The sequence below is a fragment of the Sorex fumeus genome, unplaced genomic scaffold (genome assembly GCF_029834395.1).
Source record: "Sorex fumeus unplaced genomic scaffold, SorFum_2.1 ptg000043l, whole genome shotgun sequence".
Lineage (NCBI taxonomy): Eukaryota > Metazoa > Chordata > Mammalia > Eulipotyphla > Soricidae > Sorex > Sorex fumeus.
The window spans coordinates 2,913,514-3,035,409 of NW_026606100.1; the positions used below are offsets into that span (position 1 = coordinate 2,913,514).

Below are 121,896 nucleotides of genomic sequence, written 5' to 3' on the forward strand. Positions count from 1 at the left end.
GGACAGTGACAGTGACAGCCTGGGAGGCGAAGACTTCCAAAGAAGAGAGATTACACCTGTCTCCCAAATGATGGTGTGCAAAGAAAAGATGGAAACCTCTCTGTGGTGAAACAAAACCTTAACTAAGTGATCAAAATTTAAAAATCACCAATTAAGAGGCAAGGTGACTTAATATTTCCCTGATGTGTTAGACTAATGGACAGCAAATCCAGTCAATGGGTGGGAGAACAGTACAGGGGTTAAGGCACTTTCTTTGCTGGAGCCCAGCAGGGTGTTATCCCAGGGCACATATGGTGGGTCCCTGAGGACAGAGCCAGGAGTAGTCTTGAGCAACCACCTGGTGTGGCACCAAACTTCTCCTCCCTGTCTCTTGGCCTCCCCCCAAAGTGGATTTAAACAAGGAAACATCAGACCGTATGCAACAAATGATCCTGGATTGGTTCTGATGTTGGGGAACAGTTTTCCCCCAATGTGTCCAGGCATGATGTGCACTGGGTCTGGGCAGATATAAGGTGAAGGATGACGGGCATGTGGAGAAACAACCCTCTGGGAGCAGCTGAGGGATGTTCACCTTATTGCCAAATACACACATCTTTTGTAGAGGGTCTCAGCTTACAAGAGAGTCCAATCATGGGAAGTTCAGCATTATTGGGCTATCACCTCTCCAACTCTGCTTTGCCCAGTTCAATCCCAATCAAGGCTAGATGCTGCAGTTAGGATGACTTGCTAAGCATATGTGACAGTTTCTGTGTCTAGGGCTCATGTGACTAGGAGGTTGAGTGAGGCTTAAGGCCAAACACCTGGTGCTGGCTGACACCCTGTTCTTGCCAACTTTGCCGCTTTGCAAGGTCGGGTCTTATCAGCTCCAGTGCCTGTCACCATGCTCCACACTCTGGGACAGGAAAATCTAATTTTTCAATGGTTGTTGAGACAATTGGGTAAAATGAAAGTGAATTGTAAGACTACACAATAGCACCGTGTCAAGGTTATATGTTCTTATTTTGGTAATTGGAATATGAGTAAGAATATGTCCTTGTTTTTAGGAACACAGTGGGATGGTAGTACCAAATAAGGGTTCCTAGGGTTGTGCAGGTCCTTCTTCCTGGAACCAAAGGCCAAGGGGGCTGTGGTTAACTAAGGAACCTGTAGCGATTGCTTCCTTTCACCCAGCCTCTGTGGAGGCACCCACCCGTCACCTACATCCTACAAGGGTCAGGGAGACTCTGCAGAGGGAAAGCCCTATGGTGCCCACCCAGCGAACCAAAGGTCCCCATCGTCCCAAGATACATCGTTTCATTCCGGTCGCCTCCTCCCCGCGCCCACCCCTAATCACAGTGTCCAAGAAGCGAGCGGCCCCCTCCACCTTCACACACGTCCTGCGGGGCACGGTCACACCCCGCGCGTTCGCTCTCCGCGCACCAACACGGGCACTCGTCCCCTTCAGTCTGACGCGCTCTCCCCTCTGCCCCAGTTGAGCGCCCCCCACTTCCCCACTTCCTTCCCTCTCGCTTCCTTTCCGCTCTGGTGCGTGCTCTTCCTCCCTCCGTGCTTCCTAATACCCCTTCCTCTCTGCGGTAAGTTCTCCCCGCCACCCCACGGTATCCTCTCCTCGCCACGAGAGCACTCTGCTCTCCTTACCTGTGCTGGGCCTCCCGGGTCTCAAGAGGCGCGCGCGCCTGTTGCCTGGCGACGGGACGCTACTCCTGGGGGCGGGGCGGCGGGCGCGCGCCTGTTGCCTGGCGACGAGATGCTACTCGTGGGAGCGGGGCGGGGCGGCGCGCGCCTGTTGCCTGGCGACGAGACGCTTCTCGCGGGGCCGCGCGGTCAGTGGAGCGCCAGGAGGATGCGGGCACAGCCTGAGACCGGTTTGGCGGTTGGCCCTACAGAATAGTGCAACTCCAGGCACCCCTCACGGAACGAGAGTTAGTTAATTCAGTGTCGAAGGGCTCCAAGGGACTCGTCCGGAGATGTCTTCTCCTTCTCGCTGTCGGATTAAGGACACGCCTGGTACAGGAAGGAAGGGTCAGGGAGACTCTGCAGAGGGAAAGGAACCCAAGTGCCCCATAAAATACTCAACACCCAGTTAACTTTGAATTTCAGAGACAGAAGGGATGCCCCCTTCTCTCCCCCCCAACCCCCGCCTCCCATAAGTATAGAATAATACAAAAATTATTTGCTTACCTGAAATTCACTTATTTTATGTTTTGGTTCTGAAGGTGTAAGGGCTTACTCCTACCTCTGTGCTCAGGGGTCACTCCTGGTGGGGCTGGGGGACCCTATGCGGTGCTGACGATCTAACTGGGGTCGGCCTCATGTCGAAATCCACTTTTATCTTGGCGTGTTGATTTTAATTTGCTAAATCTGGGAACCCTGTGTGGACACTCTCACCCTTTTTCTCACCCATTTAGTTGCCTTTTTGCCAGGCAGGGAGAGGGACCTTCATCTTTTAGGCTTGAGGCAGCAGTTTCTGGTATGCTAAGATCTTTGTTTGTCTCCATGAAAAGGAGTATTTCCTACAACCACCTTGTGAGGTGGGCACCATTCCTGCTTCATGGGTGGGAGAACTGGCACAGGGCAGGAGCCCCACTGGGCTCCCACCGATGATGCAATGCAGCACCCTAAGATCTGAGACCCACGCAGGATCCAACCTACTCTTTTGAGTGGGTGGGGATGGGGAAGTTTGGGCACAACCAGCTGCTCAGGGCTTATTCCTGGCTCTGCGTGCAGGGAACACTCTTGGTTGTGTGCAGGGAACGATACATGGTGGTGGGAATCTAACTTGGGTCACCAGCTTGCAACAAGGGCTTTAACTGTGCTACTAATTTGGGGCAGGAGTGGGGCACACCTGGAGATTCCCAGGGGTTACTACTGGCTTTACACTCAGGAATCACTCCTGGCAGCACTCAGGGGATCATATGAGGTGTAAGGATCGGACACTGCATGACAGAATGCCAGGCAAGTGCCTTACCTATTGTACTATGTCTCTGCCCCCCGTACTACTATTAAACCAAAATATTTCTCCCTAGTTACTATGTTCTCCTTCTCCTTCCCATGTTTTAGCTTTTCGGAGCCTCAGAAGTTCTTTTATATTAACTCACCTTGAAGTGATATCGAAAGGTCAGTTTAGTTATTTTTGTCAATTCTTTTTCCTTTTTTGAGCAGGGGTGGGGGAAGCTGGGCTACTCCTGGCAGTGCTCAGGACTTACTCCTGCCCCTGGCCTCAGGGATTACTCCTGGTGGGCTTGGGGAACCACACTGGGGACCGGACATGGAACCCAGGTTGACCTTGTGCAAGGCAAGGGCCTTACTGTAATATTGCTCAGGCCCCAGAAGTTGTCATAATTCTCAGTCTAGTACTCTGTCTTTGTATGGTTAAGATACCAATGCCAATTTGATAGGGAAATAAGTTCATTTGTGCCAGTGTTAATGTTCAGACTTCATTTTATGAATCACAGAAATAATACTTTCCATAATGCTGCTGTAAATGCAGAAGACAGCATAGAGCATATATTTCTGTGTTTCACTTTTTACACTTCTTACTATGTTCTGGAGATCACACCCTATTTAGAGATTTTCCTCATTTCCTTTTTGGATATCTGCAAAGTAATTCATCATGTTGCTTTTGTTTCTTAATGATGAACATTTGGATTTAACTCCAGTTTGACTAGTCTCTGATGCTATAATACAACCAGGTGCACAAAGATATATAGATACATCTACACATTTTTGAAGATAGGATCTCAGAAGTGAGATGGGTCAAAGGATGAATATGCAGGTAACTTTCTAGACATTGCCGAATTCCCCCCCTCTCTTATGGATTATACCGATTTGTGTTCTTACCACCCTGTAACTAGAGAAATCAGTATTAGAATCTATAGGTGAACCTCAGGGGTCTTTGCCCTGGAATTTCATGCACAAGTTTAGGGGCGATAGTCCATGAATAGATACCATGGTGCTTTAGCCCCTATAATCTCTTGGCCCATCATTACTCAGTATTTATTTGTTGAATAATGAAAATGTTTCATCAGAATCTCAGGACAGTTTTTTTCAAAGTTCCTGAGAACAGTGGTTGGTAAATTAAATTAAAAAAAATTTTGGCCAACATCTGGGGTGCTCGAGTCTTTTTGCTCAGGGAATCACGTCTGATAGTGCTTAGGGGGACCATATGAGGTGCTGGGAATTGAAACCAGGTCAGCCACTTACAAGATAAGCACCTTACCTGCTGTATTCTCTGTATGGCTCTCTCTAAGAAATTTTAATTGAAAAATCTGATGTAAGGGCCAGAGAGAGAGAGAGAGAGAGAGAGAGAGAGAGAGAGAGAGAGAGTAGGGAGACAGAGAGACTGAGTTTAAGGCACGTACTTTTCATGCTACCAGTCCTATTTCCCAAGCAATGCTAGGGTCACTCCTGAGCACTGCAGAATGTGCCTCAACTCCCCAACTCCCACCCCAAATCTGATCTAAGCTTATGCAACATGCCTGAATTTTCCTGAAAATTGAGAAACTCATCCACTTGGCACAAGACAAGTCAGCTATGTCAGGCAGTGGGACTAGCTATGTAAGCGACTTGGGGAATAGAAACTTTTTATTGCCTGGGAAAGCTTAGGAAATGAGGGTTGATCTACATTTTACAGGTAAGAAGATATTTTCCAAGGTAAGATTCAAGAGATCATCATGTGCAAAGTCACAGAGATGGAGATGTTGAGGGTGTGACAACAGAACAGCAGAATGTTCGGTGTAGTTAAAATCAGAATATGTTGGAGGAAGAAGAGATATCTCTGAAAGTGAGCCTGAGAAGAAAATTAGGAATAGGGAATCGAAAGCTTATTGACATCTGTTCTTGATTTTTCTTCTAAAATTCAAAGACATTCTCTCTCTCTCTCTCTCTCTCTCTCTCTCTCTCTCTCTCTCTCTCTCTCTCTCTCTCTCTCTCTCCTCCCTCCCTCTGTTGTAAGATTCTCACAAGCAGATTTTCTCAAATTGGGAGAAACTTCTTAGTACAATCATTAGGGCAAAGACAGAAATCAAGAGTTGAGTATGAATTCTGTGTGTGTGTGTGTGTGTGTTTGTGTGTGTGTGTGTGTGGTGTGTTCCTACCTAGACTATTTGCTTAGCTCTTTGGGCCTGGTGGTCTTCCTCTGCATAGCAGATGATGTGTTGTCACAGTTAAGTTAGACATGTATTTCTTGGCAGTCAGTACCTTGCCATCTAATGACAGAAGTGTCCTGTTTTTGATGCGGGGCCTTAAGAGTCATTCAGGATTTTTCTTCTTTTTGGGGGGGTCACACCCAGCGATGCATAGGGGTTACTTTTGACTCATGCATTCAGGAATTACTCCTGGTGGTACTCGGGGGACCATAGGGGATACTGGGAATCGAACCCCGGTCAGCCATGTGCAAGGTAAATGCCCTACCCACTTATGCTATCACTCCAGCCCCCCATTCAGGATTTCAAAGCTCTTAACTTGTAATGACTTATGTGGTACCTTTCTGGAAACCATTTCCTGGGACCAGCTTGCTTGTGTCACTCCAATGGGAGGGAGGTACCGGAGATTGGTGATAGAATTTAAGACTTTCTTGGCCTCACTGGTACTTTTTATTGGGCCTTCATTGAAAATTCATGGCACTAATGCAAAACATTTATCTTTTAGAAGTTTTTATTTAGGAATTAGAAATGGAGTCGGCATATCTTCAAAAGCACCTTGGGAAATGTCTAACTCAAGGTCTTGTGGAAGTGGCAAAAAATCGTCCGGTGGATCCAATAGAATATTTGGCATTGTGGATTTACAAATATAAAAGCAATGTGATTGCAGAGCAACAGGTAAGCATGGATCCTCTTTTAGAAAACGAGAGTAGTATAATTTGTCAAACTTGTCTGCTTTAAAAAACTTCAATATTATAAAATTCAGTTTTATAAAAACAGTTTATTGTATAAAATGTAGGCATCTGCTTCAGTAGAAAAAGGGAAACAACATCCCCAAACACCTCTATTTGAATTATTAAGTAATTTCTTCTCATTTTTTCATATTTATCATACTCAGTTTAAGTTTGTACTTTTTGTTGAAATGAAGCACACATTGTCCCAGTTATACTCTTTCCAAATAGAGCAATTGAAATTTGCTCTACCCTTAACGTGCTCTTGGCGATAAAGATGCTTTCGAGATTATTTTTTATCAATAGCATAATTTCTAATTAGTCACATGATGCTTTTTTTTTCACCAATGCTAGAGACAAAAGGAAATGGCTGACTTGGAGCATGAGAGAGCAGTAGCTCTGAGGGAACAGCAAATGATGGAGAAGCTCAAAGCAGAGGAGCTCCTGTTTCAGCAGGTGAGGACTGGGATCAATGGTGTCAACTGCCACGTGTTCAAGCCAGATATGGAATTCCTCCCCTCCTGCTCTTGTTCCATAGATAAGGCTTTCTTCCAGTATCCTCTTTGTGTGTGTACATATCTTCTCTGCTGGAGAAGCAGCGGTAGAGCAGTGGGAGCGAGAATGCTCTCCCCTAACACCCGCAGTGATCAGCCTTAGGCCAGAGAGTCTGCTGCATAAAACAGGACTGCTCAGGGGTCATTCAGGACCACTGATGTCCCATATGGCTCCCTCAAGCACTGCCAGGATTAATTCCTGAGTGCAGAGCCAGGAGTAACCCCTGGGCATCACTGGGTGTGATCCAAAAAGAAAAAACATATATTTTCTGGCTTGGGCCTTGGTCAACTTCGTGAAAAGACTCAATTCATTAATATATTGTACTTTGCAGACCAAGAGGCAAAATTGGGGATATTATGTAGGTATATTAAAATTGAGGATGTAGATATACATGTAGATATAGTGAGAGAAAACAAATTTATACATGTTTTACCACAAATATTTATGACTAAATAATAATGGAATGTGATTTTTTAAAAAATCAGGATTACTACTGAGAAGAATGAAACTTTTTTTTATCCTAGTGCAATACCAGTATTTTTTTTAATTTTTACTAGTGAAACACCATGGGGTACAGCTGTAGACTTACAAACTTTTGTGCTTGGGATTCAGTTATACAATGATCAAGTACCCATTCCTCCGCCAGTGCCCATTCACCACCATCAATGATCCCAGTAACCCTCCCTCTTCCCCCCCTCCCCCATGGCAGGGCATTCCCTTTTGCTCTGTCTTTCCTTTAGGGTGTTGTGGTTTGCAATAGAGGTATTGAGTGGCCATTGTGTTAGGTCTATAGTCTACTTTCTGCACACATCTCCCATCCCGAGCATGCTATTCCTTTTACTTGGTGTTCCCTTCTCCATCTAAGCTGCTTTTTGCCCCTGCATGTACTGCTGGCTTCCAAGCCATGGAGCAAACCTCCTGGTACTTATCTCAACTATTTTTGGGTGTTAGTCTCCCTTTCTGTTACTTTATATTCCACAGATGAGTGAAATCTTTCTATGTCTGTCCCTCTCTTTCTGACTCATTTCACTTAGCATGATACTTTCCATGTAGAACCACTTGTATGCAAATTTCATGACTTCATCTTTTCTAACAGCTGCATAGTATTCCGTTGTGTAGATTCCAATAGGTCTCATTCCCCTGACCCTGAAAGAGCCACCAGTACGGCAGCATTAAGAATGATGAGGAAGGAGAGGCTAATAAAATCTCAGGGCCGAACTAGGCTGCCAAAACGAAGAAGGACAAAAATGACTGTCTGTACTTTCAATGCACGTATGCTGGCATTGAATGCATCCATCGAGGACCTGATGGTGCAAGTGAGAAAGATCAAGTACAACATCATTGGCCTGATCGAGACAAGAAGGCATCAATCACATCACACTGTTTTCAACACTGGAGAAGAACTTTTCCTCAGAACATGTGATAAAAGAGGTGTCAGTGGTGTCGGTGTCCTTGTCAACACAAACTTGGCTATAAACATTGATTCATTTGAAAGCTAACAACCCGAATCGAACGTTTACACTTGAATAGATGTGGCTCAGTGCCGGCAGTTTCTATCTTCATTGTCTACGCACCAATATCCAATTATGATGAAGGAGAAATTGAGAAGTTCTACATGGAGCTGGAGAAGTTCTATAAAAAAAAGACCATACTTTCTACAAGATCATTGTCGGCGATTTTAATGCCAAGATAGGACCGAGATCAGCCGAAGAACTCCACATCGGGACCCAGGGCCTAGAATGGAACGAACAGGGTGAGAGACTCTCTGAGTTCATCATGTCGACCAAGACCATCTATGGTAACTCACAATTCCAGAAGGCAGAATCTAAACGTTGTACAAGGGAGTCTCCCAGTGGAAAGTTCCACAATGAAACTGACTACATTATATTCAATTGGCAGTTTTGCCTGACTGATGTCACTGTTGTCCCAAAATTCCAAACGGGATTGGACCACTGTCTCCTTCATGCAAAATTCTACTTCATGAAGTGGGGAGAAAGTTCTGCAAAGTTTAAGAAGAGAACTCCCAGAAGGACCACCAACTGGGAGCCCTTTGGAACTATTGCGGCAACGTGGGGAGATGCCATTGTTGACAACATTGACAAGGAATATGATCAATTGGTTCAGCACCTCCATGATTGTGTGAGGAATGCCAGGAGTGGGAAAGCCACAAAAAGATGCCTGTCTTCGAAAACTCTTGAGCTCATTCGCCCACGTGGCTTGGTGCAAGCCTCAACCGCAAGCGAACGTCCAAGCTCGCAAAACAGTGCAGAGAAGTGATAAAGGAAGACCTCAAAGAGAGAAGAGCAGCAGTGCTGGCAGATGCAGCAGAAGCTGGGAAAAGCATTCGCAATGCCCGCCTGTCCTTCGCCAGCTACAAGACCCAGATGACTGCTCTTCAACGTCCTGATGGATCTATCACAATTTCCAGAAGGGCATTAGAGAAGATTATCCATGACTTCTACTCAGAGCTCTTTGATAGCCACATCCACCTGCCCACATACCAAATTCCGCAGGATGGATATGTCATTCCCAATGTTCTCCCTTCCGAAATCCAACACGCCATTTCATATTTCATTGGTAAAGAAGCGAACAGCACCCGGCCCAGACAAAGTCAGACCCAAACACCTGAAGAACCTGCTGTCAGTACTCATCAATACACTGGCTCAGCTCTTCACACGCTATCTGTCTGATGCAAGGTTCCATCCCAGTGGAAAACCAGCAGGACTGTACTACTGTACAAGAAGGGAGACATCCTCGACATTGGCAACTATCGCCCAATCTGCCTGCCTGTTGTCTATCGTCTACGAGCTGTTCACTCAAGTCATCCTGAATAGGATTGGCAGAACACTAGATGAAGGACAACCATTTGAGCAAGCCGGTTTCCGAAAAGGATTCAGCACAATTGACCACATCCACACGATAACCAAGCTCATTGAGGTCTCTCGGGAGTTTAAGATGCCGCTCTGTCTAACATTCATTGATTTAAAGAAGGCCTTTGATTCTGTTGAGACTGAAGCGTTCATCGAAGCCCTAGCCAAACAGGGCATTCAAACTCAGTACATCAGGATCCTCCGTGAGCTGTATTGTGGATTCACTAGCAGGTTCTCACCATTCTACAAAGAAGTGATCATCCATGTCAAGAGAGGGGTTCGGCAGGGTGATACCATTTCATTGAAACTCTTCAGTGCCGCCTTCGAGAACATCATGTAACAACTGGAATGGGAAGGAATGGGAGTGAAGATAGATGGTTGGCAACTACACCACCTCTGCTTCGCTGATGACATTGTTCTAATAACACCAAACATCAGCCAAGTGGCACAAATGCTGGCCAACTTCGACCGTGAGTGTGGAAAAGTCGGATTACAGCTAAATCTCACAAAGACAATGTTTATGAGAATTCCATTCACTCTCAACGGGACGAACATCTCCGAATGCAACAGTTATATGTACCTAGGTTGAGAAATCAACATGACGAATGACCTGGCACCTGAGTTGCGCAGGAGGAAGAGAGCGGCTTGGAATGCCTTCAAGAGTGTCGAAGAAATAGCTAAGAGGACAAAGAACCTCCGGCTCTGGCACATCTCTTTGATTCCACTGTTCTTCCTGCATTAACATACGCCTCAGAGACGTGGGCCCTACAAAAATAGATGAGAACGCTATTTGGGTCTCCCAAAGAGGAATCGAAGGAGCTATGCTTGGAGTATCACGCTTCACTTAAATTAAAGAAAGAATCTGGAGTTCCGACCTCTGTCGACAATCAAGAATCAGGGATGCTGTCTCATTTGCCAAGGTGTCGAAAATCAGATGGGCTGAACACGTAATGAGATTTGGAAACGACCGCTGGACTAGTGCCATTACTGACTGGATTCCACGGGATGTCAAAAGATCGCATGGCCGCCCACCTATGAGATGGTCAGACATCTTCGTCAAGATCCTGAACGATCGATTTGAGGCTATTCGTATTCCTAGAACGAGCAGGTGCCATTGGGCTACAGGGACGAATGGAGATGTTACTGGTGCCTGCTAGAGCAAATCAATGAGTGACAGGATGTCAAGTGATCAAGTGTAGATTTACCAAAGTTTCTTTAACCAGTCATCTGTTCTAGGGCACTCGGGTTTTTCTCAGATTTTGGCTATTGTAAACAGTGCAACAACGAACATACAAGTACAGATGTTATTTCGACTGTACTTTTTTGTATATCTCCAGGATATATTCCCAGGAATGGTATTGCTGGGTCAAATGGGAGCTCAATTTCTAATTTTTTTTTGAGGATCGTCCATACTGTTTTCCAAAAGGGCTGAACCACTTGGTATTCCCACCAGCAGGAAAGGAGTGTCTGTTTCTCCCCACATCCGCGCCAACACCGGTTGCTTTTGTTCTTTTTGATGTGGGCCAGTCTCTGTGGAAGAATGAAACTTTTTAAAGATAACATTTCACTTAGGGGGAGGTTGGAGCTAATTTTCTCTATTGTCAAAATGAATTAAAATGTCAACACTGATCAGTAATGAGATTTTGCATGTTTATCTTTGAAAATGTTTTTATTAACACAGATATTAATATCTGTCCATGTGCATATTATTTTAATTGATCACAGTTATTTATCTCTTGGAAGGAATTTGAATAATTCCATCTGATTTTTTCCTCTTGACATTTACCTTTTTATAATGTCATTATTTTGCAGATTAATCTCTTCCAATTGATGCTTTGTAAAAATTCTCAATTGTACAGTTAAATAGATTTTAAAATATGAAAAGTTTTTTGCACTTACACTGGGGCCTAGAATCACTCTGGAACTATATTGTTTGGGTCTGGAAAATATATCCACTACAAATTTCTGTGGGAATAGAGAACAAGTTTCTTTATTATTTTGAATAGCACTAAAAGTACATAATAGTAGCTTGATGTTATGTATACTACTCAAGTACCAGTTCTTGAAATGACTATCCTGCAGTGAATTTTTACATATAAATTTTATTTTACCTTGTAATTTTAGATAGAACTGATTAAGAAACTAAGTCTATAGCAAAGGGCTTATTTTCAAAGTTACTCAACATGCTTGATAATAGTAGTTGAGATTTAGATCTTGAACAGAATTAAAAATTTTACCACTGCCAAGGTATGTAACTATGCTGTGTGGTAGAAGACTAGAAATAAAGCTTCTGTTTATGACAAATTTGTGCAACTGATTTTGACTGAGTCCACATGTGCTATAACGAGCCACAGTGAAGTGATTAAGAACACCACCTTTTGTCTCAGTTTCAAGGAATCAGAGATGCAGTTGATTCAGGAAATAGTTAAGTAAACCAGTGAGCATGGAAATATGTCAATAAAACTTTACGTTGGAGTCAGAGAGATGGTCCAGGGGTTAAGTTGCCTTGCATCCTTTAAGTGCTAGTTTGAATCCTCAGCACTAATGTGGTCCCTTGGCCTAAAGAAAGTGATCCTTCAGCATATGGTCAAGAGAACCACTTGAGTGTGCCCCCAAAGCAAAACCAAGAACTTTATTCTAGGACTGAAATTTGAATTTAATAATTTTTACGTGTCATGAAATATTACTACATTTTACTATTTCTCAACCATTTAAGAATGTCAACATCATTCCTAGCTTGATTGCAGTACAGAAATAAGCTTGGGAAAGATTTGGCTGGCAGAATTTGGTCTTCTAACCTCTGTTCTAGATGGCATATTTACTGATAAGATCGAATATATTGTTTTTTTAATTTATTTTTTATTAGTGAAACACCTCAGGTACAGTTGTAGATTTACAAATTTTTGTGCTTGGATTTCGGTCATACCATGATCAAATATCCATCCCTCCACCAGTGCCCATTTTCCACCACCAGGATAATATCCCCCCCATCCCCCCCATCCCCCCCTGCCACTGTGGCAGGGCATTCCCTTTTGTTTTCTCTCTCCTTTTGAGTGTTGTGATCAGCAAAAGAGGCATTGAGTGGCAAACATGTTCAGTCCAGTCTACTTTCAACCTGCATCTCCCCTCCTGGGAGGATCCTCCAAACACCCTCCATTTGGTGCTCCCTTCTCTATCTGAACTGTCCTTTCCCCTAGAATACCCGGCTGGCCTCTAAGCTATGGAGTAATCCTCCTGGTGTTGATCTCAGCTATTCTTGGGTATTAATCTCATATTTTGTTATTTTATATCCCCCAAATGAATGCAATCTTTCTATGTCTATCCCTCTCTTTCTGACTCATTTCGCTTAGCATGATACTTTCCATATTGTACCACTTGTATGTAAATTTCATGACTTCATCTTTTCTAACAGCTACATAGTACTCCATTGTGTAGATGTACCAAAGTTTCTTTAACCAGTCATCTGTTCTTGGGCACTCAGGTTTCTTCCAGTTTCTGGCTACTGTAAAGAGTGCTGCAATGAACAAACAAGTGCAGATGTCACTTTGGCTACACATTTTTGCCTCTCTGGGATATATTCCCAGGAGTGATATCGCTGGGTCAAATGGGAGCTCAATTTCTAATTTTTTGAGGAACGTCCATACTGTTTTCCAAAAGGGCTGAACCAGTCGGCATTCCCACCAACAGTGAAGGAGTGTCCCTTTCTCGCCACATCCGCGCCAGCAACGGTTGCTTTTGTTCTTTTGAATGTGGGCCAGTCTCTGAGGTGTGAGATGGTATCTCATTGTGGTTTTGATCTGCATCTCCCTGATGATTAATGATATAGAGCATTTTCTCATGTGCTTTTTTGCCATTCGTATTTCTTCTTTGAAAAAGTTTCTTTTCATTTCATTGCCCCATTTTTTGATGGGGTTGGATGTTTTCTTCTTGTGGAGTTCAACCAGTATTTTGTATATCCTGGATATCAACCCCTTGTCAGATGTGTATTCAGCGAATATTCTTTCCCATTCTGTAGACTGTCTTTGTATTTTGGTCACTGTTTCTTTGGAGGTGCAGAAGCTTCTTAGTTTAAGATAGTCCCATTTATCTATCTCTGTTTTCACTTGCTCGGCCAGTGGCGTGGCATCTTTGAAAATACCATTAGCCTCAATGTCATGGAGGGTTTTGCCAACTTTGTCTTCAATGTACCTTATGGTTTCTGATCTGATGTTGAGGTCTTTAATCCATTTTGATCTTACCTTTGTACATGTTATTAGGCAGAGTTCTGAGCCCATTTTTTTGCATGTAGCCGTCCAGTGATGCCAGCAGAATTTGTTAAAGAAGCTTTCCTTACTCCACTTCACATTTCTTGCACCTTTATCAAAGATTAGATGATCATATGATTGAGGGGAGATGTCAGTGTATTCAACTCTGTTCCATTGGTCTGCAGTTCTGCCTTTGTTCCAGTACCATGCTGTTTTGATTATTACCTCTTTGTAGTAAAGTTTGAAGTTAGGGAGGTTGATTCCTCCCATTTTCTTTTTCCCAAGAATTGCTTTAGCAATATCGTGGGGGCTTATTGTTCCATATAAATTTCAGGAGTGTTTGCTCCATTTCTTTGAAGAATGTCATGGGTATTCTTATAGGGATTGCATTGAATTTATACAATGCTTTCGGTAGTATTGCCATTTTGACAATGTTAAGTCTCCCGACCCATGAGCAGGGGATATCTTTCCATTTCCTCATGTCCTCTTTTATTTCCTGAAGTAGCGTTTTGTAGTTTTCTTTGTACAGGTCCTTTACTTCCTTAGTTAAGCTGATTCCTAGGTACTTGATTTTCTGGGGCACAATTGTGAACGGGATTGATTTTTTCATGTAGCTTTCCTCTCTCTCACTGTTTGCATATAGGAAAGCCATGGACTTTTGGGTATTGATTTTACAGCCTGCAACTTTACTATACAAGTCTATTGTTTCTAGGAGTTTTTTGGTGGAGGTTATTGGGTTCTCTAAGTATAGTATCATATCATCTGCGAATAGTGAGAGCTTGATTTCTTCCTTTCCTACCTGAATGCCCTTAATATCTTTTTCTTGCCTAATTGCTATTGCAAGTACTTCCAGTACTATATTGAACAGCAGTGGAGAGAGTGGGCATCCTTGTCTCGTCCCTGATCTTAGAGGCTCTCAGTTTTTCCCTATTGAGGATGATGCTTGCTGTAGGCTTGTGGTAGATGGCTTTAACTATGTTGAGGAAAGTCCCCTCTATACCCATTTTGGCTAGGGTTTTCATCATAAAGGGGTGCTGGATCTTGTCAAATGCTTTCTCTGCATCTATTGATATGATCATATGCTTTTTATCTTTTCTTTTGTTGATATGATGGATTAAGTTGATTGATTTCCAAATGTTAAACCATCCTTGCATCCCTGGGATGAATCCTACTTGGTCATAGTGTATGATCTTTTTGATGAGTAGATGGATTCTATTTGCTAGTAGTTTGTTGAGGATCTTTGCATCTGTGTTCATCAGGGATACCGGCCTGTAGTTCTCTTTCTTTGTGTTATCTCTGTCTGCTTTTGGTATCAGTGTGATATTTGCTTCGTAGAAACTGTTCGGAAGTGTATTTGATATTTCAATTTCGTGGAAAAGTTTAAAGAGGATTGGGAGTAAGTCTTCTTTAAAGATTTGGAAGAATTCACTGGTGAATCCATCCGGGCCAGGGCTTTTGTGCTTGGGGAGACTTTTTATTATCATTTCAATTTCCTTGATGGTGATAGGTCTGTTCAGGTATTCCAGGTCTTCTTGGTTCAGCCTTGGGAGTCTGTAGGAGTCTAGGAATTTATCCATTTCCTCGAGGTTTTGATGTTCCGTGGCATAAAGCTAAGATCGAATATATTGTTGATACATTTATGTGGCTTCAGATTGTTGGGGAACAGTTATCCCCAATGGTGCCTGGACACGGTGCACATTGGGTTCGGGTAGACGTGGGGTGAAGGATGACAGGCGTGAGGAGAAACCCTCCGGGGGCAGCTGATGGGTGTTCACCTCATTGCCAAACACACACATATTTTACAGAGGGTCTCGGCTTACAAGAATGTCCAATCACAATAAAGTTCAGCATTGTTGACCTATCACCTTTTCTTCTCTTCTTTGCCCTGGTCCAATCCCAATCAGGACTAGATGCTGTGGTTCAGATGACTTGCTAAGCATATGTGAGAGTTTTTGTACCTTGGGCTCCTGTGACTAGGAGGTCGAGTGACGCTCAAGACCAGACACCTGGTGCTGACACCCTGTTCTTGTCAACTTTGCCCAGATACTCCCTTCTGTGGGGCCTGCCTCTGGGCCACTTTGCGAGCTTGAGTCTTATCTGCTCCAATGCCCATCACCATGCTCCACACCAGATCACATTTAAGGTTTTCTCATGTACTATTTTATAACTAAGCTTTGGTTGTTTGAAGACCCATCTGTGCCTGAAGAGATTTTTTAATGAAAAAAATCAGACCCAGTGGTAGCTTCAAGAACAGAGAAAATGCCTTAATTTTGTATACCTGGTAGTTTTCCAAAATTAACAATTAAAAATAATTTTTTTCTCAGATGTGCAAGCATCAAATACTTTATTGGGGTATATCACTGAGAATTTATGATTTTTTTCAATGAAGAATTACAGATGGGGAAGATGATGTAAACAGATTCATGTAATAGTTTATATCTTTTGAAATATTTATTTTAAAAAAGGTATCAAATTTTGTCCGTTTGCCATTATTACAGTAATAAAAAATAATTTTTTAATTTTATACTTCAAAAATATTTGTAAAGTATTGGCGTATTGGGTGGCCATGATCATTTAGTTCTGTAAGTTTCTGAAATTTACGTGTTAACATAGACCATTTCAGAGTGACAAAGTTTTCATTTCCTGCAATTGACTTGACTTTAATATGTCTTGTTTTTATACTCAGCAGCAACAGGCATTACAACTGGAGCTGGAAATGCAAGAAAGGGAGAGACAAAGAATAATGGAATTACAGAAAGCTCAAGAACAGGAGAAGGTAATTTGAAATTTTAGAAATGTTCAAATTATATAATATTGCTCATGGATAGTGTGAAGACTGTCCTTGCATACTTTCACTGTGTGATTAAACTATCTTCTCAGTTTATCCTTGTAAAACATAGAGACAACAGCATGATATTCTTAGAAATGCTTTATGGAATCGTAGTAAGGATCAAGTAAGATCATGTATATGAGGCTGCTTTGTGAGCAGTAAAGTTTTCCAAGAGTGATATTATCAACATTTTCATCAGGATAATTATTTCTAATTGAGATATTGAAGGTTAGCACTGGAGTACTGTCCTCCCCTTGTTCATCGATTTTCTCAAGCGGGAACCAGTAACGTCTCCATTGTGAGACTTTGTTGTTACTGTTTTTGGCATATTGAGTACGTCACGGGGAGCTTGCCAGGCTTTGCTGTGTGGGTGGAATACTCTTGGTAGCTTGCCGGGCTCTCCGAGAGGGGCGGAGGAATCAAACCCAGGTAGGCCGCGTGCAAGGCAAACCCCCTACCCGCTAGATTATCGATCCGGCTCAATGAAAAAGCACTACTGAGATTTATTCTGAAAGGTACTTTCATTAGAATTAAAGGGAGAGGAGAGTTCCTCCCCCTCACACACAAACACAAATAGTACAAGAATTCATGAACATGCCTTGCATGCAGCCAACCTGCTTTAATTCCTGGCACCACATGGTTCCTCAAGCATCGTAACCCTGGAGGCCCCTAAGCACCTCAAGGACAGACCAGCTAATTCCCAGCACAACAGAGTTCTCACAATACCATCTTTGGGCTCTCATGTTGAACTGCTGACTCCATTATCCAAGAATCACCAGAACTGGCCTGCACTGACCAGCAGGACTCTGGGCCTGGCTTGGGAGACCCCCTCCCCCAAATTTTTAGATTGAGATCAGATAAAGGAATTTTTCTTTTTTATAAAAAAAGAGACTGGAAAGATAGCTCAGTCAACTGGAACACATGCTTTGCATGCAGGAACACTGGGTTCTATCTCTGACAACATGAGTCCCCAAGCACCATGGCAATGACCCCAATCCCTATGACACTAAGCAGGGAACTTAAGCACCACTGAGTATGGCCCAAAAACTAAAAAAAAAAAAAACAAAAACCTCTTATGTTGACAATTCTTAAATTCAATTTAACTATAATTTAGTCATAAGAAAATTAAAAACCTAATAAAAAAATTAAGAATACCTATTTTCACTTCCTGATTTTTAATCAAAGGGAAATATTTTGTCTATAAAAGAAAAGCTAGCTATCATACCATTATCAGCAATGAAGAAATAGCTTCAGAATTCTGGAAAAAAAGATTATTTGAAATACAGAATTATATGCTCCAAAATTAATATTCACTTGGGAGAATAAAATTAAAGAAATTTTCAGATACTCAAGGAAGCAAAGGTTAAAATTCTTAAGACTACCCTCATAAAGGCAAAAAAAAATTAAAGTAAAAAGAAACAAGTATATACTAGTTTTTAAGCTATAAACAAGGAATAAGAATTTTGATGAGTAAGAAAAAATAGCAATTCAAGTCAGTGGTATTAAAGCTAAAAATGTCAGGTGTGCACAAAAACTATAACAGTTAAAACACATACCAAAAAAAATGTTCGCATGTTGACAGAGAGGCTGGCCAAGTAAAGATTCACTGAATAAAAACAGCATTTGGCCTTATCCAGAACAACCTGTCCTCCTAACAAGCAGAACAAGTTGGAAAATCACCAACTCAATGGCCAAAGGGGGAAGGGAGGGAGAGGAAGAGAGTGCGGAGGGGGGAGAGACAGAGAAGAAAAGCACCTGCCATAGAGACATTGAAGGTTAAATCCTTTATAATGGGTTTTCTGATGCCCAAGACAGTAGTAGCTCTCATTCATAGTAGATTTATTCTGAACAATAATTTACATTAAATGTTTTATATACTTTTCATGGTCACGGTCCTCCCGTTGGTCATCGATTTGCTCGAGTGGGCCCAGTAACATCTCCTTCATGAGACTTGTTATTACTGTGTTTGGCATATCGAATACGTCACGGGGAGCTTGCCAGGCTCTGCCGTGCGGGCGAGATACTCTCGGTAGCTTGCCGGGCTCTCCGAGAGGGGCGGAGGAATCGAACTCGGGTCGGCCATGTTGGCTGCTTGTAAGGCAAATGCCCTACCGCTGTGCTATCGCTCCAGTCCATATACTTTTCATGTCATTAAATAGGCAATGCAGTAAATTATGCCCAAAGTCCATTCTCATTAACTCTCTTTACAAAATCAAGTCTTTAGTTTCTCCAGTGTGTGTTGGCATTCAAAAAATCAGGTCAAACTTCTGAATATTTCATTTTGTACTATATCACGATAGCACAGCGGTAGGGCATTTGCCTTGCGTGCAGCCAGCCCAGCCGAGCTGGGTTCGATTTCTCCGCCCCTCTCGGAGAGCCCAGCAAGCTACAGAGAGTATCTCGCCCACATGGCAAAGCCTGGCAAGCTACCCGTGAGGTATTCAATATGCCCAAACACAGTAACAACAAGTCTCAAAATGGAGATGTTACTGGGCCTGCTAAGCAAATCCATGAACAACGGAAGACAGTGCTACAATATATCACAAATATCTGTTACTCAAATGTTAACTGACTTCATTTTTTCCATAATTAAAGTGAAAAACAGAATCAGATTTTGGAGAGAATGCTTATCAATGGCCTTAGTTGAGAGCATCATTATTTAAAGCCTTTTTTTAAAGCTGAGGAGTGAATTAGATCAATGATATTTAAAAGTACAACTTCAAAGGCGGTATTTGTATTTGGAAAATACAGATGTTGATGTTCAATAAGCCTGAGGGTGGCAGATAGTCATGTATGCACACACACACACACACACACACACACACACACACACACACACACACATACATACCCAGGCCTTTCCTGTTCAGAGTCAGTGACCTAAAATTAAAGAAGTAGCAGCATCCAGGAGACTGATAAAAATAAAAAAACACAAAACCCCTTTTTTAAAAAAAATTGAGATGACCTGAGAGCTGCATTGAATGTTTGAAAAATCGGTTTCATGGGCTGGAGAGATAGTATAGTGATTAAGGTCTTATATGTGACTGACCCGGTTTCAACCCCTAGCACCCCATATGGTCTCCTGGGCACCGCCATGTGTGACCAAAAATAAATAAATAAATAAATAAATAGAAAAGAAAAGAAAAACTGGGTTCATGGTAAGGCTGGGCCTGTTTTATGCTTCCAGAAAGAGTGCTCATGATTACAGTGTGACTGTGCCACTGGAGCAATGGTTTCTGTAGTAACAGAAATGTATTGGGAGAATCCCGGATTTAAGAGAGGGTTTAACACTTAAATTGTAAAGGGTTCTGGTATAGTTGGGCCATTTAAATCTTATCAGAACTGCCAGGGTGCTGCACCTCTGCCGTTGTTGGGCTGTTGTCTTCAATTTCTCTCTAATCAGGCTTGCTGCTTAATGACTCCTGTGTAATCTTATGTTGATGTTCCTACTATCTGAGAGGAATGGATTATTTTTCTAAAACTGCACTGAAAAAAATCTTGGGAGAAGCATAAAAAGAAAAGAAAAACATCTTGGGGAAGGATTCTGACCGCTTGGTTTTGCTAAGAATCTGCTCCCGTGACTGAGAACATGGACTTTCAAACCCTGAAAGCCATGTGGTTGGGGGGGATAAGTTCCTAGTCGGTCTTAAGAAAATAACACCATGTTTCAATAAACAATGGTCACGGTCATCCCGTTATTCATCGATTTGCTCGAACGGGCCCATTGTGAGACTTGTTGTTACTGTGTTTGGCATATCAAACACGTCACAGGTAGCTTGCCAGGCTTTGCCGTGTGGGCGAGATACTCTTGGTAGCTTGTTGGGCTCTCCGAGAGGGGCGGAGGAATCGAACTCGGGTCGGCCATATTGGCCGCTTGCAAGGCAAACATCTTACCCACTGTGCTATCGCTTCAGCCCAAATAAACAACAATACCATGTATATCATTAGGGTGAATATGCATATAGTTGTCACACGATCACTCATTTCTGGGGAGCCTCAATGAATTAGCTCAGGTCATTCTGATACCTGAGAACAAAAGATTAATATCAGAACAAAGTTTGCTTGATTAGAAGAATGTTTTATTTATTTATTTATTTATTTTGGGTCACACTGCCGATGCACAGGGGTTACTCCTGGCTCATGCACTCAGGAATTACTCCTGGTGGTGCTCAGGGGACCATATGGGATGCTGGGAATCAAATCCGGGTCAGCCGCATGCAAGGCAAACGCCCTACCCACTGTGCTCTCTCTCCAGCCCTAGAAGAATGTTTTAGCATTTAGAAAGAGATGGGCTGGAGCAACAGAACAACAGGGCATTAGCCTTGCGTATAATTGATCCTGGTTCGATCCCTGGCATCCCATATGATGCTCCAAGCAGCCCCAGAAGAAATTCTTGAGTGCAGAGCTAGGTATAGCCAAAAACACCCCAAAAACCAAGTCAGAAAACATTCATCAAGAGATCTCCCCAAAAGTTGTATATAATTTTAGGGAAGAATCTTCTATTAGTATTGAGTATTCAATGTAATGTGATCTGTAGTTTTGAATCAAGAATATCCATAGCACTCCTTCAAGAGTAACAGTTTTTGCTGTTATATTGATTATGACATGAATATAAAAGGAAAATACTTAAGAATTAAATCTGGAATGAAAAGGAGCCATATCAATCATTTTATTCATTTTTATTATAGGCAATGAGAATGTATATGGAAAGTTTGAAGAGTGATGATACTTCAAATATGGAGGTGAGAAGAAAACTGTATTTTCTGTTATATTATGAAAGGAATGAATATCCTAGAACTTCAAGCTTAATATTAATGCATTGATAGCTACATTAATTGTTTGAGTTTTGGGAACACACCTGGTGTTGCTCAGAGGTTGGTCCTGGTTCTGTATTCAGGAATAATTCCTGGTGGTGCTCAGAGGACCATATGGGATACCAAGGATTGAATCCTGGTTGTTCATGTGCAAGGCAAACGCCTTATCCACTGTACTATTGCTCCAGCCCCAGCAGCTACATTTTTAATTGAAACCAATGTAGTCCAAATATATTCTTATACAAGTAAGTCACAAATACAATGTACTTTAAAAAATAAGCAAATTACCAAATTGGATAAAAATCAGTTTGTGTTTGCAGTGTGTGTGCATGTGTGCATGTGTGTGCGTGTGTAAATGCTGAGGTCTGAATAGCAGACCTCACTTATCAGGCATATGCTCCACCATAAAACCACATCCCGGACCCTTGTATTTGAATATTGGGAGAGGAGGGGTTACTCCTAGCAGTGCTGGGGACGCTGCAGTGCCAGTGATCAAACCCAGGGCTCCCACTTGCAAAGCGTGCATATTAGTCCTTTGAGCTACCTCCCTGGCTTTATTGTGTTCACATTTTTAAGATCCCAAATATTGTGAGATTGTGACCACAGGATCACTTACAATGATGTGTTTAAATTTTGAATGTGTTTTTAAACAAGACTTAATATATTAATATTCTCTTCAGTGGATATTGATTCATTCCATTAATTGACCATGTGGAATTTTGATGCTCTAATTAATGTTTTCAACAAAGTCAATGTATACATTAATGTATTAATTTTGAATACATTTAAAAGAAAAATGAATCTTCTCTTTGTAGGAAGTAGACTCCGGCAAAACGCTAGCTGAAATCAGTGATCGCTATGGGGCACCTAACTTGAGCAGAGTAGAGGAGCTTGATGAACCGATGCTATCCGATGTAAGTGTCTTTGGGGGAAAAAAATTACACGTTATTTCATCTGGGTAAGCTTAGTCTATGCAAGACCATGGTTAGTCTCCTAAAGGGCCTATGCTCGCTGGAAGCTAACAGCTCTCTGGGTGTTGCCTATACGCCTACTTAGGCATTCTAGACACCATCACTGCTGACATAGGCTCACCCCACCTTGGGAGGTCGGCAGGGATGGGGAAGGGTCTAGTAGCTGACCTGGAAGTAATACTGTACCTCTTAGTACAGAAGACAATGTATTTATTTTTGAGCTAGACTTTGAAACTTTCAAAATCACTTCAAAATGTGTATTCGAAGTCATTTGCTTGGACATCATTTCTGGAGGACAAATATTTTAGGTTTGCTAACCTTGGAACAAAATGCATACCTTAATGAAAATGCATGCTTTGCAGTATGTAAACACATGTTTATGAAAGTGCCTAGAGTTTTCTGTGTGCCAGACATGGTGCTTGGTGCTCTTAAGATGAAAACATTCTTCACTGGTTTAGGGAAGAAATAGACAAACAGTAGGTATTGTCATAGTGACTGATAATGATTGTCTAAATGGGCTCTGGGCGTGAGAGGAGGGACCATTAGCAGCCCAGCAGCCCACCCCACAAGCATGACCTGGGACTGCTGTAGCTGAGGTGTTCCCTTAATTACCTTCGTCACTAGCCCCCACCAGAAGGAATGAGGGTCACCAGGGAGAGCAGGGGATATAGAAGAAAGGGTGGATTAATGAATGCAGCAAAAACACAATTATTATTTATTGAATTTCAATTTTACTTAAAATACTTTAAAACTCTCAAAAGCTTCATTACACCTAATCACATGAGGTGGTTTCTGGTACAGAAATGGCCTGAACTCCATTTATTTTGGCTAGTTCACTTTCATAATTCTAATTGTATTAAAGCATATTTATTTTTATTTTGCTTTTAGGCTTCACTAAATATTGATCAAGATCTAGATTTGTAGATCAACCAGCTTGAGAGCAATACATTTTTCTGCTTGTTTCAAGTTTTCAAATATGAGTTTCCTAAGTGCATTTTTCACTCCAAACTTGAGCTCTTTCCCCCCAATCCCTTCTCTAAAGAGGGAAATGGGCTTCAAGGGTGACCTTAAAATACAGAGTTGGATTTTCTACTGTGAGAACAGGAAAGTATCCTGAAGCAAACACCAAGGGAGTGTAGGAGACAAAATACAAAGAAGCTATATGCCTCAGGGCCAGAGTGATAGTACAGCGGGTAGGACACTTGCTTTTCATGAGACCGGTCGAACCAAGTTTCTGGCCCCCTGAATCTTCTAGGAGGGATCCCTGAGTGCAGAGCCAGGAGTAAGTCCTGAGCATTGCCAAGGGTGGCCCCCAAACAAAACAAGACAAAAACCCAAACCAAAACAAAAGGACCATGTGTGCCTCCCTGCCTCCCTGAGAGCAAGAGTGCCTGGCATGGAAGGCACTGGATGTGAAGAGCAGAAAAGGCTTTGGGCTCTGGAATACTCAACATATATGAGATGCACATTTCCTTCTGGAAATGAACTGCAGAGTTCCCGCATCCTGGGGATGACGCTGCATACTAGTTTCTGAGCACACATGCTGGCATGAGAAGGTAGGTCAGTGCCAATAGAGGCATGCTTGGATGGAGAGCAGAGACGGTCAGTGAGGTAAATAAAGGCTCAAGTGCCAAAGACCAGATTAGGCATTAACGCTATTTATGGCGGGAGAAACCACTTAGAGATTCTGGGTGGGAGAGAACAAAATATCTTCCCCATCTTACTACCAATATATACATATATGTATATACATGTGCAAACGAATGTGTATATACATATTTAACTATATATATATATCTTTTACTATATAACTATTACTGAGTAGGAGGAAAAACAAGAATAGGGACAGGGAAATGAAGTTGGGAATGCCTGTAAGATGCAGTGAAGGATAGCAGAACTGTGCAAGGATGTCTATCTGTTCAGAAAAGTGGATCTGATCTGATTTTAAACTCCAAGCTAAGAAGTTGATAGTATGTACCAACAACGGGAATGGAGATGACAATAATACACTGAAAAAAACTCGTGGGCAACAGGCAATGAGAAAACGCTGTTAAGCTGCAAAGAGATTATTTAAGACGCTTGGTTGGTGTGATTTTGGTTGCTTGCGCTTAGGATGCTAATATCATGGTCTAGGCTCGGGGTAACGAAGGCCAGGAGCCTAGATTCTGGCAGGTTCATTCAGTGAACATTTACCGGGTGCCTGTTAGATTCCAAGAACGGGACTAGTTTCTTGCACATCTGTGCAAGAAATGGTTCCTGCTCCCAAGTCATTCACAGTTTAGCACAGTTAGTAGGGGATTTAAATAAAATAAGTGAACTTCGAAGCTGATTTGGTAGGTTCAAAAGGCATGCGAAGAGCTCAGAACTTCTCTTTGACCCAGAGCTGGTATCAGGGGCATTTGGTTGGCAGGTACTGTAGAATTGATTGAGTTGATAGAGAATACATTATGTGAGGTAGCCTTCTCCAAAGTGTCATCCCTAGGGAAAGCATTCAGGTGTAGACCACTGGAAACAAACAAAAAAAAGTACCAGCTTACAAATTTGTGAACTTTGCACTAGCTCAGAAGTTCGAATATTAATAATACATACACTGTCACTGTCCTCCCATTGTTCATCGATTTTGCTCGAGCAGGGCCAGTAATATTGTGAGACTTGTTACTGTGTTTGGCATATCGAATACATCATGGGTAGCTTGCCAGGCTTTGCTTTGTGGGCGAGATACTCTCAGTAGCTTGCCGGGCTCTCCGAGAGGGGTGGAGGAATTGAACTCAGGTCAGCCTTATGGGCTGCGTGCAGGGCAAACGCCCTACCTGCTGTGCTATGCTCCAGCACACATGAAGTCTCTAATTGGATATTAGATTGTAACTATTTCTACCACCACTAGATGTCACAAAGATTCAGGTTTTAAAAGCCTTCCTGTAAGGTCTGTGGACACACAAAAAAATTTTTTTTTAGAAATAAGGTCTATACTATAGTATCTACACATATACTAAAATACCTTTTAATGGCTATAATTGTTACACGATGTTTCAAATATGTGCATGTGCACACAAAATTATGTAAGTGATATCTTTCACCTAATCCACATTTAGCAGATATTAATCATTTACCATATATTTGACAACTTTTTTATTTAAAGAGTTTTATAATATGAGAATAGGATTGATTTTTCCATCCCGTTCGTTTATTGCCTGTTTTCAGCTGACCATTAGCATGAGATCAGTAGATACACTTCCCAGTATACATGCTTGATGTTTTCATGCAGTTGTGTATTTGCCATAAAATGTGTGGTGAGAGGCAGGGTTGACAGCTCAGCAGTCAGTAGAGTATATCTCACATCTGCTGAACCTGAGTTCAAACCCCTTCTCCATTGGCTGTGGCCTTGGAGGCCCACCAGGTACCACGGGTCTGGGGGGGGGGAGGGGGAGGGGGAGGGGGGCTCCTTTTTGAGGTCTCTGGCGAATAGGCCCTGAGCAGTTTCTTATCCTCGGATCCTTGCTTTGAACCACCAGAGGCTGGTTGGTTGGCTGAGAATTGCTGAGAGTAGCATTGGAGGCCCCTGAGCCCTCTTTAAAGGCTCCCTCTCCTACACCAAAAAATTTGGGGGTGAGATTTTAAGTGTTAGGTGGTAAAATAAGTTTTACAACTTAGTTTCACTCAGAAATGTAGTTTTTAGATTTATCCTTGCCAACACATATATCTACTTTATTTGTACAAGTGTGTTCACAACCAAATTCAAAGGTTTCAGATGTAAACAGTCGCTTGACAGCTCTGTAATGTTAGATCACCGTGTTCCTGGAGAATGTATCAAGAAAACCAATGCAGAGTCTTCTGCCATGGAAGTTTATTGAAAAGGGTGGGAATGCATGTGTGAACTTTTCTCTAGGGCAATGGTTTTGAAATTCCAGCATGCACCTTGAACATAACATGCTGGAAGATTTTTTTAGAAATAAACCCCCACAAAAGTAGCTAATTCTGGGCTGTGGCAGGAGAATTTGCATTTTTAGCAAGTTCTCAGGTGTTGCTGCCTCTGTTTCTGAGCAATCACACGTTGGAAAAGTCTGCTAGAGAGTAGATAAGGTTCACCTGTGCATTTTCTGGTGTGGTTCCCGCCCCCCCCCCCCCCAATTCCCAAGCTAAATGCTTTCCCAAGTTGCCATGTGAATTTGTGCTCCACCAGCAGGATATGGGCTTTCCCATACTTGGTAATGTCACGCTTCAACATTTTTTTGCCCAAGAATAAAGCATGGTAGTCTTTTTGTTGTTTAATTAGCATTTTCCCTGATTATCATTGAGATTATAAATCGTTTCATGAATATTGGGTACTAAACTTGATTTTCTGGGAGTTTCCTGTTCTTTTAATTTGATGATATTGATTAGTTTGCTAGTTTGTATACAAACTATTGATTAGTTTGTTCTTACTGATTTTCTTTGTGGGTTTCCTGGGATGGGAAATGTCTCAGATGTTGGGCCTTTTAACTTGGTTTCTAGTGTTTATCGTTAGCAAAAATGATCACTCTTAGTTTAGACATACCATTATTTTATTCATGCACTGTGCTTTATAATTTTTTAATAATGAAACATTGATTTGAAAATGGAGACAATGGTGGAGGGAAGGTCATAGTGTGGAACTGGTACTGGAACATTGATTGCCTGTAACAAATACGTCATGAACAACTTTGTAAATCAATGTTTAAATAAAGTGGGGAAAAAATAAGATTTTCAGTCCAAGGGTTATCTTTAAAAATTATTTTTATGTATTTTATCTAGATTTTCAGATTAATTTCCTTCAAATAAGTCAGCGATCAAATAAATAATTTAGAATTATAAGGTAAAAAATTAGCAATTCTTAGTTTTACATTGATGTTGCTGAAATACTGTAAGTGCTAAAAGTGAACTGATTACAATTTATACATCTCAATCTACTTCTGCCACTGCTAATATTTTTTTTGCCTTTTAATTTGATGATTATACAATTTCTTCAAAAAGAAAGAAATAGGAGCTTTCAAATCAGAAATTTTTATATATGAGTGAAATCATTCTGCATTTATCTTTCTTCTTGTGACACTGGGCTGGAGCAATAGCACAGCGGGTAGGACGTTTGCCTTGCACACAGCGAACCCGGGTGACCCGGGTTTGATTCCTCTGCTCCTCTCAGAGAGCCTGGCAAGCTACCGAGAGTATCTCGCCCGCACGGCAAAGCCTGGCAAGCTACCCGTGACATATTCGATATGCCAAACATAGTAACAAGTCTCACAATGTTACCGGGCCCGCTTGAGCAAATTGATGAACAACGGGAGGACAGTGACTTGTGACATGACTCTCTTCCTTTCCATTCATGATGTTGCAAAAGGCAAGATTTAATATTTTCATATACCTTCTATTATGTTTGTATACAATACTCAGACATCTGTCAGTGGACACTTGGGGGTTGGGCCACACCCCGAGGTAATTAAGGTTGGCTTGTCTGTCTTCCTCCCTCCCTCCCTCCCTCCTTCCCTCCTCCCCTTCCTCCCTCCCTCTCCCTCCCTCTTCTTCCTTCCTTCCTTCCTTCCTTCCTTCCTTCCTTCCTTCCTTCCTTCCTTCCTTCCTTCCTTCCTTCTTCCTTCTTTCTCTTTTCTACATTCAGCAGTACTCAGTGTTTTCTCCTGGCTCTATGCTCAAGGATCACTCCTGGTGGATGGGCTTGGGATCCATATGGAGTGCCAGGGATTAAATCTGGTTCAGCTGCATTTGAGGCAAATGCCCTACCCCCACTGTTATTATCTCTCCTGCCTCAATCAGGGCCTTTATCTAACTCTGTATTCAGAATTGACTCCTGATGATGCTAAGGGGACTATATGTGGTGCTAAATTGAGCCAAAGTTGGTTGTGTGCAAGACAACCACCATACTCCCTGTACTACCTATTTGACCTGTTTCTAGATTCTGACTCTTGTAAATAGTGCTGCACTGAACGTTAGTGTGCAAACATCTTCTTGATGTTTTTTGACTTTTTAAGATAGATATTTAAAAGTAGAATCCATGGATCATATGATAGTTATATTTTAATAAACCTCCATTTTTTTCCATAAAATTTGGCCAATTTATATTTCCAGCAACTGTGTCCCAGGGTCCCTTCTTCTCCACACTATCACCAGCATTTGTTTCTGGTCTTTTTGAGATTGGCCATTCTCACAGATGTAAAATGAATGAATAACTCATTCATTTTGTCTTTTTAAATTTCTTTTGATAATTACATAACTTTTGTTCCTTAAAAATTTATCTTTCTTTGTAGTTTATTTCTAGGTGTTTAATTCTTATGTAATTGTAAATGGGATTATTTTCTCTTCTCCTTCATTTTTTACATATAGAAATGTTTTCGTATGTTGATTTTGTAGCCTGTTAAACTTATATTGCATTTTTTGTGGAGCCTGTTTTCTATGTAAGTTATCATCTATACATAGTTATAATTTTACCTTTTTATACCATTGTAATCATTTCTGTTTTATACTGTTGATATTGTTTCAATCTCTATGAGTTTATTATCACTTATTCTGTGCCCCAAAATTTTATGTATACTTAAGAATGTTTTATGTGTATTCTAGAAAAATGTGCACTTAGCTTTTTTGAGTGGAAAGTATCCTTAAATGTATAGTATGCTCATTAGTCTAATTCCTCATTGAAGACTCCAGTTTCCACGTTAGATTTTCTGTCTGGTTGATTGGTCCATTGACCCACTGATGAGATTAGGGCATTAAAGTACCCTACTCTATTGTATCACTGTAGGTGATCCTTCTCTTTAGGTCTTCTAATAATTATGTTATATAGTTTTTTGCTCCTTTGAGATATATAGATATATATTAATAGTAAGTCTTCTTTATGTATTTATTCTTTAATCACGATGTAACAGTCATTGTTGGCTCTAATCTATTTTAGCTTGATCGGTTTTGCAACACCATTTGTCAAAGATGCTTTTCTTGCTCCATTTCATACTCGTTGCTCTTTTGTAGAAGAATAACTGTCCATATACTTGATCTGTCTCTAGACTCTCAATTGTATTCCATTGCTGCCCTTATTCCAGTACCACACTGTTTTGATTACTACAGTCTTCTAAAATTGAAATTGGAGAAAGAAAAGCCTATCTTCTTTTTTCCTAGATTTGTTTTGGCTATTTGGGGTGTTAACTTATACTCCATACATATTTTAACAGCCTTTGATATCACTGTATCACTGTATCACTGTATCACTGTCATCCTGTTGTTCATTGATCGCCTCGAGCAGGCCCCAGTAACATTTTCTTCATCCTAGCCCTGAGATTTTAAAAGTGCCACATTCGAGGCTCTTTCAGGGTCAGGAGAATGAGACCCCTCATTGTTGCTGGTTTTTGGCATATTGAATAAGCCATGGGGAGTTTGCCAGACTCTGCCGTGTGGGCAGGATACTTTTGGTAGCCTGCCAGGTTCCCCAGAGTAAGAACTAGATAATAAGATGTAGTGTCGCCGTGAATGTGGCCCCGCGCTTCCAGGAGTTGGGTTTTAAAAGTCTCTGGGTTTTGGCCATTGATGGGATTACATGGCGCCGGGGGCAGTTGGTGGGTATAATCCTACATACTGAAAGATTGGGGGATCTGGGTGGAGGAGGCCCCAGTCCCAATCCGAGCAGGCTTGGAGATCTACGCCCCGGGTCCCGCACACCTGGGTTCCTCTGCCAGTTCCTTCATGCGTGAGGCTTGTCCGATCGTGTGGAGAGTGGTCTTAAGCATGGCTGTGGCTGGAACCAGAGGTCTTCAGCTGCCAGGGCTCTGCTCGGAGTGGAGAGGGAAGCTCAACCCACCCTCCCCAAGGGGCCCCGGTGAGGACAGCCAGGCATGGAGGCAGGAGACTGTCTTTGATATGTGTCTTTTAAAACATCTTGTGTATATTTTGCTTGTTTGGGGACCAGATCGGCAGTACTTAGAAATCATTCCTGGTGGGGTTCAGGGGACCATATGGAATGCTGGGGTTATCAAACCTGGGTCAGATGCATGTAAGGCAATACTGTCTCTCAGTAATATCCTCATGGATTTTTTTAGAAACTGCATTGAATCTGTATAATGCTTTGACAAGATTGTCATTTTGATTGTAGTCCTTCCAATACACAAATAGGAGATGGTTTTATATTTCCTCATGTCTTTTATTTTACTAGTGACTTATAGTTTTAGTATTCTTTTTAAAAGTTTTTCACCTCTTATTACTTATATGGGATAAATAATATAACCTAGTGATAGTAATATCACCATATTGATAACTTAGGTGATTACTTACTAATCAACTTAGTTAAGTTGATCCTCAGATACTTGATTTTCTGAGGCACAACTGTGAATGAGTGGATTGTTTTTGTCACTTCTTTGTTTATAGAAAGCCATCTATTTTTGTGCATTGATTTTGTAGTTGTCACTATACCCTACCATTGTTTCTAGGAACTATTTTTTGCAGTCTTTAAGGTTTCCTAAGTGTAGTAGTTTTGTGGCATCTTAAAATAATGAGAGTTTGATTTCTTCTTTTCTAATCAGGATGGCCTTAATAATACTTCATTGCCTAGTTTCTGTAACAAGGGTTGCCAATACAATATTAAATAGTTGTCATGAAAGTAGTCAACCTTGTGTTGTGCCTAGTCTTCAAGAAAAGGCTTCTAGTATTTTAGCACTGAGTATTCTATTTGCAGTAGGCTTGTGATAAATGGTTTTAACTATGTTGAGGAAAGTTCCTTCAACCACTGTTTTATTGAGAGATTTTATCATGAATTGATATTAGATCTTGCCAAATGCCTTCTATACATCTATTGATATGATCTTATGACTTTCGTTTTTCCTTTTGTGTTCCTTTTATATGGCTATGGTATATTACATGGATTAACTTGCATATATTAACCCATTCTTTATTACTGGAATGAATCCTACTTTATCTTGGTGTGTGATTTTCTTTGATGTATTTTTGCATTCAGTGTGCTCACATTTTGTTGAGAATTTTGCATCCATGTTCACCATGGATATAGGTCTATAGTTTTGTTATTGTTGTTTTGGTGTTATTGCTACGCCAGGCTTCAGGGTAATGTTTGTCTCAGATGAGCTATTTGGGAGGATTTTTAGTTCTTCAATTTTCTGAAAGAGCCTGAAAAGAATTGGGAGTAGGTCTTATTTAAAGGTTTGGAAGAACTCACTAGTAAGCACCTTTAAGTTTGGGGTTTTTATTTAAGAGAGATTTTAAATCACTGTTTCAATCCCATTCACAAAAAAATTAAGTGCCTCAAAAAATAAAGTACCTTGGAATAAGCTTAACTAAAGAGGTCCTTTACCTCTTTCATTACAAAACACTACTTCAAGAAATAAAAGAGGACAGTAGAAAATGGAGACACATCCCCTACTTATAGATTGGGAGTACTAACATTGTCAAAATGACAATACTCCCCAAAGCACTATACAGATTCAATGTAGTCCTTATAAGGATACCCATGACATTTTTCAAAGAAATAGACAAAACACTCTTGAAATTTATATGGGAAAATAAACCCGCAAGAATAGCCAAAGCAATCCTTGGGAAAAGGAAGATGGGTCGCATCTCCTTCCCCAGCCTCAAACTATACTTTCAAAGCAATAGTAATTAAAACAGCAGGGTAATGGAATAGAAACGGACCCGCAGACCAATGGAATAGAGCTGCATGTTCTTACACAGACTAAAATATTTGATGATTTAGTCTTTGATAAAGGAGCAAGAAATGTGAAAAGTGGAGCAAGGAAATCCTCTTCAATAAGTGGTGCGGGGAAAACTGGACAGCTACATGCAAAAAAAAAAAAAAATGAACTCAGGTCTCTGTCTGCCAGGCACAAAAGTCAGATCAAAATGGATTAGAGACTTCAACATCATACCTGAATCCATAAAAGTACTTGGAGGAAAATATAGGCAGATCCCTGCATGAAATTGAAGTTAAAGTCATCTTTAAGGATGAAACACCACTTGACTAAGCAAATGGAAACAAATACAAACAAATCGGACTACATTAAGCTAAGAAGCTTGTGCACTTCAAAAGAAACAGTGACCAAAATACAGAGAGAGCCCACAGAATGGTAAAATTTACCCAATACCCAACAGATAAGGGGTTAATATCGAGGATATACAAGACACTGGTAGAACGTTACAAAACCAAAACAAAACAAAAAAGAAACAAACAAAAAACAATGAACAAAAAAAACCGACAACCTCATCAAAAAATGGGGAGAAAAAATAAGCAGAAACTTCCTCAAATATATATATATATATAAATGGCCAAAAGGCACATAAAAAAATATATCGCTAATCATCAGGGAGATGCAAATCAAAACGACAATGAGATATCATCTCACACCACAGAAATTGACACACATCAAAAAAGAACAAGAACAGCCAGTGATGGCATGGATGCAAGGATAAAGGGACTCTCATTCATTGTTGGTGGGAATGCCAATTGGTCCAGCATTTATGGAAAACAATATGGACATTCCTCAAAAAAACTAGAAATTGAGCTTCCATATGACTCAGCAATGCCACTTCTGGGAATATATCCCAGGGGTGCAGAAAAGCACATAGAAGTGATATATGCACTTGTATATTCATTGCTGCACTGTTCACAATAGCTTGAATCTGGAAACAATCTGAGTGTCTGAGAACAGATGACTGGTTAAAGAAACTATGGTACATCTACACAATGAAATACTATGCAGCTGTTAGAAAAGATGAAGTCATGAAATTTGCTTATAAGTGGATGGACATGGAGCGTATCTTGCTAAGTGAAATGAGTTAGAAAGAGAGGAAGACATAGAATAACTGCACTCATTTGTGGAGTATAAAATAACATAATATGAGACTAACACCCAAGGACAGTAAAGACAAGAGCCAGGAAGATTGCTCCACGGTTGGAAGTCTGCCTAGTGTGCTGGGGCAGGAGGCAGTTGGAATAGAGAAAAGATCACCAAGTCAATGATGGTTGGAGGGACCGCTTGGGATGGGAGTTATGCACTGAAAGTAGACAGAAGACAAACATGATGGCCTCTCAGGATCTGTATTGCAAACCATAATGCCCCAAATATATATATAGAGAGAGAGAGAGTAAAAGAAAAATGCCTGTCATCGAGTCAGGGGGTGACATGGGGTGGGGTGGTGGGAGGGAGGTGGTACCGGGAAATTGGTGGTGGAAAATGTACACTGATGGAAGAATGGGTGTTCGATCATTGTATGAAATTCAATTATGAAAGCTTTGTAACTGTATCTCATGGCAATTCAATAAAAAACTAAATAAAACTAAAAAATAAGGTTATTTTATTTTAAAATTAAAATTTAAAAATTACTGTTTCAATTTCCTTGGTAGTAATTTGCCTATTCAGGTGCTCTATTACTCTTGATTCTATCTAGGAATATAACATAGAAATCCAGTTTTATGGCATAAAGATTTTTAAAGTAATCCCTGATGAATCTTTGAATTTATTTGATATCTGTTGTGATGCGTCCCTTTTTATTTCTGATTCAATTTACTAAGAGTTTTCTCTCCATAAGTCTTGGTAATGGTTTGTCATTCTTTTTTATTTTATTTTTGAAGAATCAACTCATTCTTCTTTTCATTGCTCTTTTGATTTTTGTTCATTTTAATTTCATTAATATCTGCTCTAAGTTTTATTATTTCCTTCCTTCTGATAATGTTGGGTTCCCTTTGTTGGCCTTTTTATAGCTGTTGGGTTATTCGTGTGGGCTTTTTCTTGCTTCTTTTTTTTAAATTTTTATATTTTTATTTTATTTTATTTTTCATAACATGCCATATCTTTAATCTGATAACTTTATGTATATACATTGCTTCATTTTTTAATTGTTTGACATAAGCATATATTATTTTCAGAGATATTTTAGGTTGCATGTAGAAAAAAGAAGATAATTCAAAGTCCTCCATTTTACACTAATTACATCAAATTTTGACTTGTATATTTTTTTTATTAGTGAAACACCATGAGGTACAGTTGTAGATTTACAATTTTTTGTGCTTGGGTTTCGATTATACAATGATCAGATACCCATCCCTCCACCAGTGCCCATTTTCCACCACCATGAATAATATCCCCCCCACCCCCATCTCCCCATCCCCCCCTGCCTCTGTGGCAGGGCAATCCCTTGTGTTCTCTCTCTCCTTTTGGGTGTTGTGATCTGAAAAAGAGGCATTGAGTGGCAAACATGTTCAGTCCATAGTCTACTTTCGACATGCATCTCCCCTCTTGGGAGGATCCTCCAAACACCATTTATTTGGTGCTCCCTTCTCTATCTGAGCTGCCTTTTCCCCTAGAATGCCCGGCTGGCCTCTAAGCTATGGAGTAATCCTCCTGGTGCTGATCTCAGCTATTCTTGGGTATTAATCTCATATTTTGTTACTTTATATCCCCCAGATGAATGCAATCTTTCTATGTCTATCCCTCTCTTTCTGACTCATTTTGCTTAGCATGATACTTTCCATGTTGTACCACTTGTGTGTAAATTTCATGACTTCATCTTTTCTAACAGCTACATAGTACTCCATTGTGTGGCCTTTCTTGCTTCTTAATGAACATTTATATCACTATAAACTTTCCTTTTAATACTGCTTTTGCTGTGTCCCATATGTTCTAGTAACTTGTATCTTTGTTCTCTTTTGTGGATATGATTTCCTTTAACAGTTATTTGTCCATAAATATCTTTCCAATATGAGTGATAATCAGGATGAGTAGAGTATGTTGTTGGAGGACTTTTCCATTCAATACTTCAAACATATCATGCCATTCCTTCTGACCTTATAAAATTTATGCTGAGATAAATAATCGCATTAGAAACTTCTTTGTGAGACTCTTTGCTTTTCCTTTTTTTGTGCTTACAATTATCTGCCAGTTCAATTATATTGTGTGTTTGTTGTTCTCCTGTATTTATTTTATTTGGAAGTATTTGAGCTTCTGGAATCTGGATGTTGCTCCCTTATCACAGAGGCCATCATGTTTGGTCTCTTGTCTACTTCAAAACCACACTAAATGGTTTTGAACATTATTTATTCAAATGTGAGTTCTACCCTTTTCTTTTGTTCTTCTTCTGGAACACTATATAATGTGAATATTTGTTCCCTTAACATTGTGCCATGCATTTATTATGTTATTTTTTCGATATTTTATATTTTTATTGGTCGTCTTGGATGCTCTCAACTATTCTCAACTATCCAAATCAGGCGACTGATTTGGCTCTTGACTCCATCAGACCTACTGTTGAATCTCTTTCTATTTTATTTTTATTCCAACTACTATATATTTGGGCTCTATGATTTCTTTGGGTCCATTCTCTCTCAACTGAAGATTCTTTTATGTATTCATTGTTGTTCTAATTTCAGTGAGCACCATCATGACTGTGCTTTGGCATCATCTTTAGGTAGTTTGGTTCTGTTATAGTAAAAAGTTTCCCCAGGTTTTTTTCTTGATCTTTTAGTTGGGTTGAATTCCTCTGTATCCTCATTTCTTGTAGATTAAGCTAGAGAGCTTTCCTTCCTGGTCATGATGAAACAGTCTTGTGAAGGTTGCAAAGGCGTTGGCCTTGGATACTGGACTTTGTTGTGTAGACTAAATCCTTGTCACCATACGGGGTGGTGAGAACTCAGTCTACAAGGTGGGATCCAAAGAGATGCACCAGGATTTCTGGTATAGTCGGTCAATGAGGCCTCGGGTGCTATGGCTCCTTGGCCTAAGATCTAGTCACTAGTCAAGGTCAATTCTGTCTGCTGTACTTTTCCAGAAGCCTCCGAGAACTACTCATCTTCAATTGAAGCAGGTTTTGATCTCATATTTTATAGGAAGAATTGTTTCCCTGAAGCCCAGGCGAGATCTGGCATGTACTTGGGGATGGTCGCAGCCTTTGTATCCAGCAGGTTGCCCAAAAGCCCATTGAGTGCTGGCGAGAGAGCAACGGAGGGGGTTTCATGAAATGTGAATGTGCAAGGCCAGATTCCAGTTAGCTCCACAAAGTTCCCCCTAGAGGCCAGCAAGGCTGGGAAAGCCCGTGGAGCCTGAGGAGAGAGGCGGGGATTTTGCAGGCCCACACACTGCCCACTGTGCTAGTTCCATGCTGGCACTGTTTGCGTGGCAGATCTGGTGGGCAGCTGGAAGTTTGCTGGAATGATAGGCCTGGAAGGTGGTCCATGTATATGGCTGAAGGACAGGAATGGTCCCTTCCTGGAGTCTCTAGCCCACAAGGTTTATTTTTTTTCTTTTTGGGGGGGATCATACCCAGCAATGCACAGGAGGGGTCATCCCTGGCTCATGTACTCATAAATTACTTCTGGCAGTACTCGGGGGACCACATGGGATGCTGGAAATTAAACCCAGGTCAGCCATGTGCAAAGCAAATGCCCTACCCCCTGTGCTATCACTCTAGCCCTCTAGCCCACAGGGTCTTATAGGAGATGGTATGCAGACACGGAACCTGGTAAGAGCAGGTCTGGCAGGCCATAGGCCCTGGCAGCAGACTGAGGGAGGCGGTGGGGTGTCCTTGCTAACTGGGCTTGTGGGCTGGAGTAACACTGGTTGCTTGCTCTCAGGTAGGTGACGTACTGGCAGGGCTGAGCTGCCTTTGCTGTCTGTGGGGGTGAGGTAACTGTCTGATCCCACCTCTGGATTACCTTCTAGGGTGGGGGAGCTCTCATCAGGGATTTGCTCTCAGGGTCTAATTGTACGGAGTATGGGTTTCAGTATGGCTCCCATTAGCTCTGCTAGCAGCAAGGTTGTGAAATGGTACCTGGTGTGCAGGTCAGGACCCTGGCTTTATTTCCTAAAATTTCATTCTGCCAAAGATTAATGCTATAAGGGTTTGCTTCAATGAAGATTGATCCAAATTTTACTGTAGATCTGTGATAGTGAGATGAGGTAAGAACAGGTTCTCCCCATTCTATCCTGGACCCCTCTAGGCATTTTAAATTTCTATAGATTACGTGACTTGAGGTAATCTATTACTATTTTTTTTTTAGTAAAACTGATTTGTACTGTCTTGCTTAGGATTTTATTTCAAAACAGAAATCATGTGCATGAATGTAAATTTTTTTTTTACGGGGGGGAGGTCACACCCAGCGGTGCTTCAGACTTATTCTTGGCTCTGCACTCAGACATAACTCTTGGTGGACTCAGGAGACCATATGGGATGCTGGGATTTGAACCCAGGTCAGCTGCATGCAAGGCAAGCTCCCTACCCACTATACAATCACTCTGGCCCATGCATATAATTTTTAGAGATGCTATAAACATCTTACTCATCTACTAAATGAAGTGGTTTCGAGTCAAGAAGTGATGACAATTCCTTGGGTCCATGTATATTTGAAATTCACGTTATTTGAATTATTGTGAGTTGATTTGTACTCTTGAATCAATGTTTTTTCGTTTTTTTATTTGAATTAACTATGAGTTGATTTATACACTTGAATCAATGTTCTTCCATTTTTAAAATATCAAAGATCATTCCACAGAAAACCTGTGATTAGCTGAGTAGAGGATTCAAAGAAGCTCTCACGAGTCATGATTCCCTGACAACAGTTGGGATTGTGCAACGCTCCCTTCATTCCCTCACCAAGGTTGCCCTTTGTTGGGAGACAACTGACCAATCAAGTGCTGCACTTCCATCCCACCCAACTTCAAGGTTTTTCTCCACAGTTACTGGCTAATTTTAAACACACCCATGTTGGCTCACCCATTTTCACTTTGTTATTGACAAATAACACTTTGTTATTGACCTTGGTTAGTGTGTTAGTTTATATAAAACGAGAACTATTTATATAGTGATAACAGTAGCCTTCAGAATATTTATCATTTTATGTAGGTCCATGTATTTATGAAAATCTTGGTAAAAAGTGCTTTATTTCTCAGGACATGCTATTAGCTTTGTATTTTACGTCTATAAAAATATTTGAACATTTTGGGTGCATATTTAATTCATCCTCACCTGTTGAGCAAAACACTTCTCAAAAAACAAGACCTGGAAACTGCACATGAAAGGCAACATTAGTGTTTGCAGGGGCTAGACTAGGTCACTGAGAACTCATGGTTCTCCCAGGACACTGGCACTCGCTCGTCTCTTGGCAGTGCCTAACGCCTCCTGGGAGAACACAGTTTTTGTTTTGATAGACTTTATTTCTCTCCCTTGGCACCCTACAGATTCACCCAATTCAAATCCTTGGGTGACATCCCTGAATCCTCCCACTCCTTTATTTCCTACATCACCCAGGTATCACGTCTCTCTTCTCTCTTTGCTTTGGGGCCGCATCTGGCAGTGCTAGGGAGGACTGTGTGATGCCAGGGACTAAACTGGGGGGGTTCCCCATGCAAAGCATGCATCCTGGGTCTTTGAGCCATCCTCCCAGGCCCCCTCTTCTATTCTTTAAGAATACTATGTAAAATCTCGCTGCCTCCACCTCTATCTCATCCAGTCTTCCACAATAGTAGCAGCAGTTAGCAATGTGCTCTCTGTGAAAGAATAGCACTATAGCACTGTCCTCCTGTTGTTCATTGATTTGCTTGAGCAGGCCCGGTAATTTCTCCATTGTGGGACTTGCTGTTACTGTGTTTGGCATATCGAATATGTCACGGGTAGCTTGCCAGGCTTTGCCGTGCGGGCGAGATACTCTTGGTAGCTTGCTGGGCTCTCCAAGAGGGGAGGAAGAATCAAACCCTGGTTGGCCGGCCAGCCATGTGCAAGGCAAATGCCCTCCTGCTGTGCTATCACAGTGCAAAACGATAATTTCTACGGGAGGACTACTGGGGATCTCCCTTCTTTTGCTCCAGAACCTCTTCTGCTCATCTTTGGAATCTTCCTTCTGAGCTGTCACCTTGCCAGATTCTCTGGCCTTTAGTTGAGTCCTTTAACTTCTCAACAATTTTTCTTTGTATAGAAGACTCAAGAAGATGATTTTTAACTGAAAAGGACAACTTCTTTCTGGTATAACTTCACCACCCAATGTGAAGCATCCCGAAAGTATAAATTCATGCCTTTCACAAAGTTTTAGCACTGTTTCTTAATCTACTCTTGACTTATCTAGGGTAGATTCAGGGGGAGAATCAGGCAAAAAGTGCTCGTTCAATGTCATCTGGAACTAGAACTCTGCATGTCAAACTGTTGACTGTTTATCTGTATATGCTGGGGACTATCTCTAGACATATGGATTATTTTCTTTAAGAGAAAACACACCAGTGGTGGGGGGATGGCTTAGTGGTAAGTTTAGCATGCCTTGCATGCTTGAGACCTGGGTTCAGTCCCTGGCATCACACAAAACCAAGAAAACACATCAACATATTAGTTATGATTATCACTGTAGGGATGGAAGAATTATTGCATATTTTTGTTTCTATTTTTCCCACAGTGACTATAAATTACAGCACAATAAAATCCAATAAATGTTACACATCTCATATTTTACTCCATTAATAAACCAAGAGGAGCACACTACATTTGATGGGGGTGTAAGGTAGAAGGGCTGGAGCAATAGTACACAGTTAAGGTGCTTGCCTTGCACGCGGCCAACCTAGCCGACCCAAGTTTGATTCCTCCGCCCCTCTCGGAGAGCCCGGCAAGCTACCTAGAGTATCTCACCTGCACAGCAAAGTCTGGCAAGCTACCCATGATGTATTCGATATGCCAAGCACAGTAACAACAAGTCTCACAATTCTCACAATGTTACTGGGCCCGCTAGAGCCAATTGATGAACAACGGGAGTGACAGTGACAGTGACGGTGAAGGTAGAAGGTAACCACTCTCAACTGAAAAAAAAAATTATCACACAAGGCTCAACCTGTGACAACATACTAGTAATCTCTTATACAAGGCTCAATGGCTCCAAGGTGAGATACAACAATTGTCACACACTTTCCTCTAAGGAAACTTTTGGATCATTTTTAGCTGATTGTTCATAACTGTCACTGTCACTGTGCTCCTGTTGTTCATCGATTTGCTCGAGCAGGCCCAGTAGTGTCTCCATTGTGACAGTTGTTACTGTGTTTGGCATATGGAATACACCATGGGGAGCTTGCCAGGCTTTGCCGAGCGGGCAAGATATTCTCAGTAGCTTACCAGGCTTTCTGAGAGGGGCAGAGGAATTGAACTCAGGTTGTCCAGGTTGGCTGCTTGCAAGGCAAATGCCCTACCACTATTCTATCTCTCCAGCCCTTATTCATAACAAGCAATACAAAATAATTTAGGACCTACCTGTTTTGGGGGCAGGCTGGGGTACTGGTGGGAAAATTCAAAATAAATGGTGGTGGGAAGGTGTAATATCATTAACTATAATGATAACACCTTTTGATTTAAGATATTTTACTTGTATTTCTATGTAAGAAGCTAGCTAAGAAAGCCTGGAGATTTGGAGGATATGTTTTGTGTCTACCAAAGTATCTTGCCCTTTTAAGACTGTCTCTTTTTCCCTTTCTTTTTTTGGAAGGATGGGGTCACAATAGCAATGCTCTAGGCACTGCACTCAGGGATCACTGCTGGCAGGGCTTAGGACACCATAAGGGGTTCCAGGGATAGAACCCTGGTGGGCCATGTACAAGGCAAGTGCCCTACCTGCTATACTACCTCCAGTCCTGACTCTATTATCCCTCAACACTTAGACTATTAATAACATGGATCCGTGGGCATCTCTTTTGTTTCTTTCTGCTTGGAGTATGTGAAGCATCTTGAATGTATAAATTCATGCCTTTGACCTAATTTGTAAAGTTTTTAAGCATTATTTCTTAATGTACCCCTTCTGCCCCTTTCCTCTCCTGTATCTCTGCTATTTCCATTTTGCACTGTTGTATCCCGTATACCTCATCAGCTCTTGTTTATATTCTTTTCTATTTCCCCTCTTTAGACTAAATCTTTGTTGACCTCTCCATATTCACTGGTTTATCTGCCTGCCTATTTTCCTATTTTCACCCCTCTAGTGAATTTTTTTTACTTTTCAATTCCATAATTCCTAGTTGGTTCCTTGTTTTTTTTTTAATTTTATCACTTAATTGATATCTTATTCTATGCTATTTTTCTGACCTTCAGTGTTTGTTTATTTGTTATTTTTGGTGGTGGTCATTTTTTTTTCATATCTTTGGGAATGTTAAATCCAACTTTTGAGCTTCCTTAGGATGACTTCTATTATTTTTCTCCCTTGGCAAATGAGCCATACTTAATTTTTTGTTAAAATAGTATCCCAAATATTATAAAGTAGCAACTGTGGAAATAATTTTTCTCTTACTACAATTTGTTGTTGATACTTATTATGCGTCACTATTTTCAATTTAAAATTTTACGAAACTATTTTGAATTCTGTGTGTGATCACTGATGCTTTTGTTCTACTAGTTCTATTACCAGCAAGTTTTTTTTAAAAAAAAATATGTTTCCTTAAACACTTGGAGTCAAGAAGAAAAAAAAAGCTTACAGTCCCTACAGATTGCCTGCCTGTTAGTACGCTCCTCAATGTTCAGCTAAATCATCTACTACTCTGTCTGACCCTTAATTTTTTCTTTTGTTGTTGTTTTGACTTTGGGCCACACCTGGCAATGCTCAGGGATTGCTCTTGGCTCTGGACTCAGGAATCACTCCTGGAAGGGCTTAGGGGACCAGATGGGGAGCTGGGGATCAAGCCTGGTTGACTGTGAGCCAGGCTGGCTCCATACCCACGGTACTATCTCTCTGGCCCCTGACCTTTTATTTTACTGAACATCTGAAAAGACCTGCAAATACACTTGAACTTCTTGGTTCATTTATACACAGGTATCTTTAAAAATGCCTTCCTGGTCTGAGAGTGTGGCTCAGTGGTGTTAAGGCCCTGGGTTCAATCCCTGGTGTTTTCCAAGGTAAAAGTGAAAAGGAAAAGAGATGCCCTAATTTTCCCATGTATCTCTTTATGCAACTTCTTTATTTTCAAACTTTTTGTCTACTTATTTCTTGTTTCAGGTGCTAACTCAGTCCATCATAGCCACCATTTTTGCCTTGAAATGTTTTCTGCAGTTGTCACAGGGAAGCTACTCCAGTCTAAGCAGTGAGTAGTGTTGAATGAAACAAGGGCAAGCCCTGGCCCCAGTCTTTCAGGAACTTCTAAACAAATGGAAAAAGTCCAGCTGCAATTCTTTGATAATAAGATTTGCTACCTTCATCAGGAATGCAGACTACCAGCTTTATGGCTCCCATTAGGGGGTGGGTAACAAGCTGAGCAATTTAGGATACCACAGACTCTCCAAGTACATGGGAGAACTGCTTTCTCTGTTATACTTTAATTCTTGTCTAGATTCCAGAGTTGCACAAAACTTTATTCGGGTGTTTTTTGCTTTGTTTTGTTTGTTTTGCTTTTTGTTTTTTTAAGGTGAATGACTTTTGTGAAGGAGTGGAACTCTAAACATTTTCAGTAATAATCAATTTCTCTTTTCCTTTTTCTGAGGTGTAGGGTGCAGGGATTAACCCCAGGGCCTCATATATGCAAAAGGCCTCCACTACCACCCCGTTACATCCTCAGGCCTCCTCCTTTCCCTTTCTATATCCTTTATTGAATCTCCATATACTCTTAAAAAGCAAGCCTTAGAAAAAAATCTTCATTTCTTCAATAATGGTTGGAGGGATCACTCGGGATAGGAGATGTGTGCTGAAAGTAGATAAAAGATCAAACATGATGGCCTCTCCTTATCTGTATTGCAAACCTTAATTCCCATAAGTAGAGAAAGAGTAAGAGTAAAATTGTCCACCATAGAGGCAGGGGGAGGGGGAGGGTGGGAGGGATACTGGGAACATTGGTGGTAGAAGATGTACACTGGTGGAGGGGTGGGTGTTCGATCATTGTATGACTGAAACTCAAACATGAAAGCTTTGCAACTGTAGCTCATGGTGATTCAATAAAAAAAAAAGTTAAAAAATAAAAAATTAAGAGCCCAACCCTGGCACAGCCAGCTTCAGCCATAAAAATATTAAATAAATTAAAAAAATCTTAGTTTCAGGTATATGCTTTACAGATTGTCTTTAGGGTCTTTTTGTCACTGAAATTTGTTGCGTCAGTTTCTTTCTGTCTCTGTGTGTGACACTGTGGTTAATATGTTGACTGCTGAATGGTATTCCCGGAAAAGACTGCCTCTGGGAGACTGAGTAAACACTCACTATGGAAACATTTTGGTTCTGATGCTTTGACCGAGACTGTCTTACGTTAGTTATTGTTCAGTTTTTAGGTAACCATCCTGGTACTGTTAAAGCACCTAGCATGTGCAATGGGACTGGAGATGAAAAGGTGTGTTTGTGGGGGCTGGACCAGCTGGCACTTAATGCACAACAGAGAGCACCCAGATGGGCAGAGGGGGTGGGAGCATTTCAATGCACCATGAAGGAGTTAACAGTGGGAAATTACATGTGGATGATAAAAGATGGTTCAGATGGCTTCAAGTCTCAGAAGTTAGGATTAGATGCATTTTGAGGAAAGAGTGATTCTGATAGGAAACAATATAGAGTTCAGAAAAATGACAATGCCCAGTTGGATTCATATCTCATATGAGTATGCCCATCTGTTCCCCTGTGAGTTACTCTTGGATCAAGATAGGAATTGTTTTCTTTTAAATTTTCTTTTAGGGTCACACCTCGTGATGCTCGGGGTTACTCCTGGCTCTGCACTCAGGAATTATTCCTGGCGGTGCCCGGGGGACTATATGGGATGCTGAGAATCGAACCCAGGTCGGCTGCATGCAAGGCAAACGCCCTAACCGCTGTGCTATCACTCCAGCCCAAGATAGGAGTTTTAAGACTTTCTTCTGGAGTTTGGCATTATCTTCAAGTTTAGCTTGTGTTTTCCTAGCAGAGAAAAATTCCCACTGGATTGCCTGCCACAGGGTTGTGGGCTGCTCTGAGTCTGGCTCCTGACCTAGCCTGGTTTCCAATCTCTGCCTCCCTTTGTGCCTGGTTACAGGCCCTGGTCCTGCAGGGGCACTGTGGCAGGGCATGTGGCTTGTTTGACACAACCCCCTTGCCCCTAAATACAGTGAAAAGCATGGCTGGGAAAGATTATGGAGTGAATTGCTTCTGGTAGAGAAATCATGTTTTGCACAGGGAGTCTGAAAATTTCTGCTCTGTATGTCATGTAACTAATGTGGCTTTGTGGCCCATAAGATTTATCCCTCACGACTTCTCTGTCTCCCTACTTGTATCCCTTATATCACTTGTCATCTCGTTAATCTTTGATTTGCTCGAGCGGGCGCCAGTAACATCTCCGTTCATCCCTGTCGCGTGCTAGTGTAGCCCAATGGCATCTGCTCGCTCCAGGAACATGAAGAGCCTCAAACCTTTTGTTCAGGGTTTTGATGAAGAAGTCTCGTAGGTGGGCAGCCACGCATCCTTTTGATGTCCCGTGGAATCCAGTCGGTAACAGCTCTAGTCCAGCGGTCATCTCTAAATCCCATTACGTGTCCAGCCCATCTGATTTTCGATGCCTTGGCAAACGAGACAGCGGCCCTGATTCTTGATCATCGTCTAATTGGAACTCGGGATTCCTTCTCGCACTTGAGTGAAATGTGATATTCCAAGCATAGCTCTTTCAATTCTCTTTGGGAGACCCGAATAGCATTCTCATCCTGTTTTTGGAGGGCCCAGGTCTCTGAGGCATATGTTAGTGCAGGAAGAATGGTGGAGTAAAAAAAGGTGTGCCCAGGACTGGATGTTCTTCATCCTCTTAACAACTTCTTTGACGCTCTGAAAGGCGTTCCATATCGCTCTCTTCCTCCTGAGCAGTTCTGGCGCCAAGTCATTTGTCATATTGAGTTCTCAACCCAGGAACACATAGCTGCTGCATTCGGAGATGTTCGTTCCCTTGAGAGCAAATAGAGTGTCAGGGACTAGTTCGTTTTTCATGAACATAGTCTTGATGAGATTCAGCTGCAGTCCGACCTGTCCACACTCACGGTCGAAGTTGGCCAGCATTTGTTCTGCTTGGCTAAAGTTTGGTGTTATTAGAATGATGTCATCAGCGAAGTGGAGGTGGTGTAGTTGCCAACCATTTATCTTCACTCCCATTCCTTCCCATTCCAGTCATCGCATGACGTTCTCAAGGGTGGCACTGAACACTTCTGGTGAAAATCTTTGGTATCACCCTGCCAAATCCCTCTCTTGACATTGATGATCACTTCCTTGTAGCATCATGAGATCCTGGTGGTAAATACGTAATACATCTCGTGGAGGATCATGATGTGTTGAGTTTGAATGCCCTGTTTGGCTAGGGCTTCAATGACCGCTTTAGAATCAAAAGAATCAAAGGCCTTCTTTAAATTGATGAACGTTAAACAGAGCAGCATCTTGAAATCTTGCAAAACCTCTATGAGCTTGGTCACTGTGTTGATATGGTCAATCATGCTGAATCCTTTTTGGAACCCAGCTTGCTCGCATGGTTGTCCTTCATCTAGTGTTCTGCCTATTCTATTCAGGATGACTCAAGTGAACAACTTGTAGACGACGAACAGCAGGCAGATCTGGCGATAGTTGCTAATGTCGTGGATGTCTCCCTTTTTTTACAACAGAATGGTCCTGCTAGTTTTCCATTGGGACGGAAACTTGCATCCATACAGATAGCATGTGAAGAGCCAAGCCACTGTATTGACAAGTACTGGTGGCAGATTCTTCAGGTGTTCAGGTCTGACCTTATCTGGACTGGGTGCTGTATGCTTCTTTACCGACAAAATGCCCTGTCAGATTTTGGAAGGGAGAACTTTGGGAACGACATATCCATCCTGTGGAATTTGGTATGTGAGCAGATGGACATAGATATTGAAGAGATCCAAGCAGAAGTCATGGATATTCTTCTCCATTGCCCTTCTGGAAGATGTGATAGATCCATCAGAGGGCAGTCTTCTTGGTCTTGTAGTTGGCGAAGGTCAGGCAAGCGTTGAGAATACTTTTCCCGGCTTCTGCCACATTGACCAACACTGCTGCTCTTCTTTCTTTGAGGTCTTCCTTTATTGCTTTCCTGCACAGCTTTGTGAGCTCAGACGTTAGCTTGTGATTGCCTGAGGCTCACGCTAAATCACGTTGGCAAATGAACTTGAGAGTTTCCAAAGACAGGCATCTGTTTATGGCTTTCCCACTCTTGGCATTCCTCACACAGTCATGGAGGTGCTGAAACAGTTGATCATATTCCTGGTCGATGTTGTCAACAACAGCATCTTCCCACATGGCCGAAATAGTTTCAAAGAGTTCCCAGTTGGTGGTCATTCTGGGAGTTCTCTTCTTAAACTTTGCAGACCTTTCTCCCCACTTTGTAAAGTAGAATTTTGCATGAAGGAGACAGTGGTCTGATCCCATTTGGAATTTTGGGACAACAGCAACATCAGTCAGGCAAAACTGTCAATTGAATATGATATGGTCAATTTCATTGTGAAACTTTCCAATGGGAGACTCCCATGTCCAACATTTGGATTCGGCCTTCTGGAACTGTGAGTTACCATGGATGGTCTTGGTTGATATGATGAACTCAGACAGCCTCTCATCCTGTTCATTCCATTCTAGACCATGGGTCCTGATGTGGAGTTCTTCAGATGACCTCTTCTGTCCTAGCTTGGCTTTAAAATCACCTGATCTTGTGGTTTTCTTTATAGAACTTCACCAGCACCATGTAGAACTTCTCAATTTCTTCTTGATGTTGGATGTTGGTGCATAGACTACATAGATGTAGACACTTTGTGGCCACGCAGCACATTTAAGACTCTTAATACCCATTTTTCATGATTACCGCACTATATTTGTTGGGTTTCAAATATGGTGTGAACCATGGGAACACCTGGAAGGGTGACTGGAGGCTGCCCTAAAAGCCTCCATCCCTCTTGGAGAGCCCGGCCTGCTACCAAGAGTATCCTGCCTGCTCGGCAGAGTCTGGCAAGCTACCTGTGCCGTATTCAACATGCTAAAAACAGTTAAAAACAATGGGCCTCATTCCCCTGACCCTGAAAGAGCCCCCAATACAGGCAGCGTTAAGAAAGATGAGCAAGGTGGGGCTGATAAAATCTCAGGGCCGAACTAGGCTGCCAAAACGAAGGACTAAAATGACTATACTTTCAACGCACGTATGCTGGCATCAGAAGCATCCATTGAGAACCTGATGGTGCAAGCGCAGAAGATCAAGTACATCATCATTGGTCTGACTGAGACAAGAAGGCATCGATCACATCACGCCATTTTGTCACTGGAGAATTGTTCCTTGGAACATGCGACAATAGAGGCATCGGTGGTGTCAGTGTCCTTGTCAACACGAATTTGGCCATGAGCATTGATTGATTCAAATGCCTAACAACCCGAATCAGACGATTACGCTTGAATAGACCGTGGCTCACTGCCGGCAGTTTCTATCTTCCTTGTCTCCCTACTACATTAAAAAATTATCAATCCTTTGGGATTCATCTCAGATCTGCTCTTTCCATTAAATCTGTCCAGAACTACTTCTGCCTTTTCAGAACAACTGCTGTGTGTGGGGATCTTATTTGCGTTTTTTTTTTTTTGCTTTAATCAAAAAAGGTCAGATATTGTTGGAACTACCTAAAATTTACAAATGTGTAGTCTGAATAGATTTTTGCCTTTTCTTCCAGTTATTCTTTCCCTAGAGTTGTTTGTGTTTAAGTTATGGAAGGCAAAGACAGATATTTTCTTGAAAATACTTCGTGTGGTTATCGTACCATCTAAGTCGGCGGCAGTGGGGTTGGGGCAGGGTGGTGTTACTGCCATTTTGAAATGTTTGCACGTAAAACAGCATCTCAGAGGTGGCTGCATGCATCATTTTTGCCCCACAGTGTAGCCATCCAAACTGCCTGTTCTTCAGTCTGTGGCATGGACTTCGGGTGCCATAGTGCTGGGTGGTGAGGGGTGCTCTTGGACCTGGAATGGGAGGGGTGCCACAGTTCTGCCCTGTTCAGAAGCCTCAGGTCTTCCTTGGACACTGGGAAACTGGGCTGACTTACACCACTGGCAGTGGGCAGAAAGTTTTAATTTAGGGAGCCATGAGGACTGATTCTGATGAAAACGGAGACTTCTTAGCAAAGACAAGTTTCTTCAGGGGCTCCTTAGCAAGACTTCAGAGGTGAAGGTTGCCACATGGAAGTGCAGTTGACTGTGGGCCTTTGCCACATTGAATGAACTTAGGTTGTCAGTGGGGCTAGGGGCATTAGGACAGTTCACACGTAAGGAAAAACAGGACAGTCTGTGCCCACGTTTGGGTGCATGATGGCAAATTAACCTCCAAAGTCCTCATGGGGTCAGTTCTCTTCAGTATTTCCACGGTTGTTGAGATCCGCCCATTCTCTCTCAGGGCATGCTGAGGGGAGGTGGAAACTCCTCTTTACTCTGGATTGAAATGTTATTTCTTTTATCTAACGTCAGAGTTATTACCAAAGGGAGATGTTTTCACTAAGTCAGCATTGCCATTGCCTTGCCTGTTATCAACTCAGGAAAGCATGCCAGTGAACAGGGTTTTTTTTTTTTATGGTGATATAAGACAATTAGAGCAGCCACTAATCAAGGATTGGATAAACAACTCACCATGAAGCCTCGTTGTGAGATACAATCAAAATGCTAAGAATGAGGTCATCAGAGCTAGAAATGTGAAAGAGAGCCCTAGCAGACGGAGAAAGGGATTTTATAAGAAGCAATGTAATACAAATTAAATTATTTAGGTTCTGCTTTGGGGCAGGGGTTGGGGTTTGGGATGGAAACATCCAAAATATGGTGATGGGAAGGTGTAATGGTGGTGGGATTGGTATTTGAATATTAAATGTTATCAACTATTGTGAACTACTTTTGGGGGAAAAAAAACTTTTTTAAATTACAGGTGGGAAAAAAAGAAGCAGTATATATGTGTTTATGTTTAGAAGAGAACCATGTCTGCCCAATTTATCTTATTATATAACATTATGGTAAACTCTTCTATGCTAGTCCTATACTCTAGACTCTAGACTCAACATGGTGAGGTAGGCAATCATTGGTGTCAGCTTTAGAAATGAGGAAGCAGAGGCCTAGAGAAGGGTTGAAGCCTGTCCCAGCAGCTGAGCAGGTTAGGAGCAAAAGTGAGACTCCAGCCCGAAGTCCCTGCCCAGCCTCTGTGCGCTCTGCACTGTGTGAGCCTGTACCTACTGAGAGCAGTCGAGTGCCCTTATTCAACATCAAAGGCAACCCTAGCACTTCCGGATGTTATATGAGACGCGCACATGGGACGGGTACTGAACCACTTGTCGTCCAGATCCGTCCCTCACTCTGGATGTGGGTCCTGCTGTGTTCATTCACTTCAGGAGTTCTGCCTCCCTCACCAGAAGCCCCTGCCCTCTGACCTCTGACCCCCACCCCCACTCCCACCCCCACCTCTTCAATCCGTCATGCTGCTGTTAGGCTACTTTTCTTCTTCTTTTTCTATGTAGCTCTAAGGAACTTAAAGAACACTTGATACTTGAACTTCATCTGGTTCTTTTGGGGGGTGAGTAGGTGGGTGTTGTTCTTCACCCCAACTTAGAATGCAAAGACTCCAGGTCTGACTGAGATGGTCACCCCAGTCTACAATTGTCCAATTAAACATTAGCCTATGTTGCCTCCAGGTTTGGAGCCAATGTCCCCAGAAGAAATTTACAAAGGGACAGCGGTGTTGAAATACTCTCAGTGCAAACAGGAGGAATCCTGTGTGCTGACACAGACAAGCCCATGTCGTCTAAAGTCCCTATTTGACTCCTCATTTTCCTACCGCTTCCCAAGTGGCCTTTTCCTCCCCAAACTTGAGCAATCCTGTGCGTGAGTGTGCTAGAGTCCTCTGCTAAATGCCTGTGGTCAAAAAGGTAGGCATGAAATCCCTTCCTTGCCCCACCCCCCCAGAAATGATGACTTTAATAGAGTTGTATATATACTTTCTTGGAATATCGTTTCTCCCCTACTGGCCAATTAGTGAAATTCAAGATTAAGCGTGCACCCGAAAAAGTTTCAGATAATCATATTTATAGTTGCATTCATAGGGCCTTCCGTCACCAGCGTTGTTAGCTGAGGCTCTGGAATTCTACCTTCTGCTTCCCACAGTCCCGATCTTTGATTTTCCAGGTTTTTGGTTGATTATTTTTTTATTACATTCTAGCAAGAACCGGTTCCTCAGTCCCCGTGATCTCAATTCCCCATTGTTCTGTGGGCCTGAGGATGCAGCTCAGTCTGAGAGTGGGAGAGAATGCAGGGAGCGATGCCGTCACTTTGTGCATGACTTGGTTAAAGACACAATCCCGTCTACTTCTCTTGGCCAAAGCAGGAGTTACGTGAGCAGGATGTTTATCAAGTGTACGGAGGCGAATATGTACACTCGTTGCATTGATCGCCTGGAAATTTGGAGAGGCTGCTGACAGCTTCCGTCTAGCGAAGCCGCCTCTCAAATAATCATTCTCTGTAACCTGTCCAGATACTGTGCAGACGTCTTGGTTGTCGTGTAGCAGCATAGATTTTTTTCCCCTATTAGTTAAAAAATGTGGACATCGAAGCTTTTCCTCTCGCATGAGCCTGTTGTGTAATGTCCACACTGGCTCAGGACACAGGTACAAGTTCTTGCTCTTAGAAAATTGAGGAAGGGGAATAGCCCAATCCTGATTTGACCCCGGGGGAGGTTGGGGGGAGCCCACTCTGTGTTGCAATCTTCGCCTAAGCCATATCTCTGGGACAACATGTGTCTTGCTGCCTGCTGGCCTCCCTGAGTCACCACAGCCCCCTGACCCGGCAACATGGGGTGTGAACCCAGCAGCAGTTTGGAAGCTAGCTGCAGAGCTGATGCCGAGATCCACATGTGCTCTCGTGCCATGGAATCTCTGCAACCTTCAGACATTGGCCAGAGGCGCAGAGCTTGGGGGCAGCCGAGTTGGGGACTGAGATTCCTCAAGGTGCGAAGACATGCCCCTCTCGCCCCTCTCCCCGCCCACCCTCCACCCACCCCCACCCCCCGGAAATGAACCCTTCCAGTTTTCTCACATGATTATTCAGGCACTTTCACTTTTCCATATATAGGAGTTCTCAGGAGCAAGCTCTGACCAGTGAGAGGGAGTGACATATCCGGATCCAGTCCCTCCCTTCTCACCCATCCCCACACACTCTTCTCACGTGCTCGGAGGGAGTTAAACAGACGTGAGCCCAGTGAGCCCGTGGCTCTGCAAAAGACAAGCCCGTCGGGTTTAAAGGAGGAAGAAAAAAAAAAAAAGACCTCAGATCAAGTCAAAGCATCGGAGTTGCCCTGAAGCAGCGGAGCAGACCAGCGCCAAGATGAATGGCCCCGTGGACGGCAAGTACGACCGCTCTCGTGAGGACGGAGCTTTCATGTTCACGTCGGAGTCTGTGGGAGAGGGACATCCAGGTAAGGGGGCTGTCCTGGGCGGAGGCCACCGGTAAGCAAGGGAGGTCTCAACAACAAACGTGAGGGGATTTCTGTGACAGCTTTCTGGAGGACAACGGCAGCAATTTAAAAAATTCTATTAACTTGTAGTTTTGCAAAAAGAAACAAGTGTTTTTTTAAAAAAAAAAAAACACTGACGATGCAGATGACAGAATTGTAAGCTAACAAACCTAAGGATCCATGCTGCTCCCCGCGCTAGCGTCTCACCTGATGGGACCACACAGGAAGAGAAGTGATAGCTCAGCATTCTGATACACACAGATGGTTATGGGCAGATGTGAGCATCTGTATGTAATGTTGTGGCAGCTGTTATCAGTGGGCCGAGACTGTTTGCCCTGAATACAACCAGGGTTTTGCTTGTCAAGTGTGTGCAGATGGAGAAGTGGACAGTTGTGCCTTCTGAGGTGCCTGAGAGATACCCCAGGTCCTCCGGAAAGCCTTTGGTCTATGAGCTAAAAGATACATAGACGATTCCTGGAAGAAGTCGTGAACGCAAGCATGCATCTCACTCCCGAAAGGTGGGTGGACTGTGATGTGGAGAAATGAGAGCTTTCTCGGCAACCCTGAGGATTGTTGGAGTTTTAGAACAGCTGTTCTCAAACTCTGGGGTGTCTCAGCATCCAGTTTCTGGCTCAGTCTCGGGTGAGGTTCAAGATTCCCCATTTTTTGATGTTTCCAAATTTATGTTACCAGTGTGAGAGCCACATATTGAAAAACGTGTGTCCTAGGGAGAAAAACGGGGCTAGACATACCCGGGGACTAGATTTATGTGCTGAAGCACTTCCTCAGAAACCGTTTGTGCCCTGAAGTCTGGGGTGCCATGTCACCACATTCACTTTTCTTTTCCTTTATTCTCCCTTATCCTGATTGTAGAAATATTCAGCATCAACTCCTGGTGTCTTAGCTTTGGAGGGCACAGGGCATACTCCTGACATATGTGTCAGCGGTGCTGCCTGCAGAGTGACTTGCTCCTTCCCCCGGTGTTTTATAATGTCTGGAAACATTTGGTTGTCCCAGATCTTGACAGGGGAAAGCAGCTGCATTTGGCGGATAGAGGAGAAACACAAGTTCAACCTGGTGAATACACAAGACCACCATCCCCTCCCCCCTGCAAAAATGGCTCCAAATGCCAAATAGGGCTTCTATTGAGAAGACTTGACTAAATTAAGTTTTATATGGACGTTAGCTAAATTTAACATAAATAGCCTCTTTTCACTGTTCCTAGCTTTATAGAGAATTTCTAGGTTTACCACCCTGTGATATCAGGCAAATTCCGGACAGCTCCATGGCTTACGAAGGTCATTTATAAGTTAGGGGGAAAATCTGTGACACCTGGAAGAAGCAGGCACTTTGGCATGCAGTGACAGATGCACCATCAGACACAAGGCGACGTGCTCCACACAGTGAATGAAAATTCCTTTCAAACGATTCATTGTTTTGTCAGCCCGAAGGCAGCCCTTCCATTACTCTGATATCCCTTTCATTTGCCACTGTGTAGGAACTCAGTAGTCAGGTTCCTTTTTGTCACCCCAGTGCCGAAATTCCTCTCTGGCAGAAAGATAAAGTTGATGCATCTTATTTTAACTATATAAAAAAAAGCAGCTATTGGCTCTCCTGAGCCACTCACTGGTCTTGATAGAAACTTTAAAAATCTAAAGAAACTGTTCCCAAGCAGTCTCCTTAGGCGTTTCCTTCACCTGTGTACAATCTTTATATGCTTGCTTTATCCTTAACACCCCTGTCCCCTTCCCCGTGTGCACTGGGGAAATACGACCTGTGTCCTGGAAACAAGCAGGGTCATCCATGCTCAGCATGGATGTGGCACCTCAGAGTCCCACTGGGCAGGCTGGTGGATGCATTAAGAGTGGGCAGTGGCGGGGGATTGGGGAGAGCAGGCTGTGAACTCACAGCCTGGAGCTCCCACCAGCACCTGTCATTGGCGGGAAGATAAACAGCAGAGAGGAAATGAGGGAATTTACCCTAAACCATAAGCTAATTGGTTATTGTTTGGGCATTTTTTCTGGGGGGGGGGGGGAGGTACCCAGTGCTCAGGGCTTACTCCTGGCTCTATGTCAGGGATCACTCCTAGGAGGGCTCAGGGACCATATGGGATAGAGAATTGAATCCTGGTCAGCCACAGGCAAGGCAAATGCCCTCCCCACTGTACTATCACTCCAGCCCCCTTCCCTGTTTTTTTAAAGGACATGTTAATGCATACTTTTGAGAGCAGGACTGCTAGGTTCTGGATTTGAATTAATTTAAAAACTAAGAACACACGCAAAAAAAAAAATATGGACACAAGGAAACTTCTAGAGGTGATAAATATGTATATACATATATTTGTATATAACATCTTGATTGTGGTGATGGTAATGTGAGTGTATTCTTATGTCCAAGCTTACCAAATTGTAAACATTTAATTATATGCAAAATTTTGGTCCAGCAGTCATACCTCAGTGAAGTGGGGGGGGGGGGGGGGGCGGGGAGGAATTACGCAGTCTGTTTAGTGCAGAGTCTATGGGCATTTTGAGCACAAAATAAGCGATGATTTGTATAAATAGCTGTCACTTCCAGTTTTGAGTTTGAGAACATGGACAGTTCATGTACCCCCAATGCTACAGCATGTTTTTTTAAGTGCCACTTAGTGATAAATATGCTCAACCAAGTGGAATCTTGAAGGCCAATAGTGGGAGAATAAGATCCAACCCCCAGTCCCGAGCTCTCATCAGTCCTACTTTGCCAGGGGTGGGTAAATACAGTGGTGTTGGGTGTGATCTGAGAGTCACCCCCTGAAGCAGCCTGTAAACCGCCAGTGATAAGTGGCAGCTCTCAGAATTCTGAGGATGCGGGTGAGACAGTGCACCGAGCGTCTCATGGTACAGTGCCTCTGCTTGTCCCCTCTGAGACTACAACTTGGCACTGATCTGACACTAGTTATTGAGGTGAACTTTCTTTCTGAAGTTCCTTAGGTGTCAGAATTAATGGGGAGGTGGTGAGGAATGAGAGAGCGTTAGAAGAATGCGTATGTGTGTATGAATTTCTTAGACTCTTAGAGATAATTTAGAACAGATAATTTTAGGGAATCCCTGATGGCACATGATAAAAAAAAAAAAAATCAGGCAGAAATGGGAAGAAATCGAAGTTTCAAAAAAAAAAAATCCCTGCTCATGTTTAAAGCAAGTGGGCCTCTTCCATATGAAGACTTGATCAGTGAACTGACAAAAAGGTATCTTTATTTTAGATTTTGGGTGTTATTGCCGGGGTTCTGTCTGGTTCTCATGCACATCTGTTCTTATCCAGATAAGATCTGTGATCAGATCAGTGACGCGGTCCTAGATGCCCACCTCCAGCAGGACCCCAACGCCAAGGTGGCCTGTGGTAAGAAATGCCCTTTCCTTCCAGCTAAAGGCCCAGCTGCCCGGGGCTTCAACCGTTTTTCTGTGTGGAAGTCATAGGCACATCAGAGAGCCAGGGACTTCCGAGCTGAGGGGCCCTGGGAGGTGACCAGATGCTGCTCTCACTACTGAGCAGCTCAAAGGTCCAGGTGCTGGACTCTCCTCCTGTCAGCCCCCTGACCTGAGCTCTGCAGGCTGCTCCTTCCCTCTCCAGGTCCACCCCGGCCCTGGGGTCAGGCACTGAGGACCCTGCAACCCTCGGAGTATAGACATCACCCTGCTAAAAGTAGCCAGCAGGAAAGCATCTCTGCCTTGGTCACAGTGTAGAACCCCAATGCCTGAAGCCTGCAGTGGAGCCTTAGCCATAGAGGGGCACGAAAGGCCATGTTAGTTGACTGCATTACACACACACACACACACACACACACACACACACACACACTTTTTTTTTCTTTTTGGGTCACACCCAGTGATGCACAAGGGTTACTCCTGGCTCTGCACTCAGGAATTACTCCTGGCGAATCTGGGGGAACAATATCAAACCTGAATCAGCCGCATGCAAGGCAAATGCCCTACCGCTGTGCTGTCACTCCAGCACCCCCCCCCCCCCACACACACACACATACACACCTCTTGTCTCAGGAACACCACACAGCAGTTAGGAATTACTTCTGGTGGTGGTGCTTGGGAAACCTTATGGGATGCTGAGGATCAAACTCAGGCTGGTCACATGCAAGGCAAATGCCCTAAGCATTCATGCCTTCCTCTGTCAACGCTCTGTGAAGGAGCTGGGCATGAACGCTTAAGGGATGGCCCCTTCTTTCCAGAGCAAAGGGTGTCTCCAGGGCACCGCTGGCAGGGGGCTGCAACTTGGGTGGGGACCCCACTCTTCCCTGGCACCCTTTCCTTCCCGGGAACCCTGTATCACCAGGGAGCTCCCCGTGGGGGAGTTTCCACAGCGCTGCGGGGGGAGGGGCGGGCGCCCACCAGCTCCCGGCCCTTGCAGAGACAGTGTGCAAGACGGGCATGGTGCTGCTGTGCGGGGAGATCACCTCCAGGGCCACGGTGGACTACCAGCGTGTGGTGCGCGACGCCATCAAGCACATCGGCTACGACGACTCAGCCAAGGGTGAGTCCTGGGTCCTCAAGGCACACCCCCCCCCCCCCCCCCCCGCCCCCGGCCCAGAGTCCCCCACCCTGGAGCTGAGTCCTCTCAAAGACTCTCTTCTTGTAGAAGTGCAAATAAAACCCCCAGCAGGGGGGATGAGGGGGATGGGAAATTCTGAGGCCTGTTTGTTCGGGTCCAGAGGTCAAATTGACTGGTAAAAGTATGGTCACCTAGGTGACTGTGTCCGTTCCCCACCCCCCACCGCTTTTTGGATCACATCCAGTGATGCACAGGGGTTACTCCTGGCTCTGCACTCAGGAATTACTCCTAGTAGTGCTCAGGGGACCATATGGGATGCCGAGAATCGAACCTGGATTGGCTGCATGCAAGGCAAATGCCCTACCCGCTGTGCTATTGCTCCAGCCCCTGACTGTGCCCTTTTGGGTCAGCCCACGTCCTGGGCTGGTCTGAGGTCCTGCCCTCACAGTGTGGGCAAAGGCTGGGGGAGGGAAGGTGCAGACCTGCAGGGATGCGTTCTCAGCCTTGCCCCCATGCTGGGTGCAGTGTCCGTGTCTTCTAATCACCCATGGTGAAGCAGGCGAGCAAACTGAGGCTTAGAGAGACACAAAGTGATGGCCTCCAGCTTTAGATCATAGATCATGCAGGTAATTCTGGCCGTAGAAAAAAAGTTTCTTTCTTTCTTTTTTTTTTTGCCTTTTGAGTCGAACCCAACAATGCTCAGGGGTTACTCCTGGCTCATGCACTTAGGAATTACTTCTGGTGGTGGTGCTTGGGGAACCATATGGGATGCTGGGGATCAAACTCGGGCTGGCCACATGCAAGGCAAACGCCCTACCCGCTGTGCTATTGCTCCAGCCTGGGAAACTTTCTTGAGGATCTCTGGGCTCTTTCTGAGCTTCCTGTGGTCCCTCAAAGAGGTGCTGTGACCTTCAGCAGAGGGGCGTCAACAGCCCACCTCCAGACCAAGCCAATCAGGTGACCTGGCAGAGCCAGCCCTGTTGGAACGTACGCTGTTCCCTCGGGGGTGGTTCTAAGGTGACGGGTGGTGTCTTCCTGGGGGCGGGCAGGCCGGAAGGTGGCCCTTGTCACTGCTCATACCCATGAAGCTTGACGCTCCAGGAAGCAGCCACCGCTGCATTCCCTGTGGGAGCTGGACAGTGGGTGTCAGTCAGGAGTCCAGGGGAGTGAGATGCTGCATGCCGGCCAGCTCACAGGCTGCACCTCATGGGACACACAGGGCTCCAGCTTCCTGCCACGTTCCCAGGCGCGGCCAGCTGCCTCTTCTACCAGGAAAGCCCGCTTGTTTACGCACACTTAGATCTTCCTCAAGAGCTGGCCAAGCTGCGCCCTGCATTGGCAGCAGGGAGGTTTCCCAGGAGCCAGAGTCCCCAAAACAGGCAGGAGTGAGAGAGCCCAGCTCTGCGGGCAGCTGTGCTTCTGGGTGTGGAGGCTGTCCACGTGTCTGTGCCAGAAGGAACGACACCAGGTGGGGCACCTGCCATGGCTGCAAAAATCAGTGAGGAGGGGAACAGGCTGGCTGTGTGGGCCCCGGCACCCAGCATGCTGTGGCGGCCTGTGGGGGGCCAGTCACTCCCTCATGCCCAAGCTCACTGGGATGAGCAGGACGGGTCATAGCTGCCAAGGTGTGGCTTCTTTATTTTTTTTATTTTGCATCACACCGCCAATGCACAGGGTTTACTCCTGGCTCTGCACTCAGGAATTACTCCTGGCGGTGCTCAGGGGACCATATGGGAAGCTGGGAATCGAACCCGGGTCGGCCGCGTGCAAGGCAAACGCCCTACCCGCTGTGCTATCACTCCAGCCCTGGGTGTGACTTCTTGAGCTTCTCCATCCCCAGGTCTGTCTCGGACTAAGGTCCCTGGCTCTGGCCAAGCCCCAGCGTGGTCCTGTATGTGCCGTTTTGTGCAGGTGTTTCATACCTGGCTCACTCGGGCCTACTCCGTGATTTCTCAGTCACTGTTCCAGGTCCTGGGCAGAGCCTCTGGGGGAGGCCAAGTGCGTGGCCACCCCCAGCCGTGCGGCTGGTGCAGCTGGGCTGTTCCCTGGTTCTTGGGATGCGGCATGGGTCCTGTCTTTAACAACCACAGTGTAACTTAGTGCTCAGAGAAGGATTTCTTTGACTGCGGACTTCCTCCTGCTAGCATGGGAAGCTCTCATTGACACACGGGTGTAGAGACCCCGGTTCCCGCTCCCACACAAAACGCCGTGTCAGAACTGAACAGTCCCCTGGGCACCTGCCGCCACCTCCATCGGGCCCGAGGCCCCCCCTGCTCAGGCCTGCCTTCCCTCCTGCCCAGGCTTTGACTTCAAGACCTGCAACGTGCTGGTGGCTTTGGAGCAGCAGTCCCCAGATATCGCCCAGGGCGTCCACCTCGACAGAAACGAAGAGGACGTGGGTGCTGGGGACCAGGTAAGTCAGTGCCGCACGAGGTCAGGGCCTCGGTGTGGTTGGCCCAGCTCTGATCCATGGAGAGCCAGGAAGTGCCTGGGTCTCTGTGTGGGACAGTCCCCTCCTTGAAGAGAGCCACCGGGGAGGTCTGTGGTTGGGTCAGTTGGTCACCCTTGCTGCAGGGTCCAGCTGAGGCTGATGCTAGATTTGGGCCCATCTCCCCCTCCTAGCCGCTGGCATCTTTCCCTCCACATGGACCCAGTGCCAATAGTCCATGCCCAAGGCCCTCTCGATGCTGGTGGAGCCGCCCGGGTGGTTTCAGACCCCTGGGGAAGGGAGTTGTCACCCTGTTGTCTGAAATGGGCTCCTTGCCTTGCCACAGGGCTTGATGTTCGGCTACGCCACGGATGAGACGGAGGAATGCATGCCACTCACCATCATCCTCGCTCACAAGCTCAACGCCCGCATGGCGGAGCTGAGGCGCTCGGGGGTCCTCCCCTGGCTGAGGCCCGACTCGAAGACCCAGGTGAGCCCCTTGCTCCCCGTCACATAGAGTTCTGGGCACACTCCCCGCACCCACCCCTGCTCGTGCCATGCTGAAGGTCAAAACAGACCATTGGGCACACCATGAACTGCGAATTCCACCAGCAATCATTGATTGGAAAACTCTTCAGGAGGGAATGTTGATATTTCGCTGTCAAAGAGGCAAGAAAGCCGCAAGGATGGGTCCGCGTGTTTGCCTCCTTAGCAGGCGGTCGTTGCCTCTGGTGAGGGCTCAGTTTCGGCCAGTCCCTGTCTGGCTTCGGCCTCTGCCCCTGCCTGTCCACGGGCACAGGTGTCCAAGCCTTGAACAGGCTGGGCCCACGTGGACCGGTGCTGGCTATACCTTGCTGCCACCTTTCTCTTACCCAGAAGAACTTTGCCTTTGCTCTTCCTGACCCTGTCCCCTTAGGTCTTGACCTCTGTACCCCCGGGCAGTGTGGAAAGCTGCACTGAAGTTCTCTGTTTGCAGGGCAGTGATGATGCAAGTGTCAGCTCAGCCCTCACCTCCTGCGCCCCGTCCCCTGCCCTGGTTAATCCCGATGACCCCCACGCGCCCTTTCTTTGGCTCTCTTTCCCGGTGCCTCTCTGCTGTGCAGACGAATCAGCTTTCCTCTCTGCCCATTCAGTGCCCAGGGCCCAGGGTTGCCGTGGGCCATCCTCCCCGGCAGCAGGACACAAGGGGGCAGCCTTCCCTGCCCCACGCTCCAGCTTCTCTGCCTCACGCAGGGCTGTTTCCGCCTCTTCCCCCTCAAGACCCAGAATTCGTGCTTGCAGATCCACGACAACAGTTGATTCGGGCGTGATTTTTGGTGGGTAGGCATTTAGAAAATTTTTAGCATTGCTATTTTATTTTTCCCAGCTCCCCTCCCCACGTTCTGTGACCCCATTTAGAAATTTGTTTGAAAATACATTTGTTAATGATTGAGTACCCGTGAATGTTTGACCTGGCTGTTTTCTGTACCTCTAGCCCCAAGGTTGTATGAATTGTCTGGGACAAAAAAGGGGGTTGTGTGTGGAGAGGTTGAAGCCCCCCTCAAGCTCCAGCCCAGCCTCTCCCAGGCTGGCCCCAGGCTGCCCCACCCACCCCCACCCCCAAGGCTCTCCCCACTGGACGCTTCAGTTCACCCCCTTCAGGCTTCACTTGTTGTTCCTTCCAGCTTGACCTTTTGCGTGTGCCCTGCCCAGCCTGAGTCAAAGCTGCGCCCCTTGTTTCTTGGTGTCTCCCACCGAGCTCCCACCCTTGGCCTAAGTTAGAGTCTTTCTCTGAGCCCCGCCTGCTGCTGGGTACAGAATGCCTGGCTCCCTGAGAGGTTCCCCCGCCCCCGAGACCCCCAGCTGGGGCCTTCTGGCACCCTCTGCCTGGGGGCGTGGTTCTGGAGCCCCAACTGGTGCCCGGGCCTCCGTCCCAGACACGCAGCCCTTCCCCCAGGCGGCATCCGGGCTGTACTGAGGTTGGCAGGGAAGAACACCTGTGTCCGAGAGGACGCCCCGCAGTGGGTCATTCATGTGACCTCAGACTGGGATGCTCAGGTGTGCTTGAAATTGTGGGGCAGGACGGCCCCCAGTGAGGCTGACAGGGCAGTGTCCTGCCTGGCCCTGCCCAGCCCTGCCCACCCCTGTCCTGGAACTCTGTGGACCTGTGGCAGACAGATTCACAGAAGAGCAGCTCCCAGAATGGGAGCATGGGCGGCGCCTTCCTGGTCCCTGGTCAGCGTGGCACACAGAGGTACCCGCAGTTCACTGGGCGAGAGAAGGGAACTGACTGGGGCAGGGAGGGTGGACAGGACACAGGGTCCTTCCTGCAGGGACACTGGGATTTTTCTCCACAGCGCACCCTGGAGGGCAGGGGAGGGCGCTGCCATACATCTGGCCGAGCACTTGTGTGTGAGCCAGTGCTAGCCCTGAGCTCTGCTGGGCACGTGGGTGCATGTGTGTATGCGTGTTTACGTGCACGTGTGTGTGTGTTTCTAAAAAGCACAAGACTGTGATGTGATTTGGTTTTAAAAGTAGATCATTGAATGCTCCCTTGGACACTGAAGGGCCCCCCTACCTTCAGCATGCCCCGAGGAAGGGTCTGTGCGGTGGGCCGAGGCCCTGTGAGGGACTCCCCGCCCCACGAGGGCGCTGTGGAGGGAACGCTCCGTGGCTCTCCTCCAGCCTCTCGTCTCACCAGCGTTGACTGGGAACAGGATGAGTCTCTGCACCTGAATAAGCGCAGGGGAGATAGCGAGCACGGAGTGGCGGTGCCAGGGCTGTGTTTGCTCCTGGTCCGGAACGTGTTCTCCGGGTTGTGTTTTTTTTCTCCACAGCTTGCTGACGTGATGAGATAAGAGCCTTGCTCGGACCCCACTGCTTCCCTCTTTTGCACGTCTGCAAGGGCCCGGCTTGAGTTTGGGGCTGAGTTGGGGTACGGGGGCGTGGGGCTTGGGGAGCCGGGCCTGAGGCCTGATGCAGCGGCTCTGGTCCACAGGGCCCCTCCCGGGCACCCTGTAGCCCCAGCTGGCTCCCTCTGAACGGACCTGTGTTAGACACAGTCCAGCTGTTTGTGTGTGTCCTGTGGGCCTCAGTCCGGCCGGCCAACTGTCTGTACCTGGACAGGGTTCTCGCCCTCCCCGCTTCAGGAGCCCCCTTGCTCTGTGCGTTGGATGCACAGCCAACTGAGCAGGCAAAGGCCTTGGCATGCTCTGTTGCTGCCCCCTGGTCCTCCTGAGGCTCTGGGACCATCCTGCTGCTTCCCTATGGGCCATCTGACATAGCAGCCCCCACAGCACCCCAGGTCTCAGCTCCAAGGCTGTGAGACAGCAGGGCCTGTCACAGCTGCTCTGGGCTCCTGGCCAGGCTCCCAGCATATGGGCCTGCAGCGGGCGGCGCTGACTTCTCCCTACCCGGGTCTTGTCAGCTCCTTCCTTCGCCCTCTAGAAGCTCAGGCCGCCCACACTGCTCTGTGCTACCAGGGTCAGGCTCAGGCACGTGTCCCTAAGGGGCAGGGACCATGGAGAAGCTGCTGGTGGACACTGCAGGAGATGGACACAGCCTTGGCTCTGGCAGAGCAGGGTTTGCCTTCTTGGCCTCGCGCTGCCCGTGCGTGACTTTAGAATAAGGAGTTTGCTTCTCAGAGTCCTGAGTTTCCTGCCTGTAAGAGGGAGTGTCTGTCTTGCTCTGGGGCAGCTTAACTCTGAGTGGATTGTGCAGAACTGGGCCTCGAGACTGACCCTGGCGTGAGACGGGCTGGGGCCCCACAGACAGCTCCCCACTCGGGGGCGCTCTGCTTCCCTGCTCTGCCGTGCTGACGCCCACCGGTGTCCAGCTGCAGGGCTGGCAGCCTGCTCGGGCACCCTGGCCTGAGCCCTCCTCAGCCATCCTGGGCAGCCACAGGCACTGGCCCCGCACACGGGCAGAGCTGCTCCAGTGAATGCAAGTGGAGTGTCCTACACACCCCCCAGGCAGGAGGTGGGAACCCTCGGCCCTCGAGAGCCAAGAGAGGGCTTTGGTCAAGGGTCAGAAATCTCAAAGGCAGAGGATGGGACTCCAGTGAGTCACAGCAGGATGCAACGCCTGCTTCTGGGTGGTGCTAACCTTGGCGCAGGTAGGACAAGCTTGTGACAGAGCATTCACAGCCTGGCACCAGGCAGGGGCTTCGAGAGTGGGGCAGGTCGGGGGCTCACGCTGTGGCGGGATGGCACAGACCTGCCCCGCACACATGGCCTGACCCCCTCCCACATCCATCCCCCACATTGTTGAGTGGGGGTCCCCGGGGAGGGGGGGCACACGGGTACCGCCACCAAGGTCCCACCAAGGGCACATTCCCGAGGGCCTCCCGGGAGCCCTGCCTGCTTCCAACCCCCCGTGGTCAGCCCACAGCGCCGTGTCTCCCTCGGTCCGGGGCCTCACGTGCCGCCCCCGCCCTGTCCCCGCAGGTGACAGTGCAGTACTCGCAGGACAAGGGCGCGGTGATTCCCGTGCGCATCCACACCATCGTCATCTCGGTGCAGCACGACGAGGACATCACGCTGGAGGACATGCGCAGGGCCCTGAAGGAGCAAGTGATCCAGGCCGTGGTGCCCGCCAAGTACCTGGACAAGAACACCATCTACCACCTGCAGCCCAGCGGCCGCTTCGTCATCGGGGGGCCCCAGGTGCGCCCCTCGGCTTGGCCCTTGGTCCCTGTGCATGGAGGTTGCAGAGGGACAGCGTGGTGGGGCTCCCTGGGGCTTGTTTGTATGGGGGGGGGTCTTCTGCTGGCCCTTGAGAGAAGTAGGGGTGTATCCTGAGGATTCCCCCACTGAGTGCAGCCTGGCCCCTCCCCCAGACCCCTCACACCTTGCCCATTTGCTAACTCCCCTTTGCCTGACTGGCCTTTCCCAGGTGGCCCTCACCAGGGGGTAAACGCGGGTCAGCGTTGGCCTGGGTGGGCATCCCTGTGGGGTTATTTTTGTATATTTGGGGGAGGGCGGTGTTTGTGGCCGTACCCGGCAGTGCTCAGGGCTTACTCCTGGCTCTGCTGCACTCAGAGATCTCTCCAGGCACTGCCCGGGGTGGGGGTGAGGGGAACCATACGGGATGCTGGGGCTTGAACCAGACTTGGCTGCAGTTCGGGGCTGGAGCAATAGCACAGCAGGTAGGGCGTTTGCCAACCTGGGTTCCATTCTCAGCATCCCATATGGTCCCCCTAGTACCATTAGGAGTAATTCCTGGTGCAGGAGCCAGGAGTAACCCCTGTGCATCACTGGGTGTGACCCCTCCCCCCGAAAAAAAGAAAAAGAATTGGCTGCAGTTCTCTAAGTGGGGAGGGGTCACACAGAGGGCTGCTCCCCCCAAGTCATCAAAAGATGCTCTGAGAGTCTCTTTCCTGATGGCTGTTGCACCAAGAAGACGCTTGAGACGTGTGATGTGGCACAGGCCAGCACTGCAGCAGCCCTGGGTGTCACCCGGTTCCCCCACCCGTCTCTTTCTCTGTGGGTGCCGGGCAGCTTCCCTGACCTCATGCCAGGCTGGCCTCTGGACTGAGGCTGGCGCCCGGGGCTTCGGACTGAGTCCTGGCCCAGGGAGGTCTCTCCCGCTGTGGTCCAAGGTGTGGGGTTTGGGGGGTCTGGGCTGCCCCGCGGGGGGCAGGGTGCTGGCCCTCCTCTACTATGGCTTCCTTCCGCTCCCCAGGGTGACGCGGGCGTCACAGGCCGGAAGATCATCGTGGACACCTATGGCGGCTGGGGGGCACATGGCGGGGGGGCCTTCTCCGGGAAGGACTACACCAAGGTGGACCGCTCTGCCGCTTACGCCGCCCGCTGGGTGGCCAAGTCCCTGGTGAAAGCCGGACTCTGCCGGCGAGTGCTGGTACAGGTGCGCTGCCCCCCACCCCACCCGGCCCGGGGAAACCCCCCAACCCTACCTGGTGGGACCCAGCCCTTCCAGTGCGGTGATGGTGTGTGGTACTGGTACTGCGACCCGAACCCCAAGGGGTGGGGGGAGCAATGTTGGAGGGGCAGGACCCCGCCCACACTGTCCCTGGGGTGGTGGTCATGGTGCTGTAGCATCTAACCTGACCCCGAAGCCCACTGTCTGTGTGGCAGAACCTTCTGTCCTGACCCTGCTCTCTCCTGCCAGGTGTCCTATGCCATCGGGGTGGCCGAGCCCCTGTCCATATCTCTCTTCACCTATGGGACATCCCAGAAGACGGAGGCAGAGCTTCTAGAAGTGGTGAACAGGAACTTTGACCTCCGGCCTGGTGTCATTGTCAAGTGAGGGAGCCTGCCCCCCCACCCAGGAACTCCCCCTCTATTCTGGTCCCTGAGAAGGGGCGTCTCTCAGCTCCCAGGAGGTGGCTCTCAGGGTCCCTGAGCAGGGCCCAGGGGACTTGGGATGAGCAGGGATGGCTCTGCAAGTCGAGTGGGCTGGACCCAGCTCTGAGCCAGAGGGCACAGGGAGGGAGCGGACAGGACAGAGGCCTGGACGGAGGGGCGGGCAAAGGGGGGCAGGTGGCCCCTGTCCAGCCACTGCTGCCTCCTGAGCCCTGGGACAAGGCTCCTGGGCCTCTGCGTGACTCAGGGAAGCTGCTGCCCTTTCCTGGGGGCTGACCCTCTCCCTGTGCCCATGCAGGCAACTGGACCTGAGGAAGCCCATCTACCAGAAGACGGCGTGCTACGGCCACTTCGGGAGGAAGGAGTTTCCCTGGGAAGTCCCCAAGAAGCTTGTGTTCTAGAGCCCCCCAGGGCACCCCCTTCCCAGGCTTCCGCCCTCACACCCCTGGACCCCAGCAAGCAGCCCCTCCCGCCCCCCACCCCCGCCCTTCGGGCCCAGGTGGTGTGGATTGAGTGGGCACCCTCCCTCCTCATGCAGAGCACGTACCCCCTCCCCTCGCGGGACCCCCTCCCCCCCCACTCGGCAGGCTCCACACTTGCGTCATAGTCGGCGTGTCTCACAGAACTCAGGGCTCTGTGGGGTCCTGCCCTACACACACACACAACCCAACATATACACACTCACACCCCAGCTGTGTCAGGGCCTCTTCCCCCTAGGCTGGACGCCGGATGGGGGCCGGAAGGGACCCGCTCGGTGACACACGGGCAGTGAGCTCATTGCTGGTCTCGTTTCTCCTTCACTGCAGCACGATGAGGTAGCACCTTCCCTCTTTCCCCGCTTGTTAACAGGGAAACCCAGACGCAGACCACCGAGGTCACTGGCCCGGGGCCTCCCCTTGAATTCCAGAAGCTTCGACTCAGGAGCCTGCGTGGCAGCCCTGCCCCCATCCTGGGCCTGACCTAAGCAAGGCCAGAGCAGACTGCCGAGAGGCGGTGCCCTCACCCACGCCCATCCTGGAGATGGGAATTGTTGGGATTGAGGGTCTAAGCCCCACGGCGAGGCGAGGCCTGATGAGATGTGGGCGGAAGGAGGCAGACCCCTCCCAGGGCTCAGCCAGCCCAGGACCATCTACAGAGTCAGGCGTTGCTCAGGACCCTCATTTTTTTTTTTTTCAACGCTGGGACCCTGTCCTGGCCGTGAGGCTGGGCTGGAGTTTGGAATCGAGCAAGCACATGGCCCCCTCCCCTGACCGTGGGGACATGCAGGACCCCTGGGTGAGTGGTGAAGTCTAGTCCAGCCCCATCTGGGCTTCCCGGCTCTGAAGTCAAGGCCCTGGACTGTGGGGCCCCCTTCCTCTGGCCGTTGTGGACCCCTTGCAGTGTGCTGAGTCAGTTGGGCAGCCCTCAGGGACCCCTTCCCGAGGGCCAGGCTCTCAGGGCTAACCTGCTGGCCCTGCTCCTGTGAGGAGCGCCTAGTAGGCAGGCCCATTTCCCTGCCTTCTCTCCGGGCCAGCCTCCCTCCCCCTCCTCCTCAGCCTCCCTCCGCAGCTCCCTGGACCTCAGGTGCAGCCTCCAGGGACCGCCCCCCCCCCCCCCCCCCCCGAGAGAATACTAGCCGGGGACTTCTTTCGTTCAGAGGGTGCTGGTGCTGGCTTGGGGTAGCCCAAGAAGCCAGACATGGTGCAGACAGCCTGGAGCCCCAAGGCTGGGCTCGCTTTCTCCCGAGGACAGGGGGACGGTCCCCCAGAGCAGCAAGGCCTAGCACCTGGGCAGGATTCAGGAGCTCTGGGGTCTCCCAGGGGTTCCCCATCCCCCAGGAAAACCTCCAGATCCTTTCAGGACAGGGAGGCAGCCAAGTGACCCGGGTTGGGGGTGGAGGAGTATCCCATAACCTGGGCCGGCCAAATATTCATCCCAGCGAAAATGTTGTCTTTGTCCACCTCCTTGTCAAACAGGGCCCCACATTGTTTATAGGATTGTGTATAAAAACTGGAACCTTTCTTTGTGAATAGTTTCTGCTAGAAAAAAATTAAAAACTTACAGAAGAACCACTCTGTGCCCAGTGTTCTCTCTGGCCATTGTGGGCACCCCTCGGAGCACTGCGACCTGACGCCCCCATCCCCTGGGGGCTGAGGGCCCCAGACCATCATGCTCTGTCACGGCATTTCTGTGCGTTTTCCACACGGCGTCCCGTGGGGACCGAGTGAGGGAACAGCCCGTGTTCCATGGGGAGGGAGAGTCTCGGGTCAAAGAGCCTTGGATTGGGCCTGTGCCCGCAGCCTGGAGGGCACTGCCAGCTGCCCTGGGCCTATCTAGCCCCCATCCCCCTTCTCTCCCACAGGGCTGGGCCCCAGGCAGCGCCCAGGCAGTCTCTGGGGGACAGTTGCAGGTCTGAAGTTCGGAGGAGTTGGGGGAGGGGCGTTACAGGAAGATGTGGGAGGAGCCAACCTGTACCCAGTTCCGTTTCTTGGGTCTTATGAGAGCAGACAGCATGCATAGATGCCCGCAAGACTGTGTCCTGGAGACACACGGGTCGATGGGCAGTGGAGGCCTGCTCTGTGTCCTGCAAGCAGGCGGCAGGGTAAGTCTGGCCGCGGTGCGTGGCTGGGCCCCTCAGTCCAGGCTGAGTGTATGTAACCTACACCCTAAGAAGCCCCCTCGTGGACGTCACTGACACTGCTGGCAATCACGCAAATTTGGACCAGCGATGTTTGGCTCTGTGGAAGGGTGCTGAATGGGCTCAGTGAGGCACATGAGGCTGAAAAACTGCAGAGGGTCAGGAGGGGGAGTCTTGTCTGAACTGCAAAGACATCACGCGTCACAGTGCCCAGGAAACTGTGGCGAAGGAGAGGGGGAGAGAGGTCAGCAGAGCAGGGGGGAGCATGGGAGAAGTGGGGTGTCCCTGGAAGCCACGCAAAGTCTTTACCCGGGGCATCAACTGTGGAGTGAGACTGAAGAAGTAGATGGCGTGGGGCCTTCATGACCGCAGACTTCAACCTTGAAGTGACTTTCAGTGGCCAGGGAAGGACAGTCCAAAGGGTCCTACAGCCACATTCTCCACTCCCCACGCCCATTCTCATCCTTCAGTGCCCCATTAGAGTCCTAATGAGTAGAGGTCCAGGTGCATGACGAGGCTGTCACTGTCCAGCCTGTCCACCCAGACCCTGTGCTACCAAGGCTTCCTCAAACTCATTCCCACCCCATGACCTTTGCACATACCACTCCCCCCTGCTTTTGACTAGCTGCTCCATCTCATCTTGCAGGTTTACAATGATGGGAGAGGGCGCTTTCTCTCTGCCAGAACCAAACTCCATCTGTGAAATCGGGGGCTGAAAGCTGGGGCTCCCTGGGACAAGAGGGAGGCCTGAGACAGGTCTGACTTGGACCCTGGTCACCCCCTGGAGGAGTGGTTATGGGGAAGCCTGAGCTCTGCCCCCCTCACCCCAAGGCCCTGTGGTCAGGCCCTCCATGCCTCTTCTGGTCGCAACAGTGGTACTTCCAGCTGATGCTCAGGGCAGAGGATGTTCCCCACCTCCTTCCTGGAAGCTGGGGGGACTCGAGACTCAGAGAAGTTCCCATCAAGGCCTCATCGTGGTCCTTATCCTCCCCCAAGTGTTGACCGTCCCGGGCACCCTCACCAGAAAACAGTCTGCTCCACTCTGCCCTTTGAAATCCCAGGTCAGGGCTGGGGAGACCAACACCCGAGTACTCCCAAGTACTGCCCGATCAGCATCACCGGGAGTGGCCCTGGAGCCCCCTCCCCCCACAGGGTCTCAGCAGCACCACGCACGTGACCAAGTGTTGACCCACTCGCCCGGCTGGCTGCCAGAAGTAGCTGCTAAGCTCCCGAGCACTGCATAGGAGGAAAGAGTCACTATGATGTGCTAATGCCAACCCTCTTTTTCGCTCAAATGTGGTTTTGAATGATTTCGCCTTTGGAGCCACACCCAGCAATGCTCAGGGGGCACTCCTGGCTCTGCACTCAGGAATTACTCCTACCAGTACTCAGGGGACCATACGGAATACCAGGGATCGAGTCCGGGTTCGCTGCATGCAAGGCAGGAGCCTTACTCACTGTACTATCTCTCCGGTCCTTTGCATGTTTTCTATCTTTAATAACGCTTTAAATACATATTTGGGGGCAAGAGAGTTTGTTCAGGGGAAAAGGCACTGCCTTGCATGCAGCTGGTCCCAGTTTGATCCCTGACACCGCATGTAACCCCCTAAGCACTGTCAGGAGTGACCCCTGAGCACAGAACCATGAGTCAGCCCTAAGCACAGCTTACTGTGGTCCAACCTCACCCCCCTCCAAGTCTGTTTTGCTTTCTTCTCCAATTGCATCGCGATAGGTATTATAAATACTTTCCTCGGCTATGTTTAACAAATAGTGATCATTCAAATTCTCCCCATTGTAAATCCTAGAGGATGTTTAAATATTCATTAGTATTTAATTATAATATTCGATATGCCAGACACAGTAACAACAAAGTCTCCAATGGAGACGTTACTGGGCCCGCTCGAGCAAATCGACGATCAACGGGAGGGCCTTTACCTTTACCTTACCTTTTAATTATAATACACATTTAGCTAAATATGGGCTGGAGTGATAGCACAGCGGGTAGGGCGTTTGCTTTGCACACGGCCGACCCAGGTTTGATTCCTCTGTCCCTCTCGGAGATCCCAGCTAGTTACTGAGAGTATCCCGCCCGCACGGCAGAGCCTGGCAAGCTCCCCGTGGCGTATTTGATATGCCAAAAAACAGTAACAAGTCTCACAATTGAGACGTTACTAGTGCCTGCTCAAACAAATCAATGAACTATGGGAGGACAGTGACAGTGCTACAGTGCTAGTTAAATATCTGATTTAATTCTATGACAAAGCAGTTTCTGGCTTTCTCTCTGCAGCTGCTTCTGTGGGGCTTGGGAAAAGGGAGCCAGTTGCGGAGAGAAGGGCTGAACCATGCTGGCTATGGGGGCTGTGAATTGAGGTCCTAGTGGTCGAGACCCTCGCAAGGCCGCTGCCTCTGGTTTTCAGGGCACCTGCCAGCACTGCACCAAGCTCAGCTGTGAGATGCTTCTCCAGGACATCTGAGCTCTGAGCCACCCTCCCCAGGGGATGGGGCATTTGGGGCTCTCAGTCAGAAGAACCTGGTCCCGTGTTACTATTGTTACCATTTTGTTACCATTGTCTGCACTGCCCAGGCATAGCTCTGGGACCTGCAACCTGGCCCAGTGGGCTGTGCTGCGATCTGCCCTGCCCAGGGGCAGGATGGAGGTCGAGTGTGAGCCACACACATGCCTGAGCGCTGCAGCAAACAGGCCAGGTCCCTGGGGGCCTCTTGCAGACGGACAGCCGAGAAGTGCCTCCCTGGCGCCTGGCCTGCAGCCACGTCCAGGGCCTGTGCCACGGTCGGTCTCCAGGGAAGCTGCCAGCGAAGGCTCTGAACCAGACTCTAGAACCTGTTGGGAGAAGCTGGTCTTAGTTTCTTTGCTCATCTCAGTTTCAGTCTCCCATAAGAGAGTCAAGACAGGCCCTGGATTCCTGAGAGCCGAGGAGAGAGACGGGTGATGTGAAGGGGGCGTTCAACAGTGGAGAATGGTTCGCGTTGGGCTTCTCGAGGGGTGCAGCACGGAGAACGCCTCTGTGGACAGAAGGATGGACTCTGAGCTGGAGGAGCAGAGACGGGAAGAACACAGGGAGGCAACTGCTGTAATCAAACTAGCTCAAGGTGGGGCGGTGGGGAGGGACTGTCGAAAATACAGGAGGCAGGGAGGGAGGGAGAGAGAGAGAGAGAGAGAGAGAGAGAGAGAGAGAGAGAGAGAGAGAGAGAGAGAGAGAGAGAGAGAGGTTCTGTCTCTTGTCTCATCTTGGCACCCGACGCAAACTCTCGCTGTCTAAGAAGATGGAATGAAGATGTTTGGTGGGCACAGGAACAGTTCCTTTGTCTGCAGTTCCGCATAAGGCCACCAGAGGGCAGGATCGATCCACACATTCCGTGTGCCATACTGGCGGGACAGACCCTGTGTGTTCTGCATCCCACGGAGTTCCGGGATTTTTTTTTTTTCCTTTTTGGTTCACACCCGGCGATGCACAGGGGTTACTCCTGGCTCTGCACTCAGAAATCACCCCTGGCGGTGCTCAGGGGACCATTTGGGATGCTGGGAATCAAACCCGGGTCGGCCTACCAGCTGTGCTATTGCTCCAGCCCCCGAGCTCTCTGGGAATCTGAGGTTTCCATCCTTCACTGGGAGGGGGTGCTGGGGTACAGGAAGCTACACAGAGCTCCCAAGGAGCCAGAACATCCCTGGAACAGGGCAGTCCAGCAGAGAGGAAAGCTCCCGTGTTCTCTGCCTGGATTTCTCAGGGCTCTGGTGTGCTGGGGCTCCCTCTGTTGCAGGGTGTGCGCCCCCGCCCCCAACACCTCCCCCCCAGGGTTGTTCAGGGGAGAGTGTCCTATGCTGGGACTTCCTCCCCAGCAGTGCTCGCAAACCCGCCTCTGCACCCAGTTCACAGGTGGGTGTTTGGAGGTGCTTCTCAGCTTGGTGTTTAGGGATAGTTCCTGACAGTGCTGGGGAAACCATGCAGGGCCAGGGGAAGGAACAAGGGCTCCAGCTTGCCAATCTGGTGCCCCGGCCCTCTGAGCCATCTCCCCAGACACCCCCACTTTCCTGTTTTGACCAAAAACGAAGGGAAAAGCTCTTGTTGACATTGCTGCTGGGCAAAGATGCAAGTTGGGATTTTCTCTCCTTTGCCTGGGACGGAACCCAGCAACCTCCTACATGGGAACCAGGCACCCTCCCTCTGGGCTGCATGCCTAGCCCGAGATCAGTTACTGGCACTACGAGACGTCATAGAAAACTGACCCCAGGCACCCGGGGAATAACAGAGGCTTGGAGCACTCGCCTGGCAAGGCCCAGTCCCATCACATGCCTTCTGGGACAGACCTGAGCCCAGTGCTCAGCTGTCTGCCCGTCTGATGCATCCACACACCATGTGACCCCCTTCGGCACACACCGTGACCTCTGAGCATCACTCCAGGCAGTGGAGAACCCACCTAGCATGTGTGCAAACTCTGCAGCTGAAAGGAGCCCCAATCCCGACAAGCCCCAGCAGGGCGTGGCCAGGCCCAGCAGCCCCAGGTGAGACCCTCCCCACGGCGAGCCTCCCAACTGAGGGAGCTCAGGTGTGCCACAGCCAGGGGTGTGTAGGCCCATGGTCCTCTCGACGACAGTGACAACACCAAGGAAGGAGAAGGGTGGGGAATAAAAACACTTTGGAGACCAGAGAGATAATTCAGTGAGTAGGACACTTGCCTGGCACGTGACCGACCCAGATTCCATCCCTGGCACCACATATGATCCCCTGAGCCTCACAAGGAGTAACCCCTGAGCACTCCCAGGTGTGGCCCCCAAACAAACAAAACACCACAATGCCCCGTTGCAAAGTCCCAATTATCAGGGAGCAGAGTCCCTGTGAACAGAGGAGAATTGAGTTGAAGGATTGAGGCAGGGTGGTGCCCGCAGAGCAAACAGTCAGAGGCCAAGCCGCAGGACCAAGAATGGGCACACCTCTAGAGAGGTTTGGGAACCCACAAAGCTCACTTGACGGCATTGGAGGACCCTTGAGTTGGGAGGAGGCCGAGGCTGACACCAGAAGGACTTGGATGAGTTACACTGTGGATTCCAACCTTCTCTAAGAGCAAGGGCACTGCAGGGCATGCGGACAGACAAGGCCTGGCCGGGCAGGTAGGGTCCCTCAAGTTCCACGCAGACATGGAAGGTGGGTACTGGGTAGGGGGTCATACCAGGGCTTACACACACCACTAGGATTTTATCACCTGAGCGTCTCCTAGCCCCTTTATTCCTTTTTTTGGAATGGCTAAAAAAATTCAGTCTTGTCATGACAGGGCAACTGAAACCTCATGGGAAGGGGGTGTTCCCAGCACATCCTTCACGCCCTACCGAGGTCACGAGTTGCCCCCCACGAGTGACTCTCCAGCACGGCTATGGCTCCAGAAGCACAAGGACTTAATGCAGAGCCTAGCAGCTTGTGGCAGAAAAGTGAATGGACTATGTGTTAATCCACGCCACCATGCCTGCCCGGAAGGAAAAGGGTGTTGGTCCCTTCCGCCTTTTTCCCTCTGGAAAGCAAGATGGCAGCCGCCTCAGAGCTTTTTGGAAAGCCAGGTATGAGACGGTCATGAACGGGGCAACTGAAACCTCATGGGAAGGGGGGCATTCCCGGCTCGTCCTTCACGCCCTACCACCGAGGTCACGAGTTGACCCCCCCCCCCCACAAGCGGCTCTCTGGCACGGCCATGGCTCCAGAGCACAGAAACCAATCTCATAATTATCTGACTCTCAGCAGAAATACTTCCAGACTTAAAAAGTAAAATACCAGAAATCCAAAATCGCGCGGCCGCAAGACATCATTTGGTTCTTGTAACCAGCTGTAGAAAATAAATTATTTTACAATGTTTTTTCAGCAGATCTGATTTTGGGGTGTAAACTCTAAATAATAATGGTGCATCTTTTGTCTAAACAATGAATCTAATCAAAGTAGATAGAGTGTTAACTAGAATTCACCTGCCTCACAGGCATTGGGAGGGTTGGGGGGGGCGGTTATTGGAGTTCTTAGTGGTGAAAAATAAGTACTGGTGAAGGGAAATGTGTTTGATGATTTTATGACTGAGACTTAAACCTGAAAACTTTGTAACTTTTCCCACAGTGATTCAATAAATAAAAAAATAAGAAAATAAATATAAATAAATAAATAAATAATTCAGTCTTCTAATCCCTGAGCTTGCATTGTCTAGTTCTAATCTTCTTCCATTTTATACAACAGTGTCTTATAAATTTCAGCAGCTTGTTGGCATTATTTGTATTTCTTTTTGTTTTTGAGGCTAGTACTTGGGGGCTTCTCCTTACTCTGTGTTCAAGATGGGGGACCATGTGGTGCTGGGTATGGAAACTGGTCCCCAACTGGGCCGTGGGCAGGCAGGGCCTGTGTTTTGCTAAGGGAGCTGTCTCCCTGGCGCCTGGCCCTTTTTGGTTAAATTAATTCCTAACTATTCTATTCTTTATGATTCCACTGGAATTTGACGTGGAATTTTCTTAATTTCCTTTATTTGTATTGCTTATTGATAGTGTGTAGAAATAGAAGTGCTGAGTGTATATTGTCTATGCATGCAGTGTATGGGCAAGATGTATGATCTTGTATCCATAACACTGCTGAACATTAGGTCTAAGAGTTCTTCTTCTGCCATTTTCCAAAGATTGTCTTTACTTACAATCAGGACATCTGCTAAAAGAGATCATCTGATTTCTATTCTAGTCTGGATGTCTGTCAGTCCTTTCTCTGTCTAAATACTTCAGCTAGCAGCAGGCATATGGAAAAGTGCTCATCATCACTCATAATTAGAGAAATGCAAATCAAAGCCACAATGAGATGCATCGCATGCCTGTGACAATAGCACATATCAAAAAGTCCAGAAATATCCATAGTTGTTCGGGGTGTTATGAGAAAAAACTCTCATCCACTGTTGGTGGAAATGTTGTCTGGTTTAACTTCTATTGGAAGGAATATGGAGATTTCTCAAAAAAAAAAAAAACAGGTGTAGGATGTGATCCAGTGATACCACTTCTTGGCATCTATCCCCCAAACACAAAAACATCAGTTCAAAAGAATATGTGTTGGGAGTGTGGTGCTGCCAGCAGGACAACCTATACCCACTGGGTGGGTGAATCAGCAGCCTGATGCTGTCTTCAGGCTTCCAGACACCCTCCCCAATTGTCCCTGCATCTCTGGCGGGACCCCAACAACTCAGGAACAAGTTTCCCGAGAAATTAGGCAATCAAAAGTTAGGTTATGTGGGAACCATGGCCACAAACCACCTTCAGCTGAGCTATACAACCTCATGTACCCACCTTGCTTCAGAGACCCATAGATAAATCTCAAAAGAGATCAAAAGCCTAGGTTAATCTCAGATCTGCACGTGGCCAAAAAGACCAAGGTAAATTAGAGGGGGGAGGGTCAGGGTCAGCCTGGTCTTCCCCGAAGCAGAGCCCCTGGCAGCCACTTGCTCCCACGATTCAAAATTGCTGCCATGCCCCCAGCCCCACTCCACTGTCTCGAGACGGACCTCACCAAGATATTATCTGTTGAAACTTTGGGTATGTGGGTTTTATGGCTGAAATCTCCAGGCTTTCTCAGGCTTGGGATGAGCTACCCCTTCCACTTTCCTGTACTTCTGAAAGCACTGACAGTCATCCCCACAAACCATCTCCAGTGCCACCATGTAAGCTCTTCTACTGGCCTTGTTTCAGAGGCCCATAAATAAATCTCAAAAAAATCAAAAGTCGCAGTTAATCTCTTACCTGTGCAAAGCTGAACAGACCAGGGTAAATCAGAAGGGATGGGTCAGCCTGGTGCCTGCCCAAGCAGAGCCCCCAGCAACCACTTGCTTCCACAATCCAAAATGCTGCCATGCCCCTGGCCGAACTCCACCATCTCAGAATGGAACTCACCGAGATATAATCTGAAAAATTGGGTATGAGGGTTTTGTGACTGAAACCTTCAGGCTTTCTTGGGGTTGGGATGGGCTATCTCCCCCACCTCCCTGTACTTATGGAAACCTTGCAGTCATGTCCACACTCCAGTCTTTTAACTGCCACCCAGTTAAAAGAAAGCTACTCCAGCCTTACCTTCCAGATAAAAATATTAGACACCCTGAATAAACACGATGACCTCTTAGTACCTGTATTGCAAATCATAATGCACAAAAGGAGAGAGAGAAATAAGAAAAGTGTCTGCCATAGAGGCAGGCTGGAGGTGCGGTGGGACACCCCCGTAGAGGGATTGTGGAAGGGAAATGGGGACATTGATGATGGGAAATGTACACTGGTGGAGGGGTGGGTGTTGGATCACTGTATGACTGAAACCCAATCATGAACAACTTTGTAATAGTTTACCTCCTGGATATTCAATGAAAGACAGAAAGAAAGGAAGAAAGGAAGAAAGAAAGAAAGAAAGAAAGAAAGAAAGAAAGAAAGAAAGAAAGAAAGAAAGGGAAGAATAATTTGTATAGCTATGTTCATCACTGCACTTAGTACAATAGTCAAGATATGGGAACAACTCAAATGTTCAACTACAGATGAATGGATCAAGAAGTTGTGTATGTATACACAATGGCATACCAAGAAAGAACAAAATCAGGCAATTTTCAGCAACACAAATGCAACTAGAGGATATCACGCTAAATGAAGTCAGTCAGAAGGAAAGAGATACAGAATGATCTCTCATATGTGCAGCTTAAAGATCACAGCAAGGTGATCCAGCAACAAAGATCCAAAGGCAACATAGCAGGGGAACTGATCCACACAATTAATTGGGGGGGTGGGAGGAGGGAGGCTGGGGTCCTTCAAAGATGGGAGCTGGGGCCCTTCAAAGAGGGAGATGGGTACACTGCTGATGGGTGGGGAATTAAATCCATGAGAAACCATTACTAATAGTACTATAAGCCCCCAACTTAAGTGAACATTTTTAAAAAATAAAAAATACTTTGTTAAATGAAAAAATAATAAGTAATTGAATATTTTGGCTAGAACCAACATCATGGTCTTAAGTAGGACTAGTGAGAGAGACATCTGTCTTGTTCCTGACCATTGAGAACAGGTGTGACGTATCAGGGAGTTGGTTGCTTCTTTTTATTCCTAATTCCTAATCTATCATGCTAGGATACTGGATTTTATTTTTAAAAATCTCCTCTGTGTAGTTTCCTCAAAAAAGAAATACAAATGGCCAAAAGGCACATGAAAAAATGCTCCACATTGCTGGCCATCAGGGAGATGCAAATCAAAACAACAATGAGATACCATCTCACACCACAGAGACTGGCACACATTCAAAAGAACAAAAGCAACCAGTACTGGTGTGGATGTTGGGGAAAAGGGACACTTTCACTGTTGGTGGGAATACCCACTGGTCCAGCCTTTCTGGAAAACAATATGGACAGTCCTTCAAAAACTAAAAATTGAGCTTCCATATGACCCCGCAATACCACTTCTTGGAATATATCCCAAGGATACAAAAAAGCACAGTAGAAATGACATCTGTACCTATATGTTCATTGCAGTACTGTTCACAATAGCCAAAATATGGAAACAACCCAAGTGCCCTAGAACAGATGACTGGTTAAAGAAACTTTGGTATATCTACACAATGGAATACTATGCAGCTGTCAGGAGAGATGAAGTCATGAACTTTGCTTATAAAAGGATAGACATGGAGAGTATCATGCTAAGTGAAATGAGTCAGAAAGAGAGGGACAGGCATAGAAGGACTGCACTCATTTGTGGAGTATAAAACAACATAACATGAGGCTGACACCTAACGATAGTAGATACATGGGACAGGAAGATTGCTCCATAGCTGGAAGCCTGTCTCATGAGCAAAGCGGAGAAGTCAGCTGAAATAGAGAAGGGATCACTAAGAAAATGATGGCTGGAGGAATCGATCGGGAAGGGAGATGTATGCAGAAAGTAGATAAAGGATCAAACATGATAACCTCTCAGTGTCTGTATTGCAAACCATAATGCCCAAAAGGAGAGAGAGAGAGTATGAGGAATATTGTCTGCCATGGAGGCAGGGGGAGGGTGGGAAACGGGGGGCATACCAGGGATATTGGTGGTGGGGAATGTGCACTGGTGGAGGGATGGGTGTTTGATCATTGCCGTGATTGTAATCCAAACATGAAAGCTTGTAACTATCTCACGGTGATTCAATAAAATTTAAAAAAAAAATCTCCTCTGTGTATATTGAGCCCGGCCCATGGTTTTATCTTTTATTGAATTACACGTGTGTATTACTGTCTGGGAAGATATTTCTAAGGGCTGGAATGATGCGTAGCATGTAGGTACTCAGTGTTCGATCCCTGGCACCATATGGGTCCTTCCAGCCCTGCTGGGAGTAGGTCCCAGGAGACAGAGTATTCCTGCCCCTTTGACCACCCAAGCCAACCCCAGGGACCCTCCTGAGAGCCCAGACCACTGGGAGGGATTCACAGGAGTCCTCCCTGTTTGTCACAAAGCTGCCTGGGAAAAGAGAAAGGTCCTGGTCTGTGTCTCCTACTGGTGGGCTCTGAGGAGGAGGGGCTGCTGGGACTGTGGGTGTGTCCCCAGGCAGGACCCCAGCAGGCGCTGAGGCCAGGAGGGAAGGGACCATCCTGTGTGTGTGGCTCCGTGGATCCCCGCATGGGAAGCTGTGGTTGTGGGCAGCCCGGCTGACCTGGAGTTCATGGGAAATTCCCCTCCTGACAGCCGTGGAGCTTCTGTCAGGGCTTGTGCTAAGGACCTCTCCAGGCTGAGTGCTCTGTGGGGCAACAGGGTAAACAGGGCGGCCGCTTCCTGATTGGCCCTCCCGAGGAGAGGCCCCCCGAGCAGGGGCTGCGGAGGGCGCAGAGGAAGCCTGTGGCCTCCATCCATATAAACGCTGCTGCTGTCCACTCCCCACGAGAACCTGGAGGTGGGGATCCCCGAAGGCTCGTCCGTGCGGGTGAGTTGAGATCCTGGTGTCCCCCGTCCCTCAATCACAGGCTTAACCAAGGCTTAGGGGGGAGGTCTCTCCAGGGGGTGTGAAGTCTTGGTGTCCTAACTGTGGGCCCCAGAAGTGACCTTGCAGATTCCCCCATACCTTGCTATGCTCCTAGGCCAGGTCTGTTCCCACCTGCCCAACCCCTGCTCCATGGACCACTACCACTGACCACTTTGGGATGGCCATCATCACTCCCGTTCATCCTTAGGAATACAATTCCTTCGGACCCCAAAAGTTTCAGAAAGTTCCAAAAAAGTATCTGAGAGATCAAGGGGCAGAGGGGGTGAGTCTGGGCCCACATCCTTCTTCCCCAACTCCTGAGGGGCAAGAGGGCAGCTCAGGATGGTCTCCAGGGGGCACAGAATTTTCCACTGAGGTCAAGACAATGCAGTGTGTGCTCCAGGGTTGCACAATATGTTGCTAACAGAGAAGTCATTCGAACCCTGGTCCAGAGCCCTGTGGGTAAGCTCCTCCCAGGACCCACTGGCTGGATCCGAAAGGGGTTGGCATGAGATTCCAGATGAAGCTGGCCCTTTCCGAGCATGATTTGCCTCTTCCCAGCCATTCTGCCCATCTCGCCCTGGCCCCCCGCGTGGGGACCAAGCTCAGACCTCGTTGGCGCCATCACAGGCACCTCACAGGACACCCACCTTCCGCAGGGAGCAACTGAGCAACACCCATGGCGCTGCCCTCTGTGGCTCTTGCCCTCATCTTGCTGGCGGCTCCTGGCGTTGTGTGTGATGTGAAGGATACTTGTTCTGGAAGCCCTGGCATCCCTGGCACCCCTGGCACCCACGGCCAGCCAGGCAGAGACGGGAGAGATGGCGTCAAAGGGGACCCCGGCCCTCCAGGTATGGGGCAGGTGATCCCACCCACAGCTGAGGGGAAGCCACCTGTCTCCAGAAGGTCTTTGCATCTGAGGCTCTGGGCTGGGTCCCAGGAAACAGTGAATAATGGGTGGGTGGGTGGCGAGTGGGTGGGTAGTAGGTGGGTGGGCGGGTGGTGAGGGAGGTGTCAGTCCTGGAGGGTTTGTCTTCAAAGTGTCCACAGGCGCCGGAGAGGGAGTCACTTTAGCCTCCACCCAGATGTGGGCTGCAGACATTGTGAATTCGCGTCTCCCTCTCTCTCTCTCTGCAGGCCCCATGGGCCCCCCTGGAGGAATGCCAGGCCCTCCTGGGCGTGACGGGCTGGTGGGAGCTCCTGGCTGCCCTGGAGAGCGTGGAGAAAAGGGCGAGCCAGGCGCCATGGGCCTTCCAGGTGAGCAGGTTCAGGGAAGGGCAGTGCCCACACGGCACAGTGCCCGATGGGCCACTGCGGGAGGGATGATGTGGCTCGGGTCACACCATGGCCATCCAAAGAGCTTGTTGCTCAGTTTAAATCTGGGTATGAGGTTGAAGAGTGAAATCAGAGGTGAGGGAGAGGGTGGCTGACCACAGTGCAGGGCCTGATGGAGGCTGCAAGGGCTCTGGCCCACAGGAGGGATCACGGGGCCAGGGTGGAAGATGAGCAGCTCTGGAGGCACTCCCTAGGGCTAAGGTGCTGGAACGTTCTGCGGTGATGGGCACCGGGATCCAGGCAGGTGATATGATTTGAAACGCCAACATCTCGAGGGGAACTCTGGAGCTCTTCACAGTGGCCCAGGGCCAGCTGGAGAGTTGCAGACGCAACCCCTCCTGGCCTCGGTGATTGGTGTGGGAGGGGAACCTGCCCGGAAGCTAGAAAACCCGACAGAAGTGAGGGAACAGAACTACGAAGGGCCTTGGTCAGAGAGAAGAGCATAGCGGGCTCTCAGAATCACAGAGACACTCTCACGGGCCACAGACTCTGTGCCTTGGGACCTGGCAGGAGGGTGGACAAGTTAAGGGCAAGACACCAGCCCCGACAGAGGCTGTGCGCTCCAGGCACATGTTTGGGTCTCTGTGGACTCGCTCCTTACTTGGGTGGGCTCTCCCTCCAGGCTTTCCCGCTTACCTAGATGAGGAGTTACAGTCCACACTCCACGAGATGCGGCAACAAATCATGCAATACAGGGGTGGTAAGTGAACCACTGGGGCCTCTTCAGGAATGGGGGGGAGGGGGAGATCTCCTGTAAGATGCCCCCTTCTCAGCAAAGGGGTGGGCACACTGGCAATATGGGTCTTGGGGTACAGAGTGATGCTTCCCAGACAGGAGGAGATGCACAGGTGGGCCCTCTCTGTTGTAAGATAGCAAACTGGGGCTGAATGAGTGATGAGCGCACAGAGAGTAATTTGGGAGGACCAGGACGGAAGAGGGAGGGAGAGAGATGAAGCAGTCAGAGAGAACCGAGACCAGCCGGCGCTTGGGAAAGGGATCCGGAGAGAAAGAGGTTGGTGGCCTGACCAGATCCCTCTCCTCCCAGTCCTCACTTTGCAGGGGTCCGCACTAGAAGTGGGAGAGAAAGTCTTCTCGACCAACGGACAGTCAGTCAATTTCGAAGCCATTAAAGAAGCCTGCGCCAAAGCAGGAGGCCACATTGCCGTCCCCAGGAACGCCGAGGAGAACCAGGCCATTGCCAGCATTGTGAAGAAGTACAACACTTACGCCTACCTGGGCGTGGAGGAGGGCTCCGAGCCTGGCGACTTTTACTACATTGATGGGACCCACGTGAATTACACCAACTGGTACCCAGGGGAGCCCAGGGGTCGGGGCAAAGAGAAATGTGTGGAAATGTACGCAGATGGGAAATGGAATGACAAGAGCTGCCTGCAGTACCGGCTGACCATCTGTGAGTTTTCAGGATAGATGGCTTCCATCCTGAAGGTCTACCTAACCTATGAGATGCTGTCACTCCTTTCCACCGGAATTGACCTGTGTCTCTTAGAGTCGAGGCATTCTTAGGCATCCTCTCCGCTATGATCACGAATCATACCTGCTCATGCCCCTTCTCAGTGCTACACTTCTAAGCGTTCTTCTCCCCCTGCCCTTTGAAAAGAGACCAGACTTCGTCTTCCTCCTCCCATGCAGTTCCTTTACTTAGAGATGGCCACAGTGAGGTCCGGGGATGGAAGTTTCCTCCAAATTTACACAAAAGTGCCTACTTTGGGGGGCCCCTCTACTCTTTCCTCACAACACACTCTACCCAACTTCAGCAAGATTTGGCCATTCTGGTTTAAGCATGAAGATAGGAGCAGAGAGATTTGTGCGAAGTTCTAAATGTGTGAGGCTAAGAACATAATCCCACAATATGGGATTATCCGGTATCAGGGTCTTCTGGAGGACAGCTGGTCGGTCTTTCCTTCCATGAGGTCAGAAGACTAGGTGGTGACCCAACCTGGTGGAGGTGGCCTCAGCCCTGGTTACTGACATGCACAATGCTCTTCCTTGAGTCCTGGGAGGGCCAGTTCAACCCCTGATCTGAAAGAAAGTCTCACATCCAGATAACCCATGTGACTTCCTGCTGATGGCCATTACCCCCAAACAACTTCACACCTCACAAAAGAATTCAGTCCACTTTTTATTGAGTACATACTGTGCACCAAGCACCTTGACAAGCACTTCTAATTCATCTTCTGAAATGTTAATCAACATGAATTTCTCCGTTTGTTTTTTGTTTTGTTTTGTTTTGTTTTTTGGGTTTCTTTTTTTTTTGGCATGAGGACAGGGAGGCTTTGAGAAGTTAGATGCTTTCCATTCAATCACATACAGCCAGGGGTAGAGACTGAATTCAAGACCACTTACCTGGACCGGAAGCTCAGGCTCATTACTACCCCCATCCTCTTGCTGAACAGAGATGATTCCACTGTCATAAATTATGAATATTTGGAACTATTTTAGGATATATTGCTGAACAGAGATGATTTAAGTGAAATAAATTATGAAACAGTTAGAAAAATAAGAACTGGCGTGTCTGTTAATTTGGTTTCAAAGAAACTTTTTATAAGTCAATTGAATTCTAGTGCTGAGCCCCTACTTATCTGAAAAGGAGAAAATTCAAGTCTCAGCTTCTGCTTTCTTTGTTGGAGGGGAGAGCAACCAGCCCCCACCCCCACCCCCGCTTAGGTTGCACAAGCAATTGGGGAGCTACAGAACCAACAGGAGGAGCCAATGGGGATGGGGCGGGGAGAACATGCAAGGCATCGATCATGACAGCCGGCTTTAAGATCCGGATCCAAGGCCATGTGGTCCATTTGGGGTGAATTATGCTTTCCTTTGCCCTCTCGGCCAACTGGATGTTTTCAGTAGCTCAGCAGTAGTGGCACTTGGTGCTCTGTCCCTCGGCCCCCGTGTTAGCCCCATCTCATGCCCACGTGGAATGACACCACACCCCCTACCCAGGACCGCCTAGGAATCAGACCATGTCCCTGCTTGCTTGAGGAGGGAACTATGCACGCACCCCACCTCCAGAAAGTTCTACTTCTCCCCCCTCACATCTTTGCCTCGCCACACATACTAATTTTATTGGTCAAGAGGGAGAGCCACGAAACCGGAGGTGAACGAATAGAAATATTTCTCATTCTTTCATGAGTGCTAATGTTTCATCTGTCCACCCTGCCACGCGTGATTGAGCACACAAATTATTGAACGTTCCCAAATTCAGAAACGCATAAGGCAGTACATATTTGATTCTCCTTATTTTATAAATGAACATTTTAAGCCTCCCCAAATTTATCTTTTATTTTTTTTTGTTAGGTGTGTCTATTTACTTTATGGCTTTATTTTATTTATTTTTATTTATTGAATCACCGTGAGAACAGTCACAAAGCCTTTCAGTTCAAGTCTTGGCCGGTCATACAATGATCAAACACCCGTCCCTTCACCAGTGCACATTTTCCACCACCAAGAACACCAGTATACCCCCATACGCCCCCACCCACCCATCCCCTGCCTGTGAGGCAGATTTTCACTTTACTCTCTCTCTCTCTCTCTCTCTCTCTCTCTCTCTCTCTTTCTCTCCCTCTCTCCCCCTCTCTCTGTTAATCACATTCAATATTACAACAAAACACTCAACATTGTTATTTGGAATTTCCCCCAACATTCAGACTTGTATGGCTTTATTTTAGCCACTAGGTTATTTAATCACTTTTAAGGGTTTTTTTGGGGGTGGTACATATTCAGAGGTGCTCAGGGGTTACCCCCTGGCAAATTTTTCAGAGGCCACTCCCTGTAGTGTTTACAGAAACTCGCAGTGCTGAGAATCAAACCAGGTTCAATTACAAGTGAAAGTCGTTATTGTTGATCTAGTTTCAACTCAAGGTTTTTGTTGTTCTGTTCAGTTGCCTTTTTGGGAAACTTCAGTTTCTCCATAATATTTCTGGCATCATTAATTCTCTTATATTTTATAGATATATAATCATAGGTTAAAAATAACAAATTTTGCCTATTCCCTGTGGTACTTATATATTTTTCTATTTTGTTTCACATTTTTATATTTCCCCTTTTTAAAAACTGAGGTGACATTCTGCAAGTTTCAGGTTATAGTTTTTTGTCATAAGACTCTATCACACACTCACCACCACAAACCTATTTCCAGTCAAGTTCACACAATTGAGCCCTTTATTCATTTCACCCATGCCCCCAGCCCCTTACCCATTGATAAACTTGTTTTTGTTTTGCTTGTTTTTCTGTATTTCACACATGAATGAAATTACACAGTAGTTGTATTTGTATTACATGGTATTTGTATTTGTATTACACAACTTTTGTGTTTGACTAATTGCATTTAGCATAATCCTTCAGGGTACATTTATATTGAAAATAGCACGATTTCTTTTCATGACTGAGTAGTATTCCAAGGGGGGGAACCTTATTAAGCAACAATCAGGGAGACTAGAGACCTTTGCTGGTGTTACTCTGACAACCAAGCTGGATAGCTCAAAGCAAGCGCCCGAGAATGCAGCGCTACTCTGGATCTGCCATGGAGGGGCCACTAAGGCCACACCCAGAGATTCTCAGAGGGCTTCAGAACTACACCAGCAATGCTCAGGGTGTCATGTGGTACCAGGGATCAAACCAGGGTTGGGTGAATGCAAAGCTTTGCATGGGGCCCTAATTCCTGTGATTTCTTACCGGTTCCATACCATATCTTTTTATCTGTTGATTTTTTCCTACATCTTGGCTATTGCAAATAATGCCACAATGAACACAACTGCATGTATGTTTTTGAATGTGTTTTTCAGTTAATTACTCAAGTGTGGCATGGCTGCACCAACTGTATTTCCATTCTTGTTTATTTACTTATCTTTGGATTCTCCCTACTGTTCTCCATAGATTTTCCATACCACTTATAATTAATGTGGTGGCTATATTAATTTTGATTTCTACCAACATTGTGGGCTGGAGCGATAGCACAGCAGACAGGGCATTTGCCTTGCACACGGCTGACCTGGGTTTGATTCCTCCGCCCCTCTCGGAAAGCCTGGCAAGCTACTGAGAGTATCTCGCCCGCATGGCAAAGCCTGGCAAGCTCCCCGTGACGAATTTGATATGCCAAACACAGTAACAACAAGTCTCACCATGGAAACATTACTGGGCCCACTCGAGCAAATCGATGAACAACCGGAGAACAGTGCGACAGTGCAGTGCAACCAACATTTTATGAGGGGTCCCTTTACTTCATATTCTAACACTTGTTATTTTTGGTCTTTTTGGATTATAGTCTTTGGTCTTTTTTGATAACAGATGTGAGATGTTATCTTGCTGTGGTTTTGATTTGCACTTCTGACAGTGGTTTTGAACACCTGTCATGGGCTTCTTGGTCATTAGTGTGTCTTCTTTGGAGAAATTTCTATTCGGACCCATTTTTTAAATTGGATTTTTCAGGTTTTGCTTGTTTATTTGTTGCTAAGTTGTATGAGTTCTTACATAGTTCGGATGTTAACCTCTTATCAAATATATGATTTGCAAATATTTTCTCCCATGTGGTAAGTTGCCCCTTTTTGGTTTTGTTTGATGATAATTTTCATTATGGTGCAGAAGATTTTTAGTTTGAGGTCACCCATTTGGTGTTTTTTGTTTTTGTTTCCTTGCATTTGGGTCAAGTCCATTAAAATACCACTAAGATCAGTATCAAGGAGACTAGCACCTGTTTTCTCCTATGTGTTTTTGTGATTGCACATGTTATATTCATGTATTTAGTTAGTCCATTTAAAGTGAATTTTTTAGTAAATTACATTTGTTATATGCCATGTTTTGTATCAGATCAGGAACCCCTATATATTGTTGAAGATATTCAATTGCATGGTATTTTTGGCTAAGAAGCAATGAGAGTATAATGGAAGTATTGCCAATATTTCACCACCGAAAATCTTGCTCTTTTGGAATAGATACATTGTATCAAAGATAAAAAGTATTTTCCTAATTAACTGAGAGATAGTGTTACTCACAATATGATTGAATATTATCACATAATATTTTGTCATATTCTTTAGTCTGCTATCTTCAAAAGGTGTTAAGTGTGGGTTGAATCATTTTCCATTCCTAGATGCTGGTGTCAGAGCTCTCAGGGAAGAAAAAGAGCATCTAAGTGCTTCTTATTTTGAGATTATAGAAATTCCCAGAAAGTTCACCATTTAAACTACAAGAAGAGGCTATTCAGCACGAGTGGCTTAGTAATTCGAGGTTGCTTGAACGAGAGGGGAAAGGAAGCTGACCCTCTTATACCCCCATAGTGGAAACCGTTCCTTCCTTTCCTCTCCCTGAGAGGTATGCAAGTAGAGATGCTCGGATTATTTCTCTTCTCCTGATTCAGTCACCTGACTGAATCAGGAATGAGAATCACCTGTTATTAAACTGCTGCAGGGATGATACTCCCGGAGAGACTGGTCCAGGCTGAGAACTCTGTGGCCTTCTTGGAATAGGGGCAGGCAGAAGCCCCTTCCGGTCTGAAGGACCAAGCAGCCTGCAGCCACACCTGACACCCTCCAACTTAGAAATAGCCCAACTCCACAAATAAACCTCATAAATCTGCCAATCCCACCATATTGTCTCACGGAGTCTGTGGCCACAGATACCTCATATATTCCTAGTACTGTCAACCCAGTAGAATCACAGAAAATCTGAAGGGGAAGTTGTACAGAAGAGTGGCACGCTGAGTGAGTTTAAACAGAACACAGAAGACTCAGCTAGCATTCACCAGCACAGGAGATCCTCAGACAATGTCTAGAAACATCACTGTGCCATAGAACACATCACGAACTGATGTATTAACCCAAAATGTGATCATTCCATTTGCCTTTGTGATTTAACTAACAATATGAGGTAAATTCGACTGTGTCTGCAAGGGGGAGGACTGGGATAGTGGGTGGGAAATTAGGGGCATTGGTGGAGGGTAGATCACTCTACCGGTGGGACTGGTGTTGGATCACTTAATGCCTGAAACAACTGTTTTATAAACAAGTTGATAAATCACAGGGTTATAATAAAAAAAAAAATTTTAAACCCGCTGAAGCACTAAAGCAGAAGAGGCCCCAGTTTGGCCGAGACATGAAGGACTGGAGAAAGTGGAGAACAGAAACTTCACAGGAGAGTTCTGGGCTTCCAACACTTGGCTGGATTTCCCCATTGGGTATGTGAGTGTGAATCCAACCTGGGGTTTACACTCTCCTCAGGGGGATTTCTCTTTTGAACCCATGTTCCCCCTTGAGTCCGTATCTTTCTACATCTCTTTGCCTGCTTGCTCTTTCAAGCTCGTGTTCTCTCTTGGATGCATCTTCCTTTCCTCACATCTGAATTCCATTCAGTGAGGGAATTATCTCATAGTTCCAATAGTGAAACTATCTTGCTTCACCAAATGAACAAATAAATCCTCCTCATGAGCAGGCTGCTCCTTAGAAGACAAGATCAAGGAACACAAGAAATCAAGGAACTATAACGTCCACGAATATGATGATGGAGGTAGGAGTCTTGCAGCTGGAGACAATGACAGCATCCCTTGTCTGAAGAACTGGCTCCTTAGAGGATCTGTCTATATGACTGGTCACACAAAGGCCCCCCAATAGCCAGTCAGGACAGGTCAGGAAACAGCAAAGTCCCCACAGGCATGCCCTTCCTCCTGTGAGTGGGTACCTCCCCCTAAGCACCATCATGCTGATCTACATCCCATGTATGAGCGAAGAAATAAGAGAGGCCTCTGCACTGAAAGAATTCATAGCCTCAAGTCTAGCCAGCCTGCTATGGCCAGGACAGTGAGGCATCAGAAACGAAACCAAGGTGGAGATCAATAGGTCAAGATAGTGTGCATCAGGAGCAAGTGAACATTCAAGAATGAAATTAATAAACTAGAAAAAGTACTATGGAGGGGCTGGAGCGATAGCACAGTGGGTAGGGCGATGGCCTTGCACGCCCAACCTGGGTTCGATTCCCAGCATCCCATATGGTCCCCCGAGCATGGCCAGGAATAATTCCTGAGTGCATGAGCCAGGAGTAACCCCTGTGCATCACCAGGTGTAGCCTAAAAACAAACAAACAAACAAAATCGAAATCTTGTGAATTCACAGTAAAATAAATAAATAAATAAAATTTAAAAAGAAAGAAAAAGAAAAAGTACTATGGAGTCAATCATAAAATAAAATGCAGTTCTTGGCATAAGAAAATGGACAAAAGGAGAGGTCAATAATGTTTCTCTGGGTAATATTTTAAACAATGTCTAGAAAGTTTGCTTTCTAAGAGTTTGAGAAGAAATTGTATGAAGAAAAATTGTGTGAAAAAAACATGTATTTTAATTTTGAAATCAGGTTAGCTTCTAATTCAGTATTGTACATTCTGTACAGTCTGTACAATAATAAAAGATAATAAAAATAATAAAATAAAATAAATAATTTTAAAAAGTCTATACATTCAGGATTGTAACTCTCGCTCTGTCTCTGTCTCTGTCTATCTCTGTTTCTCTCTCTCTCTCTCTCTCTTTGGTTTTTATGTTAAACCTGGTGGTGTTGGGTGCTATTCCTGAATCAGTCCTCAGAGGTCTGTATGGGGATTATGTGAAACCATGTGACGTACAGGGGATGAAACCCAGATTTCCTACATACAAAGTTATGTTTCAGCCCAGTGAGCTATATCTCTAGTCGTATATTAAGACTCTTAACCAGACTCACTATATATTAAATTAGTGAGTTATATGGATTCATTTTTATGTTGAACCATCTTTGCATTCCTTGTTACACACACACACACACACACACACACACACACAATTTGGTTTAATGGCTGATAATCTCATTACACTATGTGCCAGGTACTAGGTTTGTATTAACTCATGCAATCTTCACTCTATTATACAGATGCTACAATTATCCCCAATTTACAAATAAGAATATTGATGCACATAGAGATTAAAGTGACTTGGCAAAGATCATGCTGTCAATTCATGGGACAACTGGGCTGTGAATATAGGAAGTCAGATTCCAGAGACAGTGATAATACCCACTAATCCACAACTGAATTTAAGCTGTTCTGTTTGTTTACTTGGGGGTCATACCTGGCAGTACTCAGGGACTACTCCCAGCTCCGTGCTACCAGTGGTGCTCAAGGAGCCATGTGGTACTGGTATTGAATCTGGGTCTCCCACATATGAAACACATATTCGATCCTTTGACTTATCACACCATTCTAGGACTGGGATATTCTTTACTCCAGCTTTTGGAGTATATGCTCTATATCTCCCAATTATCCTGGTGCCAGTGGCCACCAGAGACATATTCTTCCATGATTGAAGAAATCAAGGAGACCAGGTTTCATGTTAAGATGTTACAAGAGCGAGAGTTGGCTCAAGGGCTGCTTTGTTGACATGTAGGAAGGTCCATTTGTTCCATTTGTTTTAAAGCCGATGCTCCCTTCACATTACTCGTAGGCTCATGGCCAAACCAAATATCAAAGGTTGTTTATACTAATCCCCTACTGGGAATTTCTGGTAAGTACCATGGCAAAAAGCAGGAATATACAAATTTATGAGAAAGAGAAGTAAAAATAACAACAATAGTTCTCCGAACTACCATGGGCACATTGATGAAACTTTTTTTTACCAAGAACTGGGTTTTATCTTATGATTAGCTTCATAGTTAAGTCTTTATTCTAGTTTATTAATTTCAGTATTGAATTTTCACTTATTATTTATTCATACTATCTTTATAAATATCCATTTTTGCATAAAGTTGACATTCCTTGGGGGACTGTTGCTGGGCATATGTGGCAGGGCACTCTTGTTCAGCTTGTTTTCTGCTGTGTTCGAGCAGATGCAAATTTGTCTGATGGCCAGTTGAGGAAATAATGAGGTACCTGAGTAAGGACAAGATCCACTGTTGCTTATGTGCCCCCATGGAGAACTAGCTTGTGTTGAGTAGTTGAGACATCAAAAAAAAACATATTTTCAACTTGGCATAAATGAAAAGATTCAATAGTAATCGTCATAAAAAAATAGTAATAGCATAAATTCGAAGCCCAGAACAAGGAGAGGACAGACTGAACTTCCATGAGTGTCTGGTCCCTGATCAAGTGGGTGTTTTCTAATCCTTAACATATGCTCCGATTCCTGTCCTCACCCAGGAGATGTCTCCTCAGGGCAGAACTCACCCACTCCCCAGACTCCCTCCTGGCCCAGAGCACAGCCTCTTGTGCCTACCTTTCCTCAACCCTCCTCCCCAAACCAGCCTTCCTCAAATTCTGGTGCATATATAGGGTGCTGGTTCCATGTACTTCTCTCTGTTTCAAATATCCACCCTTGTATTTGCTGTATGGGGTAAATGTTCTTTGTCCGGAAACCACCCTTTCCTTTACAATGGGTACCTCTTAGTGCTTCCTTCAGAACAGGAATCTGGGAGGGTTGCCCACCGGGGTGGGGTGGGGGCCTGAGTGTACAGGGCTGACGACTCTACAGAAGAGGAAAAACCAATCACGAGGCTGGGTTTCCAGGGGAGTCTCCCAGCCACCCTCATCCCGTTCCCCCACGAGGGAAAAAGCAAACCTCTCTAGTTGTTTGATGAGATGGAGTGTTTGAAAAGTGAGTTTAGTTTTGGGCAAGGACAGGAATCAGAGCATATGTCAGGGATTGGAAAAGACCTACTTGATCAGGGTCTGGCGATAAACACAGGACACTCGTGGAAGCCCCGGTACGGGGCAGCTGAGAGCTGGTCTGGTATGTCCTCCAGTATGTGCCTGGCTGCTGTCTCTCCCCCAACGCTCTTCATGGAGCTTCCTGGGTGCTGCCCTGGATGTAGAAGGTAAATCAGCGAAGCTCTGATCCTGGAAAAGTAAAAGTGCTGGAAAAGAGGAAACGGGCGAGCTCCAGTTGGCTCAAGGGCTGCTTTGTCAACATGTAGGAAGGTCCATTTGTTCCATAAAGGTTTATTGAGCATTTTTCTTATTTTGTTATTGAGCGTTTCCTGTTGTGGGTACCCTTCCAGGTATGGTTACAGCTGCTAGACAGCACGACACCCTCTTCTGATCAAGTTTTGCTCCAAATGAGTGGTTGCAAGGTCCATGAAACAAGATAATTCTGTCTTAGCTTCTAGCCAATGAGTATTCCATTGTGTCTACATACCATAGGCTTTTTGTTTTTAATCCAGTCATCTGTTCTTGGACACTTGGGTTGTTTCCATATTTTGGCCATGGTGACTAACACTGCAATGGTCATAGGAACACAGATATCTTTCTTGAAGAGTTTTTGGTCCTTGGGGTAGAAAAGCAATTCTACAAAGAGACACAATCCTGTACATTAAAGCAAAGAATTACAATTTAAAGACAGAGTAACTGCTGGAATGTATAGGGAAAACCTTTTCTTCCGAGATAGTATTTCAGTTGAAATCTAAATGACAGTGATCAAACATGGAGGGAAATGTTCCCAACAAGCATAGTGACAGCAAGTATCCACATTCACCTTTGAAGCAAAGTTGCCTCCAAATACTTCTCCCCTCCTCTTAGCCTCATGACATCCCCAAACAAACAAGTAATAAATGTTCTGAAGAGAAGGGAAAGAGGTGACGTAATTGTCCCCACAACCTCTCAGTAAACCAAGAAAATGAGGGGTACAGTGGAGCCCAAGATCTAGTCCAAACAACTGAGAGAAAAGTGTGCCTCTGTGTGTGTGTGTGTGTGTGTGTGTGTGTGCGCGCGCGCATTGTTGGGTAAAATGTCCATGCAACGGCTCCTCCAAAATTAGGTACTGGATGGAACTCTGCTGAGAGATGCAATTCTAGGGGACACGTGTCACCCAGTTGCAGAGAAGGGCATGCGGGAGGGCCCACAGATGAAGGTGTGTGGGGTGTTCAAGCCGAGACCTTGCACCTTGCCCAGAACTGTGCTGGAGATCCCGTCAGTAACCCTGGCAAGCTATCTAGTAAACAGCAGTTCTAAGGATGGTTGTTTATTAATCTGGGAGTGAAGGCCAGTCTGGCACTGCCTCGGCCACCAGGCTCACTGGGCTCCATGTCACTGAATTGTCAGACAGATTTGGCTTGGAGGACCAGCTTCATGGCCACAGCCACCACTCTGTGGAGGACCTCGTAAGTCATTTCTGGGGGATGGGACCTCATGCCAAGAGTGGCCACTTGCCTTGCCCCTGGTTAGGTCTAGGCAGGGTCCGGATGGGGTTTTCAGGTCCACTCCGGGCTCTATCACCAGGTGTCGGTGTCCCTCCTGAATCTACCTGATCTTCGATTTGAGGGAATTTTCAGACAAAGGGAAGATTGGACGTGGGGTGTGATTGACTGTAACATACTTTGATCCTCAGTAAAATCGGAGGAGGGGTGTGTGTGTGTGTTTGTGTGTGTGTGTGTGTGTGTGTGTGTGAGAGAGAGAGAGAGAGAGAGAGAGAGAGAGAGGAGTAACCCCTGAGCATCGCTGGATGTAGTTGCCACACCCCCACCAATAAATGACAATAGAAAGTTCCCTTATAACTTGCTTCTCACTTCGTCCTGGAGGAAGGCAAGAGTTTAGGGTGCTGACAACTACAGGGACATCATTAATATCATTATGTGACAAAGGCCTGGACAGCAGGACTTTCAAAGTTTGTGGAATGAGGGTCCAGTGTAGCAAAGGCCAGGGTGCAATCTGACAGCCACATGGGGGCATAGTACCGGGGAGGCAGCACACACAAATTCTGTCAGCAACAGCCCCAACCAACTTCCTGCCAGGTATGGGGCCAGGTATTTTAGGAGTCTGGATCTGGCTGGCGAAAAACAAAAAACACAGTAATCTCTCACAGGGAAATCTCAAACCAAGAGAAAAACCCTAAATTTCATCTGTTCTGAGAGTCAAGCCCTGTCTCAACCCACCAACGAGTACGGAGAGAGAGAGAAAGAGAGGAGAGGGGGAGAAAGAGAGAGAGAGAGGATGGGGGAGGGAGGGACAGAGGGAGAGAGAGTGAGAGAAAGAGAAAGAGAGATGGAGAGAGGGAGAGGTAGAGAGAGAGACTGGGGAAAGTGCTGTGGCTCTGAAGGCAGCTGGGGACCTCAGAGTGGAAATTATGGACATTGGTGTGAAAGATCCAAAAGATACCATAAGCCAGGTCCCACCGAGATATAGATCTTGTGGGACTTCAGTGACCTGTTAGATTCTGAGTTTAGCATTTAGAGGATTCAGAGAAAATGAACATCCACATTGACCTCAAAAAAGGAAGTTGAGAACAACAGAAGTTCCCCCCAAGTTAATCTGCTTTGCCCCTATGCCAGGTCCCAAAAACAGCTTGAGTTTGTCATTTCCAGACCCCCACACTCTCGGGCCCAGGCTGCCTAACTTAAAGCCTGTTCACATAGGAGCATCACAGGCCCTGGAGGATGGGCTCCAAGCAAACCCCTTTTGCTTGGTCTTTATTTCAGCCTCATCCAACTCAACTCCCTTTGATTGATCTCTGCCTAGCAACTGGGGGGGGGGGGGGGGGAGCGGTGTACGGGACTCAGAGTTAAGGCCTGTGACACTTCTTAGTGCACCAACAGCCCTGGCCCAGAGACTCCCAGTTGAATCCCAAAATGGATTTGTGCCATACAGAAATGCCTCTGGAACCCAACCATTTACAATCTAGAGATTTACATTTACAATAGCGGTCATGAGAGCTCTCATGATATTCAAAATGAGCAATGGAGGGACTGGAGGGATAGCACAGCGGGTAGGGTGTTTGCCTTCTACGCAACCAACCCAGGTTCGATTCCCAGAATCCCATATGGTCCCCTGAGCACCGCCAGGAGTTATTCCTGAGTGCAGAGCTAGGAGGAACCCATGAGCATCACAGGGTATGACCCAAAATGCAAAAAAGTAAGGTAAAAGGTAAAGGCCCTCCCGTTGATCGTCGATTTGCTCGAGCGGGCCCAGTAACGTCTCCATTGGAGACTTTGTTGTTACTGTGTCTGGCATATCGAATACTCTCGGTAGCTTGCCGGGCTCTCCGAGAGGGGCGGAGGAATCAAACTCGGGTCGGCCATGTTTGCAAAAAAGTAAAAAATGAAAAATTTAAAAATGAGCAATGGAAAATAAATTATCTAGTATCCACCCCTGGCAGGTAGGCTTGAATGGTGGTGGGAAATTTTGAGCAAAACATAATGCCCAAAATTAGAGAGAGAGTATTTGGGGAAACTGTCTGCGATAGAGGAAGGGTAAGGACTGGGATGGGGCGGGGGCAGGGGGCCTGCAACAGGGGGGATACTGGGAACATTGGTAGTAGAAAATGTGCACTGGTGGAGGGATGGGTGTTCCGTCATTGTGTGGCTGAATCTCAAACATGAAAGCTTTGTAACTCTATCTCACGGTAATACAATTAAAAAAAAAAGTAATGTGGAGCTCATGCCCAATTCAATCAGCTTAATCAATGGCTGAACAAATAGCAGTATTCCTACATTATTAAAAAAAAAAAGGCCTGTGACACTTATTAGCCACAGAGTCTGGCTCCCACACCCGAGGCAGCCACCAGTGCTAACTAGACGAAAGGCAAGGCAGTGATTTTTTTCTCATTTTCCTCCACTCTAGGGTAAGGAGCATGTTTCTGAAGTCCTCACTTGTTGTCTTCCTTCTGTGTGTGGTGACAGCCTCCTGCTCTGAACCCCAGAACTGTGAAGATATTCGAAAGACCTGCTCGGTGATTGCCTGCAACACCCCAGGCCGAGATGGGCGAGATGGACCCAAGGGAGAAAAGGGAGAGCCAGGTATGAGGCAAGCTGCTCTGTCCCTGCATGGGACTCCCTCCACCCCCAGACACGAGCTGGCTGGCACCTTCTTCATGCCCGTGAATGGCACAGGAGGATTTGCTTGCAAAATCTTTCTCTCCAAATCTAAGATGTTTCTGGGTCCTCTGGAATTCCACCTCTTCACACAGGGCTTGGCTGAGGGTGATTGTCTTTTGAGAAGGGGCGTCTGCATGTTTGGGGACCCAGGATAGGCCATCCCCTGGGGTTCACAAGGCTTTTTCTTTTTGGGGTCAACACTAGCTCATTGGCGGTTTCTTGGGGACCCTTTGAGTGGAGGATTTTTTTGCCTTTGCAGGAAGAAAATATCAGTGATCCCTCAGGTCACATTTCCTTGTTCTTCCAACAGGGGAAGGGCTCAGAGGTCTGCAAGGCCCTCCTGGGAAAATGGGGCCTCAAGGAGTGCAGGGGGCCCGCGGGATTCCTGGGCCCCAGGGTCCCAAGGGAGATCAAGGAGACTGTTCAGGTAAGGATCCCTTCCTGGTGTGGTGTGGGCTGGGGCACACAGGCCCCAGACCAGTGGGTCAGTGGGAGGGGTCCCTTCTGATCCCTGATGGAGATACTCTACATCCAAACCTTGTACCAGATACACTTCAGGGCCTCGAGGGGTTGCCTCTCCTGCCTGACTACATCAGCTCCTTGAATTGTGTTGTTTTGCTCAGTGTCATCTATGATGTTATAATGCTGAGGGAAAATAAAACAGATTCCTGGTCAAAGGATTCCTCCACCAACCTTGTGGAGTCTACATGGATTTTCTCCCACATTCCAAACAGTCTTCTTGAGTCTCTTGTCCCAGGAGTGGCAGGAACAGTCTGCCTCAATGGTTTAAGGTTGTTGTCTGGCAAGCACACATTCCTGATTCAAACCAGAGGCCTCCTACAAGCACCAAGGTCCTGCCGTGAACATCCGTGAAGAGAAAAGTCCAGAAGATGGCTCATTATCTTCAAAAGCTCCTGTGAACAGCATAGGGGAACGAAGGTTAATCGTCAGGGCCATATGTGGCACAATTCATTCCCAGGTTCAATCCCCGGCACCCCATATAATCCCACAAATCCTGCCAGGAGTGATCCCTGAATGCAGAACCAAGAGCAAGTCCTGAGCACAACCAGATGTGACCCCCCCAAAGCAGATATATAGGGAAACTCCTAGAAAATGGGACAGCAACTTATTTCAAAGTAAAATAAAGTCAATATCAAGAAAATTTAAATTATTATTATTTTTCCAACATCAGTCAAATGAATAAAAGTATAAAGAGTGTTCCTGAAATTAAAAATAAGAGAAAATGATTATAAGATTCTTTTTCAGGGGGTTTAGCAATAGTACAGTGGGCAAGGCAGCTTGTATATGACTGACCTGGGTTCAATCCCCAGCACTACATACAGTCCTCTGAGCCTGAGCACAGAACCAGGAGTAAGCTCTGAACACCATCAGGTGTGCCCGCCAATCAAATAAAATAATTTTTTAAAAAAAGAATTGGACTTATCATACAATAATAATAATCTTGCAATATGTGAGTGTGTGAGAAAAAGATCCAGAGCTATAATTGAATACCTTACATTATCATAGCTATTAGTATTAGTATTAGTATTATTATTATTATTATTATTATTGGGCTGGAGCAATAGCACAGTGCGTAGGGTGTTTGCTGACCCAGGTTCGATTCCTCCGTCCGTCTCGGAAAGCCCAGCAAGCTACCGAGAGTATCTCACCTGCACGGCAGAGCCTGGCAAACTCCCCATGGCGTATTCCATATGCCAAAAACAGTAACAACACGTCTCACAATGGAGACGCTACTGGTACCCGCTCGAGCAAATTGATGAACGACAGGAAGACAGGCAGTGCTACAGTGCTATTATTATTATTATTATTATTATTATCATTTTCATTGTCATTTCATAGTAGTTATAGAGTTGTGATTCATAAGAGTTACTAGGATATTTTGGGGTGGATAGAAATTCAGTTCTTTTCCCTTTTGCGTCTTTTGTTTTTTTCACTTTTCTGGACGAACCATCCTCTTCGGAAAGTTCTTCGCTTCCCCTTGGTGCTCTGCTGTCTAACATAGCGCCCTCTCTCAGTAAGTGTCCTTTCCCTACTGCTTTGTAGCCATGGAGACCACGTTGGCTCGCTTAGAGAAAGAAATGAGGAGCCTGAAATCAGAGCTGGATGAAGTCAAAAGGCGTAAGTGTGTTTTCTGATCTCAGTGCTCCGGGCTTGGGAAGAGCAGAAGAGAACTAACAGCTAGGAACACACCTGGTGGTGGAGTGTGGGTCACCATTATCTCATACTCTGGGCTCATTCAACCCTCTTTTCAGTCCTTCTTGAGAGAATTAGAGTCACTTTATTTATGTAAGAGCAAAGCGTTGAACATTTGCTTGACCTCACACAGCTTGGACATAGCAGGGGGTGTTGGTCTGTCTGCAGTCTTTACTCACCCTTCAGTAACTGGGACTTGCTCTTCAGCTGAGGGGGGGTGTCCTTACAAGGATCTAACCACAGGTGGTGGGCTTGTCACTATTATTCAGAGACTGGTGTTTCCCAGGGGAGGATTCTTTCACCTGCTATCCTGGGTCGGTCTCCAAGTTCAATCTCCCCCACCTTTTGTAATTTCAGTGCAAAGCTTCTCCTTGGGCAAAAAGAGAGGGAAGAAGTGGTACGTAACCAATGGGGAAAAAATGCCTTTTGCCCAAGTGAAGTCAGTGTGTGCTCAGCTTCAGGCCAACATAGCCACCCCAAAAAACGCTGAGGAGAACCAAGCCATTCAGAACGTGGCCAACGACATTGCCTTCCTGGGCATCACAGATATGGAGACAGAAGGCCAGTTTATGTATGTGACGGGAGGGAAGATCACGTACAGCAACTGGAAGAAGAATGAGCCTAATGATCATGGGTCAGGGGAGGACTGTGTGGTCCTCTTAAAAGATGGCAACTGGAACGACATCTCCTGCTCATCCTCCTTTGTGGCTGTCTGTGAATTCCCGGCCTGAGAACATGGCTTCCTTCCTGCTGAGTTCTCTGTTGCTCTGAAAGGGAATTTGATGCTGGTCTTACTGATGCCAGGTGTTGGCATAGGTGGGTTTACACACACACACACACACACACACACACACACACACACACACACACACCCATGCACATACACTGCTGTGTTGTAGTCATGGGGGTAGTTGAGAACAAAGGCAGCCTTCCTGGGTCTGGTTTGTTTTACCGGCACCACAAGAGGGGACAAATGGTTAGGTAGACTGTGTCCCTCTCCACAAGGCATCACTGGTCTCATTTCCTCCCCAGTCAGCTTCCACATCCTTCTAATTCCAGTTCAAAGTTTAATGACTCCATTATTAGTAGATATAAGAGAATAAATGCTGTGAAAGTAGAGTTTTACACCCTGCAGTTCAAGTCTTGTAGCATTGTCCCATCTGCAAAGGAAGCCTCCCTTCTGAGCAGGCTTCTGATGTGATCTTGACCCACAGGCCAGCTCTTTACCATGGATGTTTTTCACTAATGGTGGTGGGAGGGAGCTGACATGTACAGAACTCAAACTGATGACTGGACAAAGAGTTAATTCCAGCTCCAACTGTATGCCATCTGCAAAAGGAATAAATATGTCCTAAATGGACCAAAAGCCACTTTCACTTCATAAAATATTGTTGGTAAAATTAGTGTTCCACATAAAGTAACAAAATAGGAGACTAACACCCAAGAATGGCCGAGATTAGTACCAGGAATTTTACTCCATGGCTTGGAGGCCAACCACACATACTAGGGGAAAAGGGAGCTCAGATAAAGAGGGGAACACCAAATAAAGGTGTTGGGAGGATCCTCCCAGGATGGGAGAAGCATGCGGAAAATAGACTATAGACTAAACATGATTGTTACCCATTGCCTCTTTTGCAAACCAAAACACCCAATAAGAGAGAGAGAACAAAAGGGAATGCCCTGCCACAGAGGTAGGGTGGGATGGGGAGGGTGGGGGGTAGAAGGGATACTGGGATCCATGGTGGTAGGAAATGGGCACCGGTGGAGGGATGGGTATTTGATCATTGTATAATTGAAACCCAAGCACAAAAATGTGTAAGTCTGCAACTGTACCTCATGATGTCTCACTATTAAAAAAATTTTTTAATAAAAAAAATTAGTGTTCCATGGTATTACTTTTTATAACTGTACTACTAAAGAAAACCCTCCCCTGTAATCTGTGCTTGATGACCATCTGTTTAGTAGAATGTGTGTTGGATGTGTGTTGAATACAGTTGGAGCCATTGATACAGGGTAGAGTTGCCTAATGGGTGAGCTTCTTTGGCAAGACTACAGGGCAGGGCTGAGAGTTGGGTTCTAACATGCTGAAGGATTTGGGTGCAGGGGATAAAGCTCATACCTTGGGTCTCTATCATGTAGATGCCACATCCCTGAAGTTTCAATCCTGCAAAGCTCTTTGTCGTGGACTGCCCTTGGGAGGCAACAAGAGAACTTGTTAACATGCAGCACAACAAACCACTGTTTTCAGTTCAAATCCACACAACTCGACAAAGCCGTGGGGAAATGCTTCGAATGTAGAGGCACTGTGGAAACTGTAGCTATGGGAAAAACCAGACATCTTTTACCAGGAAAGATGTCTTTTAGAAGGAATGATGAGGCACACAAGATAGGCCAGAACAAAAATGGTACCACAGTTACGCATGAAGTTACACCTACATTTTTCCAGAACCATGACAAACAGGGAAACAACAGATGAATAAACATTAGGCAGCTCCTCTATTTTATGTTATGGGCTGGAATCTTCTGGAATCTTGGCTGCCCTCAGAAGATTGTTCTTTCTGGTTGATTATTTTTTTCTTTTTGGGTCACACCTGGCAATGCACAGGGGTTACCTCCTGGCTTTGCACTCAGGAATTACTCCTGGCGGTGCTCAGGGGACCATATGGGATGCTGGGAATCGAACCTGGGTCAGCCGTGTGCTAGGCAAACGCCCTACCTGCTGTACTATTGCTCCAGCTCCTAGAGGAGTTTCTTTAGCTTGAAAATGTAAGAGATAATGCCACGTGCTTCATATTCATTACCTCCCAGGGTGAAATGATTTACTCTCTGTCCAGAAAACACAATTAGAATCTGCAAGACCAGCACAAATATTTTATCCCCCTTTCAGGCAACCTCTTCCAGTTCCATCTAGGATGACTGCTCCTGTCCTGTTCCCTCACCTACAGGGGCTTGATTTCCTGCTCTGAGAGCTTCTGAGCTACCCAAGACTGACCTTCTGCCCTGCCACATCCTCTGAGGATCCTGACTAGTTCTCTCTCCTCCTGGACCATCTTCTCCCCAAGTTTGCTCTCCCCCACCAGATTCAGTGCCTGGCAATCCTTTCTTATGTCCTCTCTCTATATGCAGCCCTTTGCCACCATTCCCTTCTAAAATGAAGGGAACCACCTCTCTCTGCCCATGTCCCAAAGCTTATCAGCTAGCCACAGGACACTGAGCAATTAGCTCAAGAAAAAGAGAAGTGTGGGGGTGGAGTGACGATACGAAGGGTAGGGCATTTGCCTTGCCCGTGCTCTACCCAGGTTCAATCCTTGACATCCCATATGGTCCCCTGAGCTTGTCAGGAGTGATTTCTTAGCACAGAGCCCAGAGTAACCCCTGAGCATTGCCAGGTGTGATGCCCCCCAAAAAAAAAATAAAAAACAACCAAAAACAGTGGAGAAATTTAAATATGTTTGATTCTCTGATGGAGGACATAAATCAACCATTCAGCACCTGCTTTTCATGTCAGAGACCTTGATTCAATGCTTTGCACAACAACAACAAAAAAAAAATCAATGAATTTATTGAATTTAAGGTCCACAGTTGGAAGCCTGTTTCAAGTGCTGGGGGAGAAGGCAGTTGGGATAGAGATGGGACCACTAAGTCAATGATGGTTGGAGGGATTGCCCAGGATAAAGAAAATCCCTGCCACAGAGGCAGGGGTTGGGGTGGAGTAGGGGTGGTGAGAAGAGGGATACTGGGGAATTGGTGGTGGGAAATGTACACTAGTGGAGAGATGGGTGTTCCATCATTGTATAACTGAAACTCAAGCATGAAAGTTTTGTAACTATATCTCCCGGTGATTCCATTTAAAAAAAAAAAAAAAGCTTGTTTCTCATGAGAGTCCAAAGGTAGAAACTGAAGTTTCCTCCAAGGCCTTTCAAGACCTGGAACAAGAGGGAAACTATGCGTTCAAGGTGACCCTCCAAATAGCCTCTTTCTCCAGGTTAGAAAGGAGACAAAGCACGCAAGGGAAATGCCTTGATGCCGTGTATGATCTCTGTTCCCTTGGCAAGCCCCTGCTTGTTCTGTTGCAGAGGGAACCTTGGAGGCCCGTGGTTTCCCAGGCTGCTCTAGGCTAGGGAGTGGATAGCATATTTGAGTTCTTCCATTGCGTCTCGCTCTAAGGCAAGACCTGCGTGAGAGCTGCATTCCTGTCAGCTACATCCTAGAGCATTCCCAGAAAGGAAGCTGAAGTGAGTCTTCAAATTCCGGGGGTCTGTGGTCCCGCCTGAGTGATACCCAGCAGCAGAGTGTGGCCTGGGGTCTCTGGACCTCAGTGGGACTGACAGGGGGCAGCTTGATGGCAGGATGTTTGGGACTCAGAAGCACAGATCTACAGTTTGAGGTTGGCTCCCTGAGCCTCCATCTCCCCATCTGCAAAATGATTTGTAAAGACTCCTCCCTTCTCAAGCGGAAAGAACCCAGGGTCACACCTTTGCTCAAAGTCCTGTGGGACCCATTTCCAGTGCAAAGTAGCCATCTCTGGAACATGCTTTCAGGTGCTAAGGCCCATCAGCTTTGAGAACTCTTGCTCAAAGCCATAGAAGGTCACTCTTGGGCTGGAGCTATAGCACAGCAGGTAGGACAATTGCCTTGCATGTGGCCGACCTGGGTTCGATCCCCAGCATCCCATATGGTCCCCCGAGCACCACCAGGAGTAATTCCTGAGTGCAGAACTAGGAGTAACCCCTGTGCATCGCTAGGTGTGACCCAAAAAGCAAAAATAAATAAATAAATGACATAGAAGGCCGGTCTGAAGCAGGGTGGGGGATGCAAATAATCTCTGCTCTCAAGAGGGACCTGGAGTTTAAATGACAAAAGTAAGTCAGCAGCCTCCATGGAAGTTGAAATGAACGATGTGACCGAGATTTTTTCCTGTGCAGAACGGAAGCTGGTCCAGAGGGCAGCACTCAGACCTGGGGTCTGGATGCTGGGATTGTGGAGCTCTGTTCCTGCAGACCCAATTCTCCTTTCTTTCTTTTTTAAAATCTGGGCTACTCGACAATGCTCAGGGCTTACTCCTGTCTCTGCAGCCAGGAATCACTCCTGGCAGTGCTCGGGCAACCATAGGGAGTGCCGGGGATCGAACTCAGATGAGCTGCATGCAAGGCAAGGACTGTACGGCCAGTCCAGCCCAGGCCCGGCTCTCTCCGCCACCCTCCAGCTCTGCTTTTTCTTGCTCCCGGCCATGCCCAGGTCAGAGGAGATGCTGCTGGAGCGCGGATAGAAGGCCAAGCTCTCGTGTTCCTCAAACCTCCTTCCTGCCGGGAACCAGCCTGCCCCCCTCCTCCCTGGTAGATGAGCCACACCTGGGGTCACGGGGAGACCCTTCACTCACCCCCTTGGGATATGTTCTTGGCAGAGAGCTTCTGACCCGGAAGCTTGTTTGCTCATTATTGTGTAACTGACCTGTGCTCTGAAACCTGCCAGGAATCAGGGATCTTTCCCCATTTCGTTAACCAGAAAGGATCCAATGTCATGATGGCGCCTGGGTTCCAGGTATCCAGGAACAGCCTTTGTGATGGGATGTTGTCCTCGCAGCTCTGAGTGGCTAATGGAGTGCTGTGAAGAGAGGAGGGGTTCAGGGCTGGGGTCCACCTGGGAAGGGGTGTTCCCAGCATATGGAAGAGACAATGTCTCCTTTGGACTAGTGGTTTGTGCAGGCAAACACAGGTGTCAGAGTCAAAACAAGTAGGAGGGCAGCGCCCTTTAGCCCTAGCTAAACAAATGCCCCGCACTAAGCAAACCACCGACCACCCCAGAGCCAGCCTGGCCTGGCTCCTTAGCTCCGTGTGTCACTCACCAGACTCTTCAGAGTTGGGACCAGCTGCGTTGCCAGGAACACTCGACAACTCAAAGAATCTTGGCTTAGCCTTGGACCCAGAGAATCCAACTCGCAGAAATCTGTCACCTTCCCGGGACCCCTCAATGACCCGGATGTGCGGTCAGCTTTGGAAATTGCTGTCCCAAGAAATGCATCGCCAAAGTATTTGCTGGCTTCTCTCGGCTTTGCAGGGCACCCAAGAGTCAGGACACTGGGGCTGCTGCACTCTCCGTAGACCCTTCCAGAGCCCAAGAAGTTTTCTGCTTTACAAAGTGTCAAATCTCAAATAACCTCCTTCCACAAGCATCTGCTGGCCCAAAATTCATTTCCAGAGTCGTGGAATAGCCTTGGATGGTTTGAGGGGTGACAAGTCCCTGGTGAGTGGACACTCTGAGTAGGGAATTGTGAGCAACAGGATTTGGAGGTATTTGGATGCATTCTTGTCCATCTATGAAGAAAATAATAGTCCCAGTGCTAGAAATTTCCAGTCTTCTATTGATAGGGCCCAACCTCTGCCTTCCCCTAACTTGTGCCCAGGCCTCTCTCTGTTCCCGCCTCCCTATGGAGCATGGGGTCTGGTGACTCCAAGAGCTCTGGGGAAAGAGGCACAGATGCTTGATTGTGGACAAAAAGAATCACGTGTGGCCCTGAGTTTTGATTTGGGACCGCCATGGCTTCACAGAGATGCTCTGGGAGTGAACAGGTTCCTCTTCCTTTGCCAGGTCTGGGATCATATCCTCCACCGAAGGCCTTATCCGGCCACTAAACTAAGCTGGGCCCCATCCCAGTCACCAGCATGAAGACTCCTTTCATTGTCTTTCATTGTCCTGGTAGCCACTCTTTCATCAGAACTCAGCTTGGCTGCTTGTTGCTTGTTTGCTTACCTTCTGACATGGGAGCAGAACTACGAAGAATTCTGAAGCCAGGGGGCTTAGATTCAAATCCTGACTCCTCCACTGAGCAGCTGTGCGGCCCTGGGTGAGTCACAGAGTCTCTGGACTCTAGTCCTCACTATCATTCTTCGAACCACAGTGGCTTCCTCACAGAGTGTCTGTGAGGGGAAAGGCGTGGACATTGTCAGAAACCTAGCAGAGTGCCGGGCTGCAGTCCTTGTCATGCAAACATTCCCTCTCACTGATGTGACTGTTGCAAAAAAATTCACCACTGCATCCCCAGGCCCTGGGAAAGGGCTGGTAACCACATGCACATTCAATATTAACTGAATAAATGAGTGAACAGAGGAATCGCTGAGTCTCAGGCTTGTCCTGAAATCGGTGACCCTCCTCTGTCTCTGGAGCTTAACTCAGCACGAAGCTGAATTTCGGCGGTGAGCTGCCATATTTCTTTTCTTTTGGTTTTGTCATTAAAGAACTGTGATTTACAACGGTTTTTTTTTTTAATTGAATCACTGTGGGAAAATTTACAAAACTTTTAGGTTTAAGTCTCAGTTATGCAATGATCAAACACATTTCCCTTCACCAGTACTTATTTTTCACCACCAAGAACCCCAATAAATATCCCCCCAACCCTCCTAATGCCTGTGAGGCAGATGAATTCTACCTAACACTCTATCTACTTTGATTACGTTCATTATTTCGACAAAAGATGCACCATTATTGTTTACAGTTTACATCCAACAATCAGAAATACTGAAAAGGCATTGTGAAATAATTTGTTTTCTACAGTTAGTTATGAGAACCATATGTTGTTGCGCGGCTGCTATCGCGGCCACGCAAATTTGGATTTCTGATATTTTACTTATTAAGCCTGGAGGTATTTCTGCCAAGAGCCAGATACTTACAAGATTGGTATTTGTGGCTCTGGAGCCATGGCTGTGCCAGAGAGCCGCTCGTGGGGGGCAACTCATGACCTCAGTAGGGCGTGAAGGACGAGCCAGAATGAACCCCTTCCCATGAGGTTTCAGTTGCCCCATCAGAGCTGGCTCATACCTGGCTTTCCAAAAAGCTCCAAGGAGGCCGCCATCTTGCTGTCCAGGGGGAAAAAGGCGGAAGGGGGCAACACCCTTTCCCTCCCGGGAAGGCATGGTACCATAGATTAATGCATAGTTCATTCACTTTTCTGCTGCAAGTTGCCATGCTCTAAATTAAGTCCTTGTGCTTCTGGAGCCATGGCCGTGGGAGCAACTCATGACCTCGGTAGGGCGTGAAGGACAAGCTGGGAACGGGATTTACAAAGTTTTTAATAGTTGAGTTTTAGACATAAAATAGTTCAATACCAATCCCACATCCAGTGTCAACTTCCCTCCACCAGTGTTCCCATATCCCCACCCATCCCCACTTGTCAACATGATGGCACATTACGAAGGCTCCATTGGTTGCAACTTAGATCTGATGTTTTCAGTGTTGTTGAGCCTGTGTTTTGGATATATGGCTGGACCACTGTTCCATATCATTAAGATAACTGACGCCCTGGTGCCTGTTCATCCATTACTCCCCATTCTCTAATCTCTCTCTTGATTTCTTTCTTTCTCTGTATGTCTCCTCTCTAAACACTGGGGTCAAGGATGACCTAGGCATTCCCCTTTTACTACAGTATACTTCTTTATCCAGTCGTCTATATACCACAGATAAGTAAGATCATCCTGTTTTTGTGTTTCTTCTTCTGGCTTATATCACTCAACATGCTCTCTTCCAATTCTGACCAGGTTCAGCAAATGGCATGATTTCATCATCCCTTGCAGCTGCATGGTGTGTATACATTGTGTGTATACATCACATCTTCATAATCCATTCATCTGCCCTGGAAGCCAAAGTTGATTCCATATCTTAGCTATTGTACTGAGTAAAGCAATAAATAATGGAGTGCAGGGGCTGGAGCAATAGCACAGCGGGTAGGGCGTTTGCCTTGCACGCGGCCAACCCAGGTTCGATTCCCAGCATCCCATATGGTCCCCTGAGCACCGCCAGGGGGAATTCCTGAGTGCAGAGCCAGGAGTAACTCCTGTGCGTTAACCCAGGTGTGACCCAGAAAGCCAAAAAAAAATTAATGATGGAATGCATATGTCTTTTTAAGCTGCCAAACTTCTTTGGAATATGGCTCAGGGCAATCTGGGTCCCGGTGGGTTAGCTTGACCTTGTGCAGTGGGAGCTGTGGGCTCATGCTGCCCTCTGCTGGTTATCCCTGGACAGGGCCAACAAACTCAGGCACTGGGGGAAGCTTGGTGAACTGCACATATACCGCAATACACTTTTGCAATTTCCAAAGCTCCTGCTTTCATATAGAGATGTTACCAAGAAAATCAGGATTGGACTCCCATACAACCCAGTGATACCACTTCATGGCTTCTAAATATTTGGGTTGGAAGCAAGCACAAGAACATTAATTCGAAAGACGATATGGAAACAACCCAAATATTTAACTGAGTGAACAGCTCAGGAAGTTGTGGCAGATATACCCAATGGAATACTATGCAGCTGTAAGAAAGAACAAATCATGCAATTTTCCATAACATGGACAGAACTAGAGATACCATGCTGAGTGGAGTCAGTCAGAAGGAAAGGGGCAAGTGCAGAATGATCTCTCTTATATGCAAGACTCAAAGATAGATGGTGAGGTAGCACCAAAGGGCCAAAGGCACAACAGGAGAATTGATCCACACAATTGAGTTGGCAGGTGGCCTTGAAAGGAAGGGGCATTGAGGGTTTTGAGAGAAGGAGGTGGGCACACTGGTGGTGGGTGTGGTGTTGGGATTACGTGCAGAAGAAACCATAGTTAGAAGTAATGTAAATCACAGAACTTCAATTTTAATGTTTAATAAATTAATATTTAAATTGGAAAAATGCTTAAAGAAAAAAAATGGGCTGGTGTAGGATAACATCGGTTTGTTCTTTCTGCCTTGCCACAGAGAGCTTAGGTTAATTGGATAACTCTAATCACAGTGCTCCCATTCCTCTGTGTTTATTTGTAACCTCTTTGTTTGCACTCTGCTTCCCTGAAAGATTCCCCAAAAGATCAATCACCTTTATCTCCTAATCAGACTCTTTTAACTTGTAAATATTGCTTTTCTCATCTCCTTATGTCCTTTGCATAGTTAATTCAGAGTAATGTCCTTTTTGTATAGACACAGGAAGACAGTCAATGCTATGCTTTTGTAACTTGAGAGTTAATTGTCTCTGAATGATATTTACTCCTGGGCATCTGTTTTCTTGACTTAAGCCTCAGTTGCCCTTACTCAGTTGCACACCAAAAGCAGGGTCCTGACAGGGACTGGATGGACCCAGGACAAGCTGTGAATCACCCTAGCATCAAAAAGGGCCAGGCCAAAGCACCACAATACTTAACTATAAGTTAAGAGTACGGTCATGGACAAATTCTGTCATGGGCCAAAAAGTAACAATTAGATTAGGACCTTGCCAGGATTGGGAAAGATTAATCTGCCCTGAGCACTGTAGTCTGAGATCTATAGCGAGATGGTCCCAGGAGAGCCACCCTACAAGCTTAATGTATCTCTTACTGTGTCCATACAAAATAAATAATATTAAGAAGTAGAATTAAGATGTTGATTAAGTTGTTGGACTAAGGAGAGGAGAAACACCCCTAAACGGCATTTTGCCCTTGAGCCTGGACCTCTGGCTGGAGGCCATCAGGAAGGGCTTTCATTTTTTGATTGTGCTACCTGACCTGGGTGTGTGGTTGCTACCCCTAGTGTGGAGAGTTGTGGAGTAGGAGAGAGACTAGAGGGAGACCAAGGCAGCAAGTCGGATCACAGAGAAATGAGCAAGGAAGACAGGAGAAGATGGGAGTGAGGGGCTTAGTGAGACTGGAACAGGCACATGGGGAGAATGGAATAAACGGCAACTGATCACCAACCAGCCTGGCCCTCGTTTCCTCTTTCGTCCGCCCATGGCATCGGTCTCCCAGGTGGGGAAGCAGCCCGAGACCACCGAATGCAGGCGGTGAAAAAGAGCCACAAGATTCCTAGTCGTCTGGTGAATACACAGGTCGGAGCAACAGTACAGCAGGTAGCGTGTTTGCCTGGCCTGTGACCAACCCGGGTTCGATCATTGGCACCATATGATCTCTTGATCACCACCAGGAGTAATTCCCGAGTGCAGATCCAGGTGTAGCTTCTAAGCATCGCTGTTGTGAGCCCCAAAAACAAAAAGAGCAAAAAAAGGAAAGAAAAGAAATGAGCTCCTGCTTTCCCCCTCACCCCTTCTTCCCTGGTAGTCACAGTCACTGGGGTGTTTTTCTCCCTTCCGCTTCCTTCCGCCTCCCTTCCTCTCTTCCTCCCTTCCGCTTCCCTTTGATTCCCTATGATTGCTCTGGAGACTAGGGGTTGCATACCTGCTAGGTCGCAGTGCTCACCGGCCTGCAGTGTCACATACTTTAGTTGTGGTTCAGAGGGTCCCAAAGGACAGAGCCGTTAGGAATGTGCTTGGCACATGTGGGAGGCACTGAGGATCAAGCTCAAGGCCTCATGGTTGCCAGGCAGGCACTTTCACCACTGCACCACCCCCTGGGAAGCTTTTCCTAAATGCCTCTTCCCTACAAGGCCAGATCCACGTACACACTCCCACTGGGTGTCCATAGGCCTCGGTATGCTGGGTCACGACATCCCAGGGCACAGCAAACCCTCATTCTCTGTCCTGTTTGTCTCACTTTCAAACCGAGACTGGGACCGGCCCTAAAGTTTTGTTCTTGGGCTGCACCAGACAGTGCTCAAAGGTCACTCCCCTCTCTGTACTTGGTGCTCACTCCTGGCGTGCTCAGGGAACCACATACAGTGCCAGGGATCAACAGCTTCTAATGCAAAGCATGCACTCAGTCCTTTGAACTATCTTTCTGGCCCCACTGTGGTATTTTAAGTAATTTTTTTCTGAGTGTTTTAGGATGTTGATTTCTTTCATAAGAGCTTTGGAATTATTGGATGGAGCCCTCATAGCCTCAATTACTCTTTTGAGAGATTTGAGTCTTTCTTTAGCGGTATCACATTCTCTTTTTTCTCTCCGAGGCTCTGCTCCTTCAGGACCCAGGTATGCATCCATTTTTACCCTCATTCCTGTTCTGACCCAACCATCTGGTCTCAGAATGTATTGCCTTGGCCTGAAGTTACCACCTGACCTTCCCGCTCTGGCCTGGCCCCAGTCCTTTCTGTCTGAAACTGAACTTCTTGGAAACATAATCAATGTCCCGGAAAGCTAACAGTGAAGTCCCAGAGCTATTTCCCCAGATCAAAGGACCTGGAAACATCTTGAAAACACTTTATATAACACCACAAATAGACCCACAAGTAGGAATGAAGGATATCATTTATGCAGCTCTTTCACTCATTCATGTCATTCATTTCATCTACTTACTAAATAAACACGGAAAATATCTTTTTGCTCAGGCTCAACCCTCACAAGTCCCTCTCTCAGTCTTTGCAGCCACGCTGTCTAGAGGAACAACACGGCTTAAGTCAGTGGAGGGTCAATGTATTAATACAAGTAATCCTGCCAGAATGGGGTGTGTGAGCATCCCCTATGGTCCCCCGAGCACCACCAGGAGCGATTCCTGAGTGAGTGCAGAGCCAGGAGTAATCCCTGAGCATTGTCAGGTGTGACTCCCAAATAAAAACAAAACCCACCTGTCAGTATCTCTTCTATCAAGGGAATTCAGAGCCTTGAAAGCATTCTAGAAAAGCGAACATTGAAGTCCCTTCCTGGCCCTTCAGCAGGATGTGGGCTGGCTTGGTGACAGGAGCCTTCAAGTCCAGGAGGAGCACTGTCCTAGCACTAGCAATGTCCTCCCGTTGTTCATGGTTTTGCTCGAGTGGGCACCAGTAACGTCTCACAACAAATTGTGAGACTTGTTGTTACTGTTTTGGCATATAGATGTGAGAATATTAAACTGAGCAGGGACTTCCCTCTGCAAGCAATGTGACTGCTCCCCTCTGGGCCCGAGAGAACCCCAACAACCACCCCCACCCGTGATGTCACCTGCACTGATCTCCTGAGAATGTAAGAATCATACTATGCTGGCTTTTCTTGGCATCTAACGGGGGCCCGAGACTACCATGTTTAGGGCAGGACTGTGCACGTGTTAGTGTGTGCAGAAAACGTCTCAGATAAGGTTTAGCGGAGACTGGGGACAGTTTGTTGGCGGAAAAAGAACAAAGCCTGAAGCCTGGGTCTGTGAGTCCCTCGCCCACCCCTCATGCCATAGTCCATTCCAGTGGCTCTGCTGTTTGGATAACCCAGACCTATGACAAATTGCGCCATCTCCAGCACACTGCAACTGAGTATGTGTGAGCCCACCACTCGAGTGCCCTCCCCCCCGCCGCCCCCCAGTGAGCACCTCCCCTGAAGGGCACAAGTTTCACAGCCAAGTGTGTGTGATTTCTGGCGACCACCAGGAGGCACTTATAAAAAAGAGGAAAGGAAAGCTAACACCTGAACTTCCGGAGACGTTCCTTTCCAGTCCTTTATTTTCATCAGGACGTGTCTACAGATGGCAGCAAAAACCCTCCTTACTGGTTCTCTGTTCGCCCCTACCTCTGTGGCTGGAGGTGCAAGTGGATCAAAGAAAACTTTTGGGGTGGGCTGAGGGAGGGTGGGTCCCAGCACTTTGACCTTCAACCCCAAGTAGATTTTTTCTCTTCCTACTGAGTCATGTAGTTCTGTCCCCTTGCCTTCCCTCTTGCCAGGGAATGGGTTTGGGTGAGGGATTGTGCCGGAAGTGACCGCTTTCAGTGCGTCTTCCAGACCAGCACGACCTCAGTGGGGCCCTCTCCTATCTCCCACTGTGGGCCACCCCTTTGCCCTCAAAGGTGGACATCCGAGAGGTGGATCCAGGCACACAGTGGTTTTGACTTGCTTTTGGCAAACTCTCTTGTCTCTGCACGGTCCTCTGCATGTCCCTGGGCTTGGCAGCTGAGAGACGACGCAGAGGGAGATGCATGGGGCAGGCTGAGGCCAGACGTGCACCGTGTCACCTCCGCCATGGGCCAACACAGAGCTCTCTATTCTTAGAAAAATATGTTTCTCTTTGGCTGGAATTAGATCCAGTTGTTTCCTTTTCTATAAAAAGGCCTCTCTGAGTGCCTTTGATGAGTGTGTCCAGGTGTGGCCTCACGCTGGAGAACTCTCAGGATTGTGTAACTGGCATATTTCAGACACTGCCGGGAATGGAGAGTTTTTCTATCACAGGAGAAAGATATTAACAGACATGAGTGTGTGTGTCTGTGTGTGTGTGTGTGTGTGTGCGCGCGCACGCGCACACACACACACACACAAGCACAGGGTTACAGCCCATTTTCAGTTACACTGTCCTGTGTTCCGGTGTGGCTGCCTGAGTGTTAGGGGAAGATATGGGCCTTGGAGCGCCCCTTGAGGAAAGGGTCAGTGAGCAGTGTCTTGTTCTCAGGGGACTCAGATGGAGTGACTGGTTCCTCCTTGGTCACTTCTTCCTGTCAGCCTGTGGACCATCCTCATGTGATCCCAACACTTAGATGTTATTTAAATCATTTTTGCAGTCATGGTTCAGGAAAATCATAAACAGGAAGGAGCCAGCACTGTGGCTTAGTGGTCAAGCACCTGTCTTGCACGCATCAGACCAGAGTTCAAACCCTGGCACCACACCCCATAAAGGAAATACTCAAAGCACCTAAATATACGTAAGGATTTGACTTCAATTTTTGTGGATCCAGAGCAGGAGAGATTGCTCAAAGGGCTGGGGTGCCTGCTCTGTATACAGTCTCACTCTCTCGCACCACATGTTCCCCAAGTACTGCCGGATATGTCCCCCAACCCAATCTTTTTAATATACAGGCCCAAAGGGCAAGCTTTGGAGTCCAGTGACCTTGTCCCAATTCTCCCTGTGGCTCTGTACAAGTCCCTGCCCCTCTGTGTTCCCAGATTTCTATTTCTGAGGGAGCGTGGGAAAAATTATCCTCAGTAAGTGGAAGGCTGGGGATCATCCTGAGCGTGATTGAACCCTCAGACCCTGAGATTTGGAAGGAATCAGTTCTGTGCAGTTGGTGGTCCCTCCCTCTACCCGTGAGCCATTGTACAGGTGGGGGTAGGTGTCCCGGGCAGTGTGAGGGGAGGCAGGGTCCCCAGGGTGTGGGTCCCAGAGCCCAGCTGTATGCACAGCGGACACTTGCTGCCACGTCCTAAGGCCTCTCAGCTGGGGACTCGACTACATTGGCTGAAGTCTCTGGGGCATAGAAACGGGCTCTTCACCATCATCCCAGGGTAGGAATTTGGAACCATGGGAGAGATGAGCTCACTCCTCGAGCAAGTATAAGGGGAGATGAGAATTGAGGTGCAGGCACTGCACTATTTAAAGTGGTCATAAAGGGAAGGAGTTCGTAAAGGAGATTGAGAAGGAACCGCCATACGCCATACGGATAAGGAAAACAGGTGACAGTATGACCTGGAGACAGGGGTTAAGATGCTTGCCTTGCATGTGACTGACCCTAGCTCCTCCCCCGAAGCCACATCTTCCCGTCCACAGCTGGGTGTAGCCCTAGAGGCCTCCAAGAACTGCCAGCAAGGCCTGGTGAATGCCCAGCACAGCTAGCCCCACATCTTCAAGCCCAATTGATTGAGGCAGGGGCTGGAGCGATAGTACAGTGGGTAGGGTGCTTGCCGTGCATGTGGCCAACCTGGGCTCGATCTTCAGCATCCCTTATGGTCCCCTGAGCACATCCAGGAGTGATTCCTGAGTGTGGAGCCAGGATGTAACACCTGAGTATCGTCGAGCATGGCCCCCAAGCCAAACAAAGCAAACAAATCGACTAAGACAGCCCAGAGGGACCCCAGGCCACCCTGAGCACCACTGGGGGAGAGGGGGGTTTCCCTCAAAATAAAAAATAAATAAATAAAAGAGTGTGATTTGGGGGGGCTGGAGCGATAGCCCAGCGGGTAGGGCGTTTGCCTTGCATGCAGCCAACCTGAGGTTCGATTCCCAGCATCCCATATGGTCCCCCGAGCACCACCATGAGTAATTTCTGAGTGCATGAGCCAGGAGTAACTCCTGTGCATCGCCGGGGGTGACCCAAAAAGAAAAAAAAAAAAAGAGTGTGATTTGGATTCCAAGACCAGAAAGACCAGAGGAGGAAGTGAGGTGACAGTCCCCAAAGGAGGAGAGGGGGAAGGGGGAGCCATTGGGCTTTCTAACAGTGAGGTCTTGGAGACCTCATGCAGGAGGTTGGGGTGGGGGCCGAGGCACTTCCAAATAGTGCTGAGAGGGCCTGGGGGTCACCATGGCAATATTCAGCCAGACTGGCCTGCTTCATCCTGGGCCCAGTGACCTGGAGCTGCCTGGGCCCTGGCACTGCTGGGCCCACTGGGGCCACACCCTGTAGTGCTTGGCGGGGAGAGGGGAGCACAGTGCCAGGGGCCAACCTCCAGTCCCTGAGCCCCGGAGCTGCCCCGGGCCCGTCCCCCTTTGGAGGCCTGACTTTCCCCTCTGCAGTGGGGAGCACAGGTGGGTGGAGAAGCCCCGCCCTCGGGGCGGAGCTGGCGCCTCTTTATTGCCACGGGGACAGCACACGGGGGTGGGGGGCGGCTCTGCACCCTGCCCCCGCCCCTCAGAACTCGCAGATCACCAGGCGCTTCTCCCCGCAGGACTTGTCGTTCCACTTGCCGTTGCCGAAGATTTCCACGCAGTTCTCGGCCTGGCCGTTGTTGTTGGGCTCCCCCGGGGCCCAGTTGGCATAGGCCAGGGGCTCGCCCGTCGGGTAGATGAACTTGCCCTCCGTCTTGATGTCGGTCATGCTCAGGAAGGCGGCCTTGTTCGCGGCCGTGACGATCTGCTGCAAGGCCTCGTTCTCGGCCGCCGAGCGAGGCGAGGCCAGCTGGCCCCCGGCCTGCACGCACACCTGCTGGGCCTCCTGGAACACCTTCTCGAAGCCTCCGCTCTTGAAGATCTTCTTGCCCACGCGGCTGCCACCGGGGAAGAGCCCCGCTAGAGCAAGAAGAGAGTCTGGTCAGCTCAGGGGGTGCTGGCGGGGAGGGGCGGGGAATGGTGACCCCCACATCAGAGCCCCAGTCAAGGCGAAAGCAAGACCCTTCGCTCCAGTGCAGTGCCAGACTGGCACGTGCCCTGTGGTCCTCGAGTCACAACACTGGGAGGCAGAGGGGTCAAGCAAGGGGACCAAAGTCACACACGGCCACCAAAGTTTCCTTTGGCCACCAGATGTCCCAGATCACACCACATCATCACCAAGTCCTGTCTCTTACCGTGCTGGAGATTGGTTTATAACCTCCTTTAAGGCATGTGGTAGACCCCATTTCAATCTCCAACACTGCATTGGCTCCCCTGAGCATCCCCAGGGGTCACTCCTGAGCATGGAGTCAGGATGAGCCCCTGAGAACCTGGTGTGTGGTGCGAACCCCATTACCCCCCAGGAAAGTTGTCATAAAATCTGCAATTATTTTGCAATGAAATACAGTCACCAAAAGGCCTTATTGGGTGTGACACAAAAGCCTAGATGGTCACTTTCCTTTTTTCAGTTGAATCTTCTTGTATTTGAGGTTTTTTAGGAGTTTGGTGGGGGGGGGTCACATCTGGCAGTGCAGATAGGCTCCTCTCAGCCCGGTGCTTGGGGATCATTCCCAGTGGTGCTTGGAGGACCATGAGGTACCAGAGATCAAGCCTGAGCCTCCAGCATGCCAGGTTCATGAACACTCCCTTCTCACTCTCTCCCCGCCCCAGACACTCATTCCACCTCACCCCACAGTCCCAGCTTGTCAATCCCTGCCTAGAACTGGGACCACTCTGGTCAGGACCTGAGGTTGTTGCTGAGAGGATGAAAAATAGCGCAGGGTGCTCGCGCTCAGCAGTCGGAAGTTTGGAGAGGGTCCCAGCAGTCAGAACTTTGGAGTGTGTCCGGGCTATGTGACAGGCTGAGGGCAGGAGAGGGTACGAGATTCAGAGCAGCGAGCAGCTCTTCTCTCCCCTGCAGGCTGGCCTCTATGGCCTGCAGGTGGGTGATAGCCCACAAGTCCACCTTCCTGAGTGCTGGCTAAGAAGACAGAGACCGGGGCTGGAGCAATAGCACAGCGGGTAGGGTGTTTGCCTTGCACGCAGCCGACCTGGGATCGATTCCCAGCATCCCATAATGTCCCCCGAGCACCGCCAGGAGTAATTCCTGAGTGCAGAGCCAGGAGCAACCCCTGTGCTTTGCCGGGTGTAACCCAAAGAGCAAAATAAATAAATAAAAATTTAAAAAAATAAAAGAAGACGGAGACCACCCCCCAGTGAAGTGGGTGCGAGTTGGACAGGCACAGAGCAGGGCTGGACAGTGCCCTAAAATACAACCCAGTCGAGAGCTCTCCCTGACATTGACTGCAGCAGAGCAAGGGAAAGTGACTTCCCTTCCCCAGGGTTGCCAATGCCTCATTTCCAGAGTGGGGTGCACTTTGCACCCGTGTGTTTTGGGGCTCATGCAGGAAAATCTGGGCTCCAATGAGCGGGGCTGCACTGTGTCTCCACCCTTCTCTCTGGGGGGCTTTCACAAGAGACTGGGGGACACATCCTCCATGGAGGGCACCCACAGCAAGCCCGGACAAGAGGAGTGGAAGAGTTCGTTGGTTGAAGTCTCACGTATCTGGCTGGGCATGAATTTACAAACCTGTTGTGTTCATGCATTTGTCTGAAGGTGCAGGGTGAAACTTAAGATGTGGGCGTGTGCTGCTGTGTGGAGGTGCGGTGGAGAGGGTAACGGCATGAAAGTAGACCCAATGTGGCAGGTGCGTGGTCTCCTTGTGGCTCATCAACATATACATGTGTGAGTGAATGGAGCTGCAAAATACATTTTGAAGACTTACAAAACTCTAGGTGCAGCAGCACTTAGTTAGCTTGGGTACTTAGAAGCCAACCCCGTATCTCATCAACCAGCCCCTTTATGCTCTGTTCCTTCAGAAAATTCCCCTCCTCCTCCTCCTCCTCCTCCTCTTTCTCCTCCTCCTCCTCCTCCTTTTCCTGCATCTCCTTCCTTTTCTCCTTCTATGAATGAGATTTGCTGCATGATGTGCACTTAAGTCCATGTGACGTCAGAGAGAGCAGAGAAGGAGGAGGGGCAGTGAAGTGCTGATTTATATACCACTTCAATACCCAAAGATGGGCTGGAGCGACAGGGTTAGGCTTTTCCTTGGACATTACTGAGAAGGGTTCAGTCCAATCCTGGGTAATCCCTGTGATCCCCCAAGCCTTCTGGGAGTGATCCCTGAGTGCAGAGTCAGGAGTCAGCCCAAGGTGCAGCTGAATATGGACCCCAAATAGAAGAATAATAACAAACACCCAGAGATGCAGGAGAGGGATGTCGGCCAGGTGCCACGGTCAGGTCCCAGGATAGCCTCGTTCTCGGGACAGTGTCTGGACTTTCTACAGTTCTAGGCTGTGCCTCCCCATCTCTGGGGTGCTCACACACCAAGGAGGCCCTGCAGAGGTCATAAGTGTGACCTGCACTGTTCACAATAGTTAAAATCTGGAAACAACCCAAGTGCCCGAGAACAGACGACTGGTTAAAGAAACTTGGTACATCTACACAAAGGAATATTATGCAGCTATTAAAAAAATAAGGTAAAGGTAAAGGTAAAGGCCCTCCCATTGATCGTTGATTTGCTCGAGCGGGCCCAGTAACATCTCCATTGGAGACTTTGTTGTTACCGTGTCTGGCATATCGAATACTCTTGGTAGCTTGCCGGGCTCTCCGAGAGGGGCGGAGGAATCGAACTCGGGTCGGCCATGTTGGCCGCTTGTAAGGCGAACGCCCTACCCGCTGTGCTATCGCTAGTCATGAAATTTGCTTATAAGTAGATAGACATGGAAAGTATCATGCTAAGTGAAATGAGTCAGAAAGAGAGGGACAGATATAGAAGGACTGCGCTCATTTATGGAGTATAAAATAACATAACATGAGACTGGCACCCAAGGATAGTAGATACAAGGGCCCGGAATCCTGCTCCATAGCTGGAAGCCTGTCTCATGAGCTGGGAGAGAAGGCAGCTGGAATAGAGAAGGGATCACTAAGAAAATGCTGGTTGGAGGCATCGGTCGGGATGGGAGATATGCGCTGAAAGTAAATAAAGGACCAAACATGATAACCTCTCAGTATCTGTATTGCAAACCTTAATGCCTAAAAGTAGAGAGACAGTATGGGGGAAACTGTCTGCCATGCAGGCAGGGGGAGGTTGGGAAAGGTGGGGGTATATTGGGGAGATTGGTGGTGGGGAATGTGCACTGGTGGAGGAATGGGTGTTTGATCATTGTGTGATTGTAACTCAAACACAAAAGCTCATAACTGTATCTCATGGTGATTCAATAATTTTTTTTAAAAATGTGTGACCTGGACCAGGCGTCCACCTGCCCTTCACAGAGATCATCACACAGCAGGCAGAGCGGGAAGATCTACTTGACTGCATCGGGTTCAGGGCCTGACTGTCTCCTTCATGCTTCCGTGAGCACTATGAACTGCGTCTCCCATGTCTGCTCCTGAAGCCTGGGACTGCCATGCTCTGCCCCACTCACTGCCCGGTCCAGACCTGGCCCTACCCACAGCCCCGGCCCATGCCTATCCCTGACCAAGGCCCAGGCTCAGTGCGGGGCCTCACCTTGGGCAGACGGGCTCAGCTCCCGGCCCACACACTCACCTTTCTCCCTCTGCGCCGCGGCTTCCTGCATGCCCTGCACCTGTTTCTGTAAGGCCACCAGCTGCTGCCTCAGAGTGACATCTGCAGGGCAGAGAGAGACGCGTCCACACAGCCTGGGCTCAGCTCAGAGGCCAGTGGGCCTCAGAAAGGACGCCGGGGGCAGGTATGTGTTACAGCTCGGGGTGAAGAGCTGGGACCCAAGAAACCCCCACCCCAAGAAGCCCAAGGCTGCTGAGAGGCTGCCCCTGCTGCCCCCCGGCGTTGGATGCAGTGCTTATGGTGCCCCTGTGAACCAGCTGCCCCGGGACCTCTCTCCAGGAACCAGAGGGCATTTGACTCCAGGAATCAGAGGGCACCTGCTTGCTCGAAATGGAATTTGTAACTGCGCTCTCTAGAAGTCACCATCCCCATGCTCTCTGCAGCTAAAATCTGTCCTGTGAGCTGGGACAAACATCTCAGGATTCCCGCCAGCCAACAGCAACGGCTTCGGCTTCGAGAAGAGCCTCCTCCTCCTTCCATCCTGCTGGGCTTTGCAGCAACCCAGCCCCCAGCCCCTCCCCCTGGGATGGATATCCAAGTAAGGCCCACCTGAGCTAAGTGGGGTCTCTTCCCTTCCTGCCCCCACCCCATCAAGTGGGGCTCCAAGAAATCGTCACCAACACCTTACCTCCAGAGTCCCCTCTGTCCCCCTTCAGTCCTGGGGGCCCAGTGAGACCTCTGGGTCCCACTGGTCCTATGGGTCCTGGCAGTCCTCCGCGCCCTTGGGTCAGACAGAGAAGAGCTGTGTGAGCTTCATTTTCTAGCAGGTTCGCCTTCCCCATACATGGGAGAGTGAAATCCTCTCACCCAGCCATAGACGCTCCCCTCTCCCTGGAGCCTCTTCCCAGAAGCTACCCGGGCACCCTCTCCCTGCGCTGCCCTGTCCCCAACAGCTGACCATCCGCCCGCTCACCCTGCTGGGCTAGAGACACTCCCCACTGCCCCACAGGTCCAGCTCTGACCCACTGAATGCAGGGGAGGGGCCCCAGCTTATGCCCTCACTCACCTGGTGGCCCAGAGCTGCCCGGAGCTCCGTGTTCCCCGGGGACCCCTCGCTCCCCTTTCAGACCCGGGGGGCCTCTCATCCCTGCAGAGCCCTGAGCGCCTGCCGGACCCGTGTCTCCTGGAGAGGAATGAGTTGGGACAAATGCTTCTGAGAGCAGGTAGCCTCAGAGGCAGGGAGGGGAACACGGGGAGGCGGCACTCCTGCTGCCTGGGGTTGCTCAGTGGGAGGTAACGGGAAAGAGGCCACAGCCGGGGTGTGGGGGGCTGACCCTGGCATCTCCTTGCTTGCTGGGCCTTAGATGGGGTCAGGGACGGGAATGTCATGGCCCCCTCCCCCAACCCAGCCCCACACTAATCACTGACCTTTCAGTCCAGGCTCTCCCTTTGGGCCTGCTTTGCCTTCAGGTCCAGCACTGCCCTGCCTCCCCGAGGGACCCTCTCTTCCAGCTGGACCAGGCACACCTGGAGGGCCGGGAAGTCCTGGGAGAAGAGACCCCCTCATCAGTGATACTGAGTCTTTCAAACGCATGTTAACAGGAGACCCATAACAGACGCCAGAGAGGGAGCATCTCCCAGAAGCCCACACCCACCGCACATTCTGCTTTCTCCTGAGATAGACCCCACTCCGGGCACCTTCCAAGCAATCTGCTGCCCCTTCCCAGGGTGACACATGGGCCTCACTGCTCACAGGTGTCTGCCTCCCATGCCCAGCTGCTCACCTCGTGCTCCACAGTCTCCCTTGGGTCCCGGATCTCCGGCAGAGCCGTTTTCCCCTTTGGCCCCAACTGGGCCAGGTAGTCCCGGCATCCCAGCTCTCCCCTCAGCTCCTGGCAAACCTGTGGCAGCAGGAGAATGGGCAAGAAACTGGCCAGAAGCCCAGGAGGAGCCGCTGCCCACAAGGTCAGGCCTCTGGTTCATGCCTTTGGAGTTCTGCAAGATGGAGCCATCCCACCATCTCCACGCCAGCCACTAGGGGTGACCCAGGAAACAGGCGTCCACACCCCTATTGGACAGGCCAAGAAACAGCCTGCAGGAGGGCAGCGAGGGTTCTAGCCAAGACCCTTCTGACTTTCCAAGCAGATGTTCCCTTGGCCTGAGGTCATAGGGTTTACGGTCGACAATCCGCCAGCACTTGCTTCTCAGACTTGAATGGTGGACTGAGGTGCTTGCTCTTTCCTGCCTAGAACCAAAGTCCTGTCAGAAATGACAGGTGGCACTGAGTGGCAGGGAAACGCACCCCCAGAACACAGTGAGCTGTGGTCTCGCACCTGCCAGAAAGGCTGTTATCACAGGCAAGATCTAAGGGGTCAGAGAGGATGTGGGGGGCAGGATGGGGGCTGCTGGCGGGAGTGGGAACTGGCGCAGCCGCGATGGGAACCAGTCCAGATGCTCTTTGAAAAATTAAAAATAGAACCACTGTGTGCTCCAGCAATTCCTCTCGGGGATGTTTCTCTGAAGAAAACAAAAACACTAACAGATACTCGCGGCTCACTGCAGCACTGTTCATGGGAACCAGCACGCAGGACGCAGCCTGAAGCCGGTGTCCACAGACAGATGGACAGGCAAGGAAAGGTGGGGCATATGCACGATGGAATATTGCTCAGCCATAAAAGAGAGGAAATCTTGCCATTAACAATAACGTGAACGGGCCTTGAGAGATGAAATAAATCAGAAAAGAGACAACCCACAGCTCCAGGATATAACTAGGGAGGTAGAGCCTTACAGGTGTGGGGCCCTGTTTGAATTTCTCACACCATGTGGTTGTTCTTTTATGTGGAATCTAAATAAACAAACAAAAACTTGATCTCATAGATACAGAAAACAGGCTCATGGTCTCCAGAAGCAGCGTTCTGTGGGAAATCTGAATGGAAATGGCCAAAAGGTAGAAATCTTGAGGTATCTGGGACAGAGAGATAGTACAGGGGTTAGGGTTCTTGCCTTGCATGCAATCAACCCAGGTTTGATCCCCGGAGCACATCCAGGAATGATCCCCAAGCACAGAACCAGGAGCAAGCCCTGAGCATCACAAGGTTCTCAAGTTCGGGGGTGTGACCAAAAACCTGTCCCCACCCTCAAACAATTTCAGTTATAAATGAATAAACACTGGAGATGTCATGTACAATATGGAATTAACAACAGTAAACAGTACATTTGAAAGTAGCTAAGTGAGTTGATCTTCACGGTGCTTATGTCAAGACAAAGCTGTGGTACTGGATATGTAGAATAGACTTAAAGTCTGAGACATGATCCCTTGCATCACAAAATGCACAGAAACAAAAGAATAAGGGAATAAAGTTGTAATCATGTGTGAGGATGTTAACTGTGCATCATGATGATCATTTTGCAACATACTCACATGAGAGACATTGTGTTGTTTTTGTTTGGTTGGTTGGTTGTGTTTTTGGAACTCCACCTGGCAGTACACAGGGGCTAATTTTGGCTCCATGTTCATGAATGACATATGGCAGTGTTCAGGGGCCATATGTGGTGTCAGGGATTTGAACTAGAGTCACAGCCACCACAGCTGCATGAAGGCAAGTGCTTTATCTCCTGTACTATCTTGCTGACTTCCATTGTGTTATACGCCTGAAATTAATATAATATCCTATTCCATTATATTTCAATAAGAAATAAAACTATGTAAAATGTTCTTGAAGCTATATAAAGATTGTTATTGTCTAATGTATTTGTAAGCAATAAAACCATACTATAAATAACATAAAAAATATGTATATCTGGGGCTGGAGCAATAGTACAGAGGGTAGGGCATTTGCCTTGCACATGGCCTACCCAGGTTCGATCCCTAGCATCCAAGATGGTCCCCCAAGCATTGAGCAATTTCTGAGTGCAGAGCCAGAAGTGACCCCTGAGCATCGCTGGTGTGGCCCAAAAAGCAAAGGAAAAAAAAAAGAAGAAGAAAAAGAAAGAAAGGGCTGGAGTGATAGCACAGCAGGTAGGGCATTTGCCTTGCATGCGGCCGACCTGGGTTCGATTCCCAGCATCTCATGTGGTCCCCTGACCACTTCCAGGAGTGATTCCTGAGTGCAAAGCCAGGAGTAACCCCTGTACATCGCCGGGTGTGACCCAAGAAGCCAAAAAAAAAAAAGAAAGAAAAGTCCATGTGTGGAGGATGACTGGCATGAAATACACAGAGAAGAACACCACACGGTGGTCACAATAAATGTGGAGACAGCTCTTCTATCCGAACAGTTCAGACTCACGTGGCCTATGTAGAAAACAAACCCATGACAAAATGAAGTAAATAAAAAGGACAGAAAAAAACTGGATTGGAGCGATTGTACAATGGGTAGGGCACTTGTCTTGCATGCAACCAATGTGAGTCTGAACCCAGTACCACATATGGTCCTTGAGTCTCACCCGGGGTTATCCTTGAGCACAGAGCCAGGAATAATTCCCGAGCACAGTTGGGTGTGGCCCCAAAACAAAAACAAACACACAAAGAAAGAAAAAATAGTAAAAACACCCACATACATGAATGTCTCAGTATTACTTCATTCCTTTGCAGGGTGAAATAATAGAGGCGCTTGCCTTTCATATGGCAAACTTGGGTTCTATCTTTGCCACC

At 47.2% G+C, this 121,896-nt stretch overlaps 5 protein-coding genes across 5 annotated transcripts; 4 read left to right on the forward strand and 1 right to left on the reverse strand.

Annotated features, from left to right (window-relative positions):
* Nucleotides 1-5,672: 5,672 nt before the first annotated feature.
* DYDC1 (DPY30 domain containing 1) lies at nucleotides 5,673-23,080 on the forward strand. Its single transcript, XM_056120797.1, has 6 exons — nucleotides 5,673-5,819; nucleotides 6,227-6,328; nucleotides 16,228-16,317; nucleotides 21,060-21,113; nucleotides 22,001-22,099; nucleotides 23,045-23,080. The coding sequence occupies exons 1-6, from the start codon at nucleotides 5,673-5,675 to the stop codon at nucleotides 23,078-23,080; spliced, it is 528 nt and encodes a 175-aa protein (XP_055976772.1).
* A 28,096-nt stretch (nucleotides 23,081-51,176) lies between these two features.
* Nucleotides 51,177-66,881, forward strand: MAT1A (methionine adenosyltransferase 1A). The gene is made up of 9 exons (XM_056120752.1): nucleotides 51,177-51,519; nucleotides 54,859-54,936; nucleotides 55,960-56,082; nucleotides 58,401-58,513; nucleotides 58,875-59,018; nucleotides 62,953-63,171; nucleotides 64,190-64,372; nucleotides 64,637-64,770; nucleotides 65,129-66,881. The coding sequence occupies exons 1-9, from the start codon at nucleotides 51,429-51,431 to the stop codon at nucleotides 65,229-65,231; spliced, it is 1,188 nt and encodes a 395-aa protein (XP_055976727.1). The 5' UTR covers nucleotides 51,177-51,428; the 3' UTR covers nucleotides 65,232-66,881.
* Nucleotides 66,882-79,099: 12,218 nt separating this feature from the next.
* LOC130029771 (pulmonary surfactant-associated protein A-like) lies at nucleotides 79,100-81,183 on the forward strand. Its single transcript, XM_056120798.1, has 4 exons — nucleotides 79,100-79,271; nucleotides 79,558-79,677; nucleotides 80,378-80,455; nucleotides 80,801-81,183. The coding sequence occupies exons 1-4, from the start codon at nucleotides 79,100-79,102 to the stop codon at nucleotides 81,181-81,183; spliced, it is 753 nt and encodes a 250-aa protein (XP_055976773.1).
* Nucleotides 81,184-91,733: 10,550 nt separating this feature from the next.
* On the forward strand, nucleotides 91,734-98,678 carry LOC130029921 (mannose-binding protein A-like). Its single transcript, XM_056121028.1, has 5 exons — nucleotides 91,734-91,874; nucleotides 94,330-94,505; nucleotides 94,894-95,010; nucleotides 96,648-96,722; nucleotides 97,155-98,678. Exons 1-5 carry the CDS (start codon nucleotides 91,798-91,800, stop codon nucleotides 97,526-97,528), a joined length of 819 nt encoding a protein of 272 aa, XP_055977003.1. The 5' UTR covers nucleotides 91,734-91,797; the 3' UTR covers nucleotides 97,529-98,678.
* A 14,522-nt stretch (nucleotides 98,679-113,200) lies between these two features.
* On the reverse strand, nucleotides 113,201-119,407 carry SFTPD (surfactant protein D). Its single transcript, XM_056120834.1, has 6 exons — nucleotides 119,030-119,407; nucleotides 118,674-118,790; nucleotides 118,312-118,428; nucleotides 117,934-118,026; nucleotides 117,267-117,347; nucleotides 113,201-113,577 (listed from the first exon to the last, which is right to left on the reverse strand). Exons 1-6 carry the CDS (start codon nucleotides 119,226-119,228, stop codon nucleotides 113,201-113,203), a joined length of 984 nt encoding a protein of 327 aa, XP_055976809.1. The 5' UTR covers nucleotides 119,229-119,407.
* Between the last annotated feature and the right edge of the window lie 2,489 nt (nucleotides 119,408-121,896).

Bases quoted from the DNA above. Each gene is read 5' to 3' on its own strand.
- LOC130029921 (XM_056121028.1), top strand. From the start codon at position 91,798: ATGTCACTGAATTGTCAGACAGATTTGGCTTGGAGGACCAGCTTCATG. The intron at 91,875-94,329 runs GTAAGTCATTTC...CCTCCACTCTAG, and splicing joins ACCACTCTGTGGAGGACCTC to GGTAAGGAGCATGTTTCTGA. The intron at 95,011-96,647 runs GTAAGGATCCCT...ACTGCTTTGTAG, and splicing joins AGATCAAGGAGACTGTTCAG to CCATGGAGACCACGTTGGCT.
- DYDC1 (XM_056120797.1), top strand. From the start codon at position 5,673: ATGGAGTCGGCATATCTTCAAAAGCACCTTGGGAAATGTCTAACTCAA. The intron at 6,329-16,227 runs GTGAGGACTGGG...TTTTATACTCAG, and splicing joins AGGAGCTCCTGTTTCAGCAG to CAGCAACAGGCATTACAACT. The intron at 22,100-23,044 runs GTAAGTGTCTTT...TTTTGCTTTTAG, and splicing joins ATGAACCGATGCTATCCGAT to GCTTCACTAAATATTGATCA.
- SFTPD (XM_056120834.1), bottom strand. From the start codon at position 119,228: ATGAACCAGAGGCCTGACCTTGTGGGCAGCGGCTCCTCCTGGGCTTCT. The intron at 118,791-119,029 runs GTGAGCAGCTGG...CTCTTCTCCCAG, and splicing joins GGGAGACTGTGGAGCACGAG to GACTTCCCGGCCCTCCAGGT. The intron at 113,578-117,266 runs GTGAGTGTGTGG...TTCTTGCTCTAG, and splicing joins CGCGGCGCAGAGGGAGAAAG to CGGGGCTCTTCCCCGGTGGC.
- MAT1A (XM_056120752.1), top strand. From the start codon at position 51,429: ATGAATGGCCCCGTGGACGGCAAGTACGACCGCTCTCGTGAGGACGGA. The intron at 58,514-58,874 runs GTAAGTCAGTGC...GCCTTGCCACAG, and splicing joins ACGTGGGTGCTGGGGACCAG to GGCTTGATGTTCGGCTACGC. The intron at 63,172-64,189 runs GTGCGCCCCTCG...TCCGCTCCCCAG, and splicing joins TCGTCATCGGGGGGCCCCAG to GGTGACGCGGGCGTCACAGG.
- LOC130029771 (XM_056120798.1), top strand. From the start codon at position 79,100: ATGGCGCTGCCCTCTGTGGCTCTTGCCCTCATCTTGCTGGCGGCTCCT. The intron at 79,272-79,557 runs GTATGGGGCAGG...CTCTCTCTGCAG, and splicing joins AGGGGACCCCGGCCCTCCAG to GCCCCATGGGCCCCCCTGGA. The intron at 79,678-80,377 runs GTGAGCAGGTTC...CTCTCCCTCCAG, and splicing joins AGGCGCCATGGGCCTTCCAG to GCTTTCCCGCTTACCTAGAT.